Source organism: Dipodomys merriami, unplaced genomic scaffold (genome assembly GCF_024711535.1).
Source record: "Dipodomys merriami isolate MVZ:Mamm:240054 unplaced genomic scaffold, mDipMer1.0.p SCAF_42, whole genome shotgun sequence".
Lineage (NCBI taxonomy): Eukaryota > Metazoa > Chordata > Mammalia > Rodentia > Heteromyidae > Dipodomys > Dipodomys merriami.
The window spans coordinates 10,552,946-10,672,050 of record NW_027205826.1 but is presented as its reverse complement, the minus strand read 5'-3'; the positions used below and the strand labels follow the sequence as shown (position 1 = coordinate 10,672,050).

The following is a 119,105-nucleotide window of genomic DNA, read 5'->3' as shown; positions in this document are numbered from 1 at the left end:
AGAGGATAGGAAAGCAGAGTGTGTGTGTGTGCGTGTGCGTGTGCGTGTGCGTGTGTGTGTGTGTGTGTGTGTGTGTGTAGAATGTACTTTTCTGATTTTTTTTTTCATCTCCCATTATTAAGAGTTTCAACCAAAGGACTGTTGAGGCATCCTGAAGATCCTGAAGTCTGACTGAAGGGTTGTTTTGGGGATGGACACGCATACACACACACACACACACACACACACACATCATATTATGTTGCACACAGAGATTCAGGCTCAGAACGTGAAAGCTGGCTCAAGGCTTCCTGGAGGTAGTTGTAGACCCAGGCTGGAACCAGAACTCTTGGCTCTTCATTTTAGACTCTTCCAGACAATTTCCTCCTAAATACCAAAGATTTGGGATTTTTTTCCCCCTTCTTTTTTCCCCCCAGTCCTGGGGCTTGAACTCGGGGCCTGGGCACTATCCATGAGCTTCTTTTTGCTCAAGGCTAGTGCTCTACCACTTGAACCACAGTGTCACTTGATTTATTTTATTTTTAGTGTATAGGCATGAGCCACAGGCACCCAGCAAGGCTTTTTAAAGCCTGCCTGGGTGCCAGTGGCTCACACCTATAATCCTAGCTACTCAGGAGGCTAAGATCTGAGAATCATGGTTCAAAGCCAGCCTGGGCAGGAAAGTCCATGAGACTCTTGTCTCCAATTAACCACCAGAAAACCAGAAATGACCCTGTGGCTCAAGTGGTAGAGTGCTGACCTTGAGCTGAAGAGTTCAGGGACAGCGCCCAAGCCCAGAGTTTAAGCCTCATGACTGCAGGGGTGGGGTGGGGTGGGGGGGTGGGGGGGGAGTCATAGCCTGTAAGAGATAAACAACTTGGGAAAAGTCCTTTGGTTGGTGGGGTTGCAAGGCAGGAAATAAGAATGGAAAATTGGCCCTGCACTGGTGGCTCACCCCTGTAATCCTATCTGAGCCCAACCATAATGCAGATGACAAGGATGACCCCAGGGCTGCAATCTTTAGGGGTCATTGTCCTCTCCCACCGGTCCCAGGAACAGTAAGGAAGAAGATGGGAATGAATCTTGTATATATATGTGTGTGTGTATGGTAGAGTCAATTGTAGGGCTTGAGCTCAGGGCTGGGCACTCTCCCTGAGCTTTTTTACTCAAGGCTAGTGCTCTACCACTTTGAGCCATAGCATCACTTCTAGTTTTCTGGGAGTTAATTAGACATAGAGTCCTAGGTACTTTACTGCCTGGGCTGGGCTAGCTTCAGATCTCATCTTCATGAGTAGCTAGGATTACAGGTGGGGCCCGACAAGAAATGAATCTTAAAGAGGGACAAATGGCTAGGTACTGGTGGCTCATGCCTGTAATCCTAGCTACTCAGGAGGCTGAGATCTGGTTACAGTCAGAAGACAACCTGGGGAGGAAAGTGTGAAATTATTTATCTCCAATTAACCACAAAAAGCTGGAAGTGGAACTGTGGCTCAAGTAGTAGAGTACTAGATCTGAGTACAAAAGCTCAGTCATGGAAAGTACCCAGGCCCAGAAAAGCCCCAAGACCAGAAAAGGAAAGAAGGAAGGAAGGAAAGAATGAAGGAAGGAAGGAGGGAAAATTGTTGGAAATATTTTTTGAACATGCTATGTGCCAGGCTCTGTATATGCATTGTATGAATAGGTATTAAGTAGCTAATAATTAGCAACTTTTTGAATAGGTTATTGCAAAAAATAGCATGTATAAAATGATTGCATAAATTAAAGTTGCTGGAATATAATGAACACTATAAATTCTGGTTTCAGGTAAGTTGTATTTTTCTGAGATGCAGTTACGCAGAGACCGTCTGATCATTTAGATCTGACTTTTACTAGGCAGGTCTGCAGGAGTTCCTATCGAGGACAAATTACTCTTCAGTACTATCAGGCATGACTTTGCTGAGTATTATATTTGATGCTGCATGAATTATGTGTCTTCTCAGTCTGGGGCAGGCACCAATTCTGGCTCTGTACAAAAAAGAGCCGGGGAATTCTGTCATCCTTTCAGTGGGTTCTTTCTAGGGACTCAGGTAGACCCACCATTACCTTGCAGAATACTTAGGGAACTGTCTGCACATCTCCTGCTTCTTTCTGTGCAACCCTTCTTTCTCTAGTACTCTGTTCTGAGACCTCTAACACCACAGCTTTTTGGATTCTTGTCTCCAGCTCAGGAATTTCCAGTTACTTCCAGGGTCTCCTTATCTGTAAGACTCCAGTGACTTTTCCTAGGCCGTAAGCTGGGTGATCATAAAATTTATGTGGGTTGTCTTCCTTCCACTCAGTGATCCTGGTCTTTTTTTGGGGGGGGGTTGGTCGTGGAACTCGAACTCTGGGCATGGGCACTGTCCCTGAACCCTTCAGCTCAAGGCAAGAGTTCTACCCCTTGACCCACAGCACCACTTCCAGTTTTCTGGTGGTTACCTGGAGATAAGAGTCTCACAGGCCTTCCTGCCTGGGCTGGCTTTGAACCAAGAGCCTCAGATCTTAGCCTTCTGAGTAGCTAGGATTACAGGTGTGAGCTACTGGCACCCAGTCTGTCACAGTCTTTTGTTACTTACCCAATGATTACTTTAGTTACTTCAGGCAGGAAGCTTAATCTGGTTCTTGTTATTTCATCTTAGACAGAAGGATATCAATTACATTTTGTAGCATAACAAACTACCCAACATGCAGTGGGTTTAAGCAGTAAAATTCTTTGCTCATGGTTTGGAAGGTGGCATTTTGTGTGAGGCAGTTTCCTGCTTATATCTGTGCCAACGCACTGGTCTGTATCAGCCATAGGTGGTGGCCCTGCCTCTGTGTATTAGTTGGCTGTTGATTGAAGCCATGAAGGGAACAGGACCCTGTGTCTCTTCTCACCAGCAGCTTAGCTTGGGCTTTTTAACATGGCACAAGCAGCAAGCTCCTGTGCGGAGCACTCTGCAGGGCTCTTCCACACTCACTTTGGCTATGTTCTTTTTGGCCTAAGGCAGTTACCAACTCTGATTCAAGAGGCTGAGAAATAGACCCCATCTCTTGCAAGGCATTTATACAGGAGAGTGGGAATGCATGGCCCTATTTATGAGGTCTCTCATAGCTATAATTATTTCACTTAAAAATATACAAACAAGCCAGGAGATGGATCTTGTCATTGGCAATATACAGGTGAAAAAACTGAGGCTCAAAGAGATGGAGAAGCTTGCAGATCTCACAGCTATTAGGAGGAAGAGGTGAGAGTTAAGTCAGGGTCTTTACCTGACCTAGAGCCCTTGCTCTAACCACTGGGTCATATATTTGGCCTGGAGAAGAGGGGTGGAGAGGAAGAGGGAGAGAAAAGGAGGGAGAGAGAGAGAGAGAGAGAGAGAGAGGGGAAAGGTGTGTGTGTGTGTGTGTGTGTGTGAGATTCTGCTTTGGTAGGTCTGTATTCTACTCCTTCAACTATTCACCTCATACTCTGGTCTTTGCTGTGAGGTATTGGCTCAGCTGCCCATGCTCTGGATTCTTGTAGACATTAGCTTATCACGTCTCCCCAAACAAAAGGCCCTGCCCTGGGGTCTGTCCTCTCAGGGCCTGTGGGGTTCATGGAAGTTCTACACCAGGTTTGTGGGTGCAGGGAACTGGGAGATGCTAATGGCTGTCTTCAGTCAGCCTGTTACTCACTTAGTTGGTTCCTGCCTTCCTCTCTGTGCTTGGGCTGTTCCATGAGCATCCCTGACTGCATGGTCCCTGGATCCCCTTCCCACCTTAGATTGCCACTTTACCATCATTAGTCCTTTAGGAGCTTCTGATTTTTATTATATCTTTTTTGGGGGGATAAATGCTAACCTCATTTTCCAGACACCCAGGTCCTCTACCACCTTACCTAATCTACTTTTCTACCTTACTTCCTATCATTCAGGCTCCTTCTCCCATCGTTTAACCAAGGGCACTATAGCTTTGTCCTCCCAAGCCTGGCCCCCAACTGTCCTCTTCTGCCTCCGCATGCACAATTCTACTTCCCTGACCCCTCCCACCTCTGCTGTAGTTTGTGGGTGATGTCAACATGCCAACCAGCCCAAAACTTCCAGAGAGAACAGTTCACATCTCATTTGTGTTTGAGCACTTACAGAGTCTGTCACAGAGCCAACTCCCAAGCTGGTGTTCACTGAGGTGCTCCAGAGAACACTAATGGAAGAGCCATGCTGCCCACCCAAGGCTGGACCTATTCCAGATGTCTGCTGTTTCCTGGGCCTTGGTTTGGACAGGAAGAATAGCTAATGCTTTCACTCTGCAGAACAGAAGGACTTGATGAGGCTTGAACTCTTAGATTGTAATGATGGTCAGAACTATCAGAAACTTTAGGGATTTGAGCAGTGAAGGGAAGGGTGTGCTATTTGAGGATCAGAGCATCCTTGGGCTGCTTACAGGATCCCAGACCTGGAGCAAATTCCTCTTGTTACATATATGGCTGGTTATGGGGAGTTAAGGTCCCCCAGGAAGAGATGGGGGCTCTGAGGAAAGGTGTCAGAAAGGACCTCAAATCCACCAGCCAGCTCCCCAGTTGGCAGAGTCCTGGCTCTTCCTTTAGTAAGGCTGGTAGGGGCTTTGCCTTTGGCATCATCCATCTGCAGCCTTGGGTTCCAGCTTGCACCTAAACCCCACCCCATTGATGCTGCAGGAGGAAGGCCTTGGGAGGGATGTGGGAAGCTCCTGTCTTTGTGTGGTGCTTTCAGTCACAGCTCTGGGGGATGGATAGAAATCATGAAAGGAGCTGGGCGCCAGTGGCTCACATCTATAATCCTAGCTACTCATGAGGTTGAGATCTGAGGATCATGGTTCAAAACCAGCCCAGGCAGAAAAGTCTGCGTGAGATTCTTATCTCCAATTAACCACTCAAAAGCCAGAAGTGGAGCTGTGGCTCAAAGTGGTAGAGTACTAGCCTTGAGCAAAAGAGCTCAGGGCCAGCTCCCAGGCCCTGAGTTCAAGCCCCACAACTGACTGGAAAAAAATCATGAAAGGCAAAGAGAAGGCAAACAAGAGAACCATAGCAAAACAAAATAGGCCAAACTGTTTAGTCTACCATCTATGCAGCCACAAGGCAGCCCTATGTGGGTCTCACTGTTGTCCTCACAGGACAACAGTCACACACCTTGGGCACAAAACTTTCATCTCCAAAAGCTTCCTGTAGGTGCTTCAAAGATAACTGTTGGATGAATGAATGAACACATAGGTATGATCCTTTGCTATAATAAATTTATTAATTATTTAACTCATTCCATCAACTAAATATTTATAAAACACCTACCGATTTTTTTGCTAGTCCTGGGGCTTGAACTCAGGGCCTGGGTACTGTCTCTGAGCTTCTCTTGCTCAGGGTTAGCACTCTACTATTTGAGCCACAGCACCACTTTTGGCTTTTTGTTTATGTGGTACTGAGGAATGCTAGTCAAAAGCACTTTACCACTAAGCCACATTCCTAGCCTTAAGTGATATCTTTCTAGAGGGAATTTTCTCAGCCTGGTTTTGAGGAAGACCTTGGATTTGACCTACAAGGAGTCCATTGCCAGCCTTGAATGGCTCTACTACAAGGACCTGCAGGGTAAGGTATCACTTGTTAGGCTTTTATGGCCAAATGTCACTGTCCATGGTTCTGAACTTCCATCCTTGATTTTTTTTTTTTTTTTTTAAAACATGATTGTTTCATCTAATCCAAGAGATCTGGTGCTTCATGTCTGATATAATTCAGAAATCCTGAAATACATAACAAAGATGATAGTGGAGGAAACTAGAAGGAGACAGGAGAAGAGAGGGAGGGAGGAGAGAAAAAAAAAGAGGAGAAAGGAGGCAGAGAAAAAGAGATGAGTATATGAGGTAAGATGAATATACTCACCAGAAGAAAGTACAGAATAGTTTTGAAATTAAAAACATTTTATTATTATAAAGGTGATGTACAGAAGCGGTACAGTTCCATAAATCAGATAAAGAGTACATTTCTTTTTGGACAATGTCTCTTCTTCCCTCACTTTCTCCAGTTTTTCTCTCCCATCCCCTCCTATAAGTTGTATGATTCACTTTCAACATAGTGTCAGTTTTGAGATGTTTATTTCCATTGATTACTTTTTGAATCCAGGGCCAGGGCAATTTCCCTTAGCTTTTTCTGCTCTACCACTTGAACCACACCACCAATTCCAGCTTTTTGCTGGTTAAAGATGAGAGTCTCACAGACTTTCCTGCTCTGTCTCTTCTTTGAACTAGATCTTCATATCTCAATCTCCTGAGTAGCTAGGATTACATGCATGAGCCACCAGCACCCAGCTTTCATTTCCATTTTTATTATAGAAACCACCTAGACTATGGCCCACATACTGAAAAGCTGAAGAATATGGAGACTTTTTTTTTTCGGTTGGTCTTTGGGCTTGAACTCTGGGCTGGGCGCTGTCCCTCAGTTCTTCAGCTCAAGGCTAGCACTCTACTGCTTGAGCCACCGTGCCACTTCTGGTTTTCTAGTTGTTTATAGGAGATAAGAGTCTTATGGACTTTCCTGCCCGGGCTGGCTTTGAACTGCGATCCTCAGATCTCAGCCTCCTGAGTTGCTGGGATTACAGGCATGAGCCACTGGTGCCTGACTATTGAGAAATTTTTATACCAAGCTAAGCAAAGATAGGTGAGTACAGACAAAACTAGGAGATCGATATCAAGATGGTTCAAAGAAGATTTCAGTTCCTATAGAAAAAAACCATAATAAAAGTTAGGACCTCTAGAAAAATTTTACATAATCATTATGTAATTATGTTGTACATGTTATTTTTATGTATAACACATTTTGCTTTTAATTTATAATATTAGATTATTCCTCATAATGTATTTATTATAAAAGTAGGCTATATGGAATAGTTTTAAAAAAGTAAAACAAATCCAGTACTCTAACTGAAATGCCATATTTCAAGAGGTAAAGAAATATGACAGACTAGAAGCTCCTTCTATTTGGCTCCATAAATGATAAGAATTAAGTTACAAAGAAGAGATTATAATCTGAAGAAAGAGAAGAAAAACATCTGGAATTACAAAAGAATGACAGAACAGATGAAAAGCCTGAGAGAAACAGAAAGGCTGCAGAGAAAAGTAGGAAACAGCCTTCAGCTCCAGCCCTAGTTCTCCCATGAGGAAAGGAACTTGAAGTCAAGCACAAGGAAAGCAGCCCTGGCCATCGATAAGCCCACCCTTCCCACCAGTCATCAGTCCAATTCAGGGATTCGTTGTGCCAGCTCTGTTGATTGAGACTGAGTTACTTTTACTCTGGATATCTGAAAATCGGGAACAACTGTGTCCCAGGGAGCCTGAAGATACCCTGCCACAGGATCTGTGTGAGAGATAGCCACAAGAGGGGCTGTGCAGAGGGGGAGGGTCTGATGTGGACCCACTGAGATATTTAAATAGTGAGGAACTAGCGTGGTGACAAGTGCTGTGGCTGGCTGCCTTACCCTCTCTGGAGAGAGAGAGCCTCATTCCCTGAGGGTCACTGCAAAAAAAAAGAAGAGCTCTAGCCCATGGCTGGTAGAATGTTTGGCTTGTTTCTCTCAGCTGTGTGTGGAATATTACCCAATAGGTTGAGCGCTCTGAGCCATGGATCAGTAGCCAAAGATCTTGATTCCTTTAGTTTTCTCCTATAGCATACATAATATATTATATCATAATGTATTTTTGTTGTTGGTGGTGGTATTTTGATTGTGGGGCTTGAACTCAGGGCCTGTGTACTCTTCCTGAGCCTCTTTGTGCTCAAGGCTAGTGATCTGCCACTTGAACAACAGCACCAGTTCCAGGTTTTGAGTTGTTAATTGGAGATGAATCTCATGGGGACTTTTCTTCTCAGGCTGGCTTGGAGACACAATCCTCAGATCTCAGCCTCCTGAGTAGCTAGGATTACAGGAATGAGCCACCAGCGCCTGACCCAGTCTGGATTTTCGTGCTCTGTTTGCTTTCCCTACTCTCAGACAAATTTAGGGGACATACTTAGGCTTGGACACTTCCTGTCCCTGGATACAAAAACAGAGAAAGTATAAGCCTGCCCAGCCTAGGCTGCAAAGCTTGTTGTGTTGAGTATAAGATCCCAGTACACAAAGAAGGGAAGCTGCTTAAGTGAGAGGCACCCTGAGTAGACATTTCACCTGCCCACATATAGCAGCAACCTGCACACTAGGAACTACAAGAGAAATTCCAACTAATTTTCTTCTCTCCAAGTGGTGCTAAAGATCAGACTTGGTGTCCTGAGCATAAATGTCTAGCTATTGAGCTATAACCCAAGTCCAGTGGTGAGAAACTATGTATCAACGTTCCCACCACTCTTCAGTCCTGTTTGAACATTGAGAATACTTCAAGTAAAAGAATACAGGTGATAAAAACCCCTAAGCAATGACTTGGCTGCAGATGCACAAATCCCACTGTAGAAACACAGGAAATATGAAAATCCAAGGCAACATGACCCTTCCAAAAGTAAACAATTCAACAATAATGGACTCTAATGATGGCAAAATGGGTGAAATTTTAAAGAATTTTTAAAAGGATGATTATAGGGATAGCCAATTAATTTGAAGAGGATATAAATAAATACTTGAGTGAATTCCATAGGAATTCAAATTAAAAGCTAAATGAAATAAGAAAAACAATGCAGGATATGAAAGAATTTAAGAAAGATACAAAAATCTTGAAAAAATAGAACAGCAATTCTGAAAATGAAAAGCTCAGTAAGTCAAATAAAACAATTAGAATCCTTGACAATAGACTAAATCAAATTGAAGATAGAATACCATGGCTCAAAGGCAAGGTAGATTAATTAGAACTTTTCAGAAAATGATAAGAAAAAAGAAAGTACAAATAGAATGTACAGGACCTCTGGACCACCATTAAAAGATCAAACCTGTGAAGCCTGGGCAAAGAAGAAGGAGAAGAGATGCAAACTAAATACATAGAGAATATATAATAGCAGGGCTGGGATATAGCTCAGTGGCAAAGCACTTGCCTAGCAAGTGGGTTCCATCCCCAGTACCAAAAAAGAAAAGACAAAAAAATACAGTTAAAAAAAGAATATATAATAGCAGAAAATATCCCAGATCTTGAAATGAGATGACCATCTGGATGAAGAAGACTTTTAGAACCCCAAACACACAAGATCAAAAACCTCTATATATCATATTCTACTTAAAACATTAAATATACAGAACAAGGAAAGATCATTAAAAGCTGCAAATAAAGGCAAATCCATCAGAGTAACAGATTTCCCAACATAAACCTTAAAAGCAGGAGTGCATTGAATGATATAGTTCCAGCCCTGAAAGAGAAACAACTGCAAAGTTGATTACTGTAGCCAGCAGAGCTATCTTTCATAATTAAAGGAAGTAAGAATCTTTCATGATAAAATCTAAAGCAATTCATGTCCACTAAATGAGCATTGCAGAAAATATTTGAAGAAATCTGGGGGCGGGGGTGGGGGGTGGGAGAAGAAATCCAACCAACACAGGAAAAAGATAAACACAACCACCATAAAGCACAGGAAAATAATAAATCTCACTATAAGAGTGGCTAAGCAAGTAAGGACTAGGAAAGAATTAACCATTACAAATACAACAAAATGGCAGGAATTGTTGCACACTATTAAATAATAACAATGTCAATGTTATCAGTTCTCCAATAAAAATAAACAAACTGGTGGATTGAATTAAAAAACCAGACCTAGCTGGGTGCTGGTGGCTCATGCCTATCATCCTAGCTTCTCAGGAGGCTGAGATCAGAAGATCAGAGGAGGACTGTGGTTCAAAGTCAATCAAGTCAGGAAAGTCCAGGAGACTTTTTTTTTTTTTTGTCAGTCATGGGGTTTGAAATCAGGGCCTAGGTGCTGTTCTTGAGCATTCCTGAACTCTACCACTTCGAGTCATAGTGCCACTTCTGTTTTTGTTTTTCTTTTTTTCTTTTTTAAATTTTATTTTACTTTAAAGATGCTGTACAAAGGGGCTACACGAGTAAGGTGATTAGTACATTTCTTAATTTGCGGGGGGGGGGGGTCTGGTGGTGGGGCCTGAACTCTGGGCCTGGGCGCTGTCCCTCAGCTCTTCAGCTCAAGGCTAGCGCTCTACCACTTGAGCCACAGCACCACTTCCGGCTTTTTTTTTCTGCTTATGTGGTGGTGAGGAATCGAACCCAGGGCCTCAAGCATGCAAGGCAAGCACTCTACCACTGAGCCAACTTCCCAGCCCCATGTTTTTGTTTTTCTTAGGGGTTAACTGGAGCTAAAAGTCTCATGGACTTTCCTACTCAGGCTGGCTTGGAACCATAATCCTCCTAAGTAGCTAGGATTACAGGTTTGAGCCACTAGCTCCCAGCAGTGAGATTCTTTTTTTTTTTTTTTGGGTCCAGTCGTGGGGCCTGAACTCTGGGCCTGGGCACTGTCCCTCAGTTCTTCAGCTCAAGGCTAGCACTCTACCACTTGAGCCACAGCGCCACTTCTGGCTTTTTTCTTTTTGCTTATGTGGTGCTGAGGAATCGAACCCAGAGCCTCTGGCATGCAAGGCAAGCGCTTTACCACTGAGCCGCCTTCCCAGCCCAGCAGTGAGATTCTTATCTCCAATTAACCACTTAAAAACCAGAAAGTGGAACTGTGGCTCAAAGTGATAGAGTACTCACCTTGAACACAAAAGTTCAGGGACAGTGCCCAGTCCCTGAATTCAAACTCCATGACCAACTGAAAAAAAGAAAAAAAGACCTGGACATTTGTTACTGACAAGAAAATTTCCTCCCTGGCAAGAGACAAACCCAAGCTTGAGGTGAAAGAATAGGAAAAGACAAACTGAAGCCAAAAATCTAGCAGGAGTATCTATACTCATACTCGTCAAAACAGACTCAAACATAGGGAAAACTTCAAGATATAGGTATAGACAATGACTTTCTGACTAGGACTCCAATTGTTCAGGAAATAATAGCAAAAACTGACAAATGGGATTGTATTAAAAAGTTTCTACACAGCAAAGGCAATAATTACCACAACAGAGATAGCTTACAAAAGAAGAGAAAATCTATTTATTTGACAGGAGATTAAAATCCAGAATATATAAAGAGCTCCAAAAAGTAAACACCAAAAGAACAAATAATCAAATTAATCAGAGGGCAAAAAAATTGAAACACAGTTCTCAAAAGGAAAAGCAAAAAATATTAAGCAACTACATAAAGAAATGTTCAACATCCTTAGCCAAAAAGGAGAGGCAAATAAAAAAGACATTGAAGCTGGATGCCGGTGGCTCACATCTGTAATCCTAGCTACTTAGGAGGCTGAGATCTGAGGATTGTAGTTCAAAACCAGCCTGAGCAGGAAAGTCTCTGCGACTCTTATCTCCAATTAACTACCAGAAAACTGGAAGTGGTGCTCTGGCTCAAGTGGTAGAGAGCTCGCCTTGAGTTGAAGAGCTGAGGGACAGTGCCTAGGCCCAGAGTTCAAGCCCCACAACCGACCACAAAAAAAAAAAAAGAAAGAAAAAGAAAAAAAAAGAAAAGACAATGAAATTCTATTTCACCCAGTCAGAATGGCTATAATCAAGAAAACAAACAGCAACCACATAGGCTGGTCAGAATGCAGCAAATGTTGAAGAATGAAGTTGGTGGCAGAAGGAACCCTTATATGCAGTTGGTGGGCATGTGCATTACTCCAGTCACTATAGAGCTCAGTATGGAGTTTCTTCACAAACTAAAAATAGAGCTATACTGTGATAGTACTGTATCACTCCTGGGTATACATATCCATAGCATGCATGTCAGCATACAATTGAGATAGCTGCATACCCATTTTTACAGCAGCATATTTCACAGTAGCCAAATTATAGCATTAGCTTGGGTTGCCATCAACCCATGGGTAAAGAACACATAGTATATATATACAATAGAGTTTTATTCAGCCATAAAGAAGAATGAAATGCTGTCTTTTGCAGGAAAATGAGTGGAACTAAAAATCATCCTGATAAGCAAAATAAATCAGATGCAGAAAGACAAATACTGAATGTTTATTTTTCTCATATGGGAAATAGAGACCTTAAAAAATTATGATATGTATGTAAAAGGGGGACTGTTCAGGAGAAAACAGCCAGAGCAGAGAGGGCAAAAAGGAGAAGGTAGTGGTGGTGTGAATGTAAGGACATTATATGTATGCATGAAAATAGAATAATGAGGCTGAGGGACAATGCCCAGGCCCAGAGTTCAGGCCCCATGACTTACTACCCCCCCCCCAAAAAAATGCAATGGAACCATGGTATAATGTTTTTATTGCCTAGAATTTTTATTTTTATTTATTTATTTTTTTTGGTCCGGTTGTGGGGCCTGAACTCTGGGCCTGGGCGCTGTCCCTCAGCTCTTCAGCTCAAGGCTAGCGCTCTACCACTTGAGCCACAGCACCACTTCCGGCTTTTTTCTTTTTGCTTATGTGGTGCTGAGGAATCGAACCCAGGGCCTCAGGCATGCAAGGCAAGCACTCTACCACTGAGCCAACTTCCCAGCCCCAATTGCCTAGAATTTTTAGTGAAAATTTTGTAGTAGAATTATTCATAGGTTGCTAGTGGCTCATGCCTATAATCCTATCTACTTAGGAGTCTGAGATCTGATAATCTTGATTCAAAGCCAGCTTTGGCAGACAAATCTGTGAGTGAGTTCCTTTTTTTTTTTTTTTTTAAATTGGTGGTGGGCTTGACTTCAGGGCCTGGGTTCTGTCCTTGAGTTCTTTTGCTCAAGGTTAGCACTCTGCTACTTTGAGCCACAGTGCCACTTCTGGTTTTCTGGTGGTTAATTGGACAAAAGAGCCTCCTGGACTTTCCTGCCTGGTTGGCTTCAAATCACGATCCTCAGATCTCAGCCTCCGGAGTAGCTAGGATTACAAGCTTGAGCTACCATTGTCCGACTTTGAGAGATTTTTTTTCCAATTTACCAGCAAAAAGCTGAGGGCATGGATCAACTAGTGAAGTGCCAGCCATAAGTAAAATATCAACTAGGAGGCCCTCTAGTTTAAGCTCCATAACTGGCAAAGAGGAGGAGGAGGAGGAGGAGGAGGAGGAAGAGGAGGAGGAAGAGGAGGAAGAGGAGGAGGAGGAGGAGGAGAGAGAGAGAGAGAGAGAGAGAGAGAGAGAGAGAGAGAGAGAGAGAGAGAGGAGAGAGGAGAGAGAGAGGTGAAAGAGAGATTTATATGTAGAAGTTAAAACATAGTACTTACAAGTAAACAAAAAAATTGATCCTAGAGAGTTCTAACTCAGCCGGACCACGGTGGCTCACGCCTGTAATCCTAGCTACTCAGGAGGCTGAGATCTGAGGATCACAGTTCAAAGCCAGCCCGGGCAGGAAAGTCCATGAGACTCTTATCTCCAATAAACCACTAGAAAACCAGAAGCAGCGCTGTAGCTCAAGCAGTAGAGCACTCACCATGAGCTGAAGAGTGCAGCGTTCAAGCCCCACGACTGACAAAAAAAAAAAAGAGAGAGAGAGAGAGAGAGTTCGTTCTAAATCAGTTCTACATTTAGAACTTTTTTTTTTTTTTTTTTGGTCCGGTCGTGGGGCCTGAACTCTGGGCCTGGGCGCTGTCCCTTAGCTCTTCAGCTCAAGGCTAGCGCTGTACCACTTGATCTACAGTGCCACTTCCGGCTTTTTTCCTTTTTGCTTATGTGGTGCTGGGGAGAATCAAACCCAGGGCCTCAGGCATGCAAGGCAAGCGCTCTACCACTGAGCCACCTTCCCAGCCCTACATTTAGAACTTTGACTCTTGTTTTTTGCCAGTCCTGGGACTTGAACTCAGGGCCTGGATGTTGTTCCTGAGTCTCTGTGCTCAAGGCTAGTGTTCTACTACATGAGCTACAGTACCACTTCCAGCTCTTTCTGAGTAGTTTATTAGAGTCTCTTGGACTTTCCTTCCCTGGCTGGCTTCAAACTGTGATCCTCAGCTCTCAGCCTCCTAAGTAGAAGGATAGAGTAGAGGTGAGGCTGAAGTGGTAGAGGGCCTGCACCAGCAAGTACAAGGTCCTGAGTTCAAACCCCAGTACCACCACCACCATCACCACCACCAAACAAACAAAAAAAAAGGAAAAGTAAATGAAATAAAACAAAACAAAAAATCCGTAGGAAACAAATAAATAGTTCCCATGGGAGCACAGATGTGGGATCCCATCTCCTGGCTTTCCATAATTCCTTTTTTTTTTCTTTTCGGTCGTGGGGCTTGAACTCTGGGCCTGGGCGCTGTCCCTCAGCTCTTCACCTCAAGGCAAGTGCTCTACCACTTGAACCACAGTGCCACTTTCAGTTTTCTGGTGGTTAATTGGAGATAAGAGTCTCACAGATTTTCCTGCCCGGGCTGGCTTTGAACCGAGACCCTCAGATCTCAGCCTCCTTAGTTGGATTACAGGCATGAGCCTTCCATAATTTCTGCATCTGTGCAATACACCCCGAAGTTAGTAAAGTTAGCAGTAATTAAGTTAAGTGCCCCACCCCCAATCCTGCCATTCAAGCTACACTTATGCCTCACAGCCACGCTTTGGTACTAGCAGCAGCACAGACTGCTGAGTGAAGCTCCGTCAGCTTTCCTGACACAAGCTGCTCCTTCACTTGAGGCAGGGGCCACGCTTCTGGATTTGCTTCATGAGTCACCATATTGGTCATGACATCACATAACAGAGAGTCAGTCTCTGCAATCCACTGAAAGTAGAAGAGCATCTTTCACACACGTGCATTTCTCTGCATCACAGCACTCAACCATCCATCTGATCCAGACCATTACTCGTAGGCCTCATCTTCTGGGTGAGTAATTCTCCTCACCTGGCCTTGGTCCCTTCTGCAGTAGAAGCTTTCCATGTACAATCAATGAAATACAATGAATGCCCCCTGGCCTCTATTCATGAAATTCATAAAGGTTTGCTCACTCATCTTCATTATCAGAGACACTCTGTCCTTCAATACAATTATTTTAGCAATGATTGTAACCCATTATCTGCCCCTGTAAAAGGTGATAGATACCACATGGTATCTGTCTGGCTCAGCTAAGATTCTCACTCCAGAGTCTGACAGAAGGTTGTGTGTGTGTGTGTGTGTGTGTGTGTGTTTTGTCAGTCATGGGGCTTGAACTCTGAGCCTGGGTACTGTCTCTGAGCTCTTCAGCTTGAGCCACAGCGCCACTTCTGTTTTTCTGGTGGTTAATTGGAGATAAGAGTCTCACGGACTTTCCTGCCTGGGTTGGCTTTCAACTGTGATTCTCAGGTATCAGCCTCCTGAGTAGCTAGGATTACAGGCATGAGCCACTGGCACCTGTCTGTCAATTCCTTTTTTTTTTTTTTTTTTTTGGGTCATGGGGCCTGAACTCTGGGCCTGGGCGCTGTTCCCTCAGCTCTTCAGCTCAAGGCTAGCGCTCTACCACTGAGCCACCTTCCCAGCCCTGTCAATTCCTTTTATCTACGCTTTGCATCTTCTGATCTGGGAAAGCTACCTTCCATATCAAACAGATACATGCTTAAATCATTCTTAGCCCCTATATCAAAGACACAGTCAGATGGGCTGGGAAGGTGACTCAGTGGTAGAGTGCTTGCCTTGCATGCATGAGGCCCTGAGTTCAATTGCTCAGCACCACATAAGCAGAAAAAGCTGGAAGTGGCACTGTGGCTCAAGTGGTGGAGTGCTAGCCTTGAGCTGAAGAGCTGAGGGACAGCGCCCAGGCCCCACGACCAAAAAAAAAAAAAAGACACAGCTGGCATCAGGTACAGCTATCCCAACATGGAAGCTGGCTCTAATGAATCAATATTTACTTCTTTTACTCATCCCAAAAGAAGTCTGCTGATTTTGAGTGTGGGGCCAGATTGAACACTGAGGCTTTGGAAACATGAGTGACAATCCACAAGACCAATTTCTTCTCTGGATGCCCTCTGGGTACTTCCATCTACTCGACTTACTACCCAAAATTATTGACTTAATCTGAGATTCTTGTTTATAAGGATTCACATAGATAATCTTCTCTGAAGACATGCATGCCTCTACACCAATCGTTTCTATCTTGCTATTGATACAATTTTTTCCTGTTGCCCTTGATGGGCAGAATCCATTCCAACTACAGCCCTTCTGGCTCTACAGCCAGCAAGACCATTAGGATTACAGCTCAGTAGCAGGAAACACCCACCAGTATTATAGCTCAATTATGGGCAATGCCTGCTAGGGTTGTAGCTCAGTATAGGCAGTGCCTGCCAGTGTTAGAGCTCATCAGCAGGCAACACTTGCTAGTGTTGCAGCTCAGCATCAGGCAATGTCTGCTAGTGTTGCACTTTAACTGCTGGCTGCCGCCACCATTGTTTTCTCCAGTTCTTGTTCCAGGAATCAGTGGACAAAACCTACAAAGAGAGTGAGAACTTTATTGAGAAGAGAAGTGTCTTGATTGAAGGACACTGCTGCCCCCTTCTCAGGTGACTGGCTCTAGAGGTTTTAAATCCTAGACTATGCTCTAGTTGCTTACCCTTATTGTATTAGGTGTTTAGAGGGTGTGTGTCTGTGTCTGTGTCTGTGTTGGTCCTGAACCTTGAACTCAGGGCCTAGGTGCTGTCCCTGATCTTCTTTTTGCTCAAGACCACAACTCCACTTCTGGCTTTTTGCTAGTTAATTGGAAATAAGAGTCCTATGAACTTTTTTGTCCAGGCTGACTTTGAAGCGCAATCCTCAGCACTTAGTTTTCTGAGTAGCTAGTATTACAGATGTGGGCCACTGGCACCTGGCTAGAGGATGACTTTTTTTTTTTTAGGTGGTAGGGGGTGTTAAGGTCCTGATTAGTTAATTCCTAACCGAGTTTCTTCTGCAGATTCCTGCCACTGAAATCTTGGGATTTTTATTACATTTCAAGGAACCAGAAAGGTCTAGGAAGGGGCAGAGGCATGATGTTTTAGTTTCCTGCTGGGATTTCTTTTGAAATTTGTATCTTTTGTCATCATTGCTGATCCCAGCTGTTTATAGGCACCCCCAAGCCATACCCAGCCTAGGAAAAACCTTCTCCTCTTGACTCCCCTGCCAGGATCCTGAGCTACCACCACCACAGATGTCCAGGGACTAACCTTTCCTTCTTGGTGACTCTGAAGATCTGGGAAAATAAAATACCTTCACTCACTTCCCAGAACAGTCAGCTGTTGGGTTATGAATGGATGTATTAATTAAATTGTCAGGTGAGTCCGGACCAGTGGCTCACACCTGTAATCCTAGCTTCTCAGGAGTCTGAGATCTGAGGATCATGGTTCAAAGTTAGTGCAGATAGGAGACTGTCTGTGAAGCTCTTTGCTCCAATAAAACTACTCAAAAGAAAAAAAAAACTGGAAGTGTGAATGGCTCAATTGGTGGAGTGCTCACCCTTGAGCAAAAGAAGCTCAGGGTCAGTGCCTAGGCCCAGAATTCAAGCCCCAGGACCAAAAAAAAAAAGTCAGGTGAAGGTTAGGTGTGCCAGTGAAAAAACTCTGCACACCAACCTCCTTTCAACCCTCTGCTTTTGGGCCTATTCTGTCTTCCTCTTCATCTAGTGGCTAAAACAATGTGTGTGTGTGTGTGTGTGTGTGTGTGTGAGAGAGAGAGAGAGAGAGAGAGAGAGAGAGAGAGAGAGAGAGAGAGAGAGAGAGAGAGAGAGAGAGAGAGTATGTCCTGGGCTTGACTTCAGAGTCTAGATGCTGTCCCTAAGCTTTTTTTGCTCAAGGCTAGTAGTCTACTACTTGAGCCAGAGCTCCACTTCTGGCTTCTTGTTTTGTTTTTGTTGTTTTGTTTTAAATTGGAGACAAGAGTCTCACATACTTTCTTGTATGTGTTGTCTCTGAACCATGGTCCTCAGATCTCAACTTCCTGAGTGGTTTAGGATTACAGGCATGAACCACCGGAGCCCAGCAGTTCTTGTATTTTATTTATATAAGTTGGTGCTAACTCCATTAACCTAGCTAGCACTTTGTCCTCAGAACTTCACGATAGCTTTCTTGTGTTAAATGAGAATAACATTCACATTTCTGATGACATTTCTCACCATCATAATGGGCCCAACTTGTAGATTCAAACGTTGAGACTCATGGGGTAGGCTTAAGCAGATTGTCTCAAGGTACATAGCTTGTAAGTGGATTAGGGGTCCAAATCTCTCTGATCCCATAGTCTGCTTTCTTATGCACCTGACTCGTAACACCTAAATGCACCTCCAAGTGTCCCAGCATGGCCCAGCTGACACCTGAGTTGGGGAATCCCTGCTGCTACTGGGGCTTAGAACTATAGGGTAAATCCATTTCTGGAGTTGGCATCCAGGGTTCTATTCTCACCCAAGAACAGGCATCTCTACCACTGGTCTGCAGCCTGGCCTCCCCAGCCTTCTCCTCCCCTCCTCCTCCCTTCCTGTGCAGTTCCTGTGCCCCCTCTTTCCTATCTTGGGAGGGCGCTCTTCCACTCTAACTCAGCTCTGTCAAGAGTTGACGTCTCTTTTGCTGAATAATCAAAAGCAGGAAACATCCACACTAGAAAAGGAAGTGACCCAGTAAGCAGTTCAAAAGGGAGACCAGGACACGCAAGAAGAGACAAGCCTGGGTTCCAGCAGTTCTTCTAGGGTCTGGCTGCGATCTGCCTTTGCTGCCCGCTGTTGGTCAGTGCGGGAAGGAGAGGGGGCAAGCAGGACCATGTGGCTACCACCAGCACTGCTTCTTTTGGGCCTCCCAGGTAAGTACATCTCAGGCCTGGGGACTTGGTGCTGCAGGAGCAGAGGTGGAGGCTGTGTCCTGACTCAAGAAGGGCTGTCACCCAGGAAAGCGACAGGTGGCTCTGTTGAACCATTTGGCCAAAGGGCACTGGGTCCTCCATCATGGCAGGCAGGCACCAGGCCCTCAGGACATGGGAGGAAAAGAGAACTAGGGCTGGCCATTGAAGATGGCCCTGGACAGCCTAATAGGTGAGATGTACATGCATGCAAGGACCAATGGCAGGAGGTCTTGGTGTGTAGGATGTTTCCGGGGACTGGCTAGATGTGAGGCTGGGAATGCATCTTTGCATCACCCAGGCCCCAGTTTGCATTTGAGTTCAGTGACCCCCCCCCCAGCTGCTCTCTCTCTTAATCCCAACATGGTAGCCCCCATAGAGGAGAAGCAGAAAGCCTTGGGCAGGGCTTAAACTCTCACTCATGCACACAAACGCATGCACAACACACATGCCACTTGCAGTCACACCCCATTCGTACCTCCTGGGTCACACATTTGTTCACATGCACACTCATGCACATGTACACACACATGCTCTCACACTAATGAGCGTGTCATTTGGTGTCATTGAGACTATTCGTGCAAGAATTTTGTACATATGGCAACCTTCCCCGAAGGACTGACTCAATTTCAGAGTACAGTTTTTCAGAGTCACAAAAAAATGAAAAACTGAGCTGGGAACTGGTAGCTCATGCCTGTAATCCCAGCTACTCAGTAGGCTGAGATCTAAGACTCAAGGTTTGAAGGCAGCCCAGACAGGAAAGCCTAGGAGACTCTGATCTCCAGTTAGCTATCAAATAGCTAGAAGTGGAGCCGTGGTTCAAGTAATGGAGCACTAGCCTTCCTTGGGTGAAAAAGCTCAGGGACAGTGCCCAGGTCTGGTTTACACGGTGGCTGACTATCTCTTAGCAACCCTTCTATTAATGGACACCTGTATCTATGTTTAAGATTTTTTTCTGAGTTGTTTTTATCAGCTAATGGCATTGCAAACATGTTTAACACCATCCAAGCGTGCCCTTTAGTATTAGCCCAAGTCCGCTAGTGACAGCTGGGGTTTTCTAATGTTTACCATCACATGGGACTGCGCTGTTGGTCAGGGTGGAGACTCTTATCCTCGATTTGAGACATTCATGGCCATGATCACAATGCAAGCTGCTTGTCAAGAAACTGTGGATAACTTCATTGGTATCATGAATAAGAAACAGCAAGATGCCAGGACTGAATATAGGAAGACAGAGGGAAACAAGCAGAGAATCTCTGCAGCTGGACACTGGTGGTTCATACCTGTAATCTTACTCAGGAGGCTGAGATCTGATGATCATAATTCAAAGCCAGCCTAGCAGCAATATCTCTTATGTCCAGCGAAAGACCAAGAAGCCAGAGCAACAGCCTTGAGCAGAAAAAAGCTAAGGACTAGCCTAGGCTCTGAGTTGATGACTAGCTACCCCCACCAAAAAACAACAGCAACAAAAGTCTGGGCTTTGAAGGAGATGGAGAAGGTGGCCAAGGGAAGGGCAGGTGTTAAAGGAGGGCTTTCTAGAGAGGAGGAAGTACAGAATTCTGGAAGACCCCATCAGGGGCAGGGGAAGAGAAAAGTAAAGATGACTTAGAGTCTAGAAACTGGGGCAGAGAGGGGCAGGGAGTAACATGAGACCCAGCTTTCAAGGAAACTCAATGCTAAATGGAAGGAACTCAGATCTCACTGCCAGAGCTTGAGGTGACTGGAAAGGTGTGTGTGTGTGTGTGTGTGTGTGTGTGTGTGTGTGTGTGTGTGTGTGTGTGTGTGTGTGTGTGTGCGTGCGCACGTGCGCGTGCACGGGGGGGGAGGGGCAGCCGAGGTGGACAGTCTCCTGTCTAATCCAGCAGCTATGTGGGGAGATCAAGGACACTCTAGACTTCTCAGCTGTTACTGTTGCCACCTGGGTACAAGACAAGGGCTGTCACTGACAAAGCTATTCCCAGAGGATGGTATGGGCATGCATCCAAGCCTTCTAACAGCCCATGTGAGACCGAGGATGGAGTCACCATCTTGCAAATGAGGAAGTAAGAGGACTCGGGGAGGTTGAGCAACTCTCAGGATTTCCCAATGACACCCGGGGGAGGCATGTCCTTCTGTGTGCAGAGCCGTCACTGTTTCCCTTCTGCGGTGCTGTCCCCACGGCTCTGAGAAGGCATTCAATCACTCAGCTGTGGAAGGCGAAGGAGAGGAGAGGACGGATGGAGACGTAAGTCTTCTGTAGTGGAGTTGTTCGTCAAAAAGCACAAGGTCGGTTCCACTGCTTCAGCACTACGTTAGTTTCCGTCAGCTGCTATAGCAAATGACTGCAAACTCAGCAGCTTAGATCAGTGCAAATTCATTAACGTACTGTGCTGAAGACTGGGATGGTAAGCAGGCTGAAGTCAAGATCGCGTTCTTTCTGGTGGCTCAAAGGGACAGTATTTCCCCTTGCTTTTCCCAGCTTTGCTTGGCCGTGGCCCCCTCCATCTTCAAAGCTGGCGATGAAGCATCTTCAATCTAACTCTCTTTCAACCTTCTTTCACTCGTAAGGATCCACGGGACTGCTCAGGACAGTGATCCACGGGACTATGCAGAACAATCTCTATCTCAAAACCTTCATTTAGATCTGGAAAGTCCCTTCTGCCCTGTAAGGGGACAACACTCCATGGTTCTGGTTATTACTACATCAATATCCACAGAGGATTATTCCATTGACCACAGACCTGCTCCACAGCACAGAGACCCCAGCCCAAGCCTGAGGCCATGAGACAGGCAAGCAAAAACTTCCAGTGTGGTTCCCTACACCTTTGTCTACTTCTTTGTGACCAAGGAATGAGCAATCATGGCAAGGAAAAGGCCCATCTGAATGTAGTCACTCAACAGACCAGCAGCATCAACTTCCACTCTCTCTAACCTGTCAGCTGCCATGGGGCCTTGGTTGTTCTGTCCCCACTAGATAGAAGAAACACCAGAGTAGGTTTGGTGAAGAGGCGGTGCATTTCTGGTGTATATCTGGAAATGGTAGCCTGAAGCTGAAGGAAGAATTTGAGCTACAAATGTGGCCATGGGGCTCATCAGGAGGTAGCCAATCATTGAAATCAGGGGAACAGGGCGACTCCCTCGGTGGGGTCATATAAAATGAACAAGAAGAGGGTGGGAGAACTGGATGTGGGTGGCTCACGCCTTTGACCCTAGCTACTCAGGAGGTTGAGTTTTGAGGATCACAGTTTGAGGTCAGCCTGGGAAGGAAAGTCCGTGAGACTCTTAAGTGCAAGTCATCACCAAGGATCCACAAATAGAGGTGTGACTCAAGTGGTAGAGCACCAGCCTTGAGGAGGAGGAAGAGGCGGAGGAGAAGGAAGAAGAGGAGGCAGAAGGTGGAGAAGGAGGAGGGACAAAGGCCCTGGGCCTCCCCTGGGGTGTGTGCAGCTGGCTGACTCACTGAGTCGTCCTGAACATCTCTTCTCTGTGGCCACCGACATCACGTCAAAACAACCAGATGGAAGCATTTACACAACACAAATGGGCAGCTGTCCCAAACCAAAGAGAGCTGCTTGTCAAAAACTTACCAACAAGCCAGGCATCGGTGGCTCAGGCCTGTAATCCTAGCTTCTCAGGAGGCTGAGATCTGAGGATCGAGGTTCAAAGCCAGCCCAGGCAGGAAAGTCCGTGAGACTCTTATCTCCAATAAACCACCAGAAAACTGGAAGTGGCACCGTGGCTCAAGCAGTAGAGTGTTCGCTTTGACTGAAAAGTGCAGGGACAGTGCCCAAACCCAGAGTTCAAGCCCCTTGACTGACAAAAACAAAACAAAACAAAAAAACCCAAAGCATACCAACACACTACATGTTGACCCAAGACTGAAAGAGAGAGAAAGACAAGAATCACTGGGAGGTGGAGTAGTCAGTGTTGGGGTGACTGGGGTGCCTGGGCCTCTCCTCCAGTCCCTGGATATCGGCCCAGCCCAGGGCAGTGGGAACTCTTGCCTTGCATTATATTTTCCAGGCTGTCTGGCCATTCAAGGGCCAGCATCAGTGAGAGGCTGGGAGCAGGGGTCAGTGACCGTCCAGTGTCACTACGACCCAAGATGGAAGGCCTATAATAAGTGGTGGTGTCGTGGCAGAAGCTGGAGGACCTGCCAGATCCTCATCCAAACCAGGGGGTCAGAGGAAGAAGAGAAGAACGAGCGGGTGTCCATCAAGGACGATCAGAGCAACCACTCATTCAAGGTGACCATGGAGAGGCTCGGGCGTGAGGATGCAGGCACGTACTGGTGTGGGATCCAGAGATTTGGAACAGACCTGGGGACACGCGTTAAAGTGATCATTGGCCCAGGTAAGAACATTCTCATCTATACCAGGAGGTACTGGCATTCGGTATGGAAAATTCCTCCCTCTTCTTCCTCAAGGGCCAAAGGAAAATAACGGAGAGCCCTGGAAGTAGACAGACAGACAGACAGACAGACAAAGAGGGAGGTAGCGAGAAGTAAGAGCAGAAGTTCAGCCCCTCTATGGTCACCACCACCATCCCTGTGATCTCTCCTAGTGGACGCATGGCAGATGACAAGTATCAGGGCAGGGGTGGGGCCTGGACTTCATCCGGGTGCTCCAGGGTCCAGCCCTACCATTCTGGGCTTCCATAGCCGGGGCATTTCATGTTCTCCCACTGGAGTCCTGGGTGGGCCTTGGATGCCTGAATGAGGTCTCAGGGCAGCAGAACTTTCTAGAAGCAGCCAGAACTTTCTAGAACTCACTCTAAGAACCTGTCATGTGGGGTTGCGAGGGACTGGGTTAGCCTCGAGGGCCTCAGTGTCCGATCCTTGGTGCTGCCTAGTATCTCTCTGTGTGTGTGGCTTCTGCTCTCTCTGGTTGTAGAAGATGAGCCAGGGGCAGGGGAGAGGCCTGGGGAGGTACAGTGAGCAGGTGCGTGAGAAAGGAAGGCGTCTTCTCACCTCTCAGGCTGCCCTGCCTGCTCCGCCCTGCCGCAACCACCGCAGGGCTCTCAGGCCTTACCCTCTGCAGTGGCTGGTGCCCAAGAAACAACCCTCAGCCCTCATTCCACCCTGAGACATGCGGAGCCACACAGCCAGCTTTCCAAAAAGCTCCTGTGTTGTCAGGATCCAAACCAGAGAGAGAGAGAGACACAGGAGTAAAGTGGGGTCTGGAAAGAGTCACTCTAGCAAGAGTTTCTTAGTAGTCAGGTGCTATGGCTCCCATCTGTAATCCTAGCTACTCTGGAGGCTGAGATAGGAGGATCATGGTTGGAACTTCAAGCTAGCCTGGCAGGAAAGCTTGTGAGTCTGTTATCTTCAATAAATAACAAGAAACTAATTGGAGCCTGGGCACAGTAGTCGAAGAGACAAAAGCTCCCTGATCCACGGAAGGCGGGTCTTCTCTAGAGGGCGGCGGGGTGAGGGGTGGCAATGTGAGTCTGTATGACTATCTAATAACCCAGGGCCAACTCTGCCTGTGCCCAGAGGGAGCGAGCACCATGGCCTCCAAAATGTTGGCTGGACCAACTGCACAGAGCAATTCCAAGGTGTCATCTGAATTGTACAAGAGGTGAGTCCCGGCGTCCTGTCCCTGCCCCCATGGGGACCCAAGCAGGAACTCCTGCCTGTGTCCTGCCACCAGATGCCAGCGCTTGTTTTAGCCAGAGCCAGGGTCCCAGGCCCGACTTCAGCCTTATCCTCCTGCCCATCCGCTCCTCTCTAACCAATCACCACCCCTATCTGGTCAACTGGTCTGCCTAAAAATGGGCCAGTGGTCTCTGGGCTACTAAGAAGAATAGGATAGCCATCTTCATGGTACAAGGCATCATGGGCTGCCAGGCAGGGAGGGTGGTTTACCAACCTGGGGCTGGCAGTAGGGAAACAGAGGCAGGACAGCCACACAGCCCAGATCTTCTCTTGGGCCTGAGGGAACGGGGTGACATACAGAAGGTAAGATTAGAAGAAGGAAGATGGACCTCAGACAAGACCAGCAGGATCACTGACCAATGGGGGCGGGTGTGGCTTGAGAGTAGGACTCGGGGCGCAGGGTCTCGGCTGGGCTGACGTGTCTGATGGTGGCAGGTTTTGGTGCCTCTCACACAGGAACTATTACATGCTCCTGGTGTTCGTGAAGGTGCCCATCCTGCTGGTACTGGCTGGCGCCGTCCTCTGGATGAAGTGGGGCTCGGACACCTTGGGTGCCGGGGGGACAGCTCTCTGCAGGAACTGGAACTCTGAGCCAATGACATGGCTCCTGAGAGGCGCAGAGCCTTCCCACCTGGACCTCACTTCCAGTGGAAGCCTGGGAGAAACACCCCCCAAGTCCTCAGCGGGCAGAGATGGGGCTGGCCAGGCCAGCTCCCAACTCTACACAGAGCCAGGACTCAGCTCAGGCCCCGCCTGAGACATCCGCACATCGGGAATACAAGCACCTGGCTTCCGTGTCTTCACGTCCAGGCTGCTGGGATGGTGGACAGGTGTCCCTGCTGGACAGAAGGGCAGAGAACTGGACAGAGTGGACCCACCCCACCCCATGCATGTTTTTTTTTTTTGTATGTGTGTGTGTGTGTGTGTGTGTGTGTGTGTGTGTGTGTGTGTGCTGGTACTGGGACTTAAACTCTGGGCTGGAGTAGCTGTCCTTTAGCTGTTTTTTTTTTTTTTTGTCGGTCGTGGGGCTTGAACTCTGGGCCTGGGCGCTGTCCTTCAGCTCTTCAGCTCAAGGCGAGCGCTCTACCACCTGAGCTACAGCGCCATTTCCGGTTTTCTGGTGGTTTTTATTGGAGATAGGAGTCTCACGGTCTCTCCTGCCCGGGCTGGCTTTGAACCACGATCCTCAGATCTCAGCCTCCTGAGTAGCTAGGATTACAGGCGTGAGCCACAGGCGCCCGGCCTTTATTTGTTTTTATTGTTTGTTTTTGCTCAAGGCTGGTACTCTACCACTTGAGTCACAGCTTCACTGGTGGCTTTTTGGTGCTTAAACAGGAGTAAGTATCTCATGGACTTTCCTGCTCAGACTGGCTTCCACCTGCGATCCTCAGATCTCAGCCTCCTGAGTAGCTGGGATTACAGGTGTGTGCTACCAACCCCTGGGTCTACTAACACGTTTTTTCAAAATCATGTTTTTGTTTTTTTAAGTCTGGGTTTAGTGACTCGTGGCTTTGAGTCTGTGACTGAGTTAAGCTCCTCCTCCTTTGTTTTTGGGGTGAGTTGCTGGTTCAAGGAGTAAGATTGGGAGTCATTCTCAATACCAGGGAGTCCATGGAGCCGAGGAGGCCCCAGGCTCAGCCCAGAGCTCAGCTCCCTCCTCCTCCTCCTCTTCGGTGCTCTGGACACCCACTTGTCCCCACTCTGGTGTACTTCCTGAGGGAGACAGCAGGATGGGGGCAGGGCCTCTCCCCAAGTCCCACTGAGCTGGGGGAGCTGCCTGGTGGGGGGTGGGGACAGGGAACCAGGAGCAGTTTTGCCCCAGGGAAACGATGCCATCTCTTTCAAATAATGTTCTAAAATAATTTGAAAATTTAAAGTTATATCTGTAATTAAAAATGGGGAATGGAAATTTGCTTTTAATCACCTCACCACAAAATGATACCCTTGGATAGGGTGCAGCCTCATCAGAAAGCAAGCTTCCTGTCCTGCACTGGTGGCTCAGGCCTGCAAACCCAGCAGGAGGCTGAGATCTGAGGATCCCAGTTCAAAGGCAGCCTGGGCAGGAAAGTCTCATGAGACGCTTATCTGCAATGAACCACCAAAAAGCCAGAAGCAGAGCTGTGGCTTAAGTGGTAGAGGGTTAGCCTTGAGCAAAAACAGCTCAGCAACAATGCCCAGGTCTTGCGTTCAAGCCCCAGAAATGGCATGAAAAAGAAGTTCTGACTACCTGCGTTCCAGGACTCATCCATGCTGGTTTAGCACACATCATGGCCAGCAGCATTTAATGCTTGATATGAAATCTTTCTGCTTAGCAAAGCTTTCTTTGTACCTTACAAAACTGTTCATGATAGGCACACTGAAGCAGACCTCTAGAACTTTCTCTAGAACTTTTTCAAACTCTAAACTTTCTCAAACTCCAAACCCAGTGAATACAATTCCTTCCCTCGCTTTACTGAGCCCCTGGTTACTGCCATTTTGCTTTTTTGCTTCTACACCTTTGTTGACTTCTGCGAAACATTGCGCATAAGCAGGATGATGCATTACTTGCCCTTCTGTGGCTAGTTTGCCTTGCTTAACCTCATACCCTTAAGATGCATCTCTCCTCTAACATATGACAGAATTTCCCCTTTCTGAAGGCTGAATTGTGTGGATAGACACTTTTTCTGTATGTTTTGTGGTTACCAACAAACCTTTGTTTTTGGTGACAGGAGAGGAGGAAGCGGAGGAGGAAGGGGGAGTAGGAGGAGGAAATCAGAGAGGGGAGGGGGAAGGAAAGAGAAGAGGAGGCCTGTGGAGAAGGAACTTGGCTTGTTTACTTCCTCATGGCAAGCTGAGAGCATCCTAGTAGATAGTAAATAGATGCTAAGTAAGTGGGGGAGGAAATGACTTTTTAAAAGTTGGGTGTAAGCCAGGTGCCAGTAGCTCACACTTGTAATCCTAGCTACTCAGAAGGCTGAGATCTGAGGATCGCTGCTTGAAGCCCATGAGACTCTTATGTCCAATTAAGCACTCAGAAAAAGCCAGAAGTGGTGCTCAGGTGGTAGAGCACTAGCCTTGAGCAAAAGAAGCTCAGGGGGCTGGGAAGGTGGCTCAGTGGTAGAGCGCTTGCCTTGCATGCATGAGGCCCTGGGTTCGATTCCTCAGCACCACATAAGCAAAAAGAAAAAAGCCAGATGTGGTGCTACGGCTCAAGTAGTAGGGCGCTAGCCTTGAGCTGAAGAGCTGAGGGACAGCGCCCAGGCCCAGAGTTCAGGCCCCACGACCTACAGAAAGAAAAAAAAAGAAGAAGAAGCTCAGGGACAGCGCCCAGGCCCTGAGTTCCAGCAAAAAATAAAAAATAAAAAACAAAAAATGGGCGTAGTTGATGGGGCTGGCTCTGAGAGAATGGGAGTAATGACACTAGAATCAGCACTGAGGACGGGGAGGGAGGAGTTGAGGAAGGGAGAGCGGGGCTCCCGCTTAGCTTTTCCTTAACAAGCCCACAAACCCTCCAGACCCATGGTGCCCAATGGGGGCGATTTCTGCCCACATCTGGCGATGGCCGAGGACAATTCTGGTTGTCCCAATTGTTGTGTATAGGGGGTAACCTCTGGTAGCTACGAGAGGCTGGGGTTCCCCAAAACATCCAACAATGTGTACAATGCCCGCTGCAACAGAAAACAATCTCATCCAAAGATTAACCAAGAGCCTTGCTCTAGCTAGGCAGGTGCTCTTCCAGCTGAACCACTCCTCTAGTCCTTTCTGCTTTAGTTTCTTTTCCAGTGGAGTCCCATGCTTTGCTTTTTCCTGACTTCAGATGGAGATCTTCCTCCTGAGTCCTCCCACACTACTGGGGTGGCAGATGCTCACCACCAATGCCCAGCTTATTGGTTAAGATGGGGTCTTACGCCACGCCCCCTTGCATCCCTCCTCACCCCCCCCTGCATCGTAGGACTTGAACACAGGGCCTGGGCGCTGTCCCTGAGCTTTTATGCTCAAGGTTAGTGCTCTACCACTTTGAGTCACAGCGCCACTTCTGGTTTTCAGGAGGTTTATTGGGGATAAGAGTCTCGTGGACTTTCTTGCCCAGGCTGGCTTTGAACTGCAATCCTCAGATCTCAGCCTTCCTAGTAGCCAGGATTGATTAGAGGCATGAGCCACCAGTGCCGAGCAGGGCATTACTTTTTGCCTGAGCTGGCCTTGAACTTTGATCTTGCTGGGATTACAAGCATGGAAAATTTGTCATATTCTGGGGGTCAGCAGAGGAACATTGGGAGAGAGAGGGGGTGAACACTGTTAAAAAAGGAATGTACTCAGTACCTGATTTATGTAACTGTAACCCCTCTGTACATCATCTTTACAATAACATTTTTTAAAAAATTAAAAAAATATAAAGTCTATTTGTCTATATTCTCTAACTTTTCTTTTGCTGGTCCTGGGGCTTGAACTCTGGGCCTGGGTGATGTCGCTGAGCTTCTTCTGCTTAATGTTAGCACTCTACCACGAGAGCCACAGCATCACTTCTGGCTTCTCCTGAGTATTTATTGGAGAGAAAAGTCTCACAGACTTTCCTGCCTGGGCTGGCTTTGAACTGCAGTTAGATCTTAGCCTTAGATCTCAACCTCCTGAGTAGCTAGTTACAGGTGTAAGCCACTGGTACCTGGTTTTCTCTAACTTTTCTACAATGAATAGATGTTCTCCTATAGTTCTTAGTATTAAAAACAAACTTCCAACATTCTGAACTCTAAGCCCCTGAGTGTCATCCCTGTGTTATATTGGCTTGGCCTTGGCTTTCTTTTCTGGCTTGGCCTTGGCTTTCTTTTCTGGACTGGACTGGTGTGTAATGTGTGTGTGTGTGTGTGTGTGTGTGTGTGTGTGTGTGTGTGTGTGTGTGTGTGTGTGTGTGTGTGTGTGTGTGTAGGAGCCAGCTCTTCTCCCCTGCGCCCATCCTCTTGGCTTGCTGGGTACCTTCCTGGTGTTTGGGGGTTCATTCACTCTTCCCTTGTGAGGCTCCCCCTCATCTGCGAGCCATTCAAGAAGTTACCCTGATGCCCACTGGCCCTCCTATGTTGGGATGTGTGCCTGTCCCTCTGCTACCTGGACTCGTGTGTGGCCTTCTTCTTGAAACTTATGAAATATTGCTGGGACATTCTGAAGCTCCTTCTGCACTGTGTCCCCACTGCAGACTCCATACATGCTGAAAGGAAGACAGAGAGGAAGCAAAGAAGGGAAGGGGGAGGGGGAAAAGAAGGAAGGAAGGAAAGAAAGAAGAGAGAGGGAGGGTGAGAAGAAGGGAGGGATGGAGGAGGGAATAAAGAAAGGAAAGAAGGAGGGAAGGAGGAGGGAAGAGAGGGAGGAAGAGAGGATATTTGGGATAAAGGACCCTGCTCATTGCTACCATGAAACTGTCTGAGGACCTGCAAAGCAGGCCTGGCCCTTCCCACCCAGGGTTGGGCCTCGGCCTGGCCTTCAGATGCATGATGGCAGCCTGGGTTTATGGATGAATGTATGTCTGTTAAAGAAATCTGGAGAACAACACGCAAAGGACAACAGACTGATGGAAGTGTTGGCCACTCATTGGGATCAAGGACGTGTAGTTCCACATGTGGGCACAGGGGGGCGACATGTAGTTTCTAATCTCTGGTTGGATCTTGTGTTTGCACAAACAGTAAACTACGGAGGTGTAAGGGTGATAAAGAGACCCAGGCTTGAGGCCATTTTTCTTCTTCCTTTTTCTTCTTTATTTTGAGATAGAGGTTCACTCTGTAGCTCAGGCTGACCTGGAACTCACAATACTGCTGCTGCCTCCTGCCTACCAGCCACTCCAGCTTGAGGCCATTTCCTAAACCTCGAGTATTCAGGCCTGGCCCATCTTTATTCTTCATCTTGCTTGCTATGGCTCCTCAGATTCTCAGATCTCAGCCTCCTTAGTAGCTAGGATTGTAGGTGTGAGCCACCAGCACCTGGCATGCCATGTATTTTTTTCTTTAATTATGTTTTGTGTACACATGCATGTACATATGTGTCACACATGTGTGTGCCAGGGCAGGAAGAAAGGACAGCTTTGCTGGAATCACTGCGGTGTGTGTGTGTGTGTGTGTGTGTGTGTGTGTGTGTGTGTGTGTGTGTGTGTGAACTCTATGGGAGGAGGTAATATTTTGTAATAATTGCATTTGTGTTTGTTGCTATGGTTTGCTTTGCTATATTTTATCCTTACTGCAAATGTATGAAGAGTTGTAGAGCCAGGCTTGGTAGCTCATGCCTGTAATCCTGGCTACTGAGGAGGCTGAAATCTGAGGATTGAGGTTTGAAGCCAGCCTGGGCAGGAAAGTCCATGAGACTCTTATATTTATGAACCAGCAAAAAGCCAGAAGTAGAGGTGTAGCTCAAGTGGTAGAACACTAGCCTTGAGTGAATAAGCTAAGGAGTAGCTCCCAGGTCTGAGTTCAAATCTCAGTACTAGAAGTGGCGTGCGCATGTGTGTGCACACGCACACACACACACACACACACACACACACACAGTTAAAAGAAAACCATTTACAAGCTGAAAGGGTAGTAAATCTAAGTTTAAAGCCACTGCTGGCTGCCACAGTTCCCAGACAGCCTGGGTCTTTACTTGCTTCCAAGTTAAAAATCTCTACTCGAGCCGGGCGCTGGTGGCTCACGCCTGTAATCCTAGCTACTCAGGAGGCTGAGATCTGAGGATCGTGGTTCAAAGCCAGCCCGGGCAGGAGAGACCGTGAGACTCCTATCTCCAATAAAGCACCAGAAAACCGGAAGTGGCACTGTAGCTCAAGTGGTAGAGCGCTCGCCTTGAGCTGAAGAGCTGAAGGACAGCGCCCAGGCCCAGAGTTCAAGCCCCACGGCTGACCAAAAAAAAAAAAAATCTCTACTCAAGAAAACCTCTGAGTTTCCCCCTTGGGGACTGAGCAGCTGTGACCAACCCCTTCTTACCCAGCGATGACACCTCCCAGGCTGTCTCCAATCCCTGGGCCCTCTAAGCTCCTCTGTGTTTGCCTGCCATCAATGCCAGGCGCTTCTTGTACTATGGGGTTGAGTGAATGTAGCAGGCACCATTTAAGAAACTTGTTTATTCTGTCTTAGAAGATGATCTGAACTTTATTTCTCTCTGTTACATTAAAAAAAAAAAATAAGTTGGGCACTGGTGGCTCACGCCTGTCATCCTAGCTACTCAGGAGGCTGAGATCTGAGGGTCACCATTCAAAGCCAGCCCGAGCAGGAACATCCATGAAACTCTTATCTCCAATGAACCACCAGAAAACCGGAAGTGGCTCTGTGGCTCAAGTGGTAGAGCGCTAGCCTTGAGCTGAAGAGCTGAGGGACAGCGCCTAGGCCCAGAGTTCAAGCCCCACGAATGACAAAAATAAAATAAAACAAACCAAAGAGACTGGAGGAACTTGCTGAAAGATACTGGAACCATGGGCCGGGCTGTTCTCTCTAGACCTGTTTCCTAATGGGTGACAACGCTGAATGGAAGCTGATACTTTGTGTCCCCCTGGGGGTCTCCTGTCCCTCTGCATGCTCTGGGCTCTCCTCTCTGTTCTCCTCCTCCCCCAGCCATTGCAGAGGGGGGCTGAGATTTACAGGGCTCTCTGCAGGACCTCTGTAAGCCACGTCATTTCCTGGAGCCACATGGACTGAGCTGGAATGAAGCAGAGACAAAGAGAAACCAGCTTCCTGCACCAGTCACCTGTGGCTCACGCCTGTCATCAGCTACTCAGGAGGCTGAGGTCTGAGGATTGTGGTTTGAAGCCAACTGGGGCAAAAAAAGTCCGTGAGACTCTTATCTCCAACAATACTCAGAAAAACTGGAAGTGGCGCTGTGGCTCAAGCGGTAGAGCGCTAGCCTTGAGCCAAACAAGCTCAGGGACAGCACTCAGGCGCTGAATTCAAGCCCTATGACTGACAAAAAAAAAAAAAGGAGAAAGAAAGAAAGGAAGGAAGGAAGGAAGGAAGGAAGGAAGGAAGGAAGGAAGGAAGGGAGAAAGAAAGAAAGAAAGAAAGAAAGAAAGAAAGAAAGAAAGAAAGAAAGAAAGAAAGAAAGAAAGAAAGGAGCTTCCTGCTGTCCCTGCGACGCCTCAGTGAAGCCCGGGAGAAGCAGCCAATGGGGAGCCCAGGAGCCTGGGAGGGGAGAGGGCTAAGAGGGTGGTGGGGGAGGCCTAGGGGTTTTCCCCGGCTTCTGGATCATGCTGTACTCTGCTTCCTCCTGGGGTCTCTTGGTGTTTGAGTCCTGCTTCTCAGCGTTAAACACCACTGAGCTATAGTGAAGATCTTCCGTGGTGGGGCAAGCCTGTGGGGAGAGAGCTCAGGCTCAGGGAGGGTGAACAAGGGAGGGGGTGGGTAGGCTGCATCACGGGAGGCCCCAGCCTCTGGGCCTCACGCTCTTTCCAGGACTGGGCTCTGCGCTCCTGCCCACCCAGCTCCTCCTCTCCACCGGGGCTGGGGTGGGGGTGTTCCTGGGGCCCCCGGGGTGGACTGTCCAGGTCCATTCTACAAGGACACTGAGGCCTGGAGAGGGTTAGAGCACTGGTGGGGCTCCCCCAAGTGCCTTGGGGCTCCCTTGATGGTGTGACCTGACAATGTTACAACGGGGTCCCCTTTCTGTGGGCTCGGAAGTGGCTGTGGGGACCCTGGCCCTCTAGGAAGAGCGCAGCTGGCAGACGGGCCCCTGTGGGGTTGTAGCTCTGTGGTTAGATCCTAGTGCTGGGGACACAGGCTGGGCCTTATCTCCAAGGGGCCTGGTGGAAGGGAGATCTGCCTCCATCCTCTTCCTCATGGTGAGTCACACGCCAGGCTCAGGCTGGTCCCAGAGCCCTAGAGGACTGGAGGCCGTGTGACCCGAGGAAAGATGGGGCCTTTAGACGTGTGTCTGAGTCTGAAGACACGTGACCATCCAGGAACTAGCCACAGCCAGGGACTCTGAGACCCTGGGGGTAAAAGTGGGGTGCTGGGCTCCCAGCCAACAGGCAAGGTGACAGGTCAGGCAGAGGGGACATGGTGTTCTGGATCCCGAGGGGTGCAGGACAAGATGCCCCAGTTCCCTTACATGGAGTAGACACAGCCATCTGGGGTAAATGGTACCAGAATAGACAGATTAGATAAGGAGATGAGTCACTTTTCTAGAACATTCCAGCAATGGTGTCAGTCAATCAGCCTCCACCAGCAACCTCCATGATCCCTCAGCAGGTCTGAGAAGAGCTTTTCTTCTTGTAGGCTTGGAGTTGGGACTTGGAGGATTGGAGGGCCCTGGCCCCCCACCCCGATACCCCCCATCTGAATGTGTCTCTTCCCAGCCTTGCTTGAATCTCCCGCATAGATCCCATCCCATCATCCCATTTTAAGTGACCATGTGGGCGACGTGTTGGCCACACAGGGTCCTGGGCAGAAATCTAAGAAGCAGAGTAGAGAGCAACGACTGGGGAGCAACACAGAAGGTCATGACCCTTCACCTTGGAGCTGTGGTATGCATATTCATAATACATGCTCTGTCCTGGCCATTCCTATAATCCCAACCTCCAGCCACAATGACCCCAAGCTCTTCTCCGAGCCTCCACCCTGGCCTCTCTGTGAGGCCGGCCTGGACCAGGCCCTGCCTCCCCTTTGCCCATTGCCACCTCCCGCGCGCTTCCTTCCCACCGGCCAGGCTCCACTCACCACGGTGCTGTATTCTACCTCCACCCGCCTGGGTGGCGCTGGCCCTTCCCGCAGGGCCCATGTGTGCAGCTGTAGATTGGCGTACTGGGGCTCGCTCGGCTCGGCAGCCTACGGTGGGGTGGACAGGAGGTGTCCTGGGGTCCCTGCCCCAGCCCCCCTCTCCCCCTGCTTCTCTGCAGACAGCTCCAGCGCCCCCCTCCCTGGGATCCGGGTGCCAGCTCACCCTTCCCACGGGGCCACCACCCTCAGTCCTCTCCAGGCAGCGGGTGCTCCCCAGTGAGGTCAGCTCCTGTGTCTCTCCCTCTTCCACTCTCCCCACAGGGGGACAGAGCAGATGGCCAGAACCCCACACAGACCCCAGTGACCAGTGCTTTCTCTGCCCTGACCACATGCCCCCTCCCCACAGCTACCTTCACCTCCACAGGCTCATGGGAATGTCTGACCACGCCCCCCACCCATCGCCAGGCTCCCCTCCCTGGGGAACCGCCTACCACAGCCCCCCTTACCTGCCTGAGGCTCTGTGACAGATCTGGAGGTTCACGAGCTAAGAGACAAGAGAAGAGGGAGGTGGACCCTAGAACAAAGGAACACAGCAGAAGCAGGAACCCTTATGCGCTCCCCTCCCCCCTCTCTCTCAGAAAGGCTCTTCTCTGAAGACCTCAGCCATAGTCTCTAGAACATTTACTAGCAGGAGAAAAGATAGTATATGAAGTGTAAAATTATAGGTTTAAAAGAGAAATTATGGCTGGGTGCCAGGGGCTCATGCCTGTAATCCTAACTACTCAGAAGGCTGAGTTCTGGTGGTTTATTGGAGATAAGCGTCTCACGGACTTTCCTGCCTGGCCTGGCTTTGAACCACCAGAAAAATGGAAGTGCAGCTGGGGCTCAAAGTGACACAGCACTCGCCTTGAGCAAAAAAGCCAAGTGAAGAGTGTGAGGCCCTGAGTTCAAGCCTCACTACCTGCACACACACACACACACACACACACACACACACACACACACACACACACACACACACACACACACACACACACACACACACACACACACACACACACAGAGGCTACTTGAGGATCCAGAGCTTTTCTAGGTGAAAGGGCACCCCAAGGGTCCCCTGGAACTCCCAGAGCTAAGTCTGGGAAACCCCATGTGCAGGCGGGGCCCATTTCCACGTGAGGACTGAACCTCCTGAGAAAAGGCTTCAGGGGACACAGCAGGGGCAGACCGATGGGAAGAGGAAGTGATTCTCTTTCCACACGAGTGCTGAGGTCAGCTGAGGCTGACCTTTCTGGCAAGCCACCCCAAAAGCCGCCAGGGGTGAGCGTGCGGCTGCGTCCCCTGATCCCTGCCTCCGCAGCTGTGGAGTACGTGATATGCAAGCCCACCTCTGCTGCCCAGCAGAGATTGTTAGCCACGATGGACAAAGATTGCCCTGAGAGGTCGGGTGTGGGGGTGCATGCCTGTAACACCAGCACTTGAGGAGGAATTCAGAATTGGATACCAGCCTGGGCTACAAAGCAAGGCCTTGTCTCAATGAAATAAAATAGTAAAATAAAGTCATTTACCCTGAGAATCCGTTATAATGGATCCTTAAAAAACTGCAAGAGATGGGTGCTGGTGACTCACACCTGTAATCCTAGTTACTCAGGAGGCTGAGATCTGAGGATAGTGGCTCAAAGCCAGCCCAGGCAGGAAAATCTGTGAGACTCAAATATCCAATCAACCACCAAAAAACTAGAAGTGAAATTGTGACTCAAGCGGTAGAACACCAGTTTTGAGCAAATAAAGCAAAGTGTCCAGACCTTGAATTCAAGTCCCAATACTGGCACAACAAAACAAGACAACAAAATACCCTGCACTTCTTAGGCTAGCCCACAAATAAACTAAAAACAGGATAAAAATTCTGACATGACTGCCCCCACTTCTTCCTAGATCTCTCTTCTCTTGTCACTGGATCCTGGGCACATCCAGAGTCATAGATAAGCCAGGTACAGATGGCTCACGCCTGTAATCCTAGCTACTCAGGGGGCTGAGATCTAAGGATTGTGGTTCAAAGCCAGACTGGGCAGGAAAGTTCGTGAGACTCTTATCTCCAATGAACCACCAGAAAACCGGAAGTGGTGCTTTGGCTCAAGTGATAGAATGCCTTGAGCTGAAGAGCACAGGGACAGCGCCCAGGCCCAGAGTTCAAGCCCCACGACTCTCACACACACACACACACACACACACACACACACACACACACACACACACACACACACACACGCGCTCGCGCGCCTGATAGAGAACATCTTCATAACAAAAGGGCTAAAATTACCCCCTTCCCTGATGAACAGCAGAATACCCCCTAAAACGAAGGCAGCACCTCCGATAAAGAGGCTGAACCCCAGATCAGAGTATCAGATCACTTCCAGTGATGGCAGCTGTAACACCTTCCTGGGACCCCTGGCAGAAACAGAGCTGAGATTATGGTCAGCCAGCGCACCCTCAGCCATTTCATCTAGCAGCGGCACCCCTGACGTTCGAATGCTCAGTGTACCAACTTCATCTGTTTGCACCCAATTAAGCTTTGCCTTCCCACATCCAGTGCCTTGCCTGCGAAGCACATCTGCTTCGTTGTTTTTATTGTTGTTGTCATTGTTTTTCAATTCTGGGGATGGAACTCAGAGCCTTACACTCGCAAGGCAGGTGTTCTGTCACTTGAGCCATGCCTGCAGCCCTGAAATACAGCTGTTCTTTTTGCTTTACTTGCTGAGTAAATCTGCCTTGCCCTGTCTCTCTACCTGGAAATCTATTGCATTGGGGTACAAGAATCTAAAGGGCTGAGCTGAGAATCCCCCTCCTTTGCTGGGGGTCCCCAAAATCCTCAAATCTCCACCCAAAGGCTCAACCCAGGGAGAAAGACTGAGGCTCCCTGGAGATGGCTGGGAACCGCCTGCCAAGCAGAGGAGGCTAAATCTCCACCTGTCCTGTCTCTGTAATAATCTAGCATGTTCTTCTGGCATGGAGCTCTCTCTCTCTCTCTCTCTCTCTCTCTCTCTCTCTCTCTCTCTCTCTCTCTCTCTCTCTCTCTCTCTCTCTCTCTCTCTTGGTACTAATGCACACACACAATAACAGAAGTTTGAACTCAGTCCCCATCGGCACTGTCCCTTAGATTTTTTTGGCTCAAGGCTGGTGCTCTACCACTTAAGCCTCAGCTCCTCTTCTAGCTTTTGGGTGGTTAATTGGAGATCAGAGTCTCACAGACTTTCCTGCTCAGGCTGTCTTCAAGCCATGAATGTCAGATCTCAGCTTCTGAGTAGCTAGGATTACAGGCATGAACCACCAGTGTACAGCTGGTACAGAGCTATTAAACCACACCCCGATCAGCAGGTATTGCCCTCAAACCTTCCAGAGTCACGGCCAGGACCTGAAGGAGTGCACACAGGTTTGCCAGGGAAGTGGCAATGACAGCCAAGCCACAGAGAGCCCACCCAGGAGATGCCACAGGAGCCTGGGCACACACAGGGAAGGTCCTGGGGGAAGGAAATCTGGTGGCAGCCCTTAGAGTTCAGAAGGGATGAGCCAGGGAGAGGCAAGGGATGGCACTCCAGCTTTAGACCAAACACAGAAGGAAAAGCAATTGTAAGAAGGGGCTTAAAGTGGGGCACCGGTGGCTCACGTCTGTAATCCTAGCTATTCAGGAGGCTGAGATCTGAGGATCTCAGGTCAAACCCAGCCAGGGAAGGAAAATCCATGAGACTCTTTTTTTTTTTTTTTTGTCGGTTGTGGGGCTTGAACTCTGGGCCTGGGCGCTGTCCTTCAGCTCTTCAGCTCAAGGCTAGCGCTCTACCACTTGAGCTACAGTGCCACTTCTGGTTTTCTGGTGGTTTATTAGAGATAGGAGTCTCACAGTCTTTCCTGCCCGGGCTGGCTTTGAACCTCGATCCTCAGATCTCAGCCTCCTGAGTAGCTAGGATTACAACAGGCGTGAGCCACCGGCGCCCGGCTAATCCATGAGACTCTTATCTCAAATTAATTTAAAAAAAAATCCAGAAGCGGGTCATGTGGTAGAGCACTAGCCTTGAGCACAAAAGCTCAGGGACAGCACCCAGTCCCTGAGTTCGAGCCCCAGGACTGGCACCAACATGGAAAAGTAAAATAAAAAAGACCACATGGTAGAGGCCCGACTGCCTACAGGGCAGCATTTTGGGCGAGTGGAGGTCATGTAAAGGCTTTAAACCAGAAGGAGCTGTCCAGGAGTCAGCATCTGCACATCCCCAGCAAACATGGCTCCTTTAGACCACCACCTTCCAGCCTGGAGAGCTGCTCTGGGGTCCCATCGGGTTATGTGGTCCGGGTGGTCTGAGGTTTGTATGTGGTCTGGGTGGTCTGAGGTTTGTATTCACTGACGAAGACCCTGCGGTCAGGCTGTGCCCCTGTGGGGTGGTGGGAGCAGGGCGAGAGCAAACTCACCTTTGACCCGTCTCTGAAGCATCCTGCAGACCAGCAGTGCAGTGGCCACAAGCAGAAGCAGCAGGAGCACCAGCAAGGAGAGCAGTGTGAGGAGCCTGGGGACGGAGTGGGCCGTGAGGACACCAGCCTCCCTGACTTCCAGCTCTTTTGGTGGTGCTGGAGTTAGCACCAGGGGCCTTGCACAGGCTGAGCAAGTGCTCGACCACTGAGCCACATCCCAGCTCTCTCATGAGCTTTCAAATAGATGTATGCAGTCAGACGCTTACAACACACACACACACACACACACACACACACACACACACACACACACACACACACACACACACACACACACACACACACACACACAGAACTGCACAAACTCCAGGCTGACCTCTGCCTCTCCTGGGCACCTGCACAATAAACTCTGGAAGTGGAATATTGGAGGCCTGAATTTTTCCTTGTCTGACATTAACCCTGAGACTCTGGCTAGGACTCTGATTGGGTTGAGATGAAGGGCTTGAGCTATGTGACTGGCCTCTGTCCCAGGTCCTACAAGTATATTTGCTTGTGGGTCACCCTTGAGTAAACTGAGAAGACCAGGGATAGGACCTGGGTTTTGACTAGCCCCGCCTCCAGGGAAAGGAAAGGGACTGAATGTCAGGATGAATGGCAGTCACGTGTTAGTGATTCAACCAATCACAGTCCAGGTAGTAAAACCCCAACCAAGGAGGGCCGGTTGCTTCTAGTGGGTCAGTGCTTGGAGATCCCAGGATCCCTGACCCCATCACCGAGGTACAGGATCTAGCCCTCACCATGGGTCTCTTTCTTAAGTCGATCTGGATCATTTTAGCCTTCGTGAGGAAACGGTGGGAGTTCTGAGTCTAATGAATGACTCGACCCAAGGCAACTGGAGTGGGGTAGCCTGGGCTTCCCTTGGGGGTGGTCGTGGCTCTGGGCTGTGGAGTCTGTGGCAGCACCAGGGTGAAATTGCAGTGGCCAGTGGTGTCAGAATGGGGAGTATCCAAACCCCAGAAATGCCTCATAACTATTTTCTCAAGTCAGATGTTGTCAGAATATCTGTGGGGGGGCAGGGAAGGTGGCTCACTGGTAGAGGGCTTGCCTTGCATGCCTGAGGCCCTGGGTTCGATTCCTCAGCAACACATAAGCAAAAAGAAAAAAGCTGGAAGTGACACTGTGGCTCAAGTGGTAGAGCGCTAGGCTTGAGCTGAAGAGCTGAGGGACAGCGCCTAGGCCCAGAGTTCAGGCCCCACGACCGGACCCAAAACAAACAAACAAAACAAAACAATATCTGTGGGGTAAGTGAGCACCCCCCCCCTACCCTGCCTGCCCCCAAATTAGGAAGCCCTTCTTAGAGAAAGAACCCAAGATTTCAGGGTTTGGGTAAAACTGAACCCAACCCTCCATCATGAAGCCATGCAACTGGAAAATTGCTTTACCCCTCTGCACCTCACTTTACTTATCTGAGAACCAGGTACTCTGGACATTCAGGGTTGTGTGAGGTCAGGGACTTGGGGCCTTACCATGGGCCCTGGCCCTTGTGGTTATTCCCCTGGCTGCTTGATCCTTGGGTAGGATGGTTTTCAGCTGGGCTGGTGGGTGGCACAGTAGGAGCTCTGGTTGTGGTTGTTGAGGTCTTGGCTACTGGTGTTGTTACTGGAAGCAAAAATCACCAATCAGACTCAGCCATCTCCTCCATTCCCTCATCACTGGCAAGGCCTTTTGGGTTTGATTTCATACTCAGTACTCGCTCAGAATGGAACAGGATGGAAACCTGGGCCAGAGCCACCCCAGGACCCTCCTGGCCCCAGTGATTATTTCCCAAAGGGCTTCAGGTACTGCCCCACCCCCAACAGGCCCAACTGTGTCCTGCTCCTGAAGGCAGGTCCTGCCCAGAGCCCCAGTCACCTCCCCATCCTACCCTGGGGCCCAGCCAGCCCCAGCCACACTCCACTGGACATGATTATCTAACTGCAAATCTGACTTGTCACTTGTCCAAGCCCGCTCTGCACAAAGCACCTTCACCATCGGGTCCCTGCCTGTCCCTGTCTCTCTCTCTGTTTCTCTCTCTGTCTCTTTGTCTCTGTCTCTATCTCTTTCTCTCTCTATTTCTTCTCTCTCTTTCCCCCTCTCTCCCTCTCTCTCCCCACCCTCTCTCCCTCCCTCCCCCCTCTCTACCTCTCTTTCTCCTTCTCCCCCTCCAGAATGGCTCCCAGGCTCTGATCTGATTCCTGCCCCAGCTTCTCCCACCTGAGCTTCTGCGGCAGCCCTGGGGCTGGTAGGAGGGGGGCTCACATGAGAGCACAGACACCGAAACCTGGATGTAGTCATCCAGTCCTTCATGCCAGGGTATATGAATCCCACACCAGTAAGAGCCTGAGTCCTCCAGAGAGAGGTTCTTCAAGGTCACAGTGAAGGTGAGGTTCTCAGGATGGTCACTGATGGACATTCTGCCTCTGCTCACTTCTCTCTCTGAGTCTTTGGTCTTCACAGTATTCTGACATCGTCCTAGCACACTTGAGCTTCTGCACCAGTATTTGTTATATGTCTTGTATTTCTCCTCATACCAGCACTGCAGGCTCAGGGATCCTCCCTGGGTGCCTGTCACTGTCCTGGGGCCTTTCAGAAGACAGCAGCCTGGAAAACACAAGCCCCAGTTCTAGGCCTTCACAGATGGGCGGGGTCAGGGCCTCCAAGCCAGATCACCCCTTTGCACCACTCCAGCAACCCAAGAGGTTGACCCAGCAGTGTCTGCCCTCAGCCTCAGTCCCCCAGAGTCTCACCCTGCTTTCACACATGCTGCCCCTCCCCCAGCAGCCACCACAAGCCCATCTGGTCCCACTGGGGGAGAGGAGCCAGACCCAAGCAGGGAGGCCTTTTGTTTTGTTGTGCAGATCTGGCTGCTTGAACTCTGGGCCTCAGCACTGTCCTTGAGCTTCTATTCCTCAAGGTGAGCGCTCTACCACTTGAGACACAGCACCACTGCCAGCTTTTTTGAATAGTTTATTGGAGAAAAGAGTCTCAAGAACTTTCCTGCCAGGACTGGCTTCAAACCATGATCTTCAGATCTCAGCCTCCTGAGTAGCCAAGATACAGGTGTGAGCCACAGACACCTGAGCAGGGTGGCTTTTTTGACAAGGGCAATGCACACAATTGATTAAGGTGTGGGTCAAAACAGTTCTGAGTGCAGGGCTCAGTAACAATAACCCTCATTCACCCAGACTCAACTCAGCTGGCCCAGATCTGCTCACTTAATTTTCAGGTAAGATCTTTCTTGCTCTCTTTTTTCTTTCTTGCTTCCTTCCTTCCTTCCTTCCTTCCTTCCTTTCTTTCTTTCTTTCTTCCTTCCTTCCTTCCTTCCTTTCTCTCTCTCTCTCTCTTTCCTTCCTTCCTTCCTTCCTTCTTTCTTTCTTTCTTTCTCTTTCTTTTTTCCTTCCTTCCTTTTAAAGAAATAGTGTGTGTGTGTGTGTGTGTGTGTGTGTATGTGTGTGTGTGTGTGTGTGTGTGTGTGTGTGTGTGTGTGTGTGTGTGTGTGTGTGTGTGTGTGATTTCTGGGGCCTAAGTGTTCTCCATGACCTTTTTTTGTTCAAGGCAGATGGCTCTACCACTTGAGCCATAGCTTCACTTTTGGCTTTTCTGGTGGTTAATTGCAGATAAGGGTCTCATGGACTTTCCTGTCTGGGCTGGCTTTGAAGCATGATTCTCACATCTTAAACTCTTGAATTGCTAGGATTATAGGCATGAGCCACTAGCCCCCAGCTTAAGCTCATTTCTGATTGCTAATATTATGTCTGCCATTTTCTCAACCAGTTCTCAGACACAAAGCTGGGAGAGTGCTGACATGAAGCTAATGCTGCCCCTGATCAGGGAGCTTGGAGCTGGCCTTGGGATGGCCACACCCCCAGCTGAGGCATGTCTGTGTGTCTGTCCTCCTGGGGCCCTCGAGAGGCCCTGTCATCAGAAATGGTGGGGTCCACTCTTTACCTAGGTTGGAATTCTTTCATTTTATTACCCTGGAGTGGGGCAATACTGAGGTTTGAACTCAGGGCCTCTCATTTGCAAGGCAACCACTTAAACCACAATGACAGCCCTTTGGCTTAGCTTCTTTCTATTTTTAGATTAAAAAAAATTGTTATCCTAAAGGTGATGTATAGAGGGGTTACCGTTATATAAGTCAGGTAATAAGTACATTTCTTTTTGGACAATGTCACCCCTTCCTTCTCTCCCAGTTTTTCCCTCCTGTACCTGCTGCTTTGGTCATTTTTGACATAGTTTATTCTTACATTTGTGCCCAGTCATCCAGTGATCCTCTTACTTATACTTCTCCTGACAGGAAAACACAACCATATCCAGCTTTTCACTGGTTGAGATGAGGTCTCAATAACTTGACTGCCAGGAGCTCATGCGTATAATCCTGGCTACTCAGGAGGCTGAGATCTGAGGATTGAGGTTCAAAGCCAGTCTAGGCAGGGAAATCTGTGAGACTGTTATCTCCAATGAACCACCAAAAAGCCGGAAGTGGAGTATAATTACAGTGGTAGAGCACCAGCCTTGAACAAAAGAGAGTCAAACAAGAGCAAGAATCTCTGAGTTCAAGCCCCAGTACTGGCACACATGAACATGGGAGAAAGGCTGGCTTCCTATCACTAAGAAATTCTGGGACTTAGTCCAACAAGACAGCACGACTGTTTGAGGAGTCTGTGGTAAGGAGGACTCAGAGACCAATCTGAGGGAGGAGGCTTTGTCCTTGATGGGACTCTTCCACCCTCTGGCTTCATGAAAGTCTCTCCCCGACTGGCCCTGCTACCTGTTCCCTTCCCCAGCCCCATCTCCCCTCCACGCAGGACTCCTGTCCCTCCACTGCAGCCTGGAGTTGCCCTGGCTGGAGCTGCTTAACAGAGACTGAAACCTTCTTTCCCTGTCCCCACCCTTCCTCTTACACCCCAAATCTGGTGACCCACAGGCACCTTCCCCAAACACATAGCACCTAGGTGTCTGTTCCTGGCCACTCTTCACCCAGGCTGGGGGGACCCAGATACCTTCCCCTCCCCCCCACCTCTCCATGGCCCCCACTCTGCCCTGCCCCACACTGGGGTACATCCAAAGTCAGAGATACCCTGGCCCTTCCCTCCCAGGAGTGAGGCCTTCAGCCAGTCCCTCCCATATGGTGGACACAGGGCACCAGGGTGTGTGGACAGAGGAGTCCAGGCTTGAATGCCTCACGTGATATCTCCCCACAGCCTCCCCCCACCTCCCTCCTTCCATCTCCTGCCTCCCCCCAACCCCCAGGAAGAAGACCCCTCACCTGGGAGCCAGAGAAGCAGTAGATTCAAAGGCAGCCACACAGCCAGGACCCAAGGGCTCATTTTTCCCCCCTGAAGCCACCGGCAGCCACGCCAAGACAACAGTGGACCAGGGGCCCCTCTGGGCTGGGCCAGTCCCCAGGCCTCCAACTTCTGCTTTTTCTCCTGGCTGTTTCCTTTAGGGCTTCTTTAAGCTCTGTTCCTGAGACTCGTGAGAAAATGGAGGAAGCTGAGTGGGCTCAGGCAGCTCCAGGCTGATAAGAGGGTGGGAGAGGACCCCAGGGTGGTGGGCAGGACTCAGCGGTGCCCCAGAGCTGAGAACACCCTTCCGGGGTTTCCTCTCTCCCCGCTCCCAAATCTCACAGGTCTGCTCCCCCACTGTCAAGACATCCTCTGGACTGGAGTGCAGGATTTCCTTCTGGTTGGCACCCAGCTTCCCTGTGGTCAGCATGGCAGCCCTGTAGGAGGAACAAGCGGAGCCTGGGTGGAGCTCACCCTGCAGGGCCCACCATTCAGTGCCCACTATGAGGTCTCCAGCAGAACTCCCCTCCCAGGAGTCCCAGCTCTAGGTCTGTTCCCTCCAAGTTAGCACAGTGGCCTCAGGATCCATCAGTGGTTCCTGGTCTTGGATATATGGCTTCTCTTTGGCTGGAAGGTCCTCAGGAAGGCTGTGACCTTCCCTCTGGTGTTGTACCCAGTGGACCTGAGCAAGGACTCATTGGACCCCCGCCTTTTTAGAATAATTAATTAATTATTGTGCCAGGACTGCCTTCAGACCTCCTTACATCTCAGCCTTCTGAGTTGCTAGGATTACTGGTGCGAGCCACCAGCATCTTCCTCCTCCAATGCTTTGTTTAAAACTATAGCTTGTAGGGCTGGGAAGGTGGCTCAATGGTAGAGTGCTTGCCTTGCATGCATGGGGCCCTGGGTTTGATTCCTCAGCACCACATAAGCAAAAAGAAAAAAGCCAGAAGTGGTGCTGTGGCTCACGTGGTAGAGACCTTGCCTTGAGCTGAAGAGCTGAGAGACACCTCCCAGGCCCAGAGTTCAAGCCCCACGACCAACCAAAAAGCAAAATGAAACAAAACAAACAAACAAACAAACAAAAACTATAGCTTGTATCTGTGCCCCAGGAGATGGCTGCTGAGGAACTAAAGTACTGCCTACCTATGACTCCCATGCCACCCAGCAAGTCCTTTTCTGCCCTTTTCCAGGTCTTTTTTTTTTTTTAATAAATTTTATTTTATTTGAGAACATACTGTACAGAGGGGTTACAATTACATGGGCAGGATAATGCATACATTTCTTACCAAGCATTGCAGCCTCCTCCTTTGTTTACCCTTCACCTCCCTTCCCAGCCTCCCCCCTCCCCCCCACCCAATCATACCCCCCTCCCTTCTAGGTCTTTTTATATGGTTTGTAGGGGCATGGGCAGATGTGACAGTGGAAGCCCAGGAGTTTTGATCTGGCATCTAAAACGCTAGTTTCATGTTCACGGGACTGTCTTTGTAAGATGGGGTTGCTGTTATGGCCTGCATGTGGGTACGGGTGGAGTCTCTGTGGACAAGACAGCAGAGTCCCTACAACATCCATGTGTCCAGCTCGGTGCTGGTGGCTTATACCTGTAACTACTCCAGAGTCTGAGAGCTGAGGATTAAGGTTTGAAACCAGGCCAATTAGGAAAGTCTATGAGGCTCTTATCACTACTAAAGTACCAGAAAAAAAAAGTCAGAAGTGGAGCTGTGATTCAAGTAGTAGAAGAGTGCTAGCTTTGAGCAAAAGAAGCTCAGAGACTGTGCCCATGCTCTGAGTCCAAGCCCAGTATGGGGGTGCACATGCAAACACACACATGCCCATGCACACATGCACATGCACACACACACACACACACACACACACACACACACAATTAGATCAATAGGTATGAGGAGAATGCTTAGCAAATCACCTATGGGATATAATCCTCCTCTCAGGACCAGAGAGAGGCACTGAATGATTGAAAGAGAAGCTTTCCCGTGTCAGTCCCTGCCACACCCCTCCTTCAACCCACCTGCCAACAGACCCAAAAGACACAGATGACCATGTGGCAAGGGGTGCCAGAATATTGAGGAAGTGATGCCTTCCTGTCCCTCCCTGATGCTCATCACTAACGGGAATTTGTGGGAAGGATGACCCAAGGGCTGAGCCCCTTTCCCAGGGGCTTCCTGCACCAGCCACAAAACCCCAGACCTAGGAAGAGGCTCTTTCCAATGTGGATGCAGGACTAGAGGCCCGTGGGAAGGATGCTGTGCTGATGCCAGTGGCTATTGAGTCCTGAAAATGGAGGGTCTCCACAAAAGATGTGGGGTGTAGATGAACTCGGGGCTCCCGCATGGGTTTCACGGTCCAAGGTGGTAAAGTCAGGGTCACCTCCTTGCCTGCACAGAGGCAGGTGCCCACCCCTCTCTTCCATTTTCCTTCTCTGAGCCCCCAAACCTCTCAGGGACAGCCTTAGCCCATGGGTCACTCCAATGTACCTCAAAATCTGAGCCCCACCTGCTGAGAAGCAGGTCTGTACCCCATGGTAGAAAGAAAAACTTGACAGCTGAGTTAGCCCATGAGGGCAGGGAGAGTGCCTGAGCATGCCCCCTGCAGACCAGTGCTTCAATTGTGGCTAAACCTATACAACTTGTGATTAAGACCCCAAGAAGCAAACAGAGCCAGATGGGCAAAACAAGTTGTCAGGAGAGGGGCAATAGCGCCAGTCTGAGGACTGGAAGTTTCTGGTTTCTCTTCTCCAGAAGATGGGTGAGACTAGCTACAGTGGCCTGACCTAGCCCATGTTGCCTACCTGCTTCTCTGCTGGACCCATGCTTCCTCCTTGCCCACTCCTGGGGAATCAAACCCAGCCTTGAGGTCCCTTGAGGGGCTCAGACACTTGGATGTTCAATGTGACCCTCAGTCTCCAGGGCACCATCCACACTGGTTTGTCATGGTGCTCATAACAGACCTCTTCCAGGTAAAAATGTAAGACTCTAGGAAATCAGGAACCACTGGAAGCCCCACAGCCTTAGGCTCCCCCACAGAATGGGAGAAAGGAGCCCAGAGCCTAGTGTAGCAGTCAGGTCACAGAAATGCAGCTGGGATCTAAGAACTAGAAAGGTCTCCCAGTCCTCTTACAAACCCTACCCAGCAGGGAAAACCAAGGTGTAGTAGTAACATCATGTAAGCCTGTCAAATGTAACTAGCTGAACACTTAAGATGGGTACAATATCCCTATATCACTTTATACCTTGGTGAAAAATAGGTTCAGGGAGAGGGAGTAAGCTGATGGGTGGCACAATCAGAAGAAGGAACAATAGCAGCATGGATCACTGATCTCTCTCTCTCTCTCTCTCTCTCTCTCTCTCTCTCTCACACACACACACACACACACACAATTATAGACAAATTCCTTTGATAAACATAGATGCAAATTCTTGCAAAGTGAATTCAACAACACATTGAAAAGATCATATACCATCATCAAGTTGGTTTGGTTTTATTCCAGGAAGGCAAGGATGGTTCAACATAAACAGCAGGTTAATAAACTAAAGAACCAGTCACATGATCATCATCTCATAGATGAAGAAAAAGCCTTTGACAAAATCTAATACTTGACCTAGGTACTGCTGACTCATACCTGTAATCCTAGCTACTGAGGAGGCTGAACTCTGAAGATCAAGATTCAAAGCCAACCAGGACAGACAAATACAGGAGACTCTTTCTTATCTCTAGTTAACTAACAAAAAGCCAGAAGTGGCTCAACTGGTAGGAAACCAGCCTTGAATGAAACAGCAAGAGCAGGAGGCTCAGAGTTCAAACCTCAGTACCAACACACACACACACACACACACACACACACACACACACACACACACACGTACACCCCTCTAGGGAAGGGGAGGGGGAGATCTGATCTCCAAGGCAGTCTAAGTGGTCAGTACCTCATGAAAGTGGTTGCTGAAAGTTGGGCTCTGGGGTCTCTGGTTCCTGGCTGATAGTGGACAAAAACCAGAGGGTTTTGTTTTTTTTATCAGATGGTCAGCAGATCAAAAAGATTGCAACCAACTGGGTACTGTCCACTCACTAGATCTCTAGGTGGGCAGGCTGCTGCTCCATTTCTTGCTGCTGCTGAGCTGCCCCAGAAGAGGGCCGGGGTGGGGCTACAGGTGTAAAGATGTAGAAAACATCTGCTCATTTCACCTGGAGGGCTGAGAAGACAAAGGCAGGGATGGAAGCAAATCTCAAGCTTTCCTAACCGCCTTAAGGTTTGGTGCTTCAGCAAGCTCTGCGTTGGGGACTAACACCCCAAGACTCCCAGCTAGTGAGAACCCTTTCCGAGCACTTGTTTTAGCTACAGGGACCCAAGGATGTGACTCTAAACCCTTCCCAGGATTCCTGCTCTTAGGAGAGGAGGAGGCTCACCTTTCCTCATGGTGCATCCAGGGGTCAGGGTATGTGAGTATGAGTTGGGGTGGTGCTAAATGGATGAAACAGAAATGGCCCTGTGGTGAAGGGGGCTCTAGGGTGGAGCAGAAAGAGCACAGGCCGAATGCCACTTCCTAGTCAGGCTAACCACATCTCTTTAGGAGAACACTGACAAGGCTCAAGCCATACATATTAGAACTTTTTGGTGTGTTGGGTGTTGGGGGGCTTCCTGTGATGCCACACCTAAGAGGCTGAGACAGGAAGATTTTAAAGTCTGAGGTCAGCCTGTGATACAGAGAGAGAGAAAAAAAACAAGTGAACAAACAAAAATAAACCTTTGGAAAGTTTTTGAGAGCCACACATGCCTGAGCCATGAGGAGTTTCCCTACCCAAATGCACCCCCTGCTTTTCACTGGTGGCTGGGTGGAGCCCCGAGGAAGAGGGAGGATGGGAGAAGGATGGAAGGAGGCTGCAGTGGTGGGGGTACAAAGCGGGCAGAGCCTAGGAGTGGGGAGGAGGAAGTGTTGATGTCAGCTGGCAATTGTGATTTAGGCTAGACTCTTGATCACACACACAAAATCTGCCTAGAAATGGACAGGAACCCTAAAGAGACAAAAGGCAGTGCCTATGGGATCTGACGTCCCAGCCATAATCCTCTTACTAGTAACTTCATCTGAAAATGAATAAATGAATGAATGAGTGAAAGTTCAGGGTGATTATAAGCAAGGACTCAGTAGATCCGGGTCTGGTATGGGGTTTTACTCCCTTCCTCTACTTGGGACACTTGGTGTGGGCTTGGTTGAGTTACCATCCTTTCTGAGCCTCAGCTTCTTTATTTACAAATCAGAATAATGATCATAGTACCATTCTACAGTATCCACATTCCAGGAAGGTTGAGGGTGTCAGGTCCACAGCCTTTATATGTCTCTGCTATGTCTTAAAATCTACCATGTCCAGTGCTGCAAGGTGAACAGGCTTCTAGAAGGGGGATAACACTATATGAGAAAGAAAGAAAAGGAAGGAAGGAAGGAAGGAAGCAAGAAAGGAAGGAAGGAAAAAGAAACAGAGAGAAAGAAAGAATAAACAAAAAAGAAGAAAGGAAGGAAACAAGAAACATAGAGAAAGAATAAAGAGAGAAACAAAGAAGAAAGAAACAAAGAAAGGAAGGACAATCTCAGGAATGAAAGTGGGGAAACCAGAGTCTCAGAGGACAAAGGACCCTAGATCTTTCCCCAAGCAGCTTTTTATTATGCAGTGTGATACAGTAGGAAAGGTCGTGAACTTTGTAAATAACTAGCAAGGAGTACAAGAATCTCTTCTCTCACACACGGCAGGTATCATTGCCATCGAAGAACAACCCTGAGCTGAACAAGCTCTTAAGCTGACATCCTTGAGGACACTAGCTATCTTCTCTGGGGGTTGGGAGAAGGGGTCAAGGACAGAGGCCAGGGCCACGGTTATCCTGTGCATGCCTCTGCACTGTGCCTAAGTAACCCTTGCCAATTTAGGCATCCATGGCATGGTACCTTTGCATATAGCCAAGGACGCCTTCTGCTTCCATGTTGGGTAACTGTACCTGAAATCTCTGATGCCAACGGTGTCTTTGATATAGGGGCTAAGGATGATTTAAGCATGTATTTGCTTGATATGGAAGGTAGCTTCCCAGATCAGAAGATGCAAAGCTTAGATTAAAAAGGAACCACCAGTGTGATTCCCAGACCTGGTTAAAAAAAAGACTCTGGAGGGCTGGGAAGGTGGCTCAGTGGTAGAGTGCTTGCCTTGTATGCCTGAGGCCCTGGGTTCGATTCCTCAGCACCACATAAGCAGACAAAAAGCCGGAAGTGGTGCTGTGGCTCAAGTGGTAGAGCGCTAGCTTTGAGCTGAAGAGCTGAGGGACAGCACCCAGGCCCAGAGTTCAGGCACCATGACTGGCAAAAAAAAAAAAAAAAAAAAAAAAAAAAAAAAGACTCTGGAGTGAGAATCCTAGCTGAGCCAGGCAGATACTGTGTGATATCGCCTTTCATGGGAGCAAATAACGGGTTACTATCATTGCTAAAATAATTGTATTGAAGGACAGAGTGTCTGTGACAATGAAGATGAGTTGAGTGAACAAACATTTATGTATTTCATGAATGAAGGAGGCCATGGGGCATCAATTGCATTTCATTGCATTGATTGCACATGGAAAGCTCCTACTGTAAAAGGGACCAAGGCCAGGTGAGGAGAATTACTCATCCGGCAGGCAGATGGGGCCAAGAAGTGATGGTCTGGATCCAATGGTGGTGTGCTGTGATGGAGAAAAATGCACGTGTGTGAGTGATGCTCTTCTACTTTCAGTGGATTGCAGAGATCCACTCTCTGTAATGCGAAGTCATGACCAATATGGTGACTCATGCAGCAAATCCAGAAGCGTGGCCTCCTGCCACAGTGGAGAGGAGCAGGGCCGTGCTCTGCTCCTAGCTTCAGGAGAGCTGATGGAGCTTCACACAGCAGCCTGTGCTATTGCTAGTACCAACGCATAGCTGCGAGGCACAAGTGTAGCTTGAATTGAAGCATTGGAGGAGCCACTTAACTACTGCCAACTTTGCTACCTTATGGGATCACACTTATCTGTGCTCCCGTGGAAACTATTTTTTGAGTATTTTTTTCTATGGATTTTCTTGTTTTGTTTCATTTGCTTTTCCATCTTTTGTTGTTGTTGTTGGTGGTGGTGGGACTGGGATTTGAACTCAGGACCTTTTACTTGCTAGGGCAGGTACTCTACCACTTTGGCCTCATCTTCAGTCCATGCCTTGTTTGCTAAGCACATTTATTTGATTTTCCAACATGCTGCTAAAGCATCTGCCTCAGCTGCTGAGCAAATATTGGTAGATTGTATAATGGCAAAACAAGCCAGAAGTATTCGTGTGGGGATCTGTTTCAAAAATGAAGTCTCTTTAGCTGAGAGTGAGTGGCTCATGCCTATAATCCTAGCTACTCAGGAGGCTGATATGTGAGAGTTGTAGTTTGAAGCTAGCCTGGGTAGGAAAATCCATGAGACTCTTATCTCCAATTAACCAGCAAAAAGCTGGAAATAGAGCTATAGCTCAAGTGGTAGAGTGCTCACCTTGAGAAAAACAAACAAAAACACCTCAACGACAGTGCCTAGGACCTGTGTTCAAAAGAGAGAAGGAAGGAAGGAAGGAAGGGGAAGGCAGGAAGGAAGGAAATGGCTGTAAGGATTGGAGGTAGTTCAGTGGTGGATATTGGCTTAGAACAATCTGTGAAACCTTGAGTTTGATCCCTAGAGCTGTGGGGGGGGGGATGTACAATTTGTTTACATAAACCACAAATATAAACAAAATAAAAAATACACCCTGGGTAAACACGTATATAGTATGTGTTTAGAAAAACCTTTGAGGCAAATAGCATGAAGATCATGGAGCTCAGGGCTGGTTCTGTTGAAGAGGGCAGGAAGCAGGCACAGGAAATCAGAAAGGGGTTTGTTAGTATTGACCATATTCTATTATTTAACTTGATAAAAGCACATAGGTGTGGAGGAAAGTTATTGTTTTAAAAGGGATGTATTTATTAGGCATATTCTTTTAGATATTTGATATAATACAAGAAGGCATTTCCCAGATATTTCTGGAAGGTGTAGAGTATTGTGAAGGAAACACAGATCTGCTGGTTAGAAGGTGGTGGTCTCTATCCCCAAGGGGCCACGTAGCTGCCACAGATGTCCCTGGTGCTCAGAATCCGGTTTACTCCACCTGCTGCTTTGGGATCTTCAGAGGCCTGTTCACCCAGAGGACCGCACTGAGAATGCCCAGCAGCAGGGGCAGCTTCAGAAAGACCAACAGCAAGAAGTGGACGCTGCTCAGCAGGGACCTGTGGGAGAAGCCTTGGTAGTGAGCTCCTGCCCCAGGGAGAAGAGGGCTGTGTGCTCTGCCCTCCACCCAGCCCACACGCAGGGCCTGTGTCCAGTGATCCACACGGGGACCCAGGCTGCACAGCACGGCCTGCAGGAAACGCCTCTGCCCCTGATTGACAGCCAAAGCAGGACCCTGAACTTGGGACTGTGGATGTAGGTAGGAAGTGGCCATAAGAAGGATGTGAAGGGACCCCAGGCCTCCAGGAGGGACCTGTGGCCAGGAAACAATGTGCCTTCCATGCTTGGGAACTGCTCTTAGAGCTCAGGAGTTAGTGATGTGGTTGTGAATGTCTCTCTCCACACAGCATTTCCCATGGGGAAGGGGTCTCATCTGGTCCTTTGTGTTTCCTGGGCTTTTCTAGTGAGTAGTAGGTTTTGAAGTGAGCACCTGCTGCATTCTCGGGCAGGCACTCCATCACTTGAGCCACCCCTCTGCTCTTTTTGTTGGTTTTTATATGTATTAATATACACAGTAACTCAGACCATGTATGCATGTAACCAAAGTGCACACCTCCCTACATGCATTTAATGTGCTGTGATTATATTCATCCCCTCTGTTTCTCTTGATCATGTTCACAACCAGGTGGTGGACGCTGCACAGCATCTCAGCTGCTCAGGGGTTGAGGGAGGATCTGCACTGGGCTGTGAGTCAGGCAGCAGGCTCACGTCCTGGTGTCTGCAGAGGGCATTTGCATAGAAAACTGTCCCCAGACTTCTAGGGCCTGGGCTCCCCAACCCTGTGGGCCTCCACTCAGGTGATCTCTAACTAACCCAGCCTCCTCTGTGCACAACACCCTCCCAGTATCCTTCCCTCATCCTGTCCCCACACCCAAGGGACAAACACTTCCTGCTGCATGCTGGGTTGCTGTGGTTGCCTGGTGACTTCTGCGCTGATTTGTCTCTCTGTGGATCCCTCTGTGGATCCAACTGGGAGAGCACAGGCTCCATCTCAGCAGGACGGGGCTAGGGGATTGCTGAGCAAGCACTCTCCTAAGAACAGCAACTGCCACTCAGGGGGCTTCTCACACTTGGGGGTGGGATTAGCAATTGCAGGAGGGGCTGAGCAGGAGGAGACACAAGCCCCCTTCCTCCTACCACCCAAAGGCACAGGTCCAGTGGCAGGCTCTTACCCAGGCTGTGGGCTGGGACTTGGCATGGCCTTCCTTGTGGTGCCTGGCCCGTTTGGTGGAGGCTCCAGGGTGGAAGGCTCCAGGGTGCTCCTGTTGTTCTTGGAACTGGAGGCTGTGGTCAGGTAAAGCACAGGCAGTTTCAGGGACCCTGTGCTCCGTCTCAGTCCTCACTGGGCTTTGCCGCTCTGACTCACACAGCCAGGTCCCCTGGGGCATGCCAGACAGGTGTCCCAGGGCCAGTGAACTCCCTGGACACACCCAGGGCCGACCAGCTGCCCCCTCTAGCCACACGTGAAGGAGCACTGGCCATGTTCAGACAGGAGCACTGTCTTTCTAGGCAGGACAGGTTAAGCATCTTGAAAAGACAGTGTTGGCAAGGCTCAGGCCTCTGCTCCTAGTTACTCAGGAGGCTGAGATCTGAGAATTGAGGTGTAAAGCCACCCCAGGCAGATACATCCAAGAGATTCTTTGTTTTTGTTGTTATTGTTGGTTGTAGGGATTGAACTCAGCCTGGGCGCTGTCCCTCAGCTCTTCAGCTCAAGGCTAGCGCTCTACCAATTGAACCACAGCACCACTTCGGGCTTTTTCTGTTTATGTGGTGCTGAGAAATTGAACCCAGGGCCTCATGCTTGTGAGGCAAGCGCTCTACCACTGAGCCACCTTCCCAGCCCTCCAAGAGACTTTTACCCAACATTAACCCCCCAAATTTCAGAAATGGAGCTGGGGCACAAGTAGTAAACTGCCAGCTATGAGTAGGAAAAGCCAAGTGAGAGTACAAGTTACTGAGTTCTAGCCCCAGGACTGGTATAAGGAGAAGGGAAGTGGGAGGTGGGGCAGGAGGTAAGGGGAGGACAGGGAAGAAAACAAGGAGAGGGGAGGACTGGACAGGAGAAGAGAGGAGAGGAAAGAATTGAGAGGAGAGGAGAGGAAAGCAGAGGAGGGGAAACTATTGGTTTCATCTAGCCAGAGGCATGCCTCTCCCTTCCTCCTCCTCCACTCTGCTTGCTGTCTACTGTGCAAACCCTGACCAAGAATAACTGGGGTTGCTTGTGCCTGACGCCAGGCAAATGGCTTCAAAAGAGAGCCTGGCCGGTCAGTGGGGCCACACAGATCCACAGCACCCTGTCCACACCACCCCGTCCCCCGCTGTTAGCCAGGCCTGGGGCCCTAGCACCCACTGCATACCTCCCTCCAGAGGAAGTGGCCAGGAAGAAAATTCTAGAAAGACACCTGTTGGAGCTGGTGGCCAGTAGGACAACACCTTTGCCCTTCAGAGACCCAGAGACATTGGTGGGGTTGTACTTTCTTACTCTTCAGTATGAACCATAGTGTGGGAGGGAAACCTTCATGCTGGGGAGACTGAAACCCAGAAGCAGGATTCTGAGGAGCAGCATTACAGCCCCAAGGCCAGCCCGGACCCTTCTCTTGGAGTTAACTCCAACAGAATGGAGGGACCATGCAGGAAGAGCAGTCATGGAGTCCTGCAGTCTGCAACAGCCAGGAGCCCGTGTCTAATCTTTGCCACTTGTCCCCCAGCCTGGGTGGAAGTACTGGACATTAAAAGTGCCAGGGAGAGGGGGGACAGGTCATCCTGGAGAGGCAGGGCAAGCTTCCTGGAGGGAACAGGAAACCCAATGATTGTCTGAGCAGCTTCCTCCTGTGTCCTGCGGAGCTCACTCAGGAGTCCCACAACTGTAAGGTCTGCTCCTGGATGGCTAGCAGACTCCACCCTCCTCGCAGCAAAGTTTCCACCCAGTACCTGTGTTACTTAGGCAACTGGGACACCTGGAAGAGGTCACATCTGCTTCCGCTGAGGTCACATCTGAATTTGATGTGGCCACACCTTTCTCTGCCCATACCCTAGATAAGGCCTTAACCCAGGCCCAGAAGCTCTCTTGCTGTTCTTTTCTAGCTCTCTCTGCTTTCTCTCTGCTCTAGCTCTTTCCTCTCTTTCCCAGCTTTCTCTCTTTCCCAGCCACGTGGAGTGCCAACCTTGCCTGGTCCCAGCAGGTCTACTGAATAAACCTACCCCTTACCTGAATACCACGTGCGTGCTGGTGCTGTTCTTACTCAGCTACCTCTTTTTAAAAACCTAACAACAACCACTGCGGGGAGGCTGGGATCTCAGGAGCCACAGGGCAGTGGAGTCTACTCAGAGGGCCTTTGATAGAGGGGAACGGAAGTCCTGGAGTCCTGTTGCCACCAGAAGACAGGGTTGTTCCTCTACCCCCTCCGCCCCCTCCCCACACTCCAGAAAGGACAAGGCCCTCCTCAGGCCAGAAAGGCAGTTAAGGATCAAGGAGTCAAGATCAGTGCCTCTTCTCCACCCAGGAGGTGTTCAGGCCTGAGACTGTCAGTTGGCTGTACAGAGGTCCTTGAGTAACATGGGTGCTCCACTGTGCCTGTGGACACACATACATATACACACAGACACACAGACACACACACACACACACACACACACACACAGAGAATGACTCCCAGGCTCGGATCTGATTCCTCCCCCAGCTTTTCCCACCTGTGGCAGCCCCAGTGCTGGTAGGAGAGGGACTCACCTGGGAGCACAGACACAGCAACCCGGAAGTAGTCATCCAGTCCTTCACGCCAGGGTGAGTGAATCCCACACCAGTAAGAGCCTGAGTCCTCCAGAGAGAGGTTCTTCAAGGTCACAGTGAAGGTGAGGTCCTCAGGATGGTCACTGATGGACATTCTGCCTCTGCTCACTTCTCTCTCTGAGTCTTTGGTCTTCACAGTATTCTCACATCGTCCTAGCCCATGTGAGCTTCTGCACCAGTATTTGTTATATGTCTTGTATTTCTCCTCATACCAGAACTGCAGGCTCAGGGATCCTCCCTGGGTGCCTGTCACTCTGCTGGGGCCTCTCAGAAGACAGCAGCCTGGAAAATATAAGCTCCAGCTCCTGGCCCTCACAGATGGGTGGGAGTAGCGATCCTAGCCAGATCACCCCCTTTGTACTACTCTACCACACCAAGAGTTAGACCCAGAAGTGTCTTTCTTTAGCTTCAGTCTCCCAGTGTCCTCACCCTGCTTTCACACATGCTGCCCCTCCCCCATTAGACACCACAGGCTTATCTGGTCACACTGAGGGAAGGAGAGCCACACCCAAGCAGGAAGGCCTTTTGTTTTGTTGTGCAGATCTGGCTACTTGAACTCTGGGCCTCAGCACTGCCCCTGAGCTTCTATTCCTCAAGGTGAGTGCTCTACCACTTGAGACACAGCACCACTGCCAGCTTTTTTGAGTAGTTTATTGGACTAAGAGTCTCAAGAACTTTCCTGCCAGGACTGGCCTCAAACCATGATCCTCAGATCTCAGCCTCCTGAATAGCTATTATTGTAAGTGTCAGCCATAGGACCTGACCAGCATGGCCTTTTTCACAAGGGCTATGCTCACAATTGATTAGGATTATTTTTTTTTTGCCAGTTGTGGGGCCTGGGCGCTGTCCCTCAGCTCTTCAGCTCAAGGCTAGCACTCTACCACTTGAGCTATAGTGCCATTTCCAGCTTTTTCTGCTTATGTGGTGCTGAGGAATCGAACCCAGGGCCACATGCATGTGAAGCAAGCACTCTACCACTGAGCCACCCCTTGATTAGGATTATGTTATGAGTGCAGGACTCAGTGACAATAACCCTCATTCACCCAGACTCAGCTCAGCTGGCCCAGATCTGCTCACTTAATTTTCAGGTAAGATCATTCTTGCTCTCTTAGTCTCTCTCTCTCTCTCCCTTCCTGTGTGTCTTTCCTTCTCTCTCCCTTTTTTCCTTCCTTCTTTGTTTTGTGCCATTACAGGGTCTTGAATTCAGGGCCTAGGTGCTATGACTTTTCGTTTCATTTGTTTTTCGAGACTCATGCTCTTCCATTTGAGTCACAGCTTCACTTCTAGGTTTTCTGGTGGTTATTTGGAGATAAGAGTCTTGGGAACTTTTGAGCTTGGGCTGACTTTGAACCACCATCCTCAGATCTCAGCCTCCTAAATAGCCAGGCTTATGAGTGTGAGCCACTGGCCCCTGATTGAGGCTCATTTTTGGTGGCCAATATTATGTCTGCCGTTTTCCCTAACAGTTCTCAGACACAAAGCTGGGAGCATGTTGAAATGAAGCTAATGCTGACCCCGATCGGGGAGCTTGGAGCTGGCCTTGGCATGGCCACATGCCTGGCTGAGGCATGGCTGTGTGTCTGTCCTCCTGGGACCCTCGAGAGGTCCTGTCATCAGGTGTGGGGTCCATGTGCTTCCCTCTCTTTTCCTAGGTTGGAATTCTTTCATTTCACCAACGTGGAATGGTCAATACTGAGGCTTGAACTCAGAGCCTCTCACTTGTAAGGCAGGGACTCTACCACTTAGGTCACAGCCACAGCCCCTTTGCTTAATGTCTTTCTTTTTATAGATTTTTAAATTGTTATTCTAAGGGTGATATACAGAGGGGTTACAGTTACACAAGTCAGGTAATGAGTATTTTACTATCTTTCTTTTCTTTTGTTTGTCAGTTGTGGGGCTTGAACTCTGGGCCTGGGCCCTCTCCTTGAGCTCTTCACCTCGAAGCTAGTGCTCTGCCCCTTGAGCCACAGCATCCAGTTTTATGGTGGTTAATTGGAGAGAAGAGTCTTATGGACTTTCCTGCCCAGGCTGGCTTTGAACCATGATCCTCAGATCTCAGCCACCTGAGTAGCTAGGGTGACAGGCCTGGGCCAGAGGTGCCCAGCATGAGCATGTGTCTTTTTGCACAATGTTACCCATTCCCTCACTCTCTTCTGGTGTTTCTCTCCTGTCGCTGCTGCTTTGGTGATTTTTGGTGTAGGTTATTCTTGCATTTGTGCTCCTGTCATCCAGTGATCCTCCTATTTATTACTTCCCCTGCGTTGACAGCAGTATACAACCAACTCAGCTTTTCACTGGTCAAGATGAGGTCTTAAAACTTTTAACTGGCAGGCACTGGTGGCGCAAGCCTGTAATCCTTGATACTCAGGAGGCTGAGATCTGAGGATTGAGGTTCAAAGCCAGCCCATACAAGAAAATCTATGAGACTCTTATCTCCAATTAGCCACCAAAAAACCTGAAATAGAGCTGTGATTAAAGTGGTAGAGCACCAGCCTTAAGCAAAACAGAGTCAAACAAGAGCAAGAACCTCTAAGTTCAAGCCCCAGTACTGACACACAAAAAATGGAGGGCAGCAGGGGGAAAAGACGGGATTCCTAGCATGCCACAAAGAAATTCTAGAATTTAGTCCAACAGGACAGCAGCACTGTTTGAGGAGCCTGTGAAGGAGGGCTCAGAACAGGATGCCTCCACCCTCTGTCTTCCTGAAAGTCTCTCCACTTGCTCTGCCACCTGTCCCCTCCCCAGCCCCATCTCCCCTCTGTGGAGACAGCTGATCTCTGGTCCTCCACACCAGACTCCTGTCCCTCCATTGTAGCCTGTCTGCCGCCCTGGCAGAACCTGCCTAGCAGAGAATGAGACCTTCTTTCCCATCCCAAGCCTTCCTCTTACACCCCAAAACTGGTGACCCAGAGACACCTTCCCCAAACACAGCACTCAGGTGTCTGGGCCTGGCCACTCTCCACCCAGCTGACACACCTTCCCCTCCCCCATGCCCCTCCACAGCCCCCACTCTGCCCTGTCCCCAACCGAAGTGCATCCAAAGTCAGGGCGCCCTGGCCCCTTTCCTGCCAGGGGTGAAGCCTTCAGCCAGTCCCTCCCATATGATGGACATATTACAGCACTCTGTGTGGTCAGAGGAGTCCAGGCTTGAGTGCCTCATGAGAATCTCCCTACAGCCTCCCCCCTCCTTCCTGCCCTCCTCCATCTCCTGACCCCACCCCTCAGAAGAAGACCCCTCACCTGGGAGCCAGAGAAGCAGCAGATTCAAAGGCAGCCACACAGCCAGGGCCCATGGGGTCATTTTCCCCCTGAGGCCACTGGCAGCCAGGTCAAGCCACTAGTGGATCTCAGCCCGCTCTGGGCTGGGCCCATCCCCAGGCCTCCTACTTCTGCTTTTCTTATGCTGTTTCCTTTTTGGCTTCTTTTGGTTCTGTTCAAGAACCTGAGGAAAAAATAGAGGAAGCTGAGTGGGCTCAGGATGCTGGAGGCAGATAAAAGATGGTCGCAGCATGGGAGAGGACCCCAGGTTGGTGGGCAAGACTAAGGTATGCCCCAGTGGTGAGAATTCACCCTCCTAGGGTCTCTTTCCCACCCCCACACCCCCCCCAGAGCTCACAGGTCTGCTCCCCATTGTCAGGATGCCCTCGAACAGGAGGGACAGATTTTCTCTGGTTGGCACTGAGCTTCCTTGTGATCAGTGTGGCAGCCCTGTGGAGGGACAAGCAGAGCCTTGGCCCCTGGGCAGGGCCCAGCCTGCAGTGTACAGTGCCCACCATGAGGCTTCCAGCAGAACTCCCGTCCCAGTAGTCCCAGCTCTGGGTCTGTTCCCCCCCCCGCCCCCGAGTTAGCACAGTGACCTCAGGACCCATCAGTGTGTCTGGTTTGGGATGAATGATCTGTTTGTCAGGAAGGTTCTCAGGAAGACTTTGACCTTCCTTCCAGTGATGTCCCCAATGGACCTGGGAAGGACCCATTGACCCTTTGTAATGAACTAATTAATTAATTAATTAATGTGCCCAGATTGGCTTCAAACCTCCTTACATTCAGCCTTCTGAATAGCTAGGATTACAGTCAGGAGCCACCAGCACCCTGCTCTCCCAATTCTTTATTTAAAGCTATAGTTCATACTTGCACCCAAGACAGGGCTGCTGCCTGCAGCTCCCTTGCCACCCAGCAAGTCCTTTTCTGCCCTTTACCTGGTCTCTTTTTGGATGGCTGGATGTGCCAGGGGAAGCGTAGGATTAAAAAGATTGTGGTGGGCTGTGAAGGTGGCTCAGTGGTAGTGTGCTTGCCTTGCATGCATGAGGCCTTGGGTTCGATTCCTCAGCATCACATAAGCAAAGAGAAAAAAGCCAGAAGTGGCACGGTGGCTCAAGTGGTAGAGGGCTAGCCTTGAGCTGAAGAGCTGAGGGATAGTGCCCAGGCCCTGAGTTCACGCCCTACTACCGGAACCGATAAAAAAAAAAAAAAAAGGTTACATACCATGGTCAAAGTTGATTTTATTCCAGTAAAGAAGGGTCAACAAACTGAAAAGGATAGACATAATAACAGCAGGTTAATAAAATGAAGGACAGGGGCTGGGAATGTGGCTCAGTGGTAGAGTGCATGGCTTACATGCATGAAGCCCTAGCTCCATTCCTCAATACCACATAAACAGAAAAAGCTGGAAGTGGCACCGTGGCTCAAGTGGTACAGTGCTATACCTGAGTAGCAAAAAGTTCATCCTTGCTTAGGAGATCATTAGTTCCTGACAAGCTTCCACACTGGTGTAGCTGTACCTGAAATCTCTGATGTTAACTGCATCTTTAATATAGGAACTAAGGTGATTTAAGTATGTATCTGCTTGATATGGAAGGTAGCTTCCAAGATCAGAAGATGCAAAGTTTAGATTGAAAGTAATCACCAGTATGATCAACCCAGACCTGGTAAAAAAAAGAACCTTCTATCAGACTCTGGAGTGAGAATCCTAGCTGAGCCAGTCAGATACCATGTGGTATCACCTTCCACATTGGCAGATGATGAGTTATAATCATTGATTTAAAAAAAAATCGTGTTGAAGGACAGAATGGCTCCGATGATGAAGATGAGTTGAATTTCATGAGTGAAGGAGGCCATGGTCGTTGATTGTATTTCATTCATTGATTGCATAGGGAAAGCTCCAACTGCAGAAGAGACTAAGGCCAGCTGAGGAGAATTACTCACCCAGCAAATGGAGCCAACAAGTGATGGTCTGGATCAGATGGATGGCTGAATGCTGTGATGCAGAGAAATGCACGTGTGTGAGTGTTGCTTTTCTACTGTCTGTGGGTTGCAGAGGCCTACTCTCTGTTATGTGATGTCATGACCAATATGGCGACTGGTGCCGCTAGACTAGGAGCGGGGCCTCCTGCCTCCAGTGGAGAGCAGCATGGCCGTGCTCTGCTTATGGCTTGTGTCAGGAGAGCTGATGGAGCTTCACTCAGCAGCCTGTGCTGCTGCTAATACCAATGCATAGCTGTGAGGCACAAGTGTAGCTTGAATGGCAGGATTGGAGGTGGGGGCGGGGGTGGAGAAGACTCTTAACTTGATAACAGAACATTGCTAATGTTGCGATGTCTTTGCCCAAATGTAGAAAATATGGATGGTCAGAAGATGGAAATCACACGTTGTTTCCTATAGATGTGTTTGTTTCATTTGCTTTTCTTTTTTCTGTTGTTGTCAATGGTGGTGGTACTGGAGTTTGAACTCAGGACCTTGCACTTGCTGGTTCAGGCACTCTTCCACTTCAGCCTTCTCTCCAGTCCATGCCTTGTTTTCTAAGGAGTTTCATTTGATTTTCCAACATGCTGCTAAAGCATTTGCCTCAACTGCTGAGCAAATATTTGTCGACTGTATAATAGCAAAAGGAGCCCAAAGTTTAATTTGGGGATCTGTTTCAAAAATGAAATATCTTAGCCAGGCACCAGTGGCTCGAACCTATAATCCTAGCTACTCAGGAGGCTGACATCTGAAGATTTCAGTTCAAAGTCAGCCCGTGCAGGAAAGTCCATGAGACTCTTATTTCCCATTAATCACCAGAAAACCAGAAGTGGCGCTGTGGCTCAAGTGGTAGGGTGCTGGCCTTGAGCTGAAGAGCTGAGGGACAGCGCTCAGGCCCAGAGTACAAGCCCCACAACAGACCCCACTGCCAGTCCCTTCTCTCCCCCACCACCCCTTCTCCACCCCTGAAAAAAAAATCTTAATCTGGGAGCTGGTGGCTCATGCCTGTGATTCAATCCCAGTGGGAGGCTGAGGTGTGAGAACTGTGGTTTGAATCTAGCCTGGGCTAGAAAATCCTTGAGACACCTGTCTCCAAATTAACCGCCAAAAAGCTGGAAATAGAGCGATAGCAACTGGTAGAGTGCTAATCTTTTTTTTTTTTTTTTTTGTCGGTCGTGGGGCTTGAACTCTGGGCCTGGGCGCTATCCCTCAGCTCTTCAGCTCAAGGCGAGCGCTCTACCACTTGAGCTACAGTGCCACTTCCGGTTTTCTGGTGGTTTATTGGAGATAGGAGTCTCATGGTCTCTCCTGCCCGGGCTGGCTTTGAACCGCGATCCTCAGATCTCAGCCTCCTGAGTAGCTAGTATTACAGGCGTGAGCCACCAGCACCCGGCTAGAGTGCTAATCTTGAGGGGGAAAAACCTCAGGGGAAATCACCTAGGCCCTAAGTTCAAGTTCTAGGACTGGCACAGAAAAAAAGAAAGAAAGGAAAGAAAGGAAGGAAGGAAGGAAGGGAGGAAGGAAGGAAGGAAGGAAGGAAGGAAGGAAGGAAGGAAGGAAGGAAGGAAGGAAGGAAGAAAAGAAAGAGAACAAAAGGAAGATAGGAAGGAAGAAAGGTGGGCAAGTTATAGGTATAAGGATTGGAGGCAGCTCGTGGTGGATATTGGCTTAACATGATGAGTGAAATCTTGAGTTTGTTCCCTAGTAGGGATGGGGGAAATTTTTGCACAAAATAAACAACCTAACATAGTGCACATGTATGTGTCATGTCTATAGAAAAAGCCTTTCAGTAAAGTCGCATGAAGATCATGGAAGACAGAGTCGGTTCTGTTGAAGAGGGCAGGAAGCAGGCACAGGAAATCAGAAAGGGGTTTGTTAGTATTGACCACATTCTATTATTTCAGTTGATAAAAACACATGGGTGTGGAGGAGACTTATTGTTTTAAAAGAGATATTATTTATTAGGCATATTCTTTTATATATTGATATAACACAAGAAGACATTTCCCAGATATTTCTGGAAGGTATAGAGTATTGTGAAGGAAACACAGATCTGCTGGTTAGAAGGTGGTGGTCTCTATCCCCAAGGGGCCACGTAGCTGCCACAAATGTCCCTGGTGCTCAGAATCCGGTTTACTCCACCTGCTGCTTTGGGATCTTCAGAGGCCTGTTCACCCAGAGGACCGCACTGAGCATGCCCAGCAGCAGGGGCAGCTCCAGAAAGACCAACAGCAAGAAGTGGACGCTGCTCAGCAGGGACCTGTGGGAGAAGCCTTGGTAGTGAGCTCCTGCCCCAGGGAGAAGAGGGCTGTGTGCTCTGCCCTCCACCCAGCCCACACGCAGGGCCTGTGTCCAGTGATCCACACGGGGACCCAGGCTGCACAGCACGGCCTGCAGGAAACGCCTCTGCCCCTGATTGACAGCCAAAGCAGGACCCTGAACTTGGGACTGTGGATGTAGGTAGGAAGTGGCCAAAGGGACCCCGGGCCTCCAGGAGGGACCTGTGGCCAGGAAACAATGTGCCCTCCATGCTTGGGAACTGCTCTTAGGGCTCAGGAGTTAGTGATGTGGTTGTGAATGTCTCTCTCCACACAGCATTTCCCATGGGGAAGGGGTCTCATCTGGTCCTTTGTGTTTCCTGGGCTTTTCTAGTGAGTAGTAGGTTTTGAAGTGAGCACCTGCTGCATTCTCGGGCAGGCACTCCATCACTTGAGCCACCCCTCTGCTCTTTTTGTTGGTTTTTATATGTATTAATATACACAGTAACTCAGACCGTGTATGCATGTAACCAAAGTGCACACCTCTCTACATGTATTTAATGTGCTGTGATTATATTCATCCCCTCTGTTTCTCTTGATCATGTTCACAACCAGGTGGTGGACGCTGCACAGCATCTCAGCTGCTCAGGGGTTGATGGAGGATCTGCACTGGGTGTGAGTCAGGCAGCAGGCTCACGTCCTGGTGTCTGCGCAGGACTTTTGCACAGAAAACCATCCCCAGACTCCTAGGGCCTGGGCTCCCCAACCCTGTGGGCCTCCACTCAGGTGATCTCTAACTAACCCAGCCTCCTCTGTGCACAACACCCTCCCAGCATCCTTCCCTCATCCTGTCCCCACACCCAAGGGACAAACACTTCCTACCGCATGCTGGGTTGCTGTGGTTGCCTGGTGACTTCTGCGCTGATTTGTCCCTCTGTAGATCCCTCTGTGGATCCACTGTGGATTCAACACAGGCTCCATCTCAGCAGGACGGGGCTGGGTGACCGCTGAGCAGGCACTCTCGTGAGAATAGCAACTGCCTCTCAGAGGGCTTCTCACACTTGGGGGTTTGATTAGCAAATGCAGGAGGGGCTGAGCAGGGGGAGACACAAGCCCCCTTCCCCCCACCACCCAAAGGCACAGGTCCAGTGGCAGGCTCTTACCCAGGCTGTGGGCTGGGGCTTGGCATGGCCTTCCTTGTGGTGCCTGGTCCCTTTGGTGGAGGCTCCAGGGTGGAAGGCCTCAGGGTGGGAGGCTCGAGGGTGCTCCTGTTGTTCTTGGAACTGGAGGCTGTGGTCAGGTAAAGCACAGGCAGTTTCAGGGACCCTGTGCTCCGTCTCAGTCCTCACTGGGCTTTGCCGCTCTGACTCACACAGCCAGGTCCCCTGGGGCATGCCAGACAGGTGTCCCAGGGCCAGTGAACTCCCTGGACACACCCAGGGCCGACCAGCTGCCCCCTCTAGCCACATGTGAAGGCGCACTGGCCACGTTCAGACAGGAACACTGTCTTTCTAGGCAGGACAGGTTAAGCATCTTGAAAAGACAGTGTTGGCAAGGCTCAGGCCTCTGCTCCTAGCTACTCAGGAGGCTGAGATCTGAGGATTGAGGTGTAAAGCCACCCCAGGCAGATACATCCAAGAGACTCTTTTTGTTGTTGTTGTTGTTGTTGGTTGTGGGGCTTGAACTCAGCCTGGGCGCTGTCCCTCAGCTCTTCAGCTCAAGGCTAGCGCTCTACCACTTGAGCCACAGCACCACTTCTGGCTTTTTCTGTTTATGTGGTGCTGAGAAATTGAACCCAGGGCCTCATGCTTGTGAGGCAAGCACTCTACCACTGAGCCACCTTCCCAGCCCTCCAAGAGACTCTTACCCAACATTAACCCCCCAAATTTCAGAAATGGAGCTGTGGCACAAGTGGTAAACTGCCAGCCATGAGTAGGAAAAGCCAAGTGAGAGTACAAGTTACTGAGTTCTAGCCCCAGGACTGGTATAAGGAGAAGGGAAGTAGGAGGTGGGGCAGGAGGTACGGGTAGGACAGAGAAGAAAACAAGGACAGGAGAGGAGAGGACTGGACAGGAGAAGGGAGGAGAGGAAAGAATTGAGAGGAGAGGAGAGGAAAGCAGGGGAGGGAAAACTATTGGTTTCATCTAGCCAGAGGCATGCCTCTCCCTTCCTCCTCCTCCACTCTGCTTAGTGTCTACTGTGCAAACCCTGACCCAGAATAACTGGGGTTGCTGGTGCCTGACGCCAGGCAAATGGCTTCAAAAGAGAGCCTGGCCGGTCAGTGGGGCCACACAGATCCACAGCACCCTGTCCACACCACCCCGTCCCCCGCTGTTAGCCAGGCCTGGGGCCCTAGCACCCACTGCATATCTCCCTCCAGAGGAAGTGGCCAGGAAGAAAATTCTAGAAAGACACCTGTTGGAGCTGGTGGCCAGTAGGACAACACCTTTGCCCTTCAGAGACCCAGAGACATTGGTGGGGTTGTAGTTTCTTACTCTTCCGTATGAACCCCCAGTGTGGGAGGGAAACCTTCATGCTGGGGAGACTGAAACCCAGAAGCAGGATTCTGAGGAGCAGCATTACAGCCCCAAGGCCAGCCCGGACCCTTCTCTTGGAGTTAACTCCAACAGAATGGAGGCGCCATGCAGGAAGAGTTGGCTGCAGTCATGGAGTCCCGCAGTCTGCAACAGCCAGGAGCCCGTGTCTAATCTTTGCCACTTGTCCCCCTGCCTGGGTGGAGGTACTGGACATTAAAAGTGCCAGGGAGAGGGGGGACAGGTCATCCTGGAGAGGCAGGGCAAGCTTCCTGGAGGGAACAGGAAACCCAATGATTGTCTGAGCAGCTTCCTCCTGTGTCCTGCGGAGCTCACTCAGGAGTCCCATAACCACTGAGGGGAGGCTGGGGTCTCAGGAGCCACAGGGCAGCGGCGTCCACTCAGATGGCCTTTGATAGAGGGGAACGGAAGTCCTGGAGTCCTGTTCCCATAGAAAGAGGAAGCCGGGCGCTGGTGGCTCACGCCTGTAATCCTAGCTACTCAGGAGGCTGAGATCTGAGGATCGCGGTTCAAAGCCAGGCCGGGCAGGAAAGACCGTGAGACTCCTATCTCCAATAAACCACCAGAAAACCGGAAGTGGCGCTGTAGCTCAAGTGGTAGAGCGCTCGCCTTGAGCTGGAGAGCTGAGGGACAGCGCCCAGGCCCAGAGTTCAAGCCCCACGACCGACAAAAAAAAAAAAAAAAAAAAAAGAAAGAGGACAGATAGATGTGTGTGACATCTATTTGGGGTTCTTCCTCCCTCCCCAACACACACTCCAGAAAGGACAAGGCCCTCCTCAGGCCAGAAAGGCAGTTAAGGATCAAGGAGTCAGGCCTAAGTGCCTCTGCCATGCCTGGGAGGTGTTTAGGCCTGAGAGTGTCTGTTGGCTCTACAGAGGGTCCTGAGTAACACGGGTGCTCCACTGTGCCTGTGGACACACATTCATACATACACACACACGCACACACAGATACACACACACAAACATGCTCACACACACATGCACACACACACACACACACACACACACACACACACACACACACACACACACACACAATGGCTCCCAGGCTCTGATCTGATTCCTGCCCCAGCTTCTCCCACCTGAGCTTCTGCGGCAGCCCTGGGGCTGGTAGGAGGGGTGCTCACATGAGAGCACAGACACCGAAACCTGGATGTAGTCATCCAGTCCTTCACGCCAGGGTATATGAATCCCACACCAGTAAGAGCCTGAGTCCTCCAGAGAGAGGTTCTTCAAGGTCACAGTGAAGGTGAGGTTCTCAGGATGGTCACTGATGGACATTCTGCCTCTGCTCACTTCTCTCTCTGAGTCTTTGGTCTTCACAGTATTCTGACATCGTCCTAGCACACTTGAGCTTCTGCACCAGTATTTGTTATATGTCTTGTATTTCTCCTCATACCAGCACTGCAGGCTCAGGGATCCACCCTGGGTGCCTGTCACTGTCCTGGGGCCTTTCAGAAGACAGCAGCCTGGAAAACACAAGCCCCAGTTCTAGGCCTTCCTTCACAGATGGGCGGGGTCAGGGCCTCCAAGCCACATCACCCATTTGCACCACTCCAGCAACCCAAGAGGTTGACCCAGCAGTGTCTGCCCTCAGCCTCAGTCCCCCAGAGTCTCACCCTGCTTTCACACATGCTGCCCCTCCCCCAGCAGCCACCACAAGCCCATCTGGTCCCACTGGGGGAGAGGAGCCAGACCCAAGCAGGGAGGCCTTTTGTTTTGTTGTGCAGATCTGGCTGCTTGAACTCTGGGCCTCAGCACTGCCCCTGAGCTTCTATTCCTCAAGGTGAGCGCTCTACCACTTGAGACTCAGCACCACTGCCAGCTTTTTTGAATAGTTTATTGGAGAAAAGAGTCTCAAGAACTTTCCTGCCAGGACTGGCTTCAAACCATGATCTCAGATCTCAGCCTCTTGAGTAGCCAAGATACAGGTGTGAGCCACAGGCACCTGAGCAGGGTGGCTTTTTTGACAAGGGCAATGCACACATTGATTAAGGTGTGGGTCAAAACAGTTCTGAGTGCAGGACTCAGTGACAATAACCCTCATTCACCCAGACTCAACTCAGCTGGCCCAGATCTGCTCACTTAATTTTCAAGTAAGCTTTCTTCCTTCCTTCCTTTCTTTCTTTCTTCCTTCCTTTCTTTTTTCCTTTCTGTCTTTTTCCTCCCTCCCTCCGTCCCTCCCTCACTTCCTTCCTTCCTTTCTTTTTCTCTTTCTTCCTTTCTTTCTTTTTTCTCCCTCCCTCCCTCCCTCCATCCCTCCTTCCCTCCCTCCCTCCCTCCCTCCCTGCCTTTCTTCCTTCCTTCCTTTTCTCTCTCTCTTTCTTCCTTTCTCCCTTTCTTTTATTTATTTTTTTGGTGTGTGTGCTATTACTGGTGCTTGAACTCAGGGGCTACGTGTTCTCCCTGAGTTTTTTTGTTCAAGGCAGATGGTTCTATCACTTAAGCCATAGCTTCACTTCCAGTTCTCTGGTGGTTAATTGCAGAGAAGAGTCTCATGGAAAGCCGGGCGCTGGTGGCTCACGCCTGTAATCCTAGCTACTCAGGAGGCTGAGATCTGAGGATTGCAGTTCAAAGCCAGCCCGGGCAGGAGAGACCGTGAGACTCCTATCTCCAATAAACCACCAGAAAACTGGAAGTGGCGCTGTAGCTCAAGTGGCAGAGTGCTCGCCTTGAGCTAAAGAGCTGAGGGGACAGCTCCCAGGCCCAGAGTTCAAGCCCCACGACCAACAAAAAAAAAAAAAAAAAAGAGTCTCATGGACTTTCCTGTCTGGGCCAGCTTTGAACCATGATTCTCAGATCTTAGCCTCCTGAATTGCTAGGATTATAGGCATGAGCCACTGGCCCCCAGCTTAAGCTCATTTTTGGTTGCCAATATTCTATCTGCCATTTTCCCTAACACTTCTCAGACACAAAGCAGGCAGCTAATGCTATCCCCCAATCAGGGAGCTTGGAGCTGGCCTTGGGATGGCCATATGCCCGGCTGAGGCATGGCTGTGTGTCTGTCCTCCTGGGACCCTCGAGAGGCCCTGTCATCAGAAATGGTGGGGTCCACTCTTTACCTAGGTTGGAATTCTTTGGAGTGGGGCAATACTGAGGCTTGAACTCAGGGCCACTCATTTGCAAGGCAAGTACTCGAGTACTCTACCACTTAAGCCTCAATGACAGCCCTTTGTCTTAGCTTCTTTCTTTTGTTTTTAGATTTTTTTATTGCTATTCTAAAGGTGGTATACAGAAGGGTTACAGGTACATAAGTCAGGTAATAAGTATATTTCTTTTTGGACAATGTCACCCCTTCCTTTAACCTCTCCCAGTTTTTCCCACCTGTACCTGCTGCTTTGGTTATTTTTTGTTTTTTGTTTTTTTTGGGTCCGGGAGTGGGGCCTGAACTCTGGGCCTGGGCACTGTCCCTCAGCTCTTCAGCTCAAGGCTAGCGCTCTACCAGTTGAGCCACAGCGCCACTTCCGGCTTTTTTCTTTTTGCTTATGTGGTGCTGAGGAATCGAACCCAGGGCCTCAGGCATGCAAGGCAAGCGCTCTACCACTGAGCCATCTGCCCAGCCCTGCTTTGGTTATTTTTTATATATTTTATATATTATATATTTTATATATTATATATTTTATATATTTTTTATTCTTACATTTGTGCCCCTGTAATCCAGCGAGCCTCCTATTTATACTTCTCCTGGGATGACAGGAAAACACAACCATACCCAGTTTTTCACTGTTTGAGATGAGGTCTCAATAACTTTTGATTGCCAGGCACTAGTGGCCCATGCCTATAATCCTGGCTACTCAGGCTGAGGTCTGAGGACTGAGGTTCAAAGCCAGTCCAGGAAGGGAAATCTGTGAGACTCTTATCTCCAATTAACCACCAAAAAGCCAGAAGTGGAGCTATAATTACAGTGGTAGAGCACCAACCTTGAGCAAAAGAGAGTCAAACAAGAGCAAAAATCTCTGAGTTCAAAATGGGCAGAGTTAGGGGGAAAGGCTGGCTTCCTAGCACTAAATCAAAGAAATTCTAGGATTTAGTCCAACAAGACAGCAGGACAGTTTGAGGAGTCTGTGGTAAGGAGGACTCAGAGACCAATCTGAGGGAGGAGGCTTTGTCCTTAGCCGGACTCCTCTACCTTTTCTCTTCATGAAAGTCTCCCCCTTTGCTCTGCCACCTGTTTCCTTCCCCAGCCCCATCTCCCCTCTGGTGGGACAGCTGATCCAGGCCCTCCTCAGAACCCCTGTCTCATGTCTGCCACCCTGGCTGGAGCTGCTTAGCTGAGACTGAAACTTTCTTTCCCTGTCCCCACCCTTCCTCTTACACCCCAAATCTGGTGACCCACAGGCACCTTCCCCAAACACATAGCACCTAGGTGTCTGTTCCTGGCCACTCTTCACCCAGGCTGGCACATTTTCTCTGGGGACCCAGATACCTTCCCCTCCCCCCCACCTCTCCATGGCCCCCACTCTGCCCTGCCCCACACCGGGGTACATCCAAAGTCAGAGATACCCTGGCCCTTCCCTCCCAGGAGTGAGGCCTTCAGCCAGTCCCTCCCATATGGTGGACACAGGGCACCAGGGTGTGTGGACAGAGGAGTCCAGGCTTGAATGCCTCACGTGATATCTCCCTACAACCTCCCCCCCTCCTGCCCTCCTTCCATCTCCTGCCCCCCCTAACCCCCAGGAAGAAGACTCCTCACCTGGGAGCCAGAGAAGCAGCAGATTCAAAGGCAGCCACACAGCCAGGGCCCAAGGGCTCATTTTTCCCCCCTGAAGCCACCAGCAGCCACGCCAAGACAATGGTGGACCAGGGGCCCCTCTGGGCTGGGCCAATCCCCAGGCCTCCAACTTCTGCTTTTTCTCCTGGCTATTTCCTTTAGGGCTTTTTTCAGCTCTGTTCCTGAGGCTCGTGAGAAAATGGAGGAGAGGACCCCAGGGTGGTGGGCAAGACCCAGCGGTGCCCAGAGCTGAGAACACTCTTCTGGGGTTTCCTCTCTCCTCCCCTCCCAAATCTCACAGGTCTGTTCCCCCATGTTCAAGACATCCTCAGAACTGAAGGGCGGGATTTCCTTCTGGTTGGCACCCAGCTTCCCTGTAATTGGCATGGCAGCTCTGTGGAAGGGACTAGCAGAGCCGTGGCCCCTGGGCAGGGCCCACCCTGCAGTGCCACCCCGAGGCCTCCAGCAGAGCTCTCCTCCCTGGAGCTCCATCTCTAGGTCTGTTTCCCCTGAGTTAGCACAGTGGCCTCAGGACCCATCAGTGGTGCCTAGTCTTGGATGGATGATCTCAGTTCATCTGGACGGTCCTCAGGAAGATTGTGACCTTCATTCTGGTGTCCCCAGTGGACCTGGGCAAGAACCCATTAATCATTTTAATTAATTAATTAATTAATGTGCCCAGATTGGTTTCAAACCTCCTTACATCTCAGCCTTCTGAATAGCTAGGATTACAGCCATGAGCCACTGGGCCCCAAGACATGGCTGCTGAGGGACTGAAGTACTTCTTACCTGTGGCTCCCTTTCCACCCAACAAGTCCTTTTTTGCCCTTTACTAGGTCTCTTTAGGGAGTGGCTGGATGTGCCAGTGGAAGCCCAGGATTAAAAAGATTATATGCCATGATCAAGTTGATTTTATTCCAGTAATGCAAGGATGGTTCAACAAACTGAAATTGATAAACCTAACAGCAGGTTAATACAATAAAGGACTGAGACTGGGAATATGTCTTAGTAGTAGAGTACTTGCTTGCATGCATGATACCCTGGCTCCATTCCTCCATACCACATGAACAGAAAAAGCTGGAAATGGTGCCTGGCTCAAGTGGTAGAGTGCTATACTTGAACAAAAAAAGCTCAGGGACAGTGCCCAGGACCTGAGTTCAAGCCCAGGACTGGCAATAAAATTAAATTAAATAAAGGAAAAAGTCACATACATGATCATCATCTCAATAGATGAAGAAAATGCTTCTGACAAAATTCAACATCATGAACTGGGCACTGCTGATTCACACCTGTAATCCTTGCTACTCAGAAGGCTGAGATTTGAAGATCAAGGTTCAAAGCCACCCAGGAAGCTGAGTGCCAGTGGCTCATTATTATAAGCCTACCTGCACAGGAGGCTGAGATTTAAGGACTGCAGTTCAAAGCCAGCCTAAGCAGGAAACTCAGTGAGACTCTTACCTTCAATTAATCACAGAAAAAGCCAAAAGGGGAGCTGTGACTCAAGTGGTAGAGCACTAGCTTTGAGCAAAAGAAGCTCAGGGACAGCACTCAGGCCAGAGTTCAAGCCCCAGGACCAGCCCCTCCCAAATAAAACAAATGCACCCATAATGGAAAAATACTACAAGAGACTCTCCAATTAACCAGCAAAAATCCAGAAGTGAAAGTGTGGCTCAATTAGTAAAACACTAGTGTTGAGTGAAATTGAGTGAAATACCTAAACAAGAACTTGGAGGACCCAAGTACCAGCACACACGCACACGCACACGCACACGCGCGCACACACACACACACACACACACACACACACACACACACACACACACACACACACACACACACACACACACACACACACACACACACACACACACACACACACACACCTCTCTAGGGGAGGGGATCGGACCTTGGCTTTCCCAGGCAGTAGTTGCTGACGCTTGGGCTCTGGGGTCTGTCTGGCTCCTGGCTGGTAGCTGATGAAAACCAGAGATTTTATCAGATGCCCAGCAGATCAACTGGCTTTGTAGCCAACCTGATATTGTCCACTCACTGGACCTCTAGGTAGGCAGGCTGCTGCTCTATTTCCTACCTCTGCTGAGCTGTCCCTAGGGTGGGGCTGGTATGGGGCTACAGATGTAAGGATGTAGAAAACACCTGCTCATTTCACCTGGTGGGCTGAGAAGACAAAGGCAGGGAAGTGGATCTCAAGCTTCCCTGGCTCCTCCCGCCTCTTTAAGGCTGGGGTTTTCACCAACAAACTCTGGGCTGGGGACTAGCACCCCAAGACTCTCGGCTAGTGAGAACCCTTTCTGAGGACATGTTTTAGTCACAGGGGAAGGGACCCAAGGATGTGACTCTAAACCCTTCCCAGGATTCCTGCTCTTAGGAGAGGAGGAGGCTCAACTTTCCTCATGGGCCATCTAGGGGTCAGAGTGTGTGAGTATGAGTTGAGGTGGTGGTTAACAATTGAAGCAGAAACAGCCCTGTGCTGAAGAGGGCTCTGGGGTAGAGCACAAAGAGCACAGGCCGAATGCCACTTCCTAGTCAGGCTAACCACATCTCTCTATGAAGACATTAACAGCAGGTTCAAGCCATACACATTAGAATGTTTTGGTGATGTTATGACTGGGCTGTGCCTTCCTGAAATCCCAGCACCTGGGAGGCTGAGGCAGGAGGATTGTAAGTTTGAGATCAGCTTGGATGACAGAGGAAAAAAAAAACAAGCGAATAAATGAAATAATAATCCTTTGGAGAGTTTCTGAGAAATACACATGCCTGAGCCATGAGGAGTTTCCCTACCCAAGTGCACCCCCTGCTTTTCACTGGTGGCTGGGTGGAGCCCCAAGGAGGAGGGAGGATGGGAGAAGGGAGAAAGGAGGCTGCAGATATAGGGAACTCCTCTTTCTAGATTCTGGATCACACACAAAAATAATAATAAAATAAAAATCTGCCCAGAAAAGGAGGGGACCCCTACAGAAAAATAAGTTGGTGCCTATGGGACCTGGTGTCCAGCAAGGGCCAGCTGGCTTGGTCTGAAAATGAATAAATGAACCCATGAATAAACACCAAGGGTGATGATAAGCAAGGACTCAGTAGATCTGGGTCCCATTATGGGGCTTTACTCCCTCCCCCTGCCTGGGACACGCTGTGTGGCCTTGACTGAGTTACTATCCTCTCTGAGCTTCAGCTTCTCGACTTGCGCATTGGAATAATGATCGTAGCGCCACTCCACAGGATCCATATTCCATGAAGGTATGGAGGGGTCAGGTCCACAGCCTTTCGATGTCTCCTGCACCCAGCCATGTTCATAGGGATGCATGAAGTCCTCATCTTACACCTCCAAAGAGGTCAGTGCAGCCTTCTCCTTTCCTCTAACAGGACAGCCATGTCCCACAAAGGCCCTTCCCTTCCCTAAACCTGTTCGGGGACCTTACCCCACCTTCATCTGACTCCACACTTGGTTGCTACACATCAGACCTTTCCAGCGCCACCTGAGACACTGCCATATGCATTGTATCCACCAGGTGGCACTCAATGCCCAGGCCCCATTTATTTGTGTAACAAATAGTTCATAGCTCTCCCTGTTGTGCCGGGCACTGGGCCCAAAGATGGGGACTTAGAGATAAAAATGCAACAATTTCTCCTCTCCAGGAGTTCATGGTTCAGTGGGAAACACATAAACAAAGACAGGAAAACACAGGATTCCCTTAAAAGGTAAGAATCACTGCTGAGGTCAAGGCCAAAATCCAAGTGGTCAGATTGAGGCAGAACTGGGCCTTGCCTATCAGGAGACCCGAAAAAATGGCAGAGGAGAGGCTTAGCACCTGGTGAGCAACAAGGAGATAGCAAGACTTATGATCTAAAATCTTCCAAAGTTGTGTTAAATGGTATAAAATATTTATCAAAATGAACTCTAGGAAATATCTATTTGTTTTTTCTTTTTTGTCAGTCATGGGGCTTGAACTCTGGGCCTGGGCACTGTCCTTCAGCTTTTCAGCTCAAGGCTAGCGCTCTACCACTTGAGCCATAGCACCACTTCTGGTTTTCTGGTCGTTTATTGGAGATAAGAGTTTCATGGACTTTCTTGCCCTGGCTGGCTTTGAACTGTGATCCTCAGATCTCAGGCTCTTTAGTAGTTAGGATTACAGGTGTGAGCCACCAGCACCTGGCATCAAGTTTTGTTTTTTTCTTTGTTGCTGTTTTTGTTTTCTTTTTGTCTTGTTTGCTCCTTTTCTGTCCTTGGGAAGATAAGGGGGACACAGAAATGGAGGGACAAAGAGTAAACAAATACAGCAGTGGTGCTCACTAGACACTATGTTGAAAATGAATTAGACAACTTGTGAGTGGGGGTGGCAGGGAAAAACTAGAAGAGAAGGAGAGATGTTCACTTGCAACTCCTTTTGTACATCATCTTTATAATGAAATAAGGATACTGGGTCTAACTGGGCCCATCTTGGCAACATGGTGGATGATAGGGAATTTCCAAAGACTCTTGGAGGTGGAGCCCCATCCCAGGCTGGGCATGCCCGAGTTCCTAGAGGCAGGGGTGGGGACTTGGACAATAGGTTATTGGAACTGCCAGACCTAGACCATGAACTCACAAGACTCTGAACCCTTGAGCTCCAGTGACCCTGCCCCCTGACCATGACCCTATTTAAGTCCCTCACCACCACCACCACCTCAGCCTCATTTTACACCCTTCCCTAGCTCTCCGCAGGTCAGCATGGCATCCCTCTTCAATTCTCCACGAGGGTTTGTTGAGATTGTTTTTCTGCTCTTTCTTTACTACCCTTGTGGCTCAGTTTTCTCACAGTGTGAAGTGTGTTCGAGGCTGCAAGTCTCTTGGGGAACGTGTCCACTTGCAGTCACTGGCTTTCTAATCAGGACTCCCAATTCAGCCTCTCAAAATGTGGCTTCTCTGTATCCTGAGATTGAATTCCCGCATAACAATAAAAAGTATATATATATATATATATATATATATATATATATATACACATACATATATACATACATACATATATATATATAGAGAGAGAGAGAGAGAGAGATGAAGTGAGCTCATTATCTGACTTATGTAACTATAACCCCTCTGAACATCACTTTTATGATTATTTAAAAAAAATTTTTAAAAAGTTATGCGGGCTGGGAAGGTGGGTCAGTGGCAGAGCGCTTGCCTTGCAATGCATGAGGCCCTGGGTTCGATTCCCCAGCACCACATAAGCAAAAAGGAAAAAGCCGGAAGTGGCACTGTGGCTCAAGTGGTAGAGTGCTATCCTTGAGCTGAAGAGCTGAAGGACAGCGCCCAGGCCCAGAGCTCAGGCCCCACGACCGGACCCCCCCCCCAAAAAAAAAAAAAGTTATGCTAACAAAGACCAGTTGGGGGCTGGACTTGGTGGTACATACCTGTAATCCCAGCCACCAGGGGCCAACACATAGGGACTTCTTTTTTTTTTGTAGGTCCTGGGGCTTGAACTCTGGGCCTGGGTGCTGTCCCTCAGCTCTTCAGCTCAAGGCGAACGCTCTACCACTTGAGCTACCGCGCCACTTCCGGTTTTCTGGTGGTTTATTGGAGATAGGAGTCTCACGGTCTTTCCTGCCCGGCTGGCTTTGAACCGCGATCCTCAGATCTCAGCCTCCTGAGTAGCTAGGATTACAGGCGTGAGCCACCAACGCCCGGCTAGGGACTTATTTAAAAAAAAGAGAAAGAAATAGAGGAAAGAAGAAGAGAGGAGGGGAGGGGAGGAAAAGGGAAGGAAGAAGAGAGGAGAGGAGAGGAGGGGAGGGAAAGGAAGGGAGGAGGAGGGGAGGGGAGAGGGAAAAAGCGGGAAGGGGAGGAAAGGAAGCAGGGGGATGAGCTGCTATAATGAGCGAGGGGTAATACCAGCACTTGGGAGGTTGAGGCAGACAGGTCAAGAGTTTAAGAACAGCTTGGGCTACATAGGGACCTTGTCTCAACATAAACTTAAAAAAAATGGTTGAAGATTAGTGTCACAGTGCTTACCTAGCGTGTGCTAGAGGCCTTGCGTTTCTCCCTTGTAGCTCCCCCAAAATAATTCCACCCAGCAACCGCTGTTTACAAACAACAGCGCCCTGTGGGGCTGGGATGTCCGGGAGGGAGAGAGAGCTTGGGAGATGAGGGAGGGAGAGAGAGCTTGGGAGATGAGGCGAAGTGGAGGTGAAGGGGCTGTGTGCAAAGCACGAAGCCAGGGTTTGGGGGCCAGGGGAGGCTCCTAAGAAACTCAGAACCGCTGCAGAGGAATCCAGATCTTTCCAGGTTGACACTGAACTAAAACAAGATTCCTGCTACTCATGTCTCACCTCTGTCCCCTGACTGTCATGGCTCCTGTTGACCTCGGAGACCCCTGCGTTTCCCTGGACCATCGAGAGGTCGGCTGAGGCCCTTTAAGAGTCATTGTCCTGCCAGGAGCCAGTGGTTCACGGGTGCTGTAAGAGGGGGTGGGGGGGGGCGGTGTGTGCAAGCCGTGGATCCTCCCAGGGCCTTGCACCTGCAGTGGGGCCTGCTCCACCAAGAGAGGCTCAGCTGTCTCTGTGCTCACAGGGGGCCAGCCAGAAAGGCCTGCAGCTGGGATGGGGAACTGCCAGTGTTTAGGGGTCACCAGATCTCCCATCATCGTGGAAGGGGGGGTGTAAAACCACATGGACACCCAGGCACAGAGAACAAAGAGAGAAAGGTTTCTTGACAGCAAAGGCCAATTCTCACAGGGAGAAGAAGCAACAGTCTTTGTCTGAGGTGACCTGTGTAACCTAAGGGGCTAAGACACGTGGGCCAGGGACTTCATCATGGCTGGGCTAGGATTTATGGCAGCTGCGCAAGTAGTAGATGAGTAGGGCTGCAGCTGGCCAGACTGAAGGTCAATTTAAGGGGTCCTGTTACCTTATATGGTTGTAACCGACCCAATGGAGAGTCATCTCAAGGTGAGGGGGAAGGAGGCCGATTGTTTACTGCCTGCACTAACTGGGCCTAGTGTTGATCACTTTGAGAATGGTGCCTGCTCCTGAAAGGAGCATGCTAAGCTGTGGGAAAGGAGCCTATTAGACTAACAGTGGGCACCCGTGCCTCAGCAGTGGCGGGCATGGAGCTGGCACTGCACAGTCCTAGCAGGGGGCTGGGGCTATGGGAGAGACTTGTATGACTTTTTCAGGGGGTGATGTTAAGCCCACTGAGACTCAATTGCCCCTCTCTTGCTACATTTGGGGTGCAAGGGGCGCTGTCTTCCCTGTTCAATGAAATGTAAGAGACACAGAACCTACCTTCCTTCCTTCCTTTCTTTTCCTTTCTTTCTTGTGCCAGTCCCAGGGCTTGAACTCAAGACCTGGGAACCCTGTCCCTGAGCTTTTTCACCCAAGGCTGGTACTCTATCACTTGAGCCACACCTCTCCTTCTGGCTATTTTTGCTGGTTAAATGTAAATAATAGTCTGGAGGATTTTTTTTTTCTGTCCCAAGCTGGCCTCAAACCACAAACCTCAGAACTCAGCCTCCTGACTAGACACCAGCGCCTAGCTGGAAGTATGCACTCTTACTAGAAGTACCCTTACACCAGGACTTTGCTCCTCCATGGGTCCTCCCGCACCCAGATTTAAGAACAGCCCCTGTGATGCAAGCCCTGGTCCCCAACCCAGATACACACAGACACACAGACACACGGACAGACAGACAGACAGACACACACACACACACACACACATACACACACACACACACACACGGCTCTGTCACTGCCCTCACGCACCTGAGTGTGCCAGCACCTTAGTGACACTGGAAAGGAGATATAGCATTCACACACCCCACCCTAAAGATGTACAACACTTGGCTGCAGTGATGTGGGGACCGGGGATTGTGGACAGGAAGAGATGGAAGCAGACAGTCTGGGGTGCGAGGAGAGTGGTCAGTACCAGGATGTCAATTAAAATAGATGTCAATTAAAATGATGGCAGGGAGGAGCCCTTAATAAATATTGATGAGGAACCTGGCATTGAAGGAAATAATGAGCCAAATGTTACTCCCACGCCTGCTGTTGTCTGCCTGGAGGGACACAGCCTGTGTGATCGGGAGCTGGGCGCCCAGAAAAGACAACTGGTAACATCAAGCCAATCTGTTCCCTGAGTGTCATTGGAGTCTAGTCTTCTCAGAGCCGCAGACGCTCACTGAGGCTGGAGTGGGAAAGGGGGCAACACACACACACACACACACACACACACACACACACACACACACACACACACACACACACACACACACACACACACACACACACACACACACACACACACACACACACACACACACACACACACACACACACACACACAGAGTAACACACACTCTCTTCCCCAGGCCCCATCCTTAGCCGCCCCAGAAATCCCCCCAAGCGGACAGTGAATTAGAACCAGCAGACCAGATAAGAACTGCCCATCTTTCTAGAAAGGAGGAATGAGGGGTGAGAGGACTGGCAGGGAAGGCTGGTCGGCTTGTCTCTATGAAGGCTGGGCAGGGGCACAGGACACCATAGAACACAGAGGGACCCAGTGCTACCACTGGACTCTTTTTCTTTCTTTCAATGTGTATGCATTTGTTAGTTTATTCCTGATCTGGGCCTTGAACTCCGGGCCTCTTATTTTCCCTTGGCCTTTTTCACGCACACTACCACTTGAGCCACAGCTGATTAACTGGATATAAGAGTCTCTCAGACTTTTCTGCCCAGGTTGGCTTCAAACTGCAATCCTCAGCCTCCTCAGTATCAAGGATTAAAGGCATGAATGAGCTTATCTTCACCGTGACTTTCTTACAATTTTAAACAATATTGTTGCTTATTTTTTAATGTGATTTAGGTTTAGGGGTGTAGCTCAGGGGCAGAGCGCTTGCATAAAGCCCTGGGTTCTTTTCCTAGCACTACAATCAATTAAATATATAAGTTGGGGTGGGGAGAAAAGAGAAAGGGAAGGAAAGGAAGAAACAGAACAGTAAGTCTTCTCCCTCATCTGCCAGGCTCCAGGTGACACTCCCTGCCTAGGCCCACTGCTCAAAGTTCTGCTTGACTTGTGGGGCTGGGGTCATTGCTGAAAGCACTCTTCTTGGCCTTGCTAACATCCTCACAAAGGACCCACTACAGGGACCCTGTGTGTGTGTGTGTGTGTGTGTGTGTGTGTGTGTGTGTGTGTGTGTGTGTGTGTGTGTGTGTGTGTGTGTGTGTGTGTGTGTGTGTGCAGCCCTCTCATGTCTGGCCTGTCCCTAGAATGACCTGCAGCAGGGCACCACTGCTGGGAGCTCCCTGACCTTCTGCCCTGGCCTCTCTCTAAACCAGAAGCCCCTGCTACTCCAGCTGGCGGAGTCTTTCTAATACTCCAGCTGGCCTGATGAAGTGACAGGACACAGGCCTGCGTCCCCAGCATCGCCCATGTCCCCAGCATCCCCTGTCCCAGGACAGGCTAGGCTCAGCAGGTGTCTGAACGAGAGAGACAGGGCAGGTGTTTGGCCAAGGGTCACAGCCCCCAGGCTGGCCTGAGACAGCTGTCAATCAACTGAACAACAGAGGGAGGCCCAGCAATGCTGAAACAGACTTCTGCTCTGTAGGGGTCCCAGCTGGCCTGTGGCCGCGGTGTGAACTGGGTGCCTGTTCCCCTCTGGCTGGGGTTTACAGGGGTGGGGTGGCATATGCCATGCTTAGAGATGTCTTCGATTGTCCCAGTGCTGGCAGTGTAGTGGGCAGAAGCCAGGCAGCTACCAGAAACAATATCCCAATATATCAACAGTGCCAGACTGAGGAACCCTGCCTCAGAACCCAGCCAAAGGCAGTGGAAGGTTCTGGGCGCAACCTGGCCGGCCACTCCACCTCTAGGGAAACTCGAGGGGCCAGGTCTGCTGGGTGGCAGGGACAATGAAGCGCAAACAGTGTGCAGAGTCGCAACTGGGGACCCGGGAGAGGTCAAGAGAAAACTCAAGAATAATCGCAACCCCAGGAGACTACGTAGGGCTGGGGGCCCCCGGGGTCCCCACAGCCAGAAAAGGGACAGAGGACAAGGACAAGCTGGCCCTGATCCCCAGGGCGCGGGAATCAGATTATACAGAGAGGAGGGGCAGAGCATGAGGAGACCTCGGATTGGCTGGGAGGCAGGATGGGGAGGGGCTTTGCTGGAGAGTGACGTGGTGTGTCCCCATTCCAGTTCCCCCTTCCCTACTCCAGGAGCTTAGTAAGAGGGCGGGGCATGTGAGGGGGCGGGCTTGTGGAAGAAGGCGGGGCCTGTGGCTGCGCTGTGGGTGGCGGAACGTGAACCTGATGCTGAACCCACCCGCTGAAACTAGACCTGGACCCCCAGGAGGGTCTTCCTGTACCGTGGGAAGGTGAATGAGCTCCTGGGCAAACTACCAGGCTTGGAGGAACCTGAGCCAGGAGCAGGTGGGCAGGTGCCATCCCCCACCAGGGGCACCCCTCCCCCTCCCCATCCCTCCTTCATCTTGGAGGAGGGGAGAGAGGGGGTCACCGGACTCTGGTCATGGCAGGTTGAGTCTGTTTAAAGGCACAGCCAGGCCAAGGCCCTGCCATCAACCAGCCCAGTTCTGTTTCCAGGGGAACACACGCTGGGGCACATAGTGCTGAGGACTGGGGTTCACTGGCAGCTGCTGGGGACTCCCAACTTCGGGGCAAATGCAGAGCGATAGATCCAGGACGCCCCTGCTGGGCAGGAAGGTGCCACCACTTGTGAGTGCCCCAGTGGGCTGAATCCACCACAGCCCCAGGTCTGACCTGAGAGGCGAGGGACCATGTCATCTCAACCCACATCCTGGAGTTACGTGTGCAGCGACGTCTGCTGAAGGATCGACAGCATTTTCCCTAGCTCCCGGAGGACAGGCCAAGGTCAGGCATAGGTGCTGGTAAACGAGACACAGTTTCCTGTCTGTTGTCTCCAGCAGGGCCCGCCAGGAAGCTGCAGCTCCCACCATAGCAGCCGCATGAATTATTTAGCATCTCCACCACTGCCCGGCAGTGCTGACCTCATCCTCCTTGGGCCCGGGTGTGGCTCTGACCTCATCCTCCTGCAGGAAAGGCAGCTAGCTGCTAATGGTCAGAGGTGGGGATGGCAGGTCTTCCCAGGGTGGCAGTGATGGCCATTGTGGCACTCAGGGAAGAAGCTGGGCACCAGGAACTTGACTGCTTTGAAGCAGGAGGTAGCTGTACGGATTGGACAGAACATGGTGTAGGAACCTACCACTGGATTGAGATACTGGCTTTTCCTTGCTCTGTGATGCTGGACAGCTCCCTTGGCCTTCCCTCAGTTTCCTCACCTGGAAAATAAGATGAGCCAACACCCTAGGTTTGTGTTTGGCGGCCTAGCTGCAGATTATTCCCATGGAAGTCACAGCCAAACCAGGTGATTCATGCCTGTAGTCCCAGCTACTCAGGAGACTGATATCTAAGGATTATCATTCAAAACTAGCTCCTGCAGAAGTCTGTGAGACTCTTATCTCCAATTAACCACCAAAAAGACAGAAGCAGAGCTGTGGTGTGAGTGGTAAAGTGCCAGTCTTGAGCAAAAAATGCCAACTGAGGGCTGGGAAGGTGGCTCAGTGGTAGAGCGCTTGCCTTGCATGCATGAGGCCCTGGGTTCGATTCCTCAGCACCACATAAGCAGAAAAAGCCAGAAAGGGCACTGTGGCTCAAGTGGTAGAGCGCTAGCCTTGAGCTGAAGAGCTGAGGGACAGCGCCCAGGCCCAGAGTTCAAGCCCCACGACTGGCAAAAAAAAAAAAAAAAAATGCCAGCTGAGAGCTAAAAGCCCTGAGTTCAAGTACCCCCACCCCCCACTTTAAGGGCAGAGTCCTGAGTATGCTGGAAAAGCCAGGAATGGCATGTGATAGATATTCCTGACCAGGCAGCTATAGAGCTCCTTCTGGGCTGGACACCCCTATTCACCAAGGGGCTCTCCTGGCTGTGTTCCAGCCATATATCAGGAAGCAGCAGGGCTGCCACCACAGATGGCTCTTCTCTGGTCCTACCCCTTCCATCTCTTGTGTAGAGGTCAACTGATCTCTAGGCTCAGCTAGCCAATAACTCAATGTCTTTGGTGGCCCCATTTTCCCCTTTAGTCTAAGTCCCTGATCTTGACCTTAAGAAAGGATGGCTGGAATCAAACAACCTTTGCTGGTATGGAAGGCTGGATAAAGTGATAGACAGACAAACAAACAGACATTCCATATATATACAGTTCAGTGGCAGGAACCCCTCACAGATGGAGGGAACAAGTCCTTTAATTCTAAGCAGTTATGAAGTGGAAACTCCTGCTTTGAGCTACAGGATTTGACAGGGTGTGTGTAAAATTTATCAAGCCACTGGTAAGTACACTTGCAACTGGCTCTGGCCCAGGCAAGTTTCCTCCCACTCAAGGACATGTGTAACACAACCTGACTCTCCTCCCAGGAGTGCATCCATTTTCCCCATTTGGTCCAGGACTGGAGGATTCAGGACCCCAAGGAGCTCCTGCATCCGGGCTAGCCTTCACTTACACTAGCCTTCACCTGCTGGGAGCCCCTCCTTTTTGAGCCTGCAGGTCACACCCTCCTGCCATCCACCAAGGGCTGCACCCCTGGCTGTCTGATATTCTTAGTGACTCCTTAGTGCTTTTGTTCACTGGAAGGGATCTTGAGGCTGCTACCCCAGATCAAAAGCAGTCTTGAGGTACACGAAGCCCCCCCCTCCTGTCTCCCTCTCCCCAGCCTCCCCCCCGCCACTTCCCTTCAAGGTAAATATTGCAACTCGATTCATTGGAGAGGTGAAGGTAGAGGTCATACTCGGGGTACAGCTTTGCTCTGTGAGGACCATTCACCTGGTAAGCTCTGAGAAAATACTTTAGTAACCAAGGCACAGATTGTGGGGACATGAGGGTGGCTCTGGAGGACTGTAATCTGACCACAGCAGGGTGATGCTGGGTGGAAAGTCACGCTCAAGGCTACTCTCAGGAAGAGTCAGTTCTGTTTGGTGCCCAAGGGCAAGGCAAAGGGCAGGGCAGAGGAAGCTATGGTGATATCCCATGAGACTGAGCTGTGCTCAGTCTCTGCCCTTGGTACCAGAAGTATACATTTCCCAGAAGTGGCTCCCCCTTAGTTGAGTGGCAGCCATCAGGACTCCCAGGAGCAGGTCCCAAGGCCCAGATCACAACAAGCTCCTCCGGTGACAAAGGCAGTCCTGGCATATCCAGGTGCCCCAAGGGCATTAGCTACCCCAAGTAAGGTGGAAACTGACATACCTGCCAGATAAAGCCAGTGAGATTGCCGTGAGCTAGAGGCTCACATGTGTAATCCTAGCTACTCCGGAGGCTGAGATCTGAGGACTGAGGTTTGAAGTTAGCCTGGGTAGGAAAGTCCATGAAACACTTATTTCCAATGAACCACCAGAAAACTGGAAATGGCGCTGTGGCTCCAAGTGGTAGAGTGCTAGCCTTGAGTAAAAGACCTCAGGGACAGCATCTAGGCCCTGAGTTCAAGGCCCATGACAGACAAAAATTAAATAAAACCAGTGAGATATTCAGTCCTGGACTCCATCTGCCTCAGGGGTCTCCCCATGTCCCCCAAGTCTGAGCCAGTAAAGTCTTCAGACCCTCAAGTCACCTAGCCCCTGAGAGTACTGCCCGGCATCCACAGGGTGCTCTAGGCCCTAACCACACGTACAGGTGATCTCAGTGGGTGCCAGCTGAGCCCCCAGAACCTGTGCAATGAAGGCAATACAGGGACATCTACACTTGCGCAGGTCCAGGGCTGCCTTGTAAACCACGTGAGAAACCAAAAATATCCAGACAGAAGAGCTAGGGAGAGAGCACGGTGACTTTCCAATGCCCCAATTCCTCATTGAGCCCCTTGAGGGAACCTCACCCCCCCAGCGCTCCTTGAGGGGCAGCTGGGAGCAGAAAACAGCCAGCGGGACCCAGTTCCTTAGAGACAGGGAAGGCTCAGTCAGGGTCAGGGTCACCGTCAAGGTCCAGTGGTATCTGGGACCCACAGGCCATGAAGAAAAACAACGCCCAGCCGTGCTGAGCTCTGCCCCCAGCTCCATGATCTTCCTTCCACAATCCAGGTGTGGTGACAGAAGGTCCCCCGGGGAGAAGAGTGAGGGATGGCTTCTGGTTTAGCTTCTCAAGACTCATGCAGGAAATTCACCCAGGCGGAGTGGGAACAGGATGATGGGCAAGGCCAGGAAGATCCAATGTCAACATAGATCCAATGTCAGCCAGGTACCAGTGGCTCACACCTGCAACCCTAGTGACTCAAGAGGCTGAGACTGGAGGATCGAGGTTGGAAGTCAGCCTGGGCAGACAAATGTGAGAAACTTTTTATCTCTAGTTAACCAGCAAAAAGCTGGAAGTGATGTGACTCAAGTGGTAGAACACCAGCCTTGAGTAGAAAAAAAAAAAGTAACAAGCTAGAGACCAAGCTAGAGGCCCTGAGTGCAAGCCCCAGGACTGGCACACATGCACATACAGGAGGCATGAGGCCCGATGAGGTATCAGGAGAAGGTGAGCAGCTGCCGCAGCCAGCTCCTCATACATGTTGTCACTCAGGGAACAAGAGGCTGGCATGGACAGAGACAGGGTAGGGTGGCCCTAGGAGCCCCAGTCACGTGCCTCAGGCCTTCCCAGTCCCCTCACTCAGTGCACTGCTTCCGATTGATGGCCTCCAGTCCCTCCCAGCTCCAAGAACAAGGTTGGGAAAGAAAGGTGCTGGGCCCTGCTCAGCGTGGGCATGAGCAAAGAGGGCATCAGGATACCGTGCAGTCCAGAGAGGGCGTCTACCATCTCGTTTTATTTTGCGGGGACTGAGCCTAAAGCAACCAGAAAGAACAAGAGTCAAAGGGGAAGGATCCGAATGTCCTGAGCCCAAGTACGATTGATGCAGTGCTAAATAAAAATAAAGTTTGTTCCCAGGAGGACACATGCCATCTAAACACAGGATAAGGCTGCGAGTTTTATTTTTGCTTCCGGCAACCTTTCTCTCCCTTTCAACGCAAATATGTTTCCCCTTATAACCAGTGTCAGAAACAAACATTTCCAGGCTGGGGATGATGGGCGGGCCCCTCCCCAGCTCCCTAGAAAAGCTGTGTCACAGGATCAGGATACAGAAGCTCCATCCCAGCCATAACCCAGGACACCGCAGTCTCAAGAAAACCTGGTCAAGTTGAGAACTGGTGGTTCATGTCTGTTTTTCCTAGCTACTCAGGAGGCTGAGATCTGAGGACCATTGGTTTATTTTTTTATTTTTATTTTTTGGGTCCGGTCGTGGGGCCTGAACTCTGGGCCTGGGCGCTGTCCCTCAGCTCTTCAGCTCAAGGCTAGCACTCTACCACTTGAGCCACAGCGCCACTTCCGGCTTTTTTCTTTTTGCATATGTGGTGCTGAGGAATCGAACCCAGGACCTCAGGCATGCAAGGCAAGCGCTCTACCACTGAGCCATCTTCCCAACCCGGACCATTGGTTTAAAGCCAGCCTGGGCAGACAAAACACAAGAGACTCTTATCACTATTGAATCAACAAAATGCCAGAGATGGTATGGTTCAAGCAGTGGAGCATTGACTTGGGAGTACAGAGTGCCAGGCTCTGAGTTCAATCCCCAGTACTGGCATAAAAGGAAGAAAGAAAACCTGGTTAGTTTTAGTCTTGTCACCTGAAGAGGTCCTGGGCAGCATCCCTGGGTCTCTTAGGATCAACTTCCTAAGGCTCTGCTTAAGCCTAACATGGTTCCATTCTGAGATGTGGGGTCTAGAAAGGAGAATGGTGGTATTGTCTGCCTCCTGGGACAGCTGCAGGGGAAAGGCTTTTTCTGACGGTAAAGTCCTGAGCAAATGAATACTGTAATTCCTGAGCCAGCCAGGACCCAGTTGCACCTTGGTTAAATCCATGCTGTAAAGGACCCTAGCCTTCTCTGAACCATCTTTCTTACCTAGCAGGGTGTCATTTTATCCCTCATCCCCTAAGGGACCTTCATTCTCTTCTTTCCAGGAGGAAGTGAGATTAGCAGAGCTCCCTCTTAACCCAGAACACTGCCTGCTGAGTGATAGTTCTGCCATCCCTGTTCCCCAAATGCAGCCAGTGTGGAGGGGGAGGGGGAGAGGAAGAGGAGATCCCAGAGGGAAAGCTGCCTAAGGTTATACAAGCCCAACTGTGGGGCTACACCCCAGGCAGGAGCCAAACACAAGCCAGGCACTGTGGCTCACGCCTATAATCCTAGCTATTTAGGAAGCTGAGGAGATCTGAGGATCGTAGTTCAAATCCTGCCTGGCCAGGAAAGTTTGAGACTCTTATCTCCAATGAACCACCAGAAACCAGAAGTAGAGCTGTGGCTCAAAGTGGTAGCCTTGAGCAAAAAAACCTCAGGGACACTACCAAGGTCCTTAGTTCAAGTCCCACAACTGACAAAAAAAAAAAAAAAGGAGTCAAGCCCAAGGGTTCATTCTGATCACACTGGATATGGATGAAGACTGCACCTCAGAACACCCTGAGTGGAGGTGCCAACTCCTGATGGCACCAGCAGTATCTGGTAACATGAGCTGAATTTTGGGAGGTAGGGATGGAAGCCCACACAGGCTGTGGAGGAGAGACAGGGTCAGAAAGCATAAGGCCACAGTGTGAGTTAACAAAGCAGAAATGTGTTTATTAGGCACCCTTGGTCCTCACAGAGGAGCAAGATCAGGCCCGCGGTGCCAGCTCAGAGACCTCCAGAGAACGTAGGCGCAGGCTGGCCATCACCCCAAGAACACATTTGGCCAGAGCAGGAAGTGGCCCAGGCACCAAGCTGGACAGGTTCCTGGACTCTACAAACACTGAGGAGTGGGTAGGGGCCTCGAGGACGAGGACCCCCCCCCCCAAGTCAACATTGGCAAATGGGGGAACCTCCTGGCTCCGAGTCACAAGCTGCTTGGAGCCAGCAAAGAGCCACAGAGCACGAGGGTCCCTGGGGGAGCAGGGAGTGGTCCTGGCCAGGGCTGGATCCCAAGGGCCCTCCCCAGATCCACCCCGTTTCCTCCTGGCCATGCTGCCGCCGCCGCCACCTCAGTCCCACACATAGGGGTTTCTAAAGACCTGGGAGTTCTTGCCATCTTTGGAAGGTGTGGCCGTCTGGTGGCTCTGGGCCATGTACATGTCTTCAGCCCGCAGGGTTGAGCTGGCACTGCCCATCACCTGGCTGTTGGCGGTAGCTCGTGGGAGGATGACGTCATAAGACGTTTCAGCCTGGAAGGAACAACAGGTGGTCACGGGGGAGTGTCCCTGCCTCCGCCAGACCAATCCCATGCAGACACTCCATTTCCTGCAGCCTTCTGCCTGCCAGCTCTCACTTCTTGTCCCTTCTGCCCATGCTCTTTCTTGTCCAGTAGAGCCAGAGCAGTCTCAGATGATTAACTCCACTTTTGGAAACAAGAGGGCTTTCCTGGAACCCCTAATTCATCCGTCCTGTAGCGCCCCCCCCCGGCCACCTTGGAGCTTCCCAGATGGGGACCCTCTTTCTTCCCCAAGCTTTCTCTCCTGCTTTCTAGTTCCTTAGGGAAGCCTCCAGTCCGCTGGATGCTGAGCTGCACTGAACTGCTATTATCCACTAGTAATGTTTCCACGCTCCCTCTGATGAATCATAGCTAATGCCCCACCCCACCCAATGCCACTATAAAACCATGTGCCCTTCCGTTAGGCCCTGGCTAGGTCCATGAAACTTTGGTTTAGGAGTCTGGGCCGGCGAGTCTAGTTTGGAGACTAAAATTCGAAATTCTGGGGGCTGGGAAGATGGCTCAGTGGCAGAGTGCTTGCTTTGCATGCGTGAGGCCCTGGGTTCGATTCCTCAGCACCACATAAGCAAAAAGAAAAAAGCTGGAGGTGGTGCTGTGGCTCAAGTGGTAGAGCACTAGCCTTGAGCTGAAGAGCCCAGAGTTCAGGCCCCATGACCGGACCCCCCCAACAAAAAATATTCTAAATTCTGGAGCTGCAGCTGGGGCCAGTGGGTTCTGGGAATAGGGTCCTAAGGCAATGGTTTCCTGTGGTTGGGGGCTGGGTGGTAAACTTGCGGCCCCACCTGCCAAATCCCAGTGGAAAAGAACTGCCACAGACCTCTAGATTCCCGAGACCTTATCTAATGGGGTGCAGGTGGCCGCCCTGCCACTCCAGGAACACCTAGATCCTTTGGTGGTCCCAAACCTGGGCTCAAACCAGAATCCTAGTAACTGTTTAAGCCACACCTCCAGGGATGGGGGAGGCCACCCCCCAGAGGATCTGGCAAATGTTTAACCACTGGGATGGGAAGTAGGGAGTCTTGATGTTCTGTTTGCGGACTTTTCTTGGGGGTTACCCCCTGGCTACTCCAGCAGTTTCACCAATCCCAGGTTGCAGATGCCAAGGAAGGCTGACAATCCATCCCAGTGTTGGCCAGGCCTCATATCTACATTTCCAACAAGTTCCCAGGGGATGCTTATTCAGGGACCAGCTCTGAGAACCAGGCAGGAAACGTCTCCCAAGCTATAGTCTACATCATACTCAAACATTAACACTGGGGAGGCAGGAGAGACAGGGCAGCCTGTGGAGGGGCAGCTCCTCCACTGTGGCCAGGGGCCGGAGAAGACAGGCTGTGCTCTGGATCTGACAAAAAAAACTCCAGCCCATCCCCACCCTTGGCCACAGCCTGCTCTCCCCAGTCTGGAAGCTGAGGTTGGAAGTTGCAGATACCCCAGCCCCCAGGCTCAGCAGGAGGAGTGAGGGGATGGGAATGGCCCCCTGGCTGACCTCCGGCTTCCTGTTCCCAGCATCCTGCCAAGGCAGGTCGCTGACCTCTCCAGCAGCCACTGCCAGCCAGGAGTCGGAACATATATGGAGTGGGAATCTGACCCACAGCCTTCCTGTCCCGCCCATCTTCCCCCCAAGGCAGCATCTGGCTTCTAGTCCCCAAAGGAGGTTTTAAGGTCAGGACTAGTTGGCTGATGGGGGAGTGGGGGGAGTCAGAGGCCCTCTAGGGACAGCTGTGGTTCAGAACTAAGTATCTATCCAGGCCAGGTGTCAGTGGCTCACGCCTGTAATCTCAGCCACTTAGGAGGTTGAGATCTGAGGATCACAGTTCAAAGCCAGCCTGGGCAAGGAAAGTCCATGGGATTTTTATTTTTGTCAGTTGTAGGACCTGAACTCTGGGCCTGGGCGCTGTCCCTCAGCTCTTCAGCTCAAGGCTAGCACTCTTATCACTTGAGCCACAGTGCCACTTCCAGCTTTTTTCTTTTTGCTTATGTGGTACTGAGGAATGGAACCCAGGGCCTTATGCAGGCAAGGCAAGCGCTCTGCCACTGAGCCACCTTCCCAGCCCCTCTATGAGACTCTTTTTTTTTTTTTGTTGTCGGTCATGGGGGCTTGAACTCTGGGCTTGGGCGCTGTCCCTCAGCTCTTCAGCTCAAGGCGAGTGCTCTACCACTTGAGCTACAACGCCACTTCCGGTTTTCTAGCGATTTATTGGAGATAGGAGTCTCACGGTCTTTCCTGCCCGGGCTGGCTTTGAACCGCGATTCTCAGATCTCAGCCTCCTGAGTAGCTAGGATTACAGGCGTGAGCCACCGGCGCCAGGCTCTATGAGACTCTTATCTCCAATTAATCATTAAAAGCTGGAAGTGGAGCTGTGGCACTCGCACACGCGCGTGCGCACACCCCCCCCCACACCCATTAAGGAGTACACTCAACATTTGAAGGGTGAATGCCACAGGTGACAAGCACATATTCCTCCCCCCTTCCCCCCCCCCACCACTCATCAGTCCTCTCTACCCCACCTACCCACAGGGAAGCCCCAGGAACCACTCACCGGGCCTTTGTGCATCAGGGCCATCTCGGTGGGCTGGTACACACTGGTCAACAGTTGCCCATTGTAGCCACTATAAGGTGATACGGGTCTTTTGGCTGGGAGGATAAATAGGTATGATTTGAGAATCCTGGGGGTGGGGAGCCTGGCCCACCCCCCGCTCTTATCCACCTCCCACAACCCAAGCAACAGAAGGGAGGACCACACTGCCTCTGGCGTGACATCTGATCCAGAGTAGCTGACTTTGGGGTACCCCTCCAACCCCCACGCCCCTTAGTACAGATATCCAGGAGGAGAGCACAATGCTGCTTGGTTCTGTAGTACAGCACCCCCCCCCCCCCAGTCCCTACTCCCCCTCAACAGCTGAGAAAAATGCCCTGTCAGCAACCTTCACATCCTCATCCGCCCTCAGGGCCAGAGGCCAAGAGGGGCACATGGGCCTTCGGCTGCCTTCCAAGATGGCCAGCCTCCAGTTCTGGCCTCTACAGCTGCCAGGCACTGGATGGGGCCAGGGGGGAGGAGGTACAGCTGAGACCCCCCCCCTTCCCTTCCTCAGCCCAAGTCTTCAAATCCCCACAGGGCAGGGCTGGCCACTGACAGTGTTGTGTTGCATGCCCAATCCAGGGCCTGGCCACAAAGATTGCATGCTCATCCCATCCTTGGCCCCCTGGCAGGCTTCCAGAACTATTTGCAGCTTCAAGAATACTTTCCTGTGCCTTTGGGTGTTGATTTCCTGATCTGTTCCACCCTGCTGGGCACCCCTGGGATGTTTGAGGGAAGCTGCAGACCAACTCAGAGCCCAAGAGTAGCCAAGCGCAGGGTAGCACAGGGCACAGGGCTGGTCTGTCTCCTGCATGCAGGGACCACAAACTATATACATATCTACATGGCTTCTAAGTGCTAGCCTCACTCTATTGATTTTTCCATTTAGTTTTCTTAAAAAAAAAACAAAAAACAACCACCAAAAACCTCATAGCCCAGAAGTATCTGCGAGAACAAAGGCTGGAACTATGGGGCCTGACAAACAGATCTCAAGATGAGACCCGAGGTGGGGGGCTGTGCCCTGAAGTTCTGCCCAGCACCCAGGGTGGAGGCAATGGCCAGCAGGTAGGGGCGGAGTTACAGGTCCCAGAGCCCAGGAGGGCAAAGGTCACTCCTGTCCCCACAGCAGGGATTAAGAGGCTCTCCTGGGGATGGGAAAGTGGCTCAGTGGTAGAGTGCTTGCCTTGAGCGGAAGAGCTGAAGGATAGTGCCCAGGCCCAGAATTCAGGCCCCACACAGACAAAAAAAAAAAAAAAAAAAAAAAAAGAGGCTCTCCGAGTGCGGAACAGGCATTAATTCTGGGACACCCAGTGTTGCCGCGCCCCGCCCCCAATCCCCATGCTCAGTAAGCATGGACAGTAACCATGTCTCAGCTCCTAAACATATTTTGTTGGTGGTGTTTTTTTAATAACTTGGAACGTGCAAGGTGCCTGGATTACAGGTATGTGTCACCACATCCAGCTTTTTTCTTCTTTTGGGGGCAGTTATGAGGGGACTACAGCGTCTACCTTCTTTTTTTTTTTTTTTTTTAACCAATTCTTGGTACTGAGTTTTGTTTGTTCTTCTGTTTCGTTTTGTTCTTTTTGAAAATAGGGTCTTCCTAGGTAGCCAGGCTAGCCTCAAACTCAGGATCATTCTGCCTCAGTCACCTAAATGTTGGGATTAACAATCCTAGCCACTAGAACTGCTCCAAGTATCTTTATTCCATGTGTACAGGTACTGGGGGTTTTGAACGTAGGGCCTGGGCACTATCCTTTAGTTTTTCCACTCAAGGCTAACGCTCTATCACTGGAGCTAGATCTAAGCCCCCTGAATAGCTAGGATAACAGACCTAAGCCACCTTGTTCCTGGCTTGCTCAAAGCATCTTAAAACAACACAAAGAGCCTGAGATCGGGGCAGGGTTTTGCGATTGTGCCTCTAGATCAGGTTAGAAAGTGTGGCTGGTACACAGTAGGTGCTCAGTAAATGCTAGTACACAGTTCACGATGTGATGACTTAAGAGCTTTTTCTTTTTCTGGTGAAAGCTGAGGGTAGAACCAGGGGCCTTGCTAGACAAGGGCTGGACCACTAGGGAATATGAAGGTAGAAAATTGTCCACAACCCTAAGAACCTTCCATTTGGCTCACAACCAGTTCTCTGGCCTGCAGTGAAAGATAGAGGGAGGGACAGAGGGTGTCCGCCAGGACTTACCTGAGCCTGGCTCATCCATGGAAAACGCCTTGTTCTCCACAAACATGCTCTGGCCAGTCTGCTCTTTTAGGATGGTCTCGTAGCCCACGCCCCGGGTAGGGTACATGTCACCCTGGTAGCTCTGCTCAGGGCTGGGCTTGGTCACTTGGGAGACCTCGGGGATGACGTAGAAGAGGACAAAAGCCCAGGCATTGGCGGCCAGGGCAATGGCTAGCGTAGGGTCATCCCAGGTGGGGCTGTTGTGCTGCTGGTTGCCGTAGGTGTACATGACAATCCACACCACCCAGATGGCGATGGACATGGTCGTGGTGAGCAGCACGAAGACCCCGTGCTTCCGCCAGCGCTTAAAGCGGCCACACAGGGCAGGCCAGGCCCCCACGAAGCCCCCCAGCAGCAGCAGCATCACATAGATAAGCGCCATGACAAAGTCCATGTTGGCAATGGCGCAGGCAGAAGTCACGGTCCAGCCCGCACTGCCATTGCTCAGAGGGCCCACCTCCCCTCCTCCACTTCCTCCTCCTCGGACCAAGGTGATGATCAGCCACTCGGTGTTGATGATGACCTCCACGAGGGTCAGCAGCAGAGCCACGGTGAAAAGCACCCAACCCCGGGGCCCATGGTTCTTCCGGGCCAGGAAGTTGAGCGCAAACACGTGGGCCAAAAGACAGGAGAAGCAGATAGCGAACAGAACCCCGAAGAGGAACCGGCGGGAGGCGCAAGTGGAAAAGTCTGGCTTCACCACGCAGGCGAACACCAGGCAGAAGAGGCCGAGGGTGCCCAGCAGGAAGAAGACCTGAGTTCCCAGCAGGCTCCGCTTCTTGGTGTCCTGCACAAAGGGGAGGCTGGCCACCAGGATGATGGTGAGCACAAACGTGGTGATGACGCCCGCCCCGGCCACGGCCTCCAGGACGATGCCCCAAGCCCCGGAGCGGTCACACAGGTTGTAGTAGATGGGGTTGAGATCTGGGCTGCAGCCCGGTGGGGCATGATTCTGAGCCTGGGTCCTGGGAAATAATAAAAGAGGCAATCCCAGGCATATCAGCAGAGTTTGGTGGGTGGCCATCCTGGCTCCCAGGCCAGGCTCCAGCTGGGTCCCTAGAGTCAGAGGAAGAAAAGGCAAAATCAGTTCCCCAGGGCCAGATTCCAACAGGCACTGTATTCCTCCTCCATCAGAACAAGGGAAGACAGTGCTAGTCGATCAGGAGATGATCGCCCAGAGCTCTGGGCTTCAGAACGCTTCTTTTATTTTGGGGGGAGGAGAGGGACAAGGGAATGGTGTTTGTTTTGTTTTTGGTGCTGGTACTGTGGCTTGAATTCAGGAGCTTGCGCTCCCACGTGGCTTTTTCACTCAGGACTAGTGTTCTACCACTTGAGCCACACCTCCACTTCTGGCAGTTAGTTGGTGGTTGATCTCTCAGATTTGTCTGTCTGGGCTGGCTTTGAACTATAATCCTCAGATCTCAGCCTCCAGGGTAGCTAGGATTAAAGGCGTGAGCCACTGCTGCCTGGCTCAGAATCTTTCTTAACACAGAACTCACACAAAGACTTATCAACTGACCAGAGATGAAACCCATCTGTCATCTCTATTCTTTTTTTTTTTGCCAGTCATGGTGCCTGAACTCTGGGCCTGGGCGCTGTCCCTCAGCTCTTCAGCTCAAGGCTAGTGCTCTACCACTTGAGCCACAGCACCACTTCTGGCTTTTTTTTTTTTTTTGCTTATGTGGTGCTAGGGCCTCATGCATGCAAGGCAAGCACTCTACCACTGAGCCACCTTCCCAGCCCGTCATCTCTATTCTTAAACATGGAAAATAAGAAAATTCTCACTAGTTTCACCCATCAAATCTCAAGCTTAAATACTCCCTGAGATCCAGGAGCTAGAGGTATATAACCTGTTCAGCCCTTCCTCCTCTGCCTTGGAATTTCCAGGGTTCAGGTCAGATTCTACGCCCAAGTCCCTGGCTAGTCAACCATGCATTCCTACATTAATCATTCATCATTCAACAAGTACTTAACAAACACTTAATAAGGACTTAACAAGTACCTGTGGCAGGCATAGCTGCCAGCCAGAAAAAAAAAGAAGAGATAAGACTAGAAGTTATGTTTACCAAACCTTCCCCAATCCTCCCACTTCCTCCCTTTTTTGTCCTTCATTTCCCCCCTTTAGTGCCAACTTTCCTCTTTAGAGCCTAGAGTTCTTTGTGAGGCTCAGAGGCTGAAGTTAAGAATAAACTGCCAGGTGCTCATAGTCCAAACTTGTTGTCTGAGCTACTCAGGAGACTGAGATCTGAGAAGCCAACCTGGTTTAGACAAGTCCAAGAGACTCTTATCTCCAATTAACTATCAAGCAGCCAGAAGTGGAACTGTGTCTAGAGTGGTACAGTCAGCCTGAGCAAAAACAAAACCTAAGTACCAAAAACAAAACAAAAAACCCAGTACCAGCAAAGGCACAGATACGTATGTATACATACAGGAGCACACACATACACACACAAATAAACTAACCTCTTTACTAAGGTGTTAATGACCTAATACAAAAACTCTTCTATAAAGCATTATACCATTTTAAAAGCTAGATCCAGGCAAAAGCAATGCAAAGCCATTAATATTTAATGGAAGATTTTAAGCCATTGAGCTAAGAACCATATTTTTTATTAACACCACGAAGGTGTTAATAACGCTGGAGATCTGCACCAAAGAAAACCAGCTCAGCTGGGCGCTGGCTCACTCTTGTAATCCTAGCTACTCAGGGCACTGAGATCTGAGGATTGTGGTTCAAAGCCAGACCAGGCAAGAAAGTCTGTAAGATTCTTATCTCCCATTAACCACCAGAAAAACGGAAGTGGTGCTAAGACTCAAAATGGTAGAGCACTAGCATTGAGCAAAAGAGCTCAGGTACAGTGCCCAGGCCCTATGTTCAAGCTCCATGACCAACCAAAAAAGAAAGAAAAACCAGGTCTCCATACCAACTAGATTGTTCCTTTGTTGTTTTTTGTGTTGAAAAGACCCCAGACTCCAGTATATGTTCACCCATTGAGCCCCCCATTGAGCCCTTTAAGGAAAACTGCTGCCCCTTCCCCTGCATACCTAAGAGAGCGAAGCAGGACACAGGCAAGTCATTACATGCCCTAAAGCCAGGCATTCCTGAAAAATAGCCGACCCTCCCGTCCCTTCCTGTAAAACTTAGCTATAATGGCAGGGTAGGTCAGGAGGTAATAAATCACTTGTCAAAATTAGGGAACGAACAGTTTCGGTGCATGACGACCAGCACAGACTTGCCGGGGCAAGTACCGACACGTCAGCTTTCCCCCAACCCCACCTGCCCCATCTGGCCAGCTTAACCTGACCAATCCCCACCCTGAGCGTAATTTGAAATTAACCAATCAATATTCTGTAACCAAGCATCTCGCTTCTGTAACCTTGCTTCTGCTGTCCATAAAAAGAGGGTGCTTTCAAGCACTCAGCGCGCAAGTCTCCCGATAGACTTTGTCGCCCCGGGTACCCGTGTAACCGGTTCCCAGACACTCAACCCGAACCTTGTGGATCTCGAGGTTGAGTGCACCTGGGAGCCGAGGCATGCCCGAATAAACCTCTTGCTGTTTGCATCCGCACAAGTGGTCTCGTTGTTCCTTGGGGAAGGGTCTCTTCAGATCTAAGGGCACCCCACGCCGACGGGGGTCTTTCAGTGTCAGTCCTGAGGCTTAAACTCAGGGCCAGAGTGCTGTCCCCGATCTCTTTTTTGTTAGATGTTCTAAAAGTTTATAAAGTCTAAAATTCTATGAAGTACAGGTCCTCCACATTTAAGTCACCCGAAATGTTCAAGTAACTAGTTGAAGCCAGGCCTTTCCCATGGCTCCAGAGGCAGCAACCAAGCTTTCCTGTGATGACAGCGACTACTAGTGGCTGATACTAGAGTAGCATTTCTAACTACAGGTCTTAACTACCCCACCCCACCCTCTTTTTTTCTTTTTCTTTCTTGGTAGTCCAGGCCAGTCTCAAACTCTAATCCTCCTGCCTCAGCCTCTGAAGTTCTAGGATTATAAACTTCCACCACCACACCCAGCAATGGCTACACAATTTCCAATAAATAACCCAAACTCCCAAATCTCATTCAATAATATGTCCTTCCATAACTGATAAATGATCAATTTTCAAATGTTCTTGCTCCTTGAAAATATTTTAGGTATCATAAGCCAACTTAACCCCCTCTTCATAGTCCAATTAAGTTTGCTTATTTATCATTATTTTTCTTAAATTACAAGGATCGTAAAAGCCAGTTTCTCTTTGTTTATAATGAAAAAGCTTCTTTCTCCTGAGACCTACTTCAGCTTTCCTAGGGCCTTTGTGTAGTTTGAATCAATAAAACACCAGTACTAAAAACACAAACAATGAGAGAGAGCTAATGGGTAAGAGTAATATGGACCCATCTGGGAGATCCTACATGGTTTAACTCAATCTTGGGGAGTATAGTCCACAGTAACTCAGCTAGAACTTGGGGTACAGTTAGAATATGAAACTGAACACTGAAAACAACCAGGACACATTTGCACCTTCCCAAACAGAAAAGATTTGGACAAGTCCCAGTGGCTCAGTCCGGTAACCCTTGCTACTCAAGAAGCTAAACTCAGAGGACTGTTGTTCAAAGCTACCCCGGGGCAGAAAAGTCCAAGTGACTCTTATCTCCATTAACCACCTAAAAGCCAGAAGTGGAGCTGTGGTTCAAGTGGTAGAGTACTAGCCTTGAATAAAAAGCTCAGGGATTATAGCTGGGCCATAAGTTCAAGCCCCAAGACTGGCATGCATGTGTACGTACACACGTGTACGTACACATGTACACACACACAGAACAAAAGAGATGTCTTGATTTCAGTCCAAAGTCACAAGAAAAAAAAAAAATCCAGATTCACCAAGTATGGAGTAAACTCCTATAGGAGGCTGCAGCTGGTTCGTGACAGACAGAAATGCAGTAGGGCAAGAGCTTGGTGATGCATTCTAGAGAAGCAATGGGGGCTCACTGAAGAAGGCATATCTAGGGCTGCTTTAAGAGATGAGTCTGAGCTGGATATGTAATCCTAACTACTTGGGAGGTAAAGATCAGAGATTGTGATTTGGGCATGAAAGTTGGAGAGACCGCATTCAGTCAATGGTGGGGTATGTAGAGATGTCCCAAGTTGTGGGAAAAGCAAAAAGGTTGGGTGCAGAGATGCACATGGGCCATCTCAACAACACAGGGAAGCACAAATAGGAGGATCACAGTCCCAGCCAGCCCATGCATGATGTGAGATTCCATCTTGTTTTGTTTTGTTTTGTTTTTTTGTTTTTTGCTGGTCGTGGGGCCGGAACTCTGGGCCTGGGCGCTGTCCCTCAGCTCTTCAGCTCAAGGATAGTGCTCTACCACTTGAGCCACAGTGCCACTTCCAGCTTTTTCTGCTTATGTGGTGCTGAGGAATCGAACCCAGGGCCTCATGCATGCAAGGCAAGCACTCTACCACTGAGCCACCTTCCCAGCCCCGTGAGATTCCATCTTGGAAAGAACTAACACAACATTTGCAGAGTAGTGGAAGTGGAGGGGGCACCTGGCTAGCAAGCAAGAAGCCTAGAGTTCAAACTCCAGTCCGTACCACCCCAAAAGAGGCAAGTCGGGAAGGAAAAAAAAAGCCCAACAATCAATTTGTTGGAGACATGTTTATCCTAGCTTAAAGATCAAAGCTAACTATAAAACCACAATAGCCTTATCTGTGCCATCATTACCAAAAAGCTTCTAAAGGATAGTAGAATGTAGGAAAAGGTATGCAAACATAACTCTCAGGTCCACACCTGGCAACAGCCAGGGCTAAGGGTTTAACTCAGTGGTAGAATGCTTGTCTGGTGAGTGTGAGGCCCTGGGCTCTACCTCCAGCATTGGGTACTGGTAGCTCATGCCTATAATCCTAGCTTCTCAGGAGGCTGTAATTTGAGGATTGTGGTTCGACGCCAGCCTAGGTGGAAAATTCTGAGAGACTCTAATTTCCAATTAACTATCAAAATGCCAAACTGGAGGCATGGCTCAAGTGGTGTGGTAGCACCAGAAGCGAGCAACAAAGCTCTGAATGAGAGCACAAGGGCCTGAGTTCAAGCCCTGACATTTTCACAAAAGCAAGAGAAAAGAGGAGGAAGACAAGAAAGGCAAGGAGGGAGAAAGGGGAGAGTTGAAAAGAGGAGGAAGGGGAAGTGAAGAGGAAGGAAGAGTGAGAGGAAGGAAGGGGAGGGGAAGGAGCCCTTGCCTGTTCTCTTGCTGACCCCCAGGGCCACGGTCAGCCTCCCTTCCCCTAAGTTCTCCTGACTGACCAAGTTCTTCCTGGACGGCATCCTTCAGAAGTCTCATCTTTGCCACCAAACCCCTCAACATGGAGCTTGAACTTAGGGCCTGGGAACTGTCCCTGAGCTCTTCTGCTCAAGTCTAGCTGCTCTACCACTTGGGCCACAGCTCCACTTCTGGCTTTTTGCTGGTTAATTGGAGATAAGAGTCTTACACGCTTTCTTGCTGGCTTTGAACCTGTAGCATGAGCCACCCACACCTGGCTTTGCTAGAAAGAACTTAAAAAAAACCAACCAGAAGTCTGTGTGTCCCATCCAGGTTGCCCAGCTGCTCTGACACTTCAGCCTCAGGTGAGACAACCTTTACCCAATCCTGAAATGTCTCCATTCCTCGGCTTCCTCACATAGAGGACACGTGGAGAAACAGAAATACATAGACCCGGAAGTGGCACTGTGGCTCAAGGGGTAGAGCACAGGGACAGCATCTAAGCCCAGAGTTCAAGCCCCACGACTTACCAAAAAAGAAAAAGGTAAGAAATACATAGACCCAGCTGGGAAAAATAAGACGGGCTGGGTCTGGCTCCCATCCCCTGCTAGAAGAGGGACCCTTGAGACAAGCAGGAGGATTCAAGAGAAGAAAACTCAGAGGAGCTCAGCCAAATACCTTTGACACCCAAGAGTGCACAGTCAGTCAGCAAGTGGTGACTAAGTGACTGCAGGGACCAGGCCTGCCCAGAGGCACTTCCTCAGCCCCCCCCCCCCCAGTCTCTATCCCCTGTTCGGCTCTCAGACTGAGCTTCCTGTGCCCTTGAATACTTACATTCTGTGGACCTGCCTCTCCTACCAAGTGGTTAAGTTTGAGGTTGGCAACCAAGACAGACACCAGGACTAGGACACAGTGGGCATGTGACAACCAATCTGCTGAACAGACACGACCCACCTCTGCCTCAGTTGTATCTGTGTAAAGATTCCCAGGGGAAGAAGAGGGACTTCTGCCCTGGAAGCCTCCAGCAGTCCACAAGGTGAGAGGCCCAGCTTCAGACTCATTTCTAGACAAAAGGGCCCTTTGGTTTCATCCCTTTGAAATCAGTCTTAGACATATTTGTAATCATCTCGGAAATCAGCCTTTTCCCAGGGTTCAGCTCAACCACCCAGCCCCCAGTTCTGGTCCGAGGCAGTCCAATCCAGTTCCCGAATCCCTTTCCTCCCTCTAGGTGGGGGAGGAAGGGGGGGGGGAAGCAGAAAGGCTTTAACAGAACTGGTGGGCTAAAAGGCTCAGCCAGCACTGACTGGTTTCACTTGTGTGTGGGGGGTGGAGGGAGAGATACACACAGGCCTCACCTTTACAAGTACACAACCTTCTCCCTCCCCTCACACCCTTGAAAACTCTTAAGAGGAAAATCAGCTCCAGCATCTGGGGCTCAATAGTCCTAAGAGTAAGAGTAGGACAAGGATTGTAACCAGAGCCACTTCCAGGCTGCCCACCGAGCCTTCCCCCACTCCTCCTGTTCTCCCACCCACTGCGACTACCTTTCCAAACCCCAGGCTAGTTCCGGTCCTCCCTCCAGGGGGCCAATGGTTAACTCACCCTCTAAGGAGGGCCCAGGGAAATGCTTGGGTCAGTAAGGAGCCACGGTCACCCCAAATTTCAGGTGCCCCCCCTTTACCAAGAATGGGCATCTGGGCCAAAATGCCCTGAGCACTGGGAGACTTGGTCTTCGAGGCAGGCAAGGGTCTGCTCTGGAATGTCACCCTGGAATGCACCCCACCCCCACTCTTCCCTCCCCACGTTTAAAGGCGTACTGTTGGGGAAGGGGCGGGCTCCAACCCCGCCGAACCACCCTTCTCTATATTCCAGCCCTCCGGCTGTAGGATCGAGATCGGGGGAGTTTAAAGCAATTGGATCTTCCCGGCTGTAAAACCGCGGGTGGGGTGGGGGAAACAGGAGGAGGGGAGCTGGAAAGGCCAAAGAAGACAAGTGAGATCTAGACACCGGGCTACCAGTAGAGCAGCCAGAAAACGTGAAATTCCGACCCCTGGGTCCACCTCCCTCCGGATCCTACCGGGGTCCACGACCCCACACACACACACCCCGCGCCCCTGCAAGTCTAGCCGCGCAGGTGAGCCCACTGTCCTTCCTCCCGTTCCTCTGCGCACCCCGTTCACGGCGGCGCGCGCGGCAGCGGGGACGCCGACTCCAAATCACCACCGACCGGGGACTCGCGCCGAGGGGCTGCGGACAGCACAGATCGCAAAGCCCTTCCTGGGCCCTCCATCCGGAGCCGCAGCGCCGGGCTTTTACCCCACCCCTAGTCCCCAGCTGGCTCGAATTTGGAAACTTTCTGCACCCAGACAGGAGTTAGATCGGTGACCCCCTAAGCCCCCCAGGTCTCCACCCCCAGGCCTCGGCCCTCGCCCACTCCCTGCCAGCCGGACCCAGCTCTTCCGGGCAGCGGCGGGGAGGGCGGAGCGCCCGGCTAGCTGCCCTTACCTGGGACGCGCAGCCAGCCCCGCTTGGGCACAGTGTTTGGAGCCAACTCCAGCCCCAGGCGGAGCGCGGGCCGGGGTGGGAGGGGCTCCACGCGAGGCTCAGGGCCAGAGCCAGCCCTGGCTAGGGTGGCGGGGCCCGGGCCGGGGCGCGGGGCACAGGGCCTGCCTCCCGGGGACCCAGACGGAGCGGGGCGCGCTCGACCGCTGGCTCTCGCGCCGGCCTCCTCCGGGAGCTCGGCGTCTCTCTTCGGTGAAGGGTGGGCCAGGCTGCATCACCGTGACATCACCTCCATTCCGGGCGCGGATCCGGCGCCCCCAGAGCTCCAGGTACGCGCAATCCGTTTACACAGTAACAAAGCCCGCCCTCCTCCGCCCTCCCTCCTTCCCCCGCCTTCCGACTCACCTCCAGGCTCGGCCGAAGCTCACTTTCCGGCCGGGAATCGGAGTTTGTGGCCCAGCCGGCGGGTGGGTTGTTGCTGTTTGCCGCCACGCCCCCCCGCGCGCGCGCACTCCCGCGCACCGACTTTCTGGGCCCCTCGTTCGTCTGTAAAGTGGTTTGGGGGTGCAACTCAGCGCGCTCCGCGGGCGGCGGCCTCTCCGCCCCGCCCTGCCCCGCCTCGCCTCTCCCGGTGCGTGCGCCTACCACCGGGCGTGGGGGCCGCTCTGGATCTTCTCCCCCCGGGTGGACACCCAGACTTTGTCACCCTACTGGCGGCCTCGGGGGACACACCTGGGGCACCGTCCGCCGCTCTGGGCTGGAGCGAGGTGCACACTCAAAACACAAAGTCCCTCTAGGTCTCCTGCGCCCTCTCTCCCCTCCCCAACTTGCACACGTGGACGCACCACGCACCGTGCGTCCAGATCTTGCACGCGCGGTCCCGTCCGGAGAACTTCTGTCCGGAGTCACCCAGATTCCTACCTAGGGGTTGCCACGCGCGCACCCCTTACCCCGTGGGCCGATCCCAGAGCCGCTGCAGACCGTGGGGCAGATGCCACCGCCACCCTGACCACCCCGCGTTCCAGACCCGGCCCTACTCGAGCGCGCTCGCCACCCCGCGTCCCAGCTCTCTGTTCCGTTCCGACCAGTCCTCAGCCTCCAGTTCGTTCCCTGAGGGGCAGGGTTTAGCCCGGCCCCCCGCGGCCTCCGCGCTCTTGGCCACGTTGGCTCTGCCTCCGAGCCCTGCCCCTCCGGCGGCCGCGGGAATCCGTGCACGAAACCGGCTTCCTCGGCGCTCCACGCCCGATCCCCGGCCGGGGCGGGTCCGCGGTACCACCCGTTCCCTCTCTGGCCCCCAGAATCGGCCGAAAGGGAACTGCAGGAATAGGGAGGCGAATCGCAGCCGGGGCCCTTCAGGCCCTGTAAACAAGAGATTTTTCCGGCCACCTTCCCTTGAGTCCCCCACCACCCCCGTGCCGGGCGGGAGTTGGGCCGCGCTGCCCCCCGGGGGGCCTCATGCCCGGCCTAGGTTGGCTTACGCTGAAGGCCCGAGGGAGCCGAGACGCTCCGGGAAGGCGGCGGTTGTTGGGCCTGGCCCGGGCCCTGGGGACGAGAGGGGAGGGCAGGGTGTCGGGGTGCGGGTTCTCGTGACGCCGAGTTGCCTGGGGGATCGCCAGCGGCGCGCGGTCGGAGCCAGCCGGTGGCGGGGCCGGCGGCCCGGCGTTGTTTGTTCAACCCCGGGCGCCCAGCAGGGGGAGGGGAGGCAGCTGGTCCCGGGCTCGGGGGCAGCCAGGTGCGGGCGGGCAGGGCGAGGGAAGGACAGGGGAGGGGGACCTCCGGGCTGTGTGTTTGCTTGCCCGGGTCTCTGACTACCCGAGACTCTTAACTTAGTGAATCACCCGGGGTTGCCGGAGCGATAAACCTCAGGCCGGTTCCTCCCCTCGCACTCCAGCCCGACTCTGGGAGGCAATGTTTGCTTAGCAGCGGGGCAGGCGGTGGGGCCAGGCCTTTCTAGAACCCTGGATCCCTTCCGGTGCCTTGCCGTGCCTGGCCTTGTCTTTGACGGCTGGTCTGGAGAATGTGGGAAACCTTGAATTGTTTCAGGGCCAGCGGGTGTGCAGAGCTGTGTGTGATTTCTCCTTTCCCTCCCCTCTGGCCACCTCTCTTATTGGGCCAGAGCAGAGTGCCAGCATTGGGGATTGAACTCGGGACCTAGGTGCCTGGTCCCTTCACTTTTTAAATTAAGGCTAGTATTCTACCACTTGAGCCACACAGCTCCACATCTGACTTTTTGCTGGTTAACTGGAAATCAGAGTCTCAGGCTGGCTTTCAGCCTTGACCCCCCCAGATTTCAACCTCCTGAGTAGCTAGGATTATAGGCTAGAGCCACCAGTTACTCAGCTTCCCTTTTTATCTCTCTCACTTCAATAGTCAGGGACCCCATGGACAGATGGCTGGAGTTTTGCCTCAGTGCCAGCAGCTGGGTATCCGTGCAGGAAAGGCAAACAGAAATTAATGCCTAACTCAGTTGGCCTGAAGGGGTTGCTTATTGACATAAGTAAAAAGCCAGTTAATAGATCCCAGAACTAGAGAGCAAACAGCCTGGAAGATGGGAAGACACATGACCCACAGAGCTGAAGTTGAATCTTGGATCCCACAGGCTGAACTGGGGAAGTAACTTACTTTCCCTACCTAGATCTTCCCACCTATAACTCTTGTTTTTTGTTTTTTTTTTTTTTTTTTGGGTCAGTCGTGGGGCTTGAACTCTGGGCCTGGGCACTGTCCCTCAGCTCTTCAGCTCAAGGCGAGCGCTCTACCACTACACCGCCACTTGCGGTTTTCTAGTGGTTTATTGGAGATAGGAGTCTCACTGTCTTTCCTGCCCGGGCTGGCTTTGAACCGAGATCCTCAGATCTCAGCCTCCTGAGTAGCTAGGATTACAGGCATGAACCACCAGTGCCCAGCTTCACCTATAACTCTTGTTTCCTGCAGGGAAAGGATTGAGGTATCTGATGCCTGGTCACCCCCCCCCCCTTCTTGCCCTCGAGTCATTTGGAAAAGGGCTGGCATATGGGAGCCCTGCCCCTCAGTCCTGGGGGAGGGGGATGGAATTAAGGCAGCATCTGAAGACTGCCCTGTTCCCCTGCTCACCCCCACCCCAGCTCTTCTGGAACCAGATCTACCTTCAAAGGACAAAGCAAGTTCCTTTCCACAGATGAGCAGGACCTCCGGGTTTCCAGGATCTTTGTTGAACTCTGCATTGGTTGTCAGAACCTGAGCTGGTTGAGGGGATAGAGAGATGGGGAGGGCCTGGTCCCTATCCCCCCCCCCCTTGTGAATCAGACTCTGGTGGGTGTAGCTACAGTTGGATAGCCTATAATGCTAGAAGGAAAGTTCTGTGGACGTATGTAGTTCAACCACAGGGCCATCAGTGACCCTCCTCCCCATGTCCCCTACCTTGGTTTAATAAGTCATTGGGCATTTGCACCAAAAAAAATAGCACTTCCAGAAGTAACCAGAGCCGGGCACTGGTGGCTCACGCCTGTAATCCTAGCTACTCAGGAGGCTGAGATCTGAGGATTGTAGTTCAAAGCCAGCCCAGGCAGGAAAGTCCGTGAAACTCTTATCTCCAATAAACCACCAGAAAACTGAAAGTGGTGCTGTAGCTCAAGTGGTAGAGCACTAGCCTTGAGCTTAAGAGCTGAGGGACAGCACTCAGGCCCAGAGTTCAAGCCCCACTAACGACGAAAGAAAAGTAACCAGACAGGTCCCACCCACTCGATGCTCCAAACACTACTGGCTGGCACCATGGGACTGTGGAGCAACATGGTGCTGTCCCTCATCTTAACCCCAAGTCCAGGTACTGCACTTCCAGTTGGCAGGCAGGGTGCTGCTACCTTTCTTCACTTGCCCCTTCTTTGAGCTGCCAGAAAGACTGAAGTCTGGGAGTCTGAGAAGTCTGAGGAAGCCCACACTTGCCAGTGGTGTGACCTGACAAGTCTCTGAATCCCACTTCTACTTAAAGGGAAGTGAACCACGCACTGGTGGCTTACACCGTTAATGCTAGCTGCTCAGGAAGCTGAGATAAGCTGAGATCTGAAGATCATGCTTCAAAGCCAGCTGGGGCAGAAAGTTGTGAGACTCCTATTTCCAATTAACCACCAAAAAAAGCTGGTCATGGAGGCGTGGCTAGAAAAATGTTATGGAGCCAGCCTTGAGCAAAAAATAGCACTAAAGGACAGTGCTTGGGCCCATAGTTCAAACCCTAGTATAGGCACAAAATGTAGTATTTCTAATTTTAGATATGTTCTTCCCACAAGCCTGGCACTCAGACAGTGTCCAGTCTCCTCTCCCCGTGTGAGTGTCTAGCCTCTGTACATTAAGCCTTTCAGTGAAGACATCTAACGGTTTGAACCCATATTCCTGTGGGCCAAAGTTGCTTCTCCAACATTCTTTCAAGTCCATTTCATCATCACCATCACAGGAAGAATGTGCTATGCTGAGATCTGGGCGCTGGCCTGTGTTATCTTTCTATCTCTTTGTGTCTCCACCCTACCCGCCCTATCTTTATCTGACCAAATTGTGTATGCTTGTGTGTGTGTCTGTATGTGCTAGTCCTGGGGCTTGAACTCAGGGCCTGGGTGTTGTCCCTTAGATGTTTCACCCAAGGATGGCACCCTGCCGCTTGAGCCACAGCTCCATTTCAGCGCTTTGGTAGTTGATTGGAGATAAGAATCTCACAGATTTTCCTGCCTGGGCTGGCATCAAACCTTGATCCTCAGATCTCAGCCTCCAGAGTAGCTGGCATTACAGGTGTGAGCCACCAGTGGGTGGCCTCCCCCCCCCCAATTTTTTTTTGCAGACTGCCCTGAGGAACCTGCTTAGAGGAGAGTGCTAGAGGCCATTTGTGTTTCCCAGAGGGACTTCCAGTGTCCCCAGGGAGCAGGCATCCTGGATGACAGTTTCAGTTTGTAGAATCCATTTGGGGAGCCATGGGCCACCTGCCCCCCTCCCTCTTTTAGGGGTTAGAGCCCCTGGCATTGTAACTGGGTCCCAGTGGAGTGAAAGCTGTCCCTCTCTGAGCAGAGGGCTGGGGGTGCAGGGGCCTGGAACCTGTGCTGGGAGCCCCATTTGGCTCACAGCCTGTTAGTAAACAGTTTGTATTTCATCCCTCCTCATTCCCAGGCTTGTCATTCACCCCCCCCCCCTGCTGCCTCAGCTGCCATACCAGGCCCCAAGTCTCCCTTTTTCTTGGGCCCACAGGACTTCCTGCGTGGAGCGGCAGAGACTGGTTATTTTGAGAGGACTCAGATACCACCATGGCCCCTTTAAGTAAGGAGCTAGGGTTCAGAAACCAGGTGACTTAACCACTCCTTCGCCACAACTGGTTACCCTTGGGTGATCCCTCTGGAAATGTACCCGGAAGCAAGCTTTGGGCAGAGCCTGCTGGAATGTCACCTGATGGTGAACCCTTCCACAAGACCTGCGCCTCCCTTACCACCACTACCACCCCCTCCCCGACCTCTGTGGCTCCATGGCCAAAAACCAACTCCGTCCCTGGTCCCTGGGACGGAGTTCCCACAGCTGCCCAGGCCTGGCCAGCCTCCGTGGATAGATGAAGCAGATCGTAAGAACTAGGCCTCACACAGACGGGGGTCTAAAGCCTTCACAGCCCTGCACCCACCCTTTCCAATACCACAAAGGAAATGTGTCACTCCACAGAATCTAGATCCCCTACTAACCAGAATAGTTCTGGGGTGAATGTATCATCTGTGTCACCCCCATGATCCCTAAACTGATCGCCATATTTGAAATCTTGCTTCCAGTCACCCCACAAAGCCCCATGCAGTATGGGACACTCGCTCTCTTCACTGTGCTCCTGATAAGTCCAACCTCCTTCCCCCACCCTGCCCCGCTTCCAGTGTACCCAACAAAGTGCGCCCTCTTACTTCCTATGAAAATGGTTACTCCAGTCTGGGAGACTGCCACTTGCCACCTTCTGGCTTGCTCACATTGTCCCCTGATTCTCCACCCAGCATGCCCTCCTCTTCCACTGTCTTTTGGGGACCATTCCCCCTTTCAAGGCCTGGGATCCTCATGGAAAGAGCCTGGTGCTTCTGTGGTCTTCTCTGTTCCTGGAGCTCCCCTCTGGCTCCCAATTGCTAATCACACATTATTTTTACTGTTAATTATATCTTATGTGTAGATATCTTGTTTCCTCAATTCTAGCTTAGATTCTATGGGGGAATGGCCTCTTAATTCTTTGCCTTTCCTTCCTGGCAGTCCTTCACAGACTGCTTTCAACATCTCAAACACGGCATTAAATAGAGAATATTGGAGGATCGATTGGCAATCCAATCAATCTGGGTGAAAGCTGAGAGAGGTTATCAGCCCCCTCTCAGCAGGAGGAGGATAGGACTCAAGAGTCTACAGGAATGCAGTGGCCCCATCTCTGGCTCCCAGAATCCAAGGGCAAGAAGTTCAGAAAGATGCTGACTAATCTGATAAATGATACCTATAATAACTTATCTCCATGTAGAACTGTACAATTTCATGTTACCCTTTACATGTATTTAATTTGATATTCACAAGACTGTAGGTGTCCAAAAGGTACATAGATTTTCATAGATGTTAATACTTCTATTTTGTAGATTATAAAACTGAGGATCAAATGATAAGGACAACCAATGAGTTTACCATTTGGTGTGTTTTGTTGTTGTTTTGTGCTGGTCCTGTTATCATTTGAGCCACAACTCCACTTCCAGTTTTGTTTTTTGGGGGGTTTTTTTTGGTCCGGTCGTGGGGCTTGAACTCTGGGCCTGGGCCCTGTCCCTCAGCTCTTCAGCTCAAGGCTAGCGCTCTACCACTTGAGCCACAGCACCACTTCCGGCTTTTTTCTTTTTGCTTATGTGGTGCTGAGGAATCGAACCCAGGGCCTCAGGCATGCGAGGCAAGCGCTTTACCACTGAGCCACCTTCCCAGCCCCCACTTCCAGTTTTTTGATTGTTAATTAGAGGTTAGAGTCTCACAGACATTCTTGACCTTTCTTGGCTTCAAACCGTGATCCTCAGATCTCAGCCTCCTGAGTAGCTAAGATTATAGTCATGAACCACCAGGGCCTAGCTTAACCATTTATATTAACCCCCTTTGGACTTCCAGGAGGAGTCCTTCTTCCCTAACTTACTTTTCTTGCCCTCTGCACCAGCTCTTACCATTTTTGCCTTATAGATGGTTATTGACATATAGGCATGGCTCAGTTACTAGAGCTTTAGCCAATAGTGTCATTACCACTCAAGCAATAGTGTCAGATACCAAGTTCAAGTCCTAATCTCTGCGCCGCCCCCATCCCCCCTACCCCCCCCACAAAAAAAAGGTTTTCAAGGGAGTCAGTAGAGAGTCTGCATGGGCCTAAGGAGGACACTAGACAGGACTATAATGATGGAGGCCACAGCTTGGCTTGTGGCAGGGCTAGATGTCTGTCCCCTTCATCTCCATCCATCTACTAATGGCCCCCAGTGGTCATCTCCATTCTACACATACATGGTGCACTAAACAAAGTCTTTATGATACCCGCTCACTAGGCTGAGCTCTGGTATGTGATGCCTGTAATCCTAGCTATTCAGAAGGCTAAGATCTGAAGATCATAGTTTGAAGCCAACTTGGTCAAGAAAAAGCTGAGGGTGGCGTTGTGGTTCTAGTGGTAGAGCACTAACCTTGATCACAAAGAAGCTCAGAGACACCACCCAGGCCCTGAGTTCAAAGCCCCAGGACCAGCAAAAATAAAAAAAGTCAAGTGAGAGCTGGAGGCCCATGAGTTCATGCCTCAGTATACACACACAAGATCCAGTCACTAGCCACTCTTTCAATGGGAGATTTGAGGCCATCAGGCACTCTCAACCCCAGCCAAGACCTCTTGTGATCAGGGGAGCGCAGAAGGGCCTAACATACCTACACTCAGTCGGAGAAGGAGACTATGTCTGCAGTAGTGCAGGGCAGGGAGGGTGTGGCCAGCCAGTTGGCTTCTGGGCGGTGTCCAGTCCCAGCTGTTCTCAGCACAGCTTGAGGCTTAACTGTCTCCCTCACCGGAAGGCCAGCATAGGTTGCCGCCGGGGCTGCCGGGAACCCAGTGGGCTATTCTGGGAGTGTGATGGGGCCCGAGGCAGCAGAAACTTCAGCCCCTTTGGTTTCCAGGCTGTTCTCCTCCCATCTGATGATAAGGCAGAGTTCAGCCATTATACAAAGCTTGAGGGTTGTAATGGTAGTTGTGGTCACACTAAAGTGGAACCTGGCAGAAGTGGCCTGTGCTCAGCCCTGGGTTGTAACAACCTGTCACTCATACAGCCCACAGTCTTTTCTTCCAGTTTTACAATTTGTCCTTCCCACCCTGCTACATTAACTCATTCACAGGCCTTCTGGTGCTGTAGCTCCTAGTTGAATCCAATGACAGGTTTCCTCTGAGGGCTTTTTTTTTCTTTCTTCTTTCTCCTTTTGAGACTGAATAATTCTGTCATGGAAACAAGGAAAGTATGAAGACTGTGGGTAACAAAGATTAGAGTCAGAACCAAAAAGTGAAGCCTGTGGAATCAACCTGATTTTACAGAGATCTTGTTAGAACCCATCTTAGTCCCCTGTCAAGTTCATAATCTTCAGATGAAATTGGAGGTTGAGATGGAAAAGATCCTACCCAGGGACCTACTGTGATGGACAGAAGGCTCACAGGGAAGCAGAGGAGTCCAAACAACGCAAAACTTGCTCATCTGTAAAATGGGTTTGCCGGGGAGGTGGCGGGGAGACAATGTTGTGGAAAGAACGTGAGTGAAATCACGGATTCGGGAATGGAGGGTTTGGCCACTTTGCTCTGCTCTGTGCAATTCCACAGGGGAAAAATGGCCCTTGGGCACAATTAGAAGAAGCTGGCTTCTGGATGTTTGCCAATTTCAATGCACAGCTTCAGAATCAGTGTGTCTTGCTTAGAAAGCTGGTACCTGGGCCTCTTTCAGATCAATGAGCCAAATCCCTAGGTGAAGCCAGGCAGGGCCAGAGAATTGGAGAGACTCCTACCAGCAAAAAGCCAGGAGGATGGAAGATACTTCCTTTCCCTTCCTCTTCTCCAAACCCTTCCCAGCCCTGTCTGAAATCCACCCTTAGGACATGGTTTCTTGGACTTAAAGGTGCTTCTTCTATTGGCCTAGATGCTGATTAAGAATGTCGATTTCCAAGCCCACCCAAACCTGTTAGATCAGAATCTGTACTTTAGCTAGTACAACACAAGTATATCTTAAATCTCATGAAGTTTGAGCCACACAAACACAAGTCCATTTTTTTTCTTATTATTTTGGGGATTGAGCCTCACGCCCTCCATTGGCTTTAAAAATTTTTTGTTCTAGCCTGACACTCTACCACTTGAACCACAGGCTCTACTTCCAGCTTTTCGGTGGTTAATTGGGGGATAAGAGACTTACAGATTTTCCTGCCTGGGCTGGCTTTGAACTTTGATCATCAGGATTATAGGCCTGAGCCACTGGTGCCACTACAAATCCATTTTGGATACAAGCCATGCTTCCCATGAGGGTTGAAGCGCTGCGGAGAGCCACGGGGCTGTGGTTGGGTGATGCATGGCACACGTGCACACACTCTTGGGAACAGCTTTGTTGGAGAGAGAAGTCTCAGGAATAAATGAGTACCTGTAGTCTCTGGGGAAGGGGCTAATATGAGCCAGAGCTCCAAAAAAAGTCTCAGCAAGCCCTCATGTTTTTCTGCCCTCTTCCTAGACATCAAAGCCTATTGGCATTGATTCTTTTCTTTTTCTTTCTCTTTGTCTCTGTCTCTCTGTCTTTCTCTGTCTCTCTCCCTCTCTCTCCCTGTCTCTCTCTCTGTGCTGGTCTTAGGGCTTTACCTCAAGGTCTGGACCCTGTCTCTGAGCTTTTTTGCTCAGATATAGTGCTCTACCATTTGAACCACAGCTCATCTTCTGTTTGTTTGTTTTGCTGGTTATTTGGAGATAATGAGTCTCACTGATTGTCCTGCCCTAATTGGCTTTGAACCTTGATCCTCAGATCTCAGCCTCTTAAGTAGCTAGGATTAGAGGCAAGAGTCATTGGCACCCAGCTTGGATTATTTTCTGTTGGATGTATGGTCTTGTCCCTTGTCCCCAACCTTCTCTTTTTAGAAATGAAAAGACAAGTCATTGATATGATTTGGGGGCTGCATTCTAGGTCCATTTCATTTAGGAATAATCACATCCAGTAACTTCCTTGGTGTTTTCCAGGCTTTATCTGGCTGAGAGGCATCCATCCCAAAATTCCCAGCACATCTAGAAATTCATTTTTTTTTTTTAATGCTAGTACTAGGGCTTGAACTCAGGGACTCAACTCTTACATGGCTTTTTCATTTAAGGATGGAAGTGTACCACTTGAGCCATAGCTCTACTTCTGCCTTTTTGCTGACTAATTAACGATAACAGTCCCGCAGACTTTCCTCCATCGTCTGACTTTGAACTGTGGTCCTCTGTTCTCAGCCTCCCGAGTAACCAGGATTACAAGCACAAGGCTCCAGTGCCTGGTACTAACTAGAATTCTTGTACAAATGAAAAAGAACAATCTGCTGTGCCTATACCTACATTTTTTGTGCATCAGCAACCTGCCCAGGTTCTTGCTGTGGCTCTTTTCTCCTTCCCCTCTCTCATTCCCACTTTGTCTGGTCCATCTTGCCCCTGAGCTGGGTCTCAGCAGCCTGAAAGGAGAGAACTTGGATGAAAGGTATGAACTCCTGGAGCTTCTTTGCATGTAATTTTCCTAGCCATGTAATTTTACTGGCCATGGGCTTTTTTGTTTATTTGTTTGCTGCTTTTCCTTGTTTCATTCATTTGACCTCTTATTCTCAAATATGGAGCAGGAGCCACAAACTGAGAAGCAAAGGAGAAAAGGGCACTACTAAGGGAGCCTGTGGCTGCTGGACTCTGCTTGTCCAAGGTCATTTTGATCAGCTTACACTCAAGTAGCCCAGCGCAGTGGAGCAGGAGAGATTTACCCCTGGCAGCTCATTCACCCTAATACCATATTGCATTTCAAAACGCTTGTCTTGCTCTCTGGACCATTTCCTGACTAGAGCTGGGGGGGGGGGGGGGGGGAAGCAGCTTAACTCCTTCTCTGTCCTTGGGTCTACTCTCTCTGACAATGAAATAGGATTCCGGAAAGCCCCTCTCTCCAAGAACATGCCAGCCCACCCCCGCTTCCCCCGTCTGCTTACTCCTGCAGGAGATCAGAAGTTTTCTTCCCAGGGTCAGGCACAGGGCCGGCCAAGGTTTGACCTCACTAGCTGCCCTTCTCACCTCCAGCACCAAGTGCACAGTCAGCTGTTGACAAGATACTGCTGTTAGGGACCTCCTGTATTGGGCAAGAATGGGAGACTTTCTAGACTTACAGAGCTTCTGACTTCCCAGCCAGTCAGAAGACACAAGTTGAAGACTCAGCCTGACCACCCAGCCACTGGCAATGCACTGTGATGATGCCTTTAAAAAAAAAAAAAAAGCCAGTCCTGGGGCTTCAACTCAGGGCCTGGGCTCAAGCCAGCACTCTAATTGGACATAAGAGTCTCATAGACTTTCCCCTTGGGCTAGGTTTGAACTGCCATCCTCAGATCTCAGGATTAGCTAGGATTATAGGTGTGAGCCACCAGCACCTGGCTGGTGATATCTTTTCTCCCTCCTGAGCTACTTTCTCTTCCCTCTAATAAGAATAACTGACATTCACCATGTGATAGGACTGTTAGAAGTTATATAGTATTAACTTCCAACAGTTTTATTGGGTGAATGCAATTATTCTATCTTCTTCTTCTTTTTTTTTTTTTTTTTTTTGGGTCCTGTCGTGGGGCCTGAACTCTGGGCCTGGGTGCTGTACCTCAGCTCTTCAGCTCAAGGCTAACACTCTACCACTTGAGCCACAGCGCCACTTCCGGCTTTTTTCTTTTTGCTTATGTGGTGCTGAGGAATCAAACCCAGGGCCTCAGGCATGCAAGGCAAGCGCTCTACCACTGAGCCATCTTCCTAGCCCCTATTCTATCTTCTTATAAACCAAACACAAAGAGACCAAAACACATATTCAGGCTCAATAGCTGATGGCTTACCCTAGTGATGGTTTACCCTAGACTTTGACCCTAAACACTTCTCCATGCTGCTTCTGATGGCATAGGAGAGATGTCTCAGCTGTCTCCCATAAAACCAAAGTCATCATGAATCAGCATGGTGATAGGCAGTTCTGTGGATCTGGAATTAGAGTGACTTATGCAGAAGGTCTGGCCCAGGTTGACAGATGTGGTTGTAGATGAGGTCTTGGCTGGGGCTGTGATCATCTGAAGGCTGGACTGAGGTGGGATGATCTGTTTCCAGCCTGGCTCGCTCACATGAAGCTGGTTATTGGAGGCAGGGGGTGGTGCCCACAGGTCCTCAGCTCAGACTGTCTGTGGGCTTTTCCTGGAGCTAGCCATCTAAGAGGGCAAGGCAGGTGCTGAAACATAGCTATGTGAGGCTCACACTGTACTATGTCTACCGTGTCCTACTGGTTACCTAGGGAAGTGGGTGGGACTGTTAGAGCATCTTGGAGTCTGCCTATCACAGACAGTAACATAGAGTCTTAGCCTTGAGCTCATGATCTTTCTATCTCAGCCTCCAGTGTGCTAGAATTATAGTCATGTCTCACCATGCCCGGCTAGCATGTGGCCTTCTTATTAGGACACTAGGCCTAGTTGATTTGGAGTCTACTGTAAGCCAGTATGACCTCATCTTCATTTGTTACATGTGCAAGAGCCCGTTCCCAACTGAGGTCACGTTCATAACAAAAGCTTGGGACGTCCACCTTGGTTTTGAGGGTTATACACTCCAACCCATGACATGCGCTGTGTAAGGTGTAAAGTCCTATCACAGGCGTCATTGTCACCTTCACTGTGGCCATGCGGGTAGAGATGGTGATGACAGGAGGCAACAAGTTGACACGATTGTCATCAGATGGCAGCAGAAGTGGGCAGTTCTTTAAGGCACTTTTAAAATCCTTGACATAGAGGCTATTTATCCAAGCTTAGCTGCTCTCTTTCTGTGTGTGTGTGTGTGTGTGTGTGTGTGTGTGTGTATGTCTGTCTGTCTGTCTGTCTGTCTTTCTGTCTATCTGTCTGTCTCTGCTTCTCTCTCTCTCTCTCAAACTTCCTCATGGCTTTCTATGGATTCTGTCCACAGAATTTATCTCCATCAGTGTCTCTTGCTAAGACTGGTCTTGCTCTAGTACTTTCTCCCCTTCACCTAACTGTCCCCAAATATCTCTAGAGGGAGACCATGTCTCCATTGTTTCTGAGCTCACTGTTTGTCTAAAAATCTGTTTCTGAGTAGAAGTCTTGGCACCCCTCCAAGAAATACCACCCAGCCATTCATTCCTGGTGCTCACTGGCTCCTTAGCCAAACTGGGCACCCAGTCAGTGATGTGTATAGGAAAGCACAGACCCTGGAATTGGCTGCTGGTCCCCGCTCTGCTTCCAGCGAGCTGGGGGGTGGCCTCAGGTGAGTTGTTCTGCTGCTTCGTGGCATCACTTTGACTCGCCAGCAGCATGGGTTTTGTGATTTAACTTCCCCATTCATGCAGGATCATTTCTGCTGGGCTGAGCTACTGGGAGAATTTAGAGAGGGACTTTGGTAGCTATAGCACTGCTGCCTGCTGCCTGCTGTATATCTTTCCCTTCTTTCCTGTATTCCTTGCCTTGGGGACACAGACCTGACCAAGTCCCAAACTCTTTTCCAGGGTGATATAGGGACAACAGGGTTGTTGTAAAAAGGAAGCCTGAAGACAGGTAGCCAGAAACCTGGCTTCTGGCCCTGGCTCTACCATTCTTGTTTGTGGGGCCTTGATGTCCTTTCTGTTCAGTGACAAAAGGAACACTCCTGCACACAATTGTGCTTGTCATGGGTGAAATGTGCTCAGTTGTATTAGCATGCTTGGAAAGCCACCTAATGCTCTTCAAAGAAAAGGCCTTATGGGCCTCTTGAACTCCTCAGCATACCAGAAATTCCTTTCTTACTCTTTGCTAGACGTCCCTGGCTCATTCCCGTAATCTGAGCTAGTCAGGAGGCTGAGATCTGAGGATCACGGTTCAAAGCCAGCCTGGGCAAGAAAGTCCATGAGATTTTTTAAAAATGTCCAATGAACCAGCAAGAAGCCAGAAGTGGAGGTGAGATGTGGCTCAGGTGGTAGAGCACCAGCCTTGAGCAAAAAAGCTAAGGAACAGTTCCCAGGCCCTGAGTTCAAGCTCCAGTACCAGCACACAACACACACACACACACACACACACACACACACACACACACACACACACACACACACACACACACACACACACGCACGCACGCACGCACGCACGCACGCACGTACACACGCACCAAAACCTATCCAGCTCCTTTACAAATACTTGTAGGTTTAAATTTAAGGGTTCTTACCAACCTCAGAAAGAACAGTGCCACCAAACAACTCTGCCCTAGAACCAGGAGGCCACTGAGTCAGATCACTAAGGAGGTACTGAGGACTTAGGGGCCAGGGCTCCTTATTGCCCTCCAAGTTACCAGTGAATATGGATTGGCAAGAAAATGATGGGATAAAGCTTATGGAACATTCCAGCAACTGATAGCTGTGAAAACACACTAGTAGTTTCAAAATAATCCCTATGTATGTATTTTTGTACATCTGGGAAATGATCCTTGCACATGTGAGGCAAGCACTCTACCACTGAGCAGTTTCTGAAAAAAGGCCTCACTCTGTAGGTCAGAATGGCCTCTAATTCACAATCCTGCTCAGCTTTCCCCGTGCTAGGATTATAGGTGTGTGCCACCATAACGGGCTAGTCTGTGAGTTGCTTGTTTTTGGTTTTTTAAAAAATATAAATGCCAACCCCACAGTGAGGGAAATAAAGCAAAATTGCATTCATCATGTCCCTCAGGCAAATTACAACATTCTCCCAGAAGTAGGTAAATGGCTGACCCTAGGTTTTCTGTCAAATTGGCATCTTTTCTCCTCCCCTTAGAATTTACCCAAAGATTCTACCTAGATTACTGAGTGCTGGAGTCTTACCTAGAACAAAGAAAAAAGTTGGGCTGACTTAAGTCTATATCTTGTAAAATAATGATGATGATGATGATGATGATGATGATGATGATGATGTTAATGTTGTAGCCAGGCACTGGTGGTTCATGCCTTTAATCCTAGCTACTTAGGAAGCTGAGATATGAGGATCATGATTCAAATCCAGCTGGGCAGGAAAGTCTGGGACATTTTTTTTTTGTGGGTCCGGTCGTGGGCCTGAACTCTGGGCCTGGGCGCTGTCCCTCGCTCTTCAGCTCAAGGCTAGCGCTCTACCACTTGAGCCACAGTGCCACTTCCAGCTTTTTTCCTTTTTGCTTATGTGGTGCTGGGGAATCGAACCCAGGGCCTCATTCATGCAAGGCAAGCGCTCTACCACTGAGCCACCTTCCCAGCCCCAAGTCTGTGATATTCTTATCTTCACTAAATGACCAAAAAGCCTAAAGTAGAGCTGTGGCTCAAGTGCTAGGGCACTGGCCTTGAGAAAAATAAGCTAATGGACAGCACCTAGGCCCTGAGTACAAGCCCTATAACTGGCAGAGAGGAAGAGGGGGAGGGGGGAGGGAGAGGGAGAGCGGGAGGGGAGGAGGAGGGGGAGGGAGAGGACCAGGCATCACTGGCTCAGGCCTGTAATCCTAGCCACTCAGGAGGCTGAGATCTGAGGATCATGGTTCAAATCCAGCCTGGGCAGGAAAGTTGGTGAAATTTTTATCTCCAGTATACCACCAGAAAACCGGAAGTGGCACTATGGCTCAAGTGGTAGATCACTAGCCTTGAGCTGAAGAGCTGAGGGGCAGGGCTCAGGCTCAGAGTTCAAGCCCCATGAAAAGAGAGAGAGAGAGAGAGAGAGAGAGAGAGAGAGAGAGAGAGAGAGAGAGAGAGAGAGAGAGAGAGAGAAACAAACAAACAAACAAATAAGGTTGTAGATACAACCAAGATTATTCTAAGATTTCAATGGAAGGACAAAATGATTGCAATTACCAAGAATAATCAAGTGTTGGGACATACAAACACTCTATCCTACCCTGTTTCCAAACTGCCGTCCTAGTCAGCCAGTCTGTCCACGTCTGTGACCAGTAGTTGGATGGCTATGTAGAAGTGGCTTCTGGTTTCCCCCTGAGTAGCTGGGCAGGGCCAAGCACCAGAGCTGACCAAACAATCCCTTTGTTGAAGTGGCTATCTCTCCTGGGAAAGTTGCTTATCATCAGCTCTGTCTGTTTGCTGTTCCCAGGCCTCTCCTCCTTGTAGTCTCCTAGCTTACCTTTAAACTGGCCTCACACCCTGACTTTCCAAGCCCCTCCCTGCCCTGCCAGCTGATTCGTCCCTTCCCTTGTCTCTCCTCAGCCCATAAACGTTGATGTGTACCTTAGAGCTGGCTGGGCATGATGGATGTTCACACAGAACATATTAGCTACTTGTGGCTGCTGTGACAGAGGACCACAGACTGGGTGACTTCTAAGAAGAAATTTGTTCTCTCCCATTTCTGGAGGCCAGAGCTTGCAGAGAATCCCTTCCTCATCTGGCCTTTCTCCTGCGCTGATGGCTGCCGGTATTCCTGGGCTTCACATGACATCACCCCAGGTCTGCCTCTGTCCTCACGTGGCCTCATCTATGTCTCCATGGCCCCCTTTTCTGGTTCCTATTCACAGCTCATCTTATCTGCATCCTTATTTAACATGTGTAAAGACTCAAGTGTGGGTTAGTTCTGAGCTTCTTTTTGGTCGGGGATGGGGCGGGGGGGGGGGGGGGGGGGCAATCAAACCCAGGGTGTTGTACTTTGCCAGGCAAGCACTTTGCCACTAAGCTACATTCCAGCCCACATTCTGAACATCTAAGTGGATACTTAAAACAGCCAGGTACACAAAGCAGGCCTGTACACTTGGCATCCGGGTGTTCTTCCCTCCAGTGCCCATGCCTGAAGCTCAGCTCTTAGGAAGGACTGGCAGATGTGCTAGAGACAGGAACCACACTCAAACTCACAGGTTCAGAGGCAGCTTCACTTTTGTTCTGCATAGAGTTGAGGTGCCCTCATGGCAGTGGGGACCTGTCTGCCCACTGCGTGGAGTGCTGCTTGCTGATGATTAATTCAATTGGGCTGATAAGATGTGATCTTCTGGGGGCTGGTGGGCTAACCTCTGTTTCCCTCCTTCTGGACATGTGTTCCAACCCTCTTGCCCTTAGACTCAGTGCACAGCCAGACCTTTGGGGGAGCCCTGCAGTTCCAGAGTGTAGGGAGAACAGTTCACTAAAGAGTGCTCAGATATATCCTAGGAGGCATCTGTGAATGAGAGCAGGGTCAGCCAACTCCATTCCACTACTTGTTTTTTTACATATAAAAGTAGTGTGTGTGTGTGTGTGTGTGTGTGTGTGTGTGTGTGTGTGTGTGTGTGTGTGTGTGTGTGTGTGTGTGTGTGTGTGTGTGTGTGTGTGTGTGTGTGTGTGTGTGTGTGTGTGTGTGTGTGTGTGTGTGTGTGTGTGTGTGTGTGTGTGTGTGTGTGTGTGTGTGTGTGTGTGTGTGTGTGTGTGTTGATCCTGGGCTTGAACTCAGGGACTCATTCTGTAGCTTAGCTTTTTTC

At 50.2% G+C, this 119,105-nt stretch overlaps 5 protein-coding genes and 1 long non-coding RNA gene across 11 annotated transcripts; 1 reads left to right on the top strand and 5 right to left on the bottom strand.

The window, feature by feature from the left end:
• The first annotated feature begins 18,532 nt into the window (after window positions 1-18,532).
• On the top strand, window positions 18,533-26,026 carry Cd300lb (CD300 molecule like family member b). The gene is made up of 4 exons (XM_069993288.1): window positions 18,533-18,684; window positions 22,723-23,052; window positions 24,194-24,278; window positions 24,812-26,026. The coding sequence occupies exons 1-4, from the start codon at window positions 18,645-18,647 to the stop codon at window positions 25,110-25,112; spliced, it is 756 nt and encodes a 251-aa protein (XP_069849389.1). The 5' UTR covers window positions 18,533-18,644; the 3' UTR covers window positions 25,113-26,026.
• Window positions 26,027-31,421: 5,395 nt separating this feature from the next.
• Window positions 31,422-48,284, bottom strand: LOC138807440 (CMRF35-like molecule 8). 3 transcript variants are annotated; one of them, XM_069993217.1, is made up of 9 exons: window positions 48,222-48,284; window positions 44,139-44,233; window positions 43,778-43,983; window positions 40,723-41,109; window positions 39,996-40,128; window positions 38,470-38,564; window positions 34,518-34,555; window positions 34,012-34,119; window positions 31,422-32,647 (listed from the first exon to the last, which is right to left on the bottom strand). In XM_069993217.1, the coding sequence occupies exons 3-9, from the start codon at window positions 43,836-43,838 to the stop codon at window positions 32,495-32,497; spliced, it is 975 nt and encodes a 324-aa protein (XP_069849318.1). In that variant the 5' UTR covers window positions 43,839-43,983; window positions 44,139-44,233; window positions 48,222-48,284; the 3' UTR covers window positions 31,422-32,494. The 3 variants fall into 3 exon arrangements, with proteins under 3 accessions (XP_069849318.1, XP_069849316.1, XP_069849317.1); XM_069993215.1 differs by having other exon boundaries at window positions 43,778-44,233; XM_069993216.1 differs by lacking the exon at window positions 48,222-48,284 and adding an exon at window positions 47,741-47,773 and having other exon boundaries at window positions 43,778-44,233.
• Window positions 48,285-51,612: 3,328 nt separating this feature from the next.
• Window positions 51,613-59,227, bottom strand: LOC138807438 (CMRF35-like molecule 6). The gene is made up of 4 exons (XM_069993214.1): window positions 59,123-59,227; window positions 55,823-56,164; window positions 53,268-53,379; window positions 51,613-52,094 (listed from the first exon to the last, which is right to left on the bottom strand). The coding sequence occupies exons 1-4, from the start codon at window positions 59,181-59,183 to the stop codon at window positions 51,968-51,970; spliced, it is 642 nt and encodes a 213-aa protein (XP_069849315.1). The 5' UTR covers window positions 59,184-59,227; the 3' UTR covers window positions 51,613-51,967.
• A 3,855-nt stretch (window positions 59,228-63,082) lies between these two features.
• Window positions 63,083-71,898, bottom strand: LOC138807436 (CMRF35-like molecule 6). Of its 2 annotated transcripts, none has more exons than XM_069993212.1 (5): window positions 70,629-71,898; window positions 67,018-67,404; window positions 64,542-64,668; window positions 64,261-64,438; window positions 63,083-63,380 (listed from the first exon to the last, which is right to left on the bottom strand). In XM_069993212.1, the coding sequence occupies exons 1-5, from the start codon at window positions 70,687-70,689 to the stop codon at window positions 63,198-63,200; spliced, it is 936 nt and encodes a 311-aa protein (XP_069849313.1). In that variant the 5' UTR covers window positions 70,690-71,898; the 3' UTR covers window positions 63,083-63,197. The 2 variants fall into 2 exon arrangements, with proteins under 2 accessions (XP_069849313.1, XP_069849314.1); XM_069993213.1 differs by having other exon boundaries at window positions 64,261-64,335; window positions 70,629-71,897.
• A 5,171-nt stretch (window positions 71,899-77,069) lies between these two features.
• On the bottom strand, window positions 77,070-103,119 carry Gprc5c (G protein-coupled receptor class C group 5 member C). Of its 3 annotated transcripts, none has more exons than XM_069993211.1 (6): window positions 102,958-103,118; window positions 101,885-102,025; window positions 92,698-93,792; window positions 90,468-90,562; window positions 87,731-87,880; window positions 77,070-77,093 (listed from the first exon to the last, which is right to left on the bottom strand). In XM_069993211.1, exons 3-6 carry the CDS (start codon window positions 93,758-93,760, stop codon window positions 77,085-77,087), a joined length of 1,317 nt encoding a protein of 438 aa, XP_069849312.1. In that variant the 5' UTR covers window positions 93,761-93,792; window positions 101,885-102,025; window positions 102,958-103,118; the 3' UTR covers window positions 77,070-77,084. The 3 variants fall into 3 exon arrangements, with proteins under 3 accessions (XP_069849312.1, XP_069849311.1, XP_069849310.1); XM_069993210.1 differs by lacking the exon at window positions 77,070-77,093 and adding an exon at window positions 83,394-85,476 and having other exon boundaries at window positions 102,958-103,119; XM_069993209.1 differs by lacking the exons at window positions 77,070-77,093; window positions 101,885-102,025; window positions 102,958-103,118 and having other exon boundaries at window positions 87,278-87,880.
• Window positions 103,120-108,744: 5,625 nt separating this feature from the next.
• LOC138807439 (uncharacterized) lies at window positions 108,745-117,751 on the bottom strand. Its single transcript, XR_011366148.1, has 4 exons — window positions 117,554-117,751; window positions 112,667-112,772; window positions 112,038-112,150; window positions 108,745-109,922 (listed from the first exon to the last, which is right to left on the bottom strand). It is a non-coding gene; the product is annotated as an uncharacterized lncRNA (long non-coding RNA).
• Window positions 117,752-119,105: the final 1,354 nt, after the last annotated feature.

Excerpts from the sequence above, each read along its gene's own strand:
- Gprc5c (XM_069993210.1), bottom strand. The coding sequence starts at position 93,760 with ATGGCCACCCACCAAACTCTGCTGATATGCCTGGGATTGCCTCTTTTA. Across the intron at positions 87,881-90,467 it reads CCCTGATGCACAAAGGCCCG|GCTGAAACGTCTTATGACGT; the intron begins GTGAGTGGTTCC and ends TGTTCCTTCCAG. Across the intron at positions 85,477-87,730 it reads AAGATGGCAAGAACTCCCAG|GCTCAGTCCCCGCAAAATAA; the intron begins GTCTTTAGAAAC and ends TGGTTGCTTTAG.
- Cd300lb (XM_069993288.1), top strand. The coding sequence starts at position 18,645 with ATGTGGCTACCACCAGCACTGCTTCTTTTGGGCCTCCCAG. Across the intron at positions 18,685-22,722 it reads GCTTCTTTTGGGCCTCCCAG|GCTGTCTGGCCATTCAAGGG; the intron begins GTAAGTACATCT and ends TATATTTTCCAG. Across the intron at positions 24,279-24,811 it reads TCATCTGAATTGTACAAGAG|GAACTATTACATGCTCCTGG; the intron begins GTGAGTCCCGGC and ends CCTCTCACACAG.
- LOC138807440 (XM_069993215.1), bottom strand. The coding sequence starts at position 43,838 with ATGAGCCCTTGGGTCCTGGCTGTGTGGCTGCCTTTGAATCTACTGCTT. Across the intron at positions 34,556-38,469 it reads GCTTCAGAGACGGGTCAAAG|CTCGTGAACCTCCAGATCTG; the intron begins GTGAGTTTGCTC and ends CTTGTCTCTTAG. Across the intron at positions 32,648-34,011 it reads AGGTAGAATACAGCACCGTG|GCTTGCCCCACCACGGAAGA; the intron begins GTGAGTGGAGCC and ends CTCTCCCCACAG.
- LOC138807438 (XM_069993214.1), bottom strand. The coding sequence starts at position 59,183 with ATGACCCCATGGGCCCTGGCTGTGTGGCTGCCTTTGAATCTGCTGCTT. Across the intron at positions 53,380-55,822 it reads TGCTGTGTCTGTGCTCCCAG|CCTCCAGTTCCAAGAACAAC; the intron begins GTGAGTCCCTCT and ends ACCTGACCACAG. Across the intron at positions 52,095-53,267 it reads AGTCCCAGCCCACAGCCTGG|GTCCCTGCTGAGCAGCGTCC; the intron begins GTAAGAGCCTGC and ends CTTCTCCCACAG.
- LOC138807436 (XM_069993212.1), bottom strand. The coding sequence starts at position 70,689 with ATGAGCCCTTGGGCCCTGGCTGTGTGGCTGCCTTTGAATCTGCTGCTT. Across the intron at positions 67,405-70,628 it reads GCTGCTTCTCTGGCTCCCAG|GCTGCTGTCTTCTGAAAGGC; the intron begins GTGAGGAGTCTT and ends TGTGTTTTCCAG. Across the intron at positions 64,669-67,017 it reads GGGCTGCCGCAGAAGCTCAG|CCTCCAGTTCCAAGAACAAC; the intron begins GTGGGAGAAGCT and ends ACCTGACCACAG.